A 144,179-nucleotide genomic window follows, 5' to 3' on the forward strand; every position below is an offset into this window, starting at 1 on the left:
ACAATTAAATCCGTGTAAGCACTGCTGGTGAGGACACACACCGCCGATACAAGGAGCGTAGTGTGGATGTTCAAAAGCAGTTTAATTACTGTGGTGGCTGTGAGTTGATGTAACTTAGGTCAGTGGTTCTCAATCAGGGGTACACGTACCCTTGCGGGTACACAGAGGTCTTCCAGGAGGTACATCAACTCATTTGGATATTTGGCTAGTTTTACAACAAGCTGCATAAAAAGCACTAGCTAAAATTTCATACAGACAATGACTTGTTTATACTGCTCTATATATTATACACTGAAATGTAAGTACAATATTTATATTCCAATTGATTTATTTTATAATTATATGGTAAAAATGAGAAAGTAAGCAATTTTGCAGTAATAGTGTGCTGTGACACTTTTGTATTTTTATGTCTGATTTTTTTTAAGCAAGTAGTTTTTAAGTGAAGTGAAACTTGGGGGTATGCAAGACAAATCAGACTTCTGAAAAGGGTGCAGTAGACTGGAAAGGTTGAGAGCCACTAACTTAGGTTGACTTAATTTTATACTGCAGACTTGCCCTTAGTAAGTTTCCCAGACCTGAAAAATTGCTCTGGGAACTCAAGGCTTTGCAAAGGGCTCTGAGATTCCAGGATGAAACATACCATACTGTAAAAGTCCAAAATATTCCTCACAGCCCAAATCCAGAAAGGATTTGTGCATGTGTCGTACTGTCTGGAGTGGTTCACGACAGAGCAGACTATCAAAAACTCAGGCAGGCACCCCAAACTGGTGGTATGTTCTATAATTAGATAAGTGAGCTGTAGCTCACAAAAGCTCATTTATGCTCAAATAAATTTGTTAGTCTCTAAGGTGCCACAAGTACTCCTTTCCTTTTTTGCAAATACAGACTAACACGGCTGCTACTCTGAAACCACTAACAAATATGATCTCCTGAAGCAGTATGCCAGTCTTACCATGGAGTCACTGAAAGTCCCCTTGGGCATACCAGTCTACCTTGCCTCACAGGCTGGACATAGAGATAAATAGCCACTTACTCCCAAGATCACAAAATATTCAGGTTGCTCCCAGTCCCAAGAGACCAGTCACTTACCCCAGATCAATTTGTATCTTAGATCTCGCACCAAAGACCATGCTGGTAGCCAATCCTATCGTCCACTAATTAAGAATTTATTAAATAGGAAAAAGAAATGAAAGAGTTATTTACAGGCTAACAGAGGCAACATATATACACAAATGAGTTACAGTTTACTGTGGTTCCAAAAGGTGACAGAGAAGCAGTAATCTTTCCACTGAATGTCTTTTAGGGCTTACCCATGGTGGCCCTTGCAATCTCTGCTTTTGTTTCTTAGCTCCAGCCCTTGTGAAAGTCCAAACAGAAAAGAGAGAACTATTTCTTCTTGTGAGCATCTTTATATGCCCTTCCTCCAGAGTTCAAACTCCTGTGTGTAATTAGTGGGGCAATCAACAAAGTTTTTGTCCTACAATGGCCCATTTAGTTTTGATGGTCCTGCTGTCTGAGTTCACAAGTTCAGAGCAGGCATTTTTACAATTATAAAGCAAAACTTTCATTATTACCTTCTAGCATGGGATACAGACATTACAGGTAAGATTAATGCATGCAGCAACTTACAAGCATTTTATAGAGGCTAAACACACCTTTACAAGTCTAACGCCTAACTCAAACAATAGTAACGTACAGGTGAGCTGGTCTGGTTTCCAGCTATGAATTTGTCAGACATAACAACTAGTGCCTGCTCTACCAGCATCACTCCAAGAAACTACAAAACCTAGAACAAAACCTAGGAGCAAGCCCAAAATCAATGTTGTTAATACTGAAAACCAGAGGAAATGGCAGGAGCTTGTGAAGGCTTTTGAATTTAGCATGCAGGGGAAGTCATTACCAGAGAAGGCAGAGGAATTTTGGGAAGATTTAAGAACAACAATCCATGAAACAGCTTTAGCTACATTTTGGGGAAAGAGACCATCAAAAAAGGACTGGTTTGAAGAAAATGAAGTGGAACTATTACCTCTCATCAATATTAAGAACACAGCCTTTCCGGAACACAACAAAAAGCCAACAAAGAGCACCAAAGTGAGACCTCAACATGCAAAATCCAAGGTACAGCGAGCAAGCAGACACTGTGCGAAACATTACTGGATAAAGCTCTGTGAAGAGATACAAACAGCCTCAGACACAGGAAACCTCAAAGTCATGTATGATGGCCTGAAGAAAGTTCTTGGTCCCACTGTCAACAAGGTTGCCCCTCTCAAATAACACAGGGGTGAAATCATTATAGATAAAAGCAAGCAATTGTCTTATTGGGTTGAACACTATTCAGAGCTATATGCATAAGAAAGAAACATCACCAGTGAATCACTGGACCAAATACCATCTCTACAGTTATACCAGAGCTAGATGTGGAGCCCACTGTAGAAGAGCTAAGCAAGGCCATTGATTTGCTATCAAGTGGCAAGATTTCTGGAAAAGATGGCATCCCAGTAGAAATCCTTGAGTGCAGGAAAGACAACCTATTACCATATCTTCATCAGCTGCTACTTAAATGCTGGAAAGAGGGTGAGGTACCACAAGAGATGCGTGGTGCAAACATCATCACTTTGTATAAAAATAAAGGTGAAAAGGGCGACTGCAACAAATACAGGGGTATCTCGCTAATAAGTGTAGCAGGAAAAGCTTTAGCAAAAATCATCTTAGTGCACCTACAGCAGCTGGTGAATTGTGTCTACCCCGAATCACAGTACAGATTCAGGGCTGGAAGATTAACTATAGACATATTTTCTCTGTGTGAACTCCAAGTGCAGAGAGCAAAACCGACCATTGTACATCGCCATAGTGGACCTAACCAAAGCATTCAACACAGTCAGCAGAGCAGGTCTATTTGCAACACTAGAAAAGATAGGATGCCCACCAACCTGTTAAGTCTTACACATTCATTCCACAAAACAAGAGAGCAACTGTCCAGTTTGATGAGTCCACTTCGGACAGGTTTGAGATGAAAAGCGGAGTGAAGCAAGGATGTGTTCTTGCCCCTACACCCTTTGGAATCTTCTTCTCGGAACTCTTGAACTGTGCGTTTAAGGACATGAAAGATGGAGTGTATCTTCACGCAAGACCAGATGGGAAACTCTTCAACCTTTCCCGACTTAAGTCAAAGACCAAAGTAAAAAAGGGGCTAATCAGGGAACTTCTATTTGCTGATGATACTTCCCTCATAGCCCATAATGAAGATCTACTACAAGAACTCATGGACCACCTTTCAAGTGCCTGTCAGGCATTTGCTCTCACCATCAGCATCAAGAAAACAGTTGTATTAGGACAGGAGGTTCCACAAGATGTTCATGTGAGCAGGCTCACTGATTTCTCATGAGCATAAATTTGGGCATCTGTGTAAACCTTTGCAGGACTGGGGCCATATTCAATAAGTACCTCTGAATTACCAGTCCACAATTATGCTCTACTTTCAGCCTAAATGTTTCCTCTCCCTGTTCTCACAGTTTCCAGAAAGCAGCAACCACAGCAGGAGGCAAATACTCTCATCTTTCAGGCCAGCTTACCGGCATTTATTTACTAGTAAAACTTTCCTCTCAGCACTAAGCTAACTTTGTTGCCTAATGATTAAGCCCATATGTGCCCCTTTCTGGAGCCCAGAGAGTTTAATAATTAGGTCAGAAGAAGAGGAGTAGGAGTTGAGAAGTGACTTGTTTGCCCCTCTCAGCTGCTCAATCCCCTCCCCCCTGCCTTCCCAGTGATTGATGATGAGGTAGGAAAGCTACCATTACAATAACAAACTCCTCCACTGTCCCAGCAAATCCTTTCTCACCCATATCCCCTCCTGCCCCCACAGAGTCCAGGGGAAGAAAGGAGAATTCTGCATGCAGAAGTGTTCAGTTTCAATACTCACCACTAATGAGAAACAGCCTTAGAGCCAGACTGCACTTCAAGTAGAACTGTGACTGAGAAACCAGCTGCAGCATGCTTCCATTCGGTAGATGAGACCTTAGACATGTACCAAAACATGGGCAATATCCTCACCTACTTCAGAGGCCCCATCCACACACCAGCTTTTTACAGTGGTACTAAAGAGTTGGGGCATGGCTGGTTAAACACATGATTTGCATCCCGACAGCATATACTTAATAATCGGTTACTAACTGGTGAATATTAACTGTGCATTTAGCTGCCCGATCTGGGACACGGTTCAGTTCCTGTCAGCAGTCATGCACACCAGTATTTTATTGCATTGACAGACCATTCCACCCATGCTAATGTTAACTAGTAAGTGGTCAGACATCCATCCCACAGTGCACATTCCCTCCATCATGAGGGTGCCATTTGGTGTGCCTGATCTCTGAGGACTCTGCCCCAGAGCATGTATCTGGTTTCTTCACCCAGAAGATGTGGGCTGGTTTAAAATTCCCAGCACCTTCTCTTACTGGACATTGTCTAGATAGTTGAACATTGTGAGCTGCAGAACAGCCTCTTCTTCCCATAAATCTAGGAAGAAGGGAAAAAGGGGAACAAAATCAAAATACCCAGAGGTCTTGGCACAAGCAGCTGCTGCTGAGGCACTATGGGATACTGCAACACGGAAGTCCATCTGTAGTTCATTTACTCTATGTCAGCAATTCTTGTCAGGCCTGCCAGACTCACTACACCTAACACACTGGTGTCATGATATACACCCAAAAGGTGGCAAGTAATATAATTGGAAAACTAATAGATCATTGATGGTGTATGTACAGTGCATGTACAAAGAGTTATGGATATGCGCTAGAATTATGTTCTTAAAATGTGTCAGGCAAGTAATGCATAAGGCCAGTCTGCCCTAAACAATGGAGTGTGTATTTGCTTGGCTGACTATCCTGGTCATCAGGCAGAGACAATGAAGGTGAATTTATATAAAAGGTAAACAAAGCCATCAAACTGACAAGGGGAGGAGGTAACGACTCAACTGTCACCAGCGAGAAGGAGGGTCGGGGGGTGGGAAGGAACCAGCATGAAGTCTTTTCCCATAAGTTGTGAGTTTACTGAACTTTAAAGATGGGGGTCTGAACCTCAAATGATAAATAATTGAATCAACTGACTGTATACAATATTACTGTACTATAAATGTATGCCTGGTAAGATCTTTTATGAAAGCTAATGATACACTGGTGATTAATATCGCAAAATGTATGTATTAACACTATATAAGGAATTATAAATACTCACTTATATTATGCTTTAAAGTCTGTGACCAAACACAGGTTTTTTCCCCCAGACAAGAGGGAAAGCAGCTATCTACCTCTCTACAATGAAATTAAGCAAGATGTGCCCAAAAAACAATGGAATCCCTATTTACATATGAATCAGCAAGGGGATGAGAAGTCCACAGGAAGGGAAGAACAGCAAAAGGTCATCCTGAGTCTGGGGACAAAACACTGAGTTTGGGAAGATATAAGGAGAGAGAAAAAACCATTTTGACATCCATCACTGGACAGACACAAGGGGCCAGAGCTCTGGAAGCGGAAAAAGATGGGTCCTTCAGCCAAGGGGATTGAAGTATCTGGGAACGGAATACAGGTGAGAAACCAGCTTAGGCAAAGATCTTTCACCAAGGAAGACAAGTGAAACCAGCACCATGTACTTCTGTGAAAGGTCCTGACTGAGAGAAAATGGCAAAAATTTAAAAATTGTTAAGGAATCTACCTTGAACAAAGACTGTAGATTATTAAATTAGGTCTTAGACATTAGAAAATATTTTTATTTTTATTTCCTTGTGACCATTTTGTTTTATACCTTTTATTTGAACGAACTTAAAACCTCTCTTTTTGTTAAGAAACCTGTTTTAGTTTTAGTCTAAGCCAACCTCATGCTGTGTTTGAATTGAAGTGATCGTTAACTCCAGTTAAAGTGGTAAGTTGTGATTTTGTCTCTTTAAAGGAGAAACGAACCTTATTAATTCTCTGAGTGTTTCAGGAGAGGGCTGGATATTTCAGGGAAGCGGGTCTTGGAGAAATTTGGGACCAGGGGTGTTTGGGGTAAGTAGTAACCAAGGCTGGTGGAGAGCACAGGAGGGTTGCTGGGGTCAGAGCACTGAACTAGGGCTGCACAGCACACAGGGGCTCAGGGAACTGCATGTTTGTCTGAATGCTGTTGGAGGATGGGCTGTGAGCCACAGCAGTAGAGCATTTTAAGGCAACCAAGGTTATAGTGCAGGAGGTGATAGAATCTCCAACTGGTCTGGATTCCACTCCAAAATGTTACAGATGCCTTCCCAGAATATACTCAGATAATGGTTAAGCAGAATCATAGAAGTGTAGGATGGGAAGGGACCTCAACTGGTCATCTAGTCCAATCACCTGAACTCAAGACAGAACTACATAATAACTAGACCATTCCTGACAGGTGTTTGTCTAACCTGTTCTTAAAAACCTCCAATGATGGAGATTCCATAACCTTTCTAGAAAATTTGTTCCAGTGCTTAACTACCCTGGCAGTTAGCAAAAAGAAAAGGGGTACTTGTGGCACCTTAGGATATGTCTACACTTCGAAATTAGGTCAAATTTATAGAAGTTGGTTTTGTAGAAAGCGTTTTTATACAGTCAAGTGTGTGTGTCCCCACACAAATGCTCTAAGCGCATGTAGTTGGCGGACTGTGTCCACAGTACCGAGGCAACCGAGACAGTTCCCGCAGTCTCCACCGCCCATTTGAATTCTGGGTAGAAATCCCAGTGCCTGATGGGGCTAAAACATTGTCGCGGGTGGTTCTGGGTACATATCGTCAGGCCCCATTCCCTCCCTCCCTCCGTAAAAGCAAGGGCAGACAATCGTTTTGCGCCTTTTTTCTTGAGTTACGTGTGCAGACGCCATACCACGGCAAGTATGGAGCCCACTCAGCTAACCATCACCGTATGTCTCCTGGGTGCTGGCGGACGTGGTACTGCATTGCTACACAGCAGCAGTTCATTGCCTTTTGGCAGCAGACAGTGTAATATGACTGGTAGCCGTCGTCGACGTAGTCCTGGGTGCTCTTTTAATCGGGTGCCTGGGCAAACCTGGGAGTGACTCAGCCAGGTCATTTCCCTTGTTTCGTCTCATGGCGGTTGAGTCCTACCGGCAGTGCACTGTCTTTTAATCTGCAGCTAGCTGAAGATAATGGCCAGCAGTCATACTGCACCGTCTTCTGCCGAGCAGCCAGGAGGTGACAATGGCTAGCGGTCATACTGCACAGTCTGCTGCCAGCAAGATGTATAAAGATAGATGAAGTGGCTCAAAACAAGAAATAGACCAGATTTGTTTTGTATTCATTTTCTCCTCCCTCCCTCCCTCCCTCCCTCCCTCCCTCTGTGAAATCAACGACCTGCTAAACCCAATTTTGAGTTCTATCCTTGAGGTTCTGAGTTCTATTCTTGAGGCAGCCATTCAGTTTCTCACAAAGCCACCCTCTTTGTTGATTTTAATTCCCTGTAAGCCAACCCTGTAAGCCATGTCGTCAGTCGCCCCTCCCTCCATCAGGGCAACAGCAGACAATTGTTCCGCGCCTTTTTTCTGTGCAGACGCCATACCACGGCAAGCATGGAGCCCGCTCAGATCACTTTGGCAATTAGGAGCACATTAAACACCACACACATTATCCAGCAGTATATGCAGCACCAGAACCTGGCAAAGCAAAACCGGGCGAATAGGCGATGTCAGTGCGGTTACGAGAGTGATGAGGACATGGACACAGACTTCTCTCAAAGCACGTGCCCTGCCAATGTGGGCATCATGGTGCTAATGGGGCAGGCTCATGCGGTGGAACGCCGATTCTGGGCCCGGGAAACAAGCACAGACTGGTGGGACCGCATACTGTTGCGGGTCTGGGACGATTCCCAGTGGCTGCAAAACTTTCGCATGCGTAAGGGCACTTTCATGGAACTTTGTGACTTGCTTTCCCCTGCCCTGAGGCGCAAGAATACCAAGATGAGAGCAGCCCTCACAGTTGAGAAGCGAGTGGCAATAGCCCTGTGGAAGCTTGCAATGCCAGACAGCTACCGGTCAGTCGGGAATCAATTTGGAGTGGGCAAATCTACTGTGGGGGCTACTGTGATCCAAGTAGTCAAGCAATCAAAGATCTGCTGATATCAAGGGTAGTGACCCTGGGAAACGTGCAGGTCATACTGGATGGCTTTGCTGCAATGGGATTCCCTAACTGTGGTGGGGCCATAGACGGAACGCATATCCCTATCTTGGCACCGGAGCACCAAGCCGGCGAGTACATAAACCGCAAGGGGTACTTTTCAATAGTGCTGCAAGCACTGATGGATCACAAGGGACGTTTCACTAACATCAACGTGGGATGGCCGGGAAAGGTACATGACGCTTGCATCTTCAGGGACTCTGGTCTGTTTCAAAAGCTGCAGGAAGGGACTTTCTTCCCAGACCAGAAAATAACCGTTGGGGATGTTGAAATGCCTATAGTTATCCTTGGGGACCCAGCCTACCCCTTAATGCCATGGCTCATGAAGCCATACATAGGCAGCCTGGAGAGTAGTCAGGAGCTGTTCGACTGCAGGCTGAGCAAGTGCAGAATGGTGGTAGAATGTGCATTTGGACGTTTAAAAGCGCGCTGGCGCAGTTTACTGACTCGGTTAGACCTCAGCGAAACCAATATTCCCACTGTTATTACTGCTTGTGTGCACTCCACAATATCTGTGAGAGTAAAGGGGAGACGTTTATGGCGGGATGGGAGGATGAGGCAAATCACCTGGCTGCTGGTTACGCACAGCCAGACACCAGGGCGGTTAGAAGAGCACAGAAGGGTGCAGTGCGCATCAGAGAAGCTTTGAAAATCAGTTTCATGACTGGCCAGGCTACGGTGTGAAAGTTCTGTTTGTTTCTCCTTGATGAAACCCCCCACCCCTTGGTTCACTCTACTTCCCTGTAAGCTAACCACTCTCCCCACCTCCCTTTGATCACCGCTTGCAGAGGCAATAAAGTCATTGTTGCTTCACATTCACGCATTCTTTATTAATACATCACACAAATAGGGGGATAATTACTAAGGTAGCCCAGGAGGGGTGGTGGAGGAGGGAAGGACAAGGCCACACAGCACTTTAAAAGTTTAAAACTTATTGAATGCCAGCCTTCTGTTACTTAGGCAATCCTCTGGGGTGGAGTGGCTGGGTGGCCGGAGGCCCCCCCCAACGCGTTCTTGGGAGTCTGGGTGAGGAGGCAATGGAACTTGGGGAGGAGGGCGGTTGGTTACACAGGGGCTGTAGCGGCAGTCTGCGCTCCTGCTGCGTTTCCTGCAGCTCAACCATATGCTGGAGCATATTAGTTTGATCCTCCAGCAGCCTCAGCATTGAATCCTGTCTCCTCTCATCACGCTGCCGCCACCTTTCAGCTTCAGCCCTCTCTTCAGCCCGCCACTTACTCTCTTCAGCCCGCCAGCTCTCCTCCCGGTCATTTTGTGCTTTCCTGCACTCTGACATTGTCTGCCTCCATGCATTCGTCTGTGCTCTGTCAGTGTGGGAGAACAGCATGAGCTCAGAAAACATTTCATCGCGAGTGCGTTTTTTTCACCTTCTAATCTTCGCTAGCCTCTGGGAAGGAGAAGATCCTGTGATCCTTGAAACACATGCAGCTGGTGGAGAAAAAAAAAGAGACAGTGGTATTTGAAAAGACACATTTTATAGAACAATGGGTACACTCTTTCACGGTAAACCTTGCTGTTAACATTACATACATAGCACATGTGCTTTCGTTACAAGGTCGCATTTTGCCTCCCCCCACTGCGTGGCTAACAGCGGGGAACATTTCTGTTCAGCCATAGGCAAACAGCCCAGCAGGAACGGGCACCTCTGAATATCCCCTTAAGAAAAGCACCCTATTTCAACCAGGTGACCATGAATGATATCACTCTCCTGAGGATAATCTAGAGAGATAAAGAACGGATGTCGTTTGAACGCCAGCAAACATACACTGCAATGCTTTGTTCTACAATGATTCCCGAGTATGTGCTACTGGCCTGGAGTGGTAAAGTGTCCTACCATGGTGGATGGAATAAGGCTGCCCTCCCCAGAAACCTTTTGCAAAGGCTTTGGGAGTATATCCAGGAGAGCCATGAATGTCAGGGCAAATTAATCATTAAACATGCTGGCTTTTAAACCTTGTATAGTATTTTAAAAGTTACACTCACCAGAGGTCCCTTCTCTGCCTGGCGGGTCTGGGAGGCAGCCTTGGGTGGGTTCCGGGGGTACTGGCTCCAGGTCCAGGGTGAGAAACAGTTCCTGGCTGTCGGGAAAACTGGTTTCTCCACTTGTTTGCTGTGAGCTATCTACAACCTCATCATCATCATCTTCCTCGTCCCCAAAACCTGCTTCTGTGTTGCCTCCATCTCCATTGAAGGAGTCAAACAACACGGCTGGGGTAGTGGTGGCTGAACCCCCTAAAATGGCATGCAGCTCATCATAGAAGCGGCATGTTTGGGGCTCTGACCCGGAGCGGCTGTTCGTCTCTCTGGTTTTCTGGTAGGCTTGCCTCAGCTCCTTAAGTTTCACGTGGCACTGCTTTGGGTCCCTGTTATGGCCTCTGTCCTTCATGCCCTGGGAGATTTTCACAAATGTTTTGGCATTTCGAAAACTGGAACGTAGTTCTGATAGCACGGATTCCTCCCCCCATACAGTGATCAGATCCCGTACCTCCCGTTTGGTCCAAGCTGGACCTCTTTTGCGATTCTGGGATTCCATCCTGGTCACCTCTGCTGATGAGCTCTGCATGGTCACCTGCAGCTTGCCACACTAGCCAAACAGGAAATTGAAATTCAAAAGTTCACGGGCCTTTTCCTGTCTACCTGGTCAGTGCATCTGAGTTGAGAGTGCTGTCCAGAGCAGTCACAATGAAGCACTCTGGGATAGCTCCCGGAGGCCAATACCATCTAATTGCATCCACAGTACCCAGCAAAACTGATTTCAGTGCTAATCCCCTTGTTGGGGGTGGAGTAAGGAAATCGATTTTAAGAGCCCTTTAAGTCGAAAAAAAGGGCTTCGTCATGTGGACGGGTGCAGGGTTACATCAATTTAATGCTGCTAAATTCGACCTCAACGTCTAGAGTAGACCAGGGCTTAGAGACTAACAAATTTAGTTAGTCTCTAAGGTGCCACAAGTACTCCTTTTCTTTTTGCGAATACAGACTAACACGGCTGCTACTCTGAAACCTGGCAGTTAGAAAGCTTTTCCTAATGTCCAACTTAAACCACCTTTGCTGCAATTTAAGCCCATTGCTTCTTGTCCTATCACCAGAAGTTAATGAGACCAATTTTTCACCCTCCTCCTTGTAACAACCTTTCACGTACTTGAAAGCTGTTATCATATCCCCTCCCTTAGTCTTCGCTTTTACAAACTAAACAACTCAATATTTTCAATCTTTCCTCAAAGATCATGTTTTCTAGTCATTTAATCATTTTTGTTGCTCACCTCTGGGCTTTCTTCAATTTGTCCACATCTTTCCTGAAATGTGGCAGTTAAAACTGGACACAATTCTCCAGCTGATCCTTATCAGTGCGAAGTAAAGTGGAAGAATTATTTCTTGTGTCTTGCTTACAACACTCCTGCTAATACATCCCAGAATTATGTTTGCTTTTTTTGCAACAGTACTGCATTGTTGACTCATATTTAGTTTGTGATCCACTATAACATCCAGATCTCTTTCCACAGTACTCCTTCCTAGGCAGTCATTTCCCATTTTGTATATGTGCAACTGATTGTTCCTTCTGAAGTGGAGTACTTTCATTTGTCCTTATTGAATTTCATCCTATTTACTTCAGACCATTTTCTCCAGTTTGTCCAGATCATTTTGAATTTTAATCCTATCCTCCAAAGCACTTGCAACCTCTCCCAGCTTGGTATCATCTGCAAACTTTACAACCTTACTCTCTATGCCTTTATCTAAATAATGTATGAAGATATTGAACAGAATCAGACCTACGACAGATCCCTGTGGGACCCCTCTCAATATGCCCTTCCAGCTTAACTTTGAACCACTGATCACTACTGTCCAGGAACAGTTTTCCAATGAGTTATCCATCCATATTATAATACAGGGGTGAGCAAACTACAATTTGCAGGCCAGATCCGGCCCATGAGCCATGTTTTAAGCCAGCCCCTGGGCCACACCAGCGACTCGGTGCCGAGATGGGGAGCAGGGTCAGGAACTGCACCACACGGCTCCCGGAAGCTACAGTATGGCCCTGCTTCTGCTCCTACACGCTCCAATGGCTCCCTCCGGTGCTCCAATCCGAGCTGCAGGGAAGGTACCTGCAGATGGGGCAGCTTGCAGAGCTGCCTGGCCGCACCTCCGCGTAGGAGCCAGAGAAGAGACATGCCAATGCTTCTGGGAGCTGCTTGAGGTAAGCACTGCTCGGAGCCTGCACCCCAGAGCCTCTCTCCATGCCCCAACCCCCTGCCCCAGCCCTGATCCCCCTTCTGCTCTCCAAACCCCTTGATCCCAGCCCAGAGCACCCTCCTGCATCCCAAACCTCTCATCCCCAGCCCCACCCCAGAGCCTGCACCCCGAGCCGGACCCTGCACCCCTACCCCAGCCCTGATCCCCCTCCTGCCCTCCAAACCCCTCGGTCTCAGCCCAGAGCACCATCCTACACCCCAAACTACTCATCCCCAGCCCCACCCCAGAGCCTGCACCCCCTCCTGTACCCCAACCCCAATTTCTATTCCCTGAAGTGGCCCTCGGGTCAAAAAGTTTGCCCACCTGTTATAGTAGCTCCATCTAGGTCAGGGGTCTCAAACTCAAATGACCATGAGGGCCACATGAGGACTAGTACATTGGCCCGAGAGCCACACTGCTGAGCAACCCCCCCGCCCCGCCCCCACTCCACCCCTTCTGTGAGGCCCCATCCCTGCCCCCCCTCTTCCCTGCCCCCATTCCAACCCCTTCCCTGAAATCCTCACCCCACCCCCTCCCTGTCCCCAGGGGGTGCAGGAGGGGTGCGGGGTGCATCAGAGGGCTCAGGGCAGGGTGTCAGGGGACAGGGTGGGGCAGGGTGCAGCAGGTGGCTCAGTAGGGGGTCAGGGTGCAGGGTGCAGCAGGGGGCTTAGGGCAGGGGGTCAGGGTGCAGCAGGGGCTCAGAGCAGGGGGTTCGGCTGCAGGAGGGGTTCGGGGAGCTGGTCCGGCCCGGCACGCACCGGAGGCAGGGCAGGCTCCCTGCTGCCCTGCCTCCGTGCCGCTCCGGGAAGCGGCCGGGACCTGGGGGGGGTTGGGGGGGGCACAGGGGTCTGTGTGTTGCCCTGGCCGCTCCTCCAGGTACCTCCCCCGAAGCTCCCATTGGCCAGGAACCAATGGGAGCTTCGGGGTAGGTACCTGGAGGAGCGGCCAGGGCAACACACAGACCCCTGTGCCCCCCCCAACCCCCCCCAGGTCCCGGCCACTTCCCAGAGCAGTGCAGGCAGGCAGGGAGGGAGCCTGCCCTGCCTCCGGTGCGCGCCGAGCCAGAGCCGCTCCAGGTAAATGCTGGGGTGCAGCGGGGAGCTGGCGGGCTGCAGACAATAACCCCATGGGCCGCATGTTTGAGATCCCGATCTAGGTTATATTTCCCTAATGTGTTTATGAGAAGGTCATGTGAGACAATATCAAAAGCCTTACTAAAGTCAAGATATACCACGTTTACACTTCCACCCAACCACAAGGCTTGTTATCCTGTCAAAGAAAGCCATTAGGTTGGTTTGACAAGATTTGTTCTTGACAAATCTATGTTAACTGTTACTTATTATTTTCTGGGTGTTTGCAAATTGATAGCTTAATTATTTGCTCCATTATCTTCCGGGTACTAAAATTAAGGTGACTAGATCTGTAATTCCCTGGTTTGTCTTATCTTTATTCCCCTTTTTATAGATTGGCACTATATTTGCCCTCTTCCAGTCCTCTGGAATCCCTCCCACCTTCCGTGACTTTTTGAAGATAATCACGAATGGCTGCAATGAATGAATGAATGAATGCAAACACACAGCTGTGATGACAGAAAAGCTGCTGTATAGACATAAAGCAAACTGAGTTACTTGCAACTGGTTACAAAATCATAGCTGGAGTTGCAGAGTGGACAGGACTAAAATGGAATCATCTTGTAACTGGGTTGAGGGACAACTGTGTAATAACTAGACCCCTCTATACAGCTCTGGTTGTAGGGAGGAGGACCTTAAGTCCCTACTGGTTGCTCATGTGTGTGTGAGCAGACACACACAGATCACAGAATGAAACAGTCTATACAGTTCATCTTGTTTTATCCTTTAAAGTTTTACTTCTGGGTTAAAAATCATATTTAAAAATTCTTTTCCTGTGTTACTAATAATGCCTTAGATTATTGAAACTGAAAACTTCTAACTTTCACCATTTATATTGTTTGTTTTTCTTCATTACACTTAGCTTTGACCAGTGATGAGCTGCCAAAATCTTGACAACCAGTTCCTTATGAAAAGTTCGGATTTAAGGGATGTGTCAAGAGGTGGAGGGGGCGTAGTGGCAGGGAAGAGATTGCACAGAGGCAAAAGGGGCTTGTTGCAGGGAGGGAGTGGTACAAAGGAGAAGTGGGTTCCTAGCATCATAGAATATCAGGGTTGGAAGAGACCTCAGAGGGTCATCTAGTCCAACCCCCTGCTCAAAGCAGGGCCAATCCCCAATTTTTGCCCCAGATCCCTAAATGGCCCCCTCAAGGATTGAGCGCACAACCCTGGGTTTAGCAGGCCAATGCTCAAACCACTGAACTCTCTCTCTCTATATATATAACCACAGAGGCCACAGCCAGGCCCCACCTCCACCAGCAGCCCATAGCAGCGGGTCTCTGTAGCCCCCAAGGTCACGATTACCTTGGGAATATGGATCATGACAGAAAACGTTGGCTGAATGAGCTGACTGCCCTTTGTGACGACCCAAGCAGTTAAGTTTCAAAACGTGTTAGCCGAAGAGTTAACTATGATCCACTGTCACAGGGTGGAACACACCTCGACCCTGTCTCCACTAGGTGCTAAGTTGCCTTTAACAACGTGAGTTAAGGCGGCTGAGCGAGCAGGGTGCCTAACGTGGTGCACCCCCCCCCCCCCGGCGCAGACGTGGCCCAGCTGAGGAGCGTGGCCCAGCGCAGCGCGGCAAACATTTGCAATAGCCCGGAGGAACTATGCACTCTGTAAACAACTAGCACGACCTGGCGTGGCGGGCAGGAACAAAGGCGAGCGCTGGAGCCGCTGCGCAACCCGCTGCAGCAGCAGCAGCTCTCCGGGGGCCGGGGCCGCAGCCCCCACCCACCTCCAGCGCCTGCGTGAAGGCGCCCGCCAGTCCCTCTCCGCCTGAAAGTTTCTTCTCTCCGGGCCGTGCTGGGCTCGGGGCTGGAGGAGCCGGGCGCTGGGGGGCGAGGACGCGCCGTGGGCGCTGCTTCCCTGTTGGCCGCAGCCCAGCCTGGGACCGTCTCCCTCGGAGCTCATCGACTCCTTTGCGGGCGCGCAAGGCGAAGCTGGGCGAGCGCTTCCTCCTGCCTCCCTTCCCGGCGCGCGTGGGGAGATGGGCTGCCTGCAGACGTGCCTTGGCGCTCTCCTAGGTAAGTCGCCTCATTGCCTTGTGCCGCCGCCGCCCCCCCCCCCGGGCTTGCCCCGCTCGGCCCCCGGGGCAGTAGCGGGGGCAGCGTTGTCAGATCCTCCCGTCGCGCTCACCCCAGCCACGGGTTGGGAGCCGAGGGTCTCGGTAGCTGGGCTGAGCCCAGCGGGCTTGGTCGCCCAGAGCCCAACTTGCTACGGCTGGCAAGTGACCCGCGGCCCGTATGGGCACGTCCCTGCAGCTGCTCCGGGCCGGGCGGCGCGGCCAGGTTAGCACCAGCGTTGCCTCCCGCGCAGAGAGCTGGGGCTGTGGGATCCTGGAGCGGTGCAGGCGCGCTCACCTGGGGGGGGGGCGCTCAGGCCCGGGGAGGGGGGAGTCTCCTCTGGCTCCCCGCATCGTGTGGGAACCCCCCCCCACCCCGCGCGGTAGCTCTGCAAGCGTCGGCCCCGAGCGCTCCCCGCCCCCGGGACCTGCTGCCCCCTGCCCGCCTCACCCGCTCTGCCTTTCCCCCCCCCGTGCAGGGCTGTGGGCCGCCGCCCTGGCTCAGGAGCCCGAGTACAGCTACGGGTGCGCTGAGGGCAGCTGCTACCCGGCCACCGGCGACCTGCTGATCGGCCGCGCCTCGCAGCTGTCCGCCAGCTCCACGTGCGGGCTCCACCGGCCCGAGCCCTACTGCATCGTGAGCCACCTCCAGGTAAGGGCCCGGCCGGCGGGAGCGGCCCCGGGCTGCACAAACAGCTGGCGCTGGGGAGGGGGCGGAGAGGAAGCCGAGTGCATCCCTGGGGCTCAGCTTTGTTTGCACAGTTGCATCCGTCCTGCGTTTCCTGCCCGGGGTTGTCTGGCTGCCGGGATGGAAGAAAGCACCTTCTCCCAGGAAAGGAGCGGGGGAGTTGGGCGGGAGCGCAGGGGCAGAGGCTGTGCCTGCCGGGGAAGGCTGTGCTGAGGGGGGCCAACACCCCCCCCCCCATCCCACTGCTAGGGTTCTGCGCCCAGTGCTAGCCACTGGCATCGCCCATTCCCCAATTCCCCTAAGCCCCGATCCGGAATTGGAGCCTTCCTCCCCCCCCAGCTCAGTAAAACAGTGAGCACCCAGCATGGCCGTGAAAGCCATGAGCCTCACCCAGCCCTCTTGGGAGATGCCTCATCACATGTGACATTTGAAACTAGACTGGCCAAAGCTAGGACAATTCTCTATGGAACAATCCTGCAGGGACTGGGAGCAGGATCCCTCCTCCCTCTAACCGTGATGAGTCTTTTGCGCTAGTCAGATTAGAAGTATAGTAGTTCAGGTTAATTTAAACGGAAAATGTTCTTATATGCAATCTGGCCAATGGTAACTACATTATTTAGTATTAAAAATACTAACTCCTCCTACCCACCCAACACAACACTAAATAAGATGAACAATATATTGGGTGTTATACTAAATCGGGGGCCCTTGAGTTGCTTGGGGCCCTAAGCATTTGGTTAGTCTGTTTAGGCCTAGTGCCACCACTGGCAGTAGTATTGGGGAAAAGGATTGGGGGTTATAATGGATCATATATTAAATATGAGTTAACAATGGGATGCAGTTGCGAAAAAGGCTAATGTCATTCTGGGGTATATGTCATATTCAAGACACAGCAGGTCTTGTCCTGCTCTACCTGGCACTAGTGAGATCCCATCTAGAGTACTGTCCAATTTTGGGTGCCCCACTTCAAGAAAGATGTGGACAACTTGGAAAGAATCCAGAGGAGATTGACAAAAATGATAAAAGGCTTAGAAAACCTGATCTATGAGGAAAGGTTTTAAAAAATGATCATGTTTAGTCTTGAGTAAAGAAGATTCTGGGGGGAGGTAAAGGAGGACCTGATAAGTCTTTAAATATGTTAAGAGGAGAGTGATCAATCAAGTGTTCTCCAGGTCCACTGAAAGTAGGCCAAGAAGTAATGGGCTTAATCTGCAACACAGGGAATCTAGGTTAGATATCAGGAAAAACTTTCTAACAATAAGGATAGTACAGTACGGAAATAGGTTTCCAAGGGAGGTTGTGGAATCCCCTTAAGAACAGGTTAGACAAATATTTGTTCTGCCTCGTTGCAGGGGGATGGGCTAGATGACCTCTCAAGGTCTCCTCCAGCCCTAGATTTCTCTAATTCTGTGATATAGAGGCAGTATAAATAGCATGCGTAGCTATTTGCACCCCTAAGGTACTTATACGTTTAAACCCAATTTAACTTGATAAGTTAAGTAAGAATGTGGCACAGGGAGTTCAATACATACTTTTCCAGGCTTGTACAGAGCCGTCTAGACTACTTCCTGAATCAAAGTTGGGTTGTAACTGCATTTATAGTTTAAATTCTGGCATTTGGCGTGAGGGAGGGTAGTTAAATCTGTATGTCTCATCAAGGAAAACAAATAAAGTTGTCCTTGCTTCTCTAGTTCCTCTCTTTAAATAGAAAATATGAATTTATGTGAAAAATAGTTTAGCAAATTCCAGGTTTCCAACACAGAAGGGACTATGGATACATGTAAAAAAACCAGTCAGTATAAATGGAGCTATATTACATTTGAAAAGAGATAAATAATCTCAACCTGAGTTTACAATGTCAATAACGCTAGCCCAAATTCTGTTGTTCCAAGTGGAGCAAAACTCCCTCTGAAAGCAATGGGAGTCTTGTTCCTTTCAGGACCATAGAATTTGGCCCAAAGTATATTGCTTCATAGTATACTTGAACAAACATGTTGTGTCAGCTCGTTTAGTATGATAGTGCGCTCAGCACTTTGCAGGATTGGGCCCCAATATGGCTTATAGTAAAATTTCTGACATAACTTGCAAGATTTCAAGTGTTCCCTTATTTTTATTCTTGCAATTAAATATTCTGAGTCAGAATATTCTTGTAACCAAGATATTGTATCCTTGGTTGCTTTTGTTGCTCCCCGCCTCCCCCTCAAAGGTGCAGAGTATGGCAGAAAAGACATGGTTAGAAGGGGGATTCTGAAATTTGCCACCTCTCTCTGGCAAAAATAGGATTTGCGGATGCTCAGATGTCTGAGAGAGTGAACCCTTAGGGAACTGTCCTGCTCCAATTTAAATAACAGACATCTTTGACTCTGATTTCACTGGTGGGAGGATTGGGTCTATATTTGGGACCCCTATTCTGGCTGGTTTGGGAGTGCTCATATAGATTAACCCAAATAATCTGACTATATGAGAAAATGATAGGGACATGCATAACGAATTGGGAGGATACACAGACCACGGAGACTTGTCTTGATTTGTTTGCTCATGGCAGGAATGACAGAGGGCTTGTGGAGTATGAACTCTGTGTCTGGGGACTACCAGGAAAAGGGCATCATAATTGGCACTGAACTGTATGAAACAGCATTACTTACTGTATACTATAGCAACATCTCTAATGCTCAGATCCTTGACTGCTGAGGTGCTGTTTTATTAAGGGCTGAGTGAATGTAGCCTTCGCTCTGCCAACAATGCCATCCTTAACTGCCTATTTGTCCTGTGTTTGGACATGCCCCATTCTGCTTTTTGCCATGCTTCCCCTTATGCTTGCTTGGAAGGAGCGCCCAGTAAAAAATCCACAATACCACCACATTGTCCTCTCTTGAATCTCTCCGTAAAACCCATCTGAGCCATGATGCCCACATAACACTTGACAATAGTTAGGGGCTCCTGCACTGTGACCAGCTGCGTATTCAGGCTGTTTTACTGTTATCTCAACCTCCCCCTGTTGGTCTGTCATATCCATCTATTGTCTCTCATCTTACATTTTACATTTAGATCTTACATCTTACATTTAGATGTAAACTCCTTTGGGCAGGGACTGTCTCTTCGTTATATCTGTGCAGTCCCTATCACAAGTGGCTCTGGCATATTAGGCACCTTTACCATACAAATAAATAGATAATGATAGCTGTTATGTTGTGCTTGTTCTGTGGAAGAGGGTTAGTCACTGAGGCCCATGATTTCAAACACATGCAACTTGGTGCTGCATGCACGAGTTAGGGTTGCATTTGTGCTCATAACCATGTGTGTGCTCAACCTTAGTATATGCTTGAAAATTTGGACTCAATGGTGAAATTCCACCCTAGTAAATAGGACCTACACTAAAGCTTTACAGGGGACTTTGAGCTGCACAGGGCTTTGTCCAGGATATCTGTAACTTGGAGAAGCAAACACTACATCACAGAGCATTTGAACTTGTTGTTTTCTGGGTCTATTTTTCAGCATAAATTAGATTAATAGTTTTCTGTAAACATTAATATTTACTTTTGAATTGTGCTAGAGAGTAATTATTCCCAGGGATAGTCCCTGGAATTAGTTTTAAGTAAAACATATTTCCAATAAAACTAAAAGCTTATTGAATTCCTGTCATATTTTTCCCTTTGGCCTTCAATTTACATTAATTTAAGAGTAAATTATGCTTTATTTCATTTTTAAAGTAAAAAACAAATCTTTTTGATTCACTCTACCAAAGACACAAAGAGCTAGACGTAACACTAACGCAAAATATGTTTATCTTCAGGGAACAACTATTATTTTTTTGATACAATAACCAGCGCTAAGACTAATAAGTTAATTGTCTTATTTCAGGAGGACAAAAAATGTTTCACCTGCAATTCCCTGTTCCCCTTCCACGAGACTCTCAACTCTGAGAGCCATCTTATTGAAAATGTGGTCACAACATTTGCTCCAAACCGCCTCAAGCTATGGTGGCAGTCAGAAAATGGTATGTAGTTCATCTGAGGATCATTTCTAGTGAACAGAACTTGTCACCCTTGATTGATTTAAAAGTTCCAGTGTGTGTTGTTATTATTTGAAGGGTTGTTAGTGCTGCATGGAGCATTAGTGTTTTAAGCACAGATCCCTTGGTAAAGCTAGATTCTTTGATTTATACTTGAGTGGTGTTTTATTATATACAGTCTTATGAACTTTAGGAGTGCTGGAAAAAAGTATAATATAAGCTTTAAGGAATCTCTTATTAAGGTTTTTAAAAAATATATAGATTTTTGTATATTGTGCTCAAATCTCTTGTGCTTAGTGGAGTGAGCAAAGGGGGAGGAAACAGCCCCCAAGAAGCATCCCAAGTGCAGAGCAGGCAGAACAGCTGTACACTGTTGTTCCTCCCAGCCTCTGGCATAGCATGCCAGTCAGTGGAGGGAGGAGGTGTGGCTAGAGTGCACCGAGCTCAAGCCATTGTCACCCAAGTACCCTGAGGCTAGTCCAGTTTATGCCATGGACTGGACAGGACTCCTACAACTTAAAGCCACTTTGGCCTCTGCCCTTCAGGAGGAGTGAAGAATCAGGGCCACTCTCTCAATATTCACTATCATCTCACTTCTCTACTCAGGCTATGTATTCATCTGCCAAACAATATAAATGAACAAAGCAAGCAAATCAAAGCAAATAAAAACCACACACGTTAGTTTCATGGGCTTTTTTCCCCCCTCGAAAATTTCTTTCCTGAGTAAGCCACTCCTTTTTACTTTTACAGCTGTGCTCCCAGCCTGCCTGAATTTCCTCAAGCTCCTAAGATAACCTTAAAAAAAAAAAAAAAAAAAAAAAAGAGTATGGAAGGCATAGTATTTCGCAAATACGTTGGCAAAGGCTCTTGTTGTAATTTAATGAACATTGTGATGTTTTGAAAAACTCTTTATTAGCCCACTAAAAAGAAGTTTACATGATGTCCTTTTTAACAAGTGAGATTAATCCAGCTAGCTATCTGTCTCCACTGTTTCTAGTTTAGCATTCCAGATAACTCATGTTTTTTGCAATAGACTTGGCAACCTACCAACAGAAAAGTTTTAGCTTATAAGGTCACACAAATGTCCCTCAAAAATAAACAACAAATGATTCTTTCTCCATGTAGGCATAAAGCAGCAAGGATCGTTGTATTACTATGTGTTCCCCACATAAAATTACAGCCATTTAAAAATTGGAAAGTACCATATTTCCTTGGGTTATTCTACTTGTCTTCCTCTCCTTTCCTCCCCTCTCCCCCACACTCCTTTAAATCATCATATTTTTTTATGCTACAAACTAGAATGTAATGAGTTTCCAGCTGTTTCAAGAGATCTTTTCACATGAATCAAATAACTGCATGTGTTATCTTCCTTCAGTATACAGTCCTAAAATTTTGATCATTTATCGTTATACAACTTGAAAAATCTCTCTCTTGCTGCTGGTAAGTTGGAAAGCTTCCATTAGTGAGTGAGGGGACCTGAAAAGTCAATTTCTGTAACACTTAACCTTGCATTTTTAAAACAATTGTAGGCTTCTATCCCTTAGTTATAAAAAATAATCTTTCAACTGTGAACCCCTGCAGTGCAAACTCTGACTGTGCAGACAACGCGCTCCTATGCCTCTGTTTCTTCCCATAGTTTGCCCAAGCAGCTGCTGAGTGAAATTAGCAAGAATCTGCTGGGTTTTGTTGCTGATATTCAGGAAGTTGTAGGCAGGTGTATGGCAGTTTCATGATACAGTAGACCCTCAGAGTTATGAACGCCAGCATTACGAACTGATCAGCCAATTTCACGCCTCATTTGGAACCAGAAGTATGCACTCAGGCAGCAGTAGAGATAAAAGAGAAAAAAGCAAATACAGTTCAGTATTGTGTTAAACTACTAAAAAAATAAAGGGAAGGTTTAAAAAAAAAAATTGACACTGTAAGGAAGTTGTTTTTGTGCTGTTTCATTTAAACTTGAGATAGTTAAAAGCAGCATTTTTCTTCTGCATAGTAAAGTTTCAAAGCTGTATTAAGTCAGTGTTCAGTTGTAAACTTTTAAAAGAACAACCATGATATTTTATTCGGAGTTACAAACAACCTCCATTCCTGCGGTGTTGGTAACTCTGAGGTTCTACTGTACCACTCAGAAAACTATGTGCCACACCAGAGGCAGGTATGGAGGATATACATGGATGAGGAGGATTTGGAAAATAGGCTGGGGGAGAGTAGCAAAGACACCTTCACTTCCTTGGGATAGCCAGGAGGCTCTGAGGCCGAGGTCAAAGAAGAGAGAGGAAAAAGCTCCCATCCAACAAGCAGAGGTTGGAAAAAGCTCCCATCCAACAAGCAGAGGTTAGGGGCGGTGTGTGTGTGTGTGTGTGAGAGGAGATGAGATGAGATGAGATGTGTCTTACAACTGGAGAGACCCACTGCCAGAGGCTGATACTAGAACTGGAGCCCTCAGCCAGTGTCCAGCATCACCACTATGGTATGAATTCCATCACCTTGAGTCTTATCAGCAGCTGAGGGAGGGGGCAGGGTTTCTCATCAGGGCATTATAAGGGAGGCCACTTCCAGTCCCCCAGCTATCTTTTTGTATCTGCCTCTGTCTAGTAACTTTAGTTCTGTTTACAAACCAAGATAAGGGTAATCCAGTCTCATGCTTTGGGTGTATGCTGATTGACACGGGAAAGGAAAGAATGCCCCAGCTCCTTCTGTTATGCAGCATTGCGTAACTGGCTATAAGTGAAATCAATATCCTCGTCTGTAAAATTAGAATTAAATAGGTTTTGGGCAGATGACTACATGGGGCTTAGGGAAGTTTGTTGGTACTAGTCCAGTTAATTCAGGCCCTCGCCTAATCACTAGGCTGCCCCAAATACCCGTGTTTCTAGGTGGAGAGCCATTTGCAGAATTCCAGAATCCCCCTGCATGAGAGCTCAGCAGTCCAGCTCCTAGCAGAAAGAATCTTGGTTCATTTCCATTGCACGTCAGGCCTTTCGCTCATGCAGAGCGAAGTGAGGGCCAGGACTTCATCTTTAGTGGACTGTAGAGTTTTTCACTTTCTTCTAAAGCATCAGATAGAGGCCTCTGCAGAAGGCTGGATACCAGACTAATTCTGCATTGTGTGTGATCTTGTTTGTGAATCACTTAACCTCCCCATGCCTGAGTAATGGGGTACTGTAAAATGTAAATGTAAAATCTGTAAAATGGGGTAATGATACTGGAAATAGCTCAAGTACTGGGGTAAAGTGAAATATGCTAAATGTCATACAGACTAAATAAACGTTCAGCACTGTACAAGAAATAATATCTCCAATTGGCAATCCAATGTAATGTGATGTTTAGGAAGTTTGCAAACACTATGTCTTCACCGCAATTCCCTAATATTTATTGTAGTGCTAATCCTTACATTTGTTCTGTCACAACATAACAGCCAAAGTCAAGAAAAAGATCCTTATGCAACCAGAATGAGGGTCTCTTAGGAAGATGATGAAGTTGTTGCTGAGAAATGTTCCTGTTTACTGTAGCATTTCCTTTTTCTGCCTTTAGGTTTGGAAAATGTAACTCTCCAGCTGGATCTGGAAGCTGAATTCCATTTCACTCATCTCATTATGACCTTCAAGGTAAAGAATCCATAGCATTCTCACAAATCACAAACTGGAGAACTGTGTAATCTAACATCTGTCATGGAGGGCAGTTGTGGGCTTAACTGGTTTAGACTAAGATTATATTTATATATAATATATATGTTCCAGCTTTGAAGATACAGGCTTTAATAAATGCAATGCATTAAAAATGCTGTTAATATTGGAATGCAGGGGAGATGGACTTCATAAGTCTGTTGGTTTCAAATTTTTAATTGACTATCTTTATAAACAGATAAGTTTCTGCTTTGAATAAATCCAAAACGCATAAAATAGAAGGAGATTAAAGCTCTCTTCTGTTGCTCACTTACGTTTTATATTTGGGCTTTTGTAGCAAAAATGGAACTGTGGGGTCTTACCATCGTTTTAGACTTCAAGATTGTGGAAGTGTGCAAAAACTGTGCTTTGGATTATCTGTTTGCTCTTTGTGTGTTTGTATTTTACAAGATCATCATCAAAATCAACATAGCTGCACGTTTTTTTTGTTTTGTTTTGTTAGCCATCATTTTCACTTGGCAAATGAAAATGTGTCCAAGAGGACATCTGTGCCTTTTTGTTTCTTTTCAAACAGATGTCCTGGAGTGAGAGATTATGTACCATGTGTCTCAAAGTACATTTTATTATGAAGGCATTAGTAGTGACTCCATAGCTGAATTTAATCTCTACATTTTACATGCTAACTTTCTAGGACGACTGAATACTCTGTAAAAAGAAAAGGAGTACTTGTGGCACCTTAGAGACTAACAAATTTATTAGAGCATAAGCTTTCGTGAGCTACAGCTCACTTCATCGGATCGAATACTCTGTAATATCCCTGGGCTCCATCTCAAACACACACCTCTGCTTCCACCCTGATCCATCACATGTTACTCTCCCACAGGGTGGCCCCCCACCAAACCCCCATATATCCTTACCAAACTCAGCTTCTAAACACTGGTATGTATAAATGTCTGTGTGTATTAGGATTTAAAAACTGAATGTGGTAGGGCTGTATGGGGTCATGGCGAAAGATGGAAGGAAAGATTTATTAAAGAGGACTGGATTGGGACATGTGGGAAGAGGATTGCTTAAGGGTAGTGACCCTGGGGAAAATTAGTCTATGCACAGAGGATTGTGGAGCAAGGGACAGGACTGAGAATGGCAGGAGGAAGAGTGCAGCAATGCAAGGGGTTGCAGGGCTATGTGAAAGGCATAGTCGTAGGGGTTGCCAACTTTATAATCGCACAAAACCGAACACTCCTTCCCCGAGGCCCCGCCCCCCTCGCTCTATTTCCCCTCCCTCCATTGCTCATTCTCCCCTACCCTCACTCTCTCTCACCAGGCTGTGGCAGGGAGTTAGGGTGTGGGAGGGGGCTCCAGTCTGGGGCCTAGGGGTTTGGAGTGTGTGAGGGGGGGTGAGCTCTGGGATGGGGCTGGGGATGAGGGATTTGCAGTGAAGGGGCGGGCTCTGGCTGGTGATGTGGGCTCTGGGATGGGGCAGCATGAGGGGTTTGGGGTGGAAGAGGGGGCTCAGGGATGGAGAGGGGTGTTGGGGTGGAGGTGCAGGCTCCCTGACTGAGTTTGAGTACAGGAGGGGACTCTGGGCTGGGGTAGGGGTTTGGGGTGTGGGAGGGGGTTTGGGGTACAGGGTCCCCATGGCACTTATCACGGCTCTCAGGAAGCAGCCACCAGGTCCCTGCGGCCCCTAAGCTCGTGGGCAGCCGAGGAAGCTCCGCGTGCTGTCCTCACATCCACAGGCGCCACCCCCACAGCTTCCATTGCTCGGAGTTCCTGGCCAATGGGAGCTGTGGAGCCGGCACTCAGGTTGGGGGCAGAATGCCGAGCCTCCCTGGCCTCCCACAAGCCTAGGGGCTGCCAACCGGACTCTTAACAGCATGGTCAGCGGTGCCAGCCGGAGCCACCAGGGTCCTTTTTCGACCAGGCATTCCAGTCAAAAACCGGATCCTTAGATTATAAGATCTTTGGGAAGGCCCTGTCTTTTTGTTCTGTTTTTTTACAGTGCCTAAAATAATGGGGCTCTGGGCTAATACTGGGGTTCTGAAGTGCTAATACTAATAATGCATATAATTGTTGATGGCTATTCATGCGAATAGTCATCAGATACTTCCTAAAAAGCCTGGCAAATTTCCTTACACCAAAAAACTTGGTTAATTTTGAATTAAGGCTGCTTCTCACTCCAATGCAAAACTTTACTCTGATCTTGTACCTTTTTTATGGGCAATAGACCTATTTAATGCTGCATGTACGCCTATTGGTTTGATGTGTCCTTGTCTGGGTGAGGTCAGAGTGAAGGGTTTGTGTTTGGGTGTGATCGTGAGGGATTAAATACATGCATTGTGAGTGCTCCTGTGTTCGAAGTGGAAGTGAGTTTACTGTGTAGTTGTGGCTATGGAGAGTGTTTGGGTGGAAAGGTGTGAAATTTGAGATTGGTATGGATGTGAATGTTGATGTCATTATTGATTTTTAGTAATTGCTTTGGTGGGACTTGCTCTTGAGCAATCTTAACTCTTAAATTATCAAATTCTAGTTTGTAGGACACAAGTTAGTACTGTGGATGATCACTTCAGCTAAGCAGGAGTACATTTTAAAACTGATGGACCTGCTTTTGTGTTTGGCTTTTGGAGGATCTTGCCTACATATATAAAACAAATAAACTAACTGCTGCTGACATTGTCCTCTCCGTGCAAGGCATATATTAAACCATATATTAATTTAATTGTTTGAAATGCTGGTAGGTAAGGAGAAAAGCTATTCATACAATCTAATCCTCTCTTTATTTTATATCAGACCATGTCAAAGTTTGGTCAAAGTCAGTTAAAACAGTCATTATGGATCCTTGGAGTAGAGTCTTCTAAAACTGGCTGAGGATGAACTTCTCAATCTGGTGGGGAAAAGATCAGTTTCAGTTGCCTATTCAACAAGACAATTGTTAGAGCACTAAGAAAGATCATGTAGACAGATTAGGATTGCCAAATTTCTAATTGCATAAAACCGAACACCCTAGCCCTGCCCCTTCCCTGAGGCTGTGCCCCCAGCTCACTACATTCCCCCTCCCTTGGTGGCCCGCTCTCCCCCACCCTTATTCACTTTCCCTGGGCTGGGGCAGGTGGTTGGGGCGCATGAGCGGGTGAGGGCTCTAAAGGGGGTCTGGGCTCCGGCCTGGGGCCAGAAATGAGGGGTTCAGGGTGTGGGAGGGGGCTCTGAGCTGGGGCTGAGAGTTGGGGTGCGGGAGAGGGTGATGGTTCTGGCGGGGGGTGTGGCTTTGTGGTGGGGCTGGGGGTGAAGGGTTTGGAGTGTAGGAGGGGGTTCCAGGCTGGGGGATGGGGTTGAGGGATTCAGAGTGTGGGAGGAGGTTGCAGGGTGAGGCAGGGAGTTAGGATGCAGGAGGGGGTGAGGGCTCTGGGATGGGGCCAGAAAAATGGAAAAATATTACCATTATTCTGTATGTGTGTCTTGACAAGAAAGCAAGGATAAGGAAGGGGAAATATGTATAACTAGATTCCCTTCTCTGTGCTCCATCGTTCCAGGCCCTGCCCCATCTGACAGGAAATGAGAGGCCTGTTAGATCTTCCTGTGAGCCAGGACTCACTGGGATACAAAATGAGGAGCTACAGTAACTGGGGAATCTGCACTTTTTTCACTGACCTTAAAAAATAAACATCTTTCTCCAAGTATTTCTCTCTTACCTTCATTTTAAATAGGAATCTGAAGTCTTAGTAGCTTACAGTAAACAATCCTTTATTCTAAGTTTGTGTGTTGCATTATGAATATGTTTAAATGTCTGCATACCTATATTTAGAAATATCATCATTCTAAAGATACTCTCTGATTTGATTTGCATGATTCAAATGAAGGCCGTACCATAATCTGTCTCCAAAAACACTGGGTGTAGTAGCAGTAGTAAAAAGAAAATTGGGAAAAAAATAGAAAAAAAATATCATTCTATAGGAGAAGTCTTGAAATTCAGACACACGAGTTGCTCCTTTTAACAATTGATTACAAATAATAGTTAATAGTATATAACCATTTGCTGTTTTTTGTTTTTGTTTTTTAAGACATTCCGCCCAGCTGCAATGCTAATAGAAAGATCATCTGATTTTGGAAAAACCTGGAAAGTATATAGATACTTTGCATATGACTGTGAGAACTCCTTTCCTGGTGTTTCAACTGGACCCATGAAGAAAGTAGACGATATCATTTGTGATTCCCGATATTCTGACATTGAACCTTCAACTGAGGGAGAGGTTAGAGGTTATTTTTATATATAATGAAGACTTTTTCTCTGCACATTTCAAGCTCCCTTATTTTAAGGTTGATTGTTTCATTTTTCATTTTTCTTTAGGTCATATATCGTGCTTTAGATCCAGCTTTTAGAATTGAAGACCCATATAGTCCAAGAATTCAAAGTATGTACATAATTACTTTTCTTTCACATTCTAACTCTTGTATTTTTAAATGGGGGAAGAAAAAAAAACTTACAAGCAAAAAATCAGCCCCAGTATGGCCTCAGAACTGAACCAGGAACCAAGGGTCCTCTCCACTGACTTTAATGGGTCTCCACATGGGAATAAGAATCAGTGTTGCCAACACATGGTTTTTTATCATGAGTCTCATTACAGTTGATGTTTTTCTTAAAGGCTCAACTCCTGGTGTCATGGGATTATGTGAGAATCTCCACTTCCTTTTTTTTTTTTTAAAAAAAGGTGTGTGGGGGGGGGATTCTAAACCTCATTGTTTCAGAGAAGAGCTTGAAAATGTGACCCCGCTGCCGCCGAAGAAAGCTGATAAATAAAACCCCAAATTTATGATTATTTTTTTAAATCTCATGATATTTTTAGCTAAGCTAAAGATTTTTGTGGGTCTGACTCAGGATTGTTGGAGTTGGCCATACTGAGTGCCTTCCCATACTGATCTGATTGTAGGATTCACTCCTAAGACATTAAAAGTAATGCATCAATTATTTACAGTTATTGGGACAAAGGAATGCAAATATACAAATCTGCTGCTGTATGAAAGCATACAATTTGAAAAAGAAACTTCTTTGGGCTTCTTTACTTGCATAAGGACAACAGGATTTGACTTTAGTTTAAGTTAGTATCTAACAGTGTAAAGCTGCCTGGATGAGACAGCAAAGGAAAAGAACTCCAATAGAAGGCTATGTACTGGCTGCTACATTGATTCAATGTTTTCTGTTTAACCAAAGTTTAAAAAGAGAATTCCTTATAAATTTCCCTTTTTACTAGCTTAGGCCGTGGGTATTTTCAAACATGGGAGAAAAACAAGATTTCAATAATATCAAGGCAGAAAGAGTCAAAGGTCAAATTAATTGCTATAATGTTGTCTTCCTGCGAGACCTCTTCCTATGAGAACAGTTACTTTTTATTTGGTCGGATCAAGATGGTTGTTTTTCCCATCAAAATACAATTAGTTATATTCAAAGGGTGTGAAGGCATATAAAGAAGAGGATTATATTTGTATCCTAAGTGTTCTTCCAAACATGCACACAGTCCTTGAAGCTCATAGTCCACTTGTCAGTACTTCCTTAATATTAACCCCGACCCATTTTACGTTTAAATCTGAAATGTGGTTGAAAACTAAGACATCTGTTGTGGCACTGATGCATGTGCCATTAATGTTAATATTCTGTGGATGTATGTATCAACAGCAAAATAGATCCCAGTTTTGTTTAAATTAATCTAGTATATATAGTGATCATATGGGGGGGGGGAACGATTGATCTCTGGTATTTGTAGCTGGAGGATTCAGTGAGAGGAAATTTGTATTTTAATAAGATGAAGTCTTGTTTACAATCTCAGATATTATATCTCAATATAGAAAATTGCTCTGGGTGAGGTTTCCCATAATTTATGATCTGCAGTTTTCTTGGTTTCCTTCAGTTCATAGAACTCAGTAGCTAATTCAAGAAACTGTTTTTTCTTTTTTCCCTGCAGACCTATTAAAAATCACAAATTTAAGAATCAATTTCACCAAGTTACATACATTGGGAGACAACCTCTTGGATTCTAGAATGGAGATCAAAGAAAAGTACTACTATGCAATTTACGACATGGTGGTTCGTGGGAACTGTTTCTGTTATGGCCATGCCAGTGAGTGTGCACCAGTGGACGGTTTTAATGAAGAGGTGGAAGGAATGGTAAATGCTCTCACTTTTTCACACTTAAAACTATGTTAAAATGCCTTGAGCCTGATTCTGTCCCCTTTACTCACATTGAGAAGATGTATTAAATTAGTACTAATGTACATCAGTAAGAGTGGCAGAATTTGGCCCTTTATTTTTCTTCTTAATTTCCAAACAATAAAACAGTGTTCACCATTTTTGTTGTTGTTCAAACACAGAGAGCTGAGAGTAGTTTTAAAGTTACTTTAACATCTTGAAATATCATCTTTCTAATTATATTAAAGACCTGATAAAAAATAAAAGGCAACAGTATTGTAATGGATATAAGGGAATGTATTTTTATGCAACATTGAACTAACCTATGGACCTTGTTTCTATTGAAGCAAATAGCAGGGTCAAAGGGCGAGATAGTTTAATGAACAAGAACAGCACTGCATTTATATTAACTAGCATAAAAAGAAAACTACAAGGGCTATCCATTTTCAGAGTTCAGCGCACAAATTGATCAACAGCAGGGCAGAAGAAAATCCTGCTGCTTTCATGTTATAATATTGTATAATAGGTCAGGTGCATTTTCCTTTCTTCTGTCAGTTTTCCCCATGATTTTTCCAAGTGGGTGCAGGTAGGACTTTTGCTGGAAGGGGAAGAGATTGGGTGAGCTGCCAGCCTGAAAGCAAGGTTTGTTGGGTTGCTGTTTTGGGAAGTGGAATTGTGTGGGGGAGGAGATTGTCATGGTGAACACAAAGTGTGAGGGGAAACTTTTGGGCAGATTCATCATCTGGTAGGAAGTTTTGGTCTTGTTTGTGGGAGTGTAGCCTGCCAGTCAGCATGCAGTATGTATCCCCCCCTCTGTGCCCAGCCCACAGTAGCTATGGTTCATCAGCTCAGATTCTAGGGACATATTCTTCTAGCTCTGGAGTTCCCTCCAAATTCAATCCATGGTCATCCAAGATAGCGGCAGTCACAGGAGCAACTTGTCTGATTTAAATTCTGTATAAGTTGATGCTTGAGCCAGGGTTGTGATAAACATCAATTATGGTGTGGAAGAACTTTGGCCCCCTTCCTCTAAAGCTTCTGTATGCACTGCTGGAGAGAAGGTATTAGACTAGTTGACCCTATGTTCTGATGTGGCTAATCCTATTTTAATAGATTATGGACAATTTAATTTTCCTCTTAATAGGTTACTAAGTGCATTTTGGGCTAAACTCTGTGCTCTGTATTCACATTGGTGACCATTTATTCATGCAGGAAATTCCATTGAAGAAAATGGGACTACTTTGTATGGGTGAGCATTTACTCACACAGGCAAGGAACTCACAGTCTGGCCCTTTCTGTATATGATTATGTCCTCTTTAAGTGTTTGTTTTTGATGCAATGGTAGTTGGCAAGGGTATGCCAAACACTCACTGGTTATATTTTAGGTAGATGGGAAATGGTGAGGTACATTCCAATTTGAATGCACTCTGTGTATTTTGTTTGCTTTTTCTCCTCCTTATTTTCTTTAACCAAACATATTATATTTTTGTATTTGTGTTTTATTCTTTTAAATGATAGGTCCATGGGCACTGCATGTGCAGACATAATACCAAAGGTTTAAACTGTGAACTGTGTTTGGATTTCTATCATGACTTACCATGGAGACCAGCTGAAGGACGCCATAGTAATGCATGTAAAAGTATGTTTAAATACAATACCAATTCTAAATCCTATATTCTTATTTGCTTTTAATGTTTGATGAATTTTACATAGTTGGTTCATGAGGTTTTTGTTGCATAAATGAACTGTAAAGATACTATTTAAAAGACTAATATTTCTTTAGTGAAAACATATTACTTCAGTAAAGCTGCTCTTTTTTGCCTTGTATCTTAGAGTGCAGTTGTAATGGACACTCTATCCAGTGTCATTTTGATATGGCTGTATACATGGCAACCGGAAATACCAGTGGTGGAGTATGTGATGACTGCCAGCATAACACAATGGGACGCAACTGTGAACAATGCAAACCGTTTTACTTTCAGCATCCAGAGAGAGAGATACGAGATCCTAACATTTGTGAGCGTAAGTGCAATGCCATCACTCAGAAAGTTGAAGCACATTGTGTCTATACTTTGATCACTAAGGCATTCAGTTAAAGAATTCCAACTCAGTTGCACCTGTATTCTTGGGCCCCGTTCCTCTCTTTTGAGTTACTGAATGTTCATGAACAGATGTTCTATGCTTCTGATGGAGGCCTGGGGTAAGTGTGGCCTCTCTCCTTTGCCTTTTGTTTAAAAAGCGGGAAATGGCGGCCATTTGGTGACTTCACATGCAAACAATGCCGTGTCTAATGAGCTATAGCAATCAGATCTGAGAACTACGTATTTCTTTTACTGTAGTTAATAAAGGTGTATGCAATGCTTCCTTTTTAGCATGTAACTGTGACCCGCTTGGCTCCCAAAATGGTGGAATATGTGATCGCTACACTGACTTCTCTGCTGGCCTTATTGCTGGACAGTGCCACTGTAAATTATTTGTGGAAGGGGAACGTTGCGACCTCTGCAAAGAAGGGTTCTATGGATTAAGTGCAAATAATCCCCTTGGTTGTCAATGTAAGTAGAAAATTTATGGAATGGGAATAAACTAATGTTACTTTATGTATGATCCAAAGCACTTCCTGGAATTGTTAGGGCTTGAAGAGCAAATTCTAGTGCAGCCCTTGATTTTTATTGAAGGAAGGACATGATTTGAAGATTTCAGGTGACTTGGATTCCACCCACTTTCATCAGAAGTCCCAGGTTATCTTACTGTAAACTCAGATGAAACACTAGAGAGCCTTTCTTGGTTTCAGTTTAAGTCCTTTACTTAGTCTATGGAAATCTGGCAGGGAGGTAGGGGAGGAATACAGACAGAAATGTGCAATAAAACTGCTCACTGAGAGAAGAAAGATGGTCTTACTGTAAATATTTGTATTAAATACTGTGCAAAATATAAATAAACTCTTGTGTTCTGATTTATTTACTTGCATTTTCCAATATAGCTTGTGCATGTAATCCTTTGGGAACTCTTCCTGGAGGGAATCCTTGTGATTCAGAGACCGGAAGCTGCTATTGTAAACGTCTAGCAACAGGAAGGCACTGTGAGCAGTGTCTGGTAAGTAGCCTTGCAATAAGAATAGATTTGTAATAGAAAAATATACTAATATGAAAGGGGCAGTGTGGCATGTCAGAAGTGTAGAGTGAGATGGTGCCAGACTTGTGTGAGTAATTGAGAGCAGAGCATGGAGAGAGAATCGATGGAAATGGGCACTTCTGAATGTAAAGTGACAAAACAGGTGTTGTGGTGATGGATTGGAAGGTAAGCAAGAAAGTGAGTGAGCAAGCCAGGAATATTGGAATGCTAGTGTTCAGAGTCAATTTTTCAAACTAGACTTGCATTTTGAGGGGCACAGTGTTGCACCGGAAGTTCATTGTGGGAGAAAATGTTCATGTTCAGCTATCTAGCTGCCTGACTCTGCCTGAAATCAGGCAGTTTACACTGAGATTATCTAAAACTTGTGCTGCCCGTTAACCACCATTGCAAAACTGCCCCAGCCAGAAAGAGAGGCCTGCTGTGAAAATCAGGCCCAGGGTGCTGAGTATCTTCCCAGATATATCGCTATTTTTCATCAGACTAACTCCCATTACCCAAACCTCAATCAAGGCTATGATAGCTAAGGAGTGTGTGTTGTGCTGCTCTTTCTCTTACATCAAAAAAATGAGACTTTGAAACTCCCCTGCTAGAGCACTTTTTGGGAATTAAAAAATGTGTACTGACACAACATCACCTGAATCAGGGCGCAAAGACATTAGCATCTCAGGTACGTTGTCTGCTTTCATAGATGACTTTGTGTCTGTCTCCTGTTCTGTCCATAAGCTATGTGGGAAATCTGAGCATGTCAATCTGTCTCCTGAGGACATACTGCAGAATAACAGGAACAAGTCATGCCACATCCATGCTGAGAGCATGTTGTCAGTGCTCTATAATCTGCACTGGCTGCTGTTAAATTTCTGGGTGGAGGTCAAGGTGTTGGCTTTATCTTTCAAAGCTGTAAATGGTTGGGGACTTGGCTCCCTATGAAAATTCCTCTTTTCATGCCAATCAAAATTAATTAATTAAGGGTGGGGGAGCTGTTGGAAGGGTGCTCTCCAGGAGCACCGCTTAGCTTTGGAACGGGCTCTCATCTTCACTTTGTACCTCAAAGCTTAGATTTGTTAACTTTTCAGATGTACAGCAAAGCACATCCCCTGTTCTCAGGGTAAAGGCAGGTTAATGGGGTGTAGTATAGTGGTTCTGTTTGGAGGTGGTTGTTCTGTGATAGCTAGGGTCTATTATTTGTGTGGGCAGCTCAGTGGCTTTATAATAGCTTTGCAGTGGTTTTTGTATTGTTTTTAAAATTGGGATGTGCCTAGAGTTCAAACTGAGTGCTTTTAAATCAACACCTCATTACAGCATTAATGGCCTATTGTTCTGCAGTCTGAACACTGGGGCCTGAGCAATGACATGGATGGATGTCGGCCTTGTGACTGTGACCAAGGGGGAGCAATAAACAATAAGTAAGTCTCATTTCAATTACATTCTTGTAATCATTCACTCGCTGAGCTCCTGGCCTGAATGCTGGGACAGCAAATGCAGTGGTCTACAATGTAGCTGTAGCAGCTATAGCGCTGCAGCTGTGCCCCTGTAGTGCCATAGTGTAGGCACTTCCTACATCAACAGAAGAGATTTTTCTCTTGATGCAGTTAATCCAGTTCTCCAAGAGCTGGTAGCAAGGTCAGTAGAAGAATTTAGTCCATTGACTTAGCCACGTCTGCACTGGGGTTAGTTCAGCCTAGCTACATCACGCAGAGTGTGAAATTTTTCACAACCCTGAGCAATGTAGTTGGGTCAATCTAATATTTACATGTAGACCAGGCCTTAGGTTTTGTCTGTACCAGGGAAAGTTGGAAGCATTTTTTGCTCTGATGGAAAAGGGGGAAGCTGTAGTGTTAAAAGATGGTGGTAAAAATGCCTGCCCCCTGTCTATGCTAGAGTTTCCTTCTTCCATAGCACCAGTGCATCGTAATACTTACAAATGGTTATAGTGTAGACAAGACCTTAGTCTGGGGACAAGAGTGGCTTTGCTATAAGTCTTGCATACATAACTGCACTGTGCCAAGAGCAGTCCAGGAATTGAATTGTGACCTTGGAGAGTCACAGTCTGCTTCTAGATTTCCTCTGCACTAGACCTATAGCTGCTGCTGACGGGTGCATTGGGGTGGTGGAACGAAGGCTGTGGCTGCTTCCCAGCTACATGCATGGGAGTGGACATACTAACTCGGGCTGAATGCAGACTCCGGTGTTCTCCATGTTGCTGTCTGCAGTATGGGAAACTAGTGCAGCAGAGTAAGGGAGTGCAGGGTGGGCGACCATCTGGCCCAGTATAACTTAGAATCTCATGAGGATTTCACTGAGCAATTTTTTACATAATTAATGCACATAAGCAAGACTCTGCCATTAGTAGCACCATGAGAATGCTAAAGATATTCATGAAATATTAAACCCACTTTTATGTACTTTGTCTACACTTATTTTAATTTGGATTATTAAGATTTAACTAAAATAAACAACATTTAAAAAAAAAATCTCTCAGCGGGTGTTTACAAGAAAGCAATTTCCTACCCTGAGACAATCTTGCTTTCCTTTTCACTCTTACCAGTCTCCTTTCCCATCAGTGGCTGAGTGATTTATTTACTCTCAAAAAGAACAGGAGTACTTATGGCACATTAGAAACTAACAAATTTATTTGAGCATAAGCTTTCGTGGGCTACAGCCCACTTCATCGGATGCATGCACTGGAAAATACAGTAGGATGATTTTATATACACAGAGAACATGAAACAATGGGTGTTCCCATGCACACTATAATGAGGGTGATCAGTTAAGGTGAGCTCTCTCCTGCTGGTAATAGCTCACCTCAACTGATCGCTCTCTTTATAGTGTGCATGGTAACACCCATTGTTTCATGTTCTCTGTGTATATAAAATCATCCTACTGTATTTTCCAGTGCATGCATCCGATGAAGTAGGCTGTAGCCCACGAAAGCTTATGCTCAAATAAATTTGTTAGTTTCTAAGGTGCCACAAATACTCCTGTTCTTTTTGTGGATACAGACTAATGGGGCTGCTACTCTGAAACTTATTCACTCTCAGTAGTGCTAATGACTGTTATGTGGCTATTTACTCCTCCTTGCTCTTTCCTGTGCAGATATCAACTCACTGCAGTTCATATGAACATATTCAGCTCAGCAACTTTTTATGGTGGTTGTGGGAAGGTGGGGAGGGCTGTCAACCATTTTGGAGCAAGGAGTTCCAGTCTAGTCGTCCTGTGTTAACTGCAGTGATTGCAAAACCATCTAGAGAGAGGGTATCATTGACTGGCGGGTACTTTCCTTCTAGCTCTCTAAATCTCCTTAGAGAATGTGCATTCAGCCTGAAACAATGTAATCGAACTGTCTGCATTTCACAAGTGGTTTTTTTTTTTTCTAACTTTTATAATAATCTTTTGGGAATGGGTGATGTTTGCCCAACCTAGGGTTATTCTGTTAAACAGTTTACTGGATCCCTGATTGTGGTGTGTGGACAGAGCAACTGAAACAGCCAAAACTGGTCTGAAAACCTCCTGTTTAATTTTGAACTTTGGACTACCACCATGGAAGCAGGAGGGGTCTGGCCCAGGCAATGAAATCCATATCCAAATATGGAAAACATCCCCATAATGTTAAAATCTATCTTAGAGAGAACTTCCTTGATTCCCCTTTGGGACAACTAAGATATTTCTGATTTCCTTTCATTAGAAGGGCTTTTCTTCTTGGAGGAAATGCAAGCGTATGAAAGCAGAGTTTAAAGTTGTGGCCAGCGTAACTGTTGTCTTCTGTTGCACTTTTTCAAATATTTGCAAATAAGCCTCAGAATGAGAGCTGGTTGAAAAACAGGAAAAAATTGTAATATCTTTTTTCTGTTTCACATGGTTTGAAATGGACTAATTTTTCATATTTATAACCAAAATTTATAACCAATTATCAATATTTTTATTTTTTTTCATTTATGAAAAAGTATGCTGTGATTTTTGTTTTTTACTGGTTTCAGAGTAGCAGCCATGTTAGTATTTGCAAAAAGAAAAGGAGTACTTGTGGCACCTTAGAGACTAACAAATTTATTTGAGCATAACATGCATCCGATGTAGTGAGCTGTAGCTCACGAAAGCTTATGCTCAAATAAATTTGTTAGTCTCTAAGGTGCCACAAGTACTCCTTTTCTTTTTTTTTTTTTACTGGAAGCCAGTTTATTTAGTAAGTGAAGAATTTCAGTAATTTCAAAAACGAGTTTCATTTACAAAACTATTAAAATGTCATGAAAAACATTTTAATCATGTCAACAGTTTTTGTTTTATTCTTTGCAAAAAGTTTCATTTACCAAAAAGTCATTTTTTTATGTGTGGAAAAATTCTGACCAGCTCAATGCAAGAAAAGATCTATTTTAATATTGTATGGAAAATTCCAGGACAATAAAATTAACAAAACAGACAGTCGGGGGGGGGGGGGGGAAGTTATTATATTTAATATTTAGTAAATAAAATCGCTGGTTTTGGAATCGAGAATTTTGTTGTGTTAGTCTCTGTTTTAGCCCTTCTCCCAACCACCTCTGTCCCCCGTGCTTGAAGAATGACACTGTCTTCTTCAGAACCTTTGGGCCCTGATTTCCCAATCTTGTCAAATACTGACTTCACAAGCCCAGAGGGAAAAATAATATTTGGATGAAGTGCTGTTTGGAAGTGCTTCTTCCCTCACATAGTTTATAATGTAACAGTTAGAAATAAATATAGGAGTTCAGTAGAATCCAGAGTTATGAACTGACCAGTCAACCACACACCTCATTTGGAACCAGAAATATGCAACCAGGCAGCAGCAGAGACCCAAAAAAAAAAAAAGCAAGTACATTACTATGTTAAATTATTACAAAAATGAAGGGAAAGCAGCATTTTTCTTCTGCATAATAAAGTTTCAAAGCTGTATTAAATCAATGTTCAGTTTTAAACTTTTGAAAGAACAACCATAATGTTTTGTTCAGTTATGAACATTTACGAGTTATGAACAACCTTCATTCCCGAGGTGTTCGTAACTCTGAGGTTCTACTGTATTTTCTATCTGCTCGGTGTTCTCCTAATATATGCACAACATAAATTAATTCACCTTACATTTCAGCTGCTCAAGTGAAACTGGCCAGTGTCTGTGCCGGCCCCATATGATTGGACGCCAGTGCAATGAAGTAGAGTCTGGCTATTACTTCATGTCATTAGACCACTACATCTATGAGGCGGAGGAAGCCAACTTTGGTTCTGTGAGTAGGAAATTTTAATGTGCAGGTTCAAGAGAAATGTGGAAAACTCTGCTGACTCTTAGTTAGCAGCCCATGTTTCAAAAAAGGCCAAGGCGGTAACTATTTAGTTTTTGTAAAGATATCACTGAAAAATGTAGAATCAGATCCTATCAGAGAACTGTCAATTCACAGCTCATAGGCTGGGTATTGATAATAATGCATGTGGTAATTTGAAGGAAAAAGGTATTTTGCCATTGTTTTTCTTTTTAAATCCATTTCCTGACTCTTCACATATGTGAAATCTGTCTCTTTTATTCCACTGCACCTAGATTTGTAAACACAGCATTTCTCAAGAACCAAGGGATTCTGTCATTGGGTCACTTTGCTTGTTTCAATAAAAATCCCACATACAGACTATGTGGCTTTTGCAAACAGACATACAAGCAAAATAGCAGGTGTCCATTTTTGGTTTTATACACCTAAGTGGGGTTTCTTTTATTAATGGCTAACGATGCAGTTAAAAGTCCAGAGAAGAGCTTTATAGATGTTGTTAGTTATCTCTAGTTTAGTTAGCCCTCTGTGCCCAGCCTGCATGTCCCTTTTCCTCCCCTGCCCCCTTATTAGTCGTGAATGCAGCTTTACTCTTAATTCATAGTCCGCAGCTAGACTGTTATATCTGCCTCCAGCAAGGAAATAGAGGTAACTTTGTCTCCAAAAGCAGCAGATAGTAGTTTGCCTGAAATTAATTAACAAAGGCAGTCACTTCGCAGCGTTAGACAAATTAGGCTTTTTCTGCTGAGTCCTAACTTATGGAGACGCCCTACAGAAAGAAAGTCAATGTAGAATAGAACTTGAAACACAGCACAGGGTTTAGGGGTTGTGCATGAATTTTGGTTACTGTGTAAGAGTTTGCCCTGTGAATGGAAGGGTAGCTTAGGGGAAATCTGCAGATACATAAATGCTTGCTTGGGAAAAGAGCCGTTCAAAAAATGCAAACTTATTTTTCTAAAAAATATAATGTATATCTCAAAATTGTCAAGTGTTTGCTTATACTTATAAATGTTTCTATTAGGCAGAGTGAGATGAAATAACTGCATTTTCATGCAGGATTCTAACACTAGACAGTGAGTTGTCTGCAAGATCCTAGATCCTGACTCCTTGTTTTTTCACAGCATGAGTATTCATCTCAAAACATGTCCAAAAGCTCCCTTCTCTCAGACTGCATAAAGGTAGTGTGTGACCCTTCTTGGAGGACTATGTCCCTTTGCCCAAAGCCTGGGTAATTTATAACCATGCTGTCTTTGGAGAGTATGAGAATGCATGATGGGGGTGTCACAGTTCAGTTGCACGTGAATTCCCCCTCTTTAGACTAGCAAAGGCACCCGCCCTCAGGCTTCCACCTTCCTGGCCATCATCTCTGACACAGTGAAGACCTGTGTCTCTCACTCCTGACCGGGATACTTCCAGGGTGCACAGTTGTTTCCAGCTTTCGCTGTGTTTTTCCCAGCAGAGACAGGCTACCCAAGCACACCTACTTGCTTTCTCTTCCGAGATGGTTAACAGTGTGACTGGCCAGAGCTATAGATACAACACAGCTCTTTTTATGCAAGGCGAGCCCGTTTGATTATCAAAAGCACTACAGAGAAAACATTAAAAACAATAAAAGACCATATGCTCGTGCTTACAAACTTACCAGAGATCACCCCAACTCTAGCATGGGCTCTGGCAGTTAGTTAGTCCTTTAAAGCCCCCTGAACGACTGGCTGCTTGTTCTAAGCTGGGGCTGGTATGAACTTCCGGGTCACAAGTTCATAACAGCCTCTGCTCAGAACAAGCACCCCATCTTATGGGATCTTAGTAGCCCAGTCCTTCCAATCCTACCCTAAGGATTGGGGCCCTCCATGGACCCAGGGTTCCCTGTCCATTTGCTGAATCAGGAAGAAGGCCGTGAGCCAGTTTAAAACCAGGCTATTTGTCCAAAATTCTTTTCTTTTTCTGAGGGTCTGTGGAGAATCCATTCTGAACTGGTCTCTACCCCTCCAGGGGGAGGGGTGGAGGGTGACTTCAAAGGTATTACCTTAGCATCCCCTTCCTGTTAGGGAAGGTACAATCAATGCCACAATAATACATACACAATTGCATTTTTGGTACAATGGACTCTGAAGGTATTAAACCTGATTCAGTAAGACTGAACTTTATTGAATAAAGTTCATTCAGGATAATGTGGGAAACTGTCAGTCTGTCACAGGGTCATCCTGATGTAATAATCATATTTACATTTCCTTAAAATGCATCCCTTCCTAACTAACCTGACCTGCAGAAGAGTTCTGTGTAAGCTCGAAAGCTTATCTCGCTCACCAACAGAAGTTGGCATAGTACCACACATATCTTGTCTACCTTCTTATTAAGACAGATTTCTTTGGAATGTGCAGGATGTTGTCTTGTTTTTACACAGATTCATTGGTTTTGATCTTTTTCAAACAGGAACTTTGAGTATCAAATACTTCCATAATCTTATATAAAGTACCAGATAAAAAACATAAATTCTAGACCAAAGGAAATGGCCATGTTTTTAGTTCATAGGTTTATGCCCATCTGCCCTGGATTCTCTATCTTTTAATGTTCATCTTTTATCTGGATGACTATTGTCTGAATTTTTAAGAGGAGCCCTTAACTGCTGGTTTGGGTTGCCAAGTTCTAGTCAAACAGGCCTCTAAAAGGTAATTACACTAACTGCCCTATTTGAATGCGAACAGGTGTGTGTTACGTGCAGGATGTGAGTGCTCAGCAATGATCAGATAAACTCTAATAATTACAAATACAACATGAAAAAACATGAGTAAAGGTACATCAGTTACACTCTGGATTGTAGCAATAACTTTTATTGACTTTATTTGTGTTTCGGTTTTGTGCAAGCTTGTTTTTAAATATGATCAATGGTTTATATCAATGGTATTTTAAATTTAAAATCTCATTACAATGAATAAATTGATGAAGAACTGCTCAATAATACTTTCATTCAGTCTCTGTGCCATGAAAGAAAGTGTTTGTATTTGCAAACGAGAAGGCAAAGTGTAGATATACCTACATCTGTGTGTACAAAAGAGAGCTTGTCTTCTATATAACATGTGATTTTAATAACAAACCAAGCAACCCAGAAAACGTAAATACAGCAATAACCTGTTAACCCACAGTTAGTCGGTGGAGTTTTTGTGCCTGTGGATTTCTGTTCCCACCATTGAACAGGAATGTTTTAGTTGCATTTGATTTTTTTTTTTTCCAGTATTGCAATAACTTCCCCCTCTTCCTTAGGGAGTGACCATAGTTGAGCGCCAGTATTCTCAAGATCGTATCCCATCCTGGACTGGAATAGGATTTGTAAGAGTCCCTGAAGGGGCATATCTGGAATTCTATATCGACAATATTCCATATTCTATGGAGTATGATGTTGTGATTCGCTATGAGCCGCAGGTAATTGGCCACTCTTTACATAGGTGTTTATCAACATTGTTACCTCTTGAGCGGGCGATGACAGATTGTAGATATATTTAGCAAGGCCTGAGTTTTCCTTGTGGAATACTAGGAGCTGACTGGTGCAATGATGATCTTTTTTACCTAAAAATAACAGAAATGCAAAAGACTTACACTGACCACTACTGTTGTTTGCCTCACAATAATTATTTATTATCTTATTATAATTGTGCTGTTGGAGTGCATGATGCTTACTGGACAATTACAGAATTATGACAAGATCCCTTATGGGACAGCTGAGGATATAAATTAGGCATAACACAGCAAGGACGACTAATAAACGAAGGGTGTGGAAACGGTTGCTGTGTGACATTAGGAGACCAATTGCACATCTCCCACATGCAATCCATATGCTGAACTAGATTTATATAAAATATTAATGGAATAATTGTGAACACAGGAATAAATGTGAACCATTCCAAGGAAATCTTGATCTGTTTGTGGATAGTTCACAAACAGGAAAAACCCATCAAATAAATTGTTCTGTAACCAGAGCTATGTGAACTCTATGTACTGGAGTGGAATGCCATGAATTGTGATTGTTACATGTGCGTTGTTAGTTCTCATTCTCGCATGCAGTTTTGATAGCAGAAGTTTAATCACTTATCCATTGCTTAATCAACTTTTCCAGTTACCAGATCACTGGGAAAAAGCTGTAATTACCGTTTCACGCCCAGGCAAGATTCCTACAAGTAGCCGATGTGGTAATACCGTTCCTGATGACGATAATCAGACTGTATCATTATCACCAGGCTCAAGGTCTGTATAACTGTTGTATCATTCATTTCAGGGTTGATAGGTTTTTTAGGATCTGGTCACACAAACTTCCAAACTTTCTTTTCAAAACTTACCATTCATTCTTAGTAAAAATCAAACAAGAAGAGGCAGAATATTATCCCAAATATTCCATAGAGCCATCTGAAAAGATTTAGTGCATTTAACATTTTAAATGAAAACCAAACATCCTGTTTCCAATCCAGATATGTTATCCTTCCACGACCCATATGTTTTGAAAAGGGACTGAATTACACTGTTCGTCTGGAGCTACCACAGTACTCCTCCCTCAATGTTGAGGTGGAAAGCCCATACACACTCATTGACTCGGTAAGTGCATATTACTTTTTGGATGTTTTTTAAAGAAAAATCCAACTTAAAATACTAAGTGTTGTATTTTCTGTTTTGGGTCCTGCTACATAAATCCCACTGAAGTCAATGGGAGTTCTGTTGACTTATCCATTGGCTAAATTTGGCTGTACATTTACAACAGTTTCAAGCACTGTAAACATCTTCAAATTTAAACATGTTCCGATGATATATGCCATCATGTGCCAGCAATGCCCCTCTGCCATGTACATTGGTCAAAATGGACAGTCTCTACGTAAAAGAATAAATGGACGCAAATCAGACGTCAGGAATTATAACATTCAAAAACCAGTCGGAGAACACTTCAATCTCTCTGGTCACTTGATTACAGACCTAAGAGTGGCAGTTCTTCAACAAAAAACCTTCAAAAACAGACTCCAACGAGAGGACTGCTGAATTGGAATTAATTTGCAAACTGGATATAATTAATTTAGACTTGAATAGAGACTGGGAGTGGATGGGTCATTACCCAAAGTAAAACTATTTCCCCTCCTCTCTTCCCCCCCCTCCCCCACTGTTCCTCAGACATTCTTGTCACTGCTAGAAATGGCCCACCTTGATTATCACCACAAAAGGTTTTCTTCTCCTCCCTCCTCCCCTGCTGGTAATAGCTCATCTTAAGTGATCTCTCCTTACAGTGTATATGATAAAACCCATTGTTTCATGTTCTCTGTGTATGTGTATATAAATCTCCCCACTGTATTTTTTTCACTGAATGCATCCGATGAAGTGAGCTGTAGCTCACGAAAGCTTATGCTCAGATAAATTTGTTAGTCTCTAAGGTGCCACAAGTACTCCTTTTCTTTTTTCAGATTTAAAGTATGTGTTCTGTTTGGTTTCTTTTCTGATGTGCGTTCTTTGCCATACATTACAGGATCACTAACATGTTAAGTGCTGAACTGCTAAAGTTTATATCTTTGGAAAGGCTTATTTATACAAGTGAGGCAGGCACATCATGAATATCAAACCTGATCTTCTATATTTTCCATAAAATATTAGTTTTGTGGATGCCTGACATCTCTATGAAAATTAAGAAGATCTTGTTGGTTTTGCTGGGTTTTTTGTTTTTTTTTTTATTTTAAAAAGCAAGCGTAATAGGAAACAAAGTAATGTTTAGTTTAGGCAAAAATGGACTGTGGCATTATAAATGGTAATGTTTTGTCATTTTATAATTGTTTCATAGCTCGTTCTTATGCCTTACTGCAAATCACTGGACATATTCACGGTGGGGGGCTCAGGCGAAGATATGGTCACTAACAGTGCTTGGGAAACATTTCAAAGATACCGATGTCTGGAAAACAGCAGGAGTGTTGTGAAAACCCCTATGACTGACGTCTGCAAGAATATTATTTTTAGCATCTCTGCACTGTTACATGAGACAGCATTATGTATGTACAACTTAATTGACTTGCAAAGTAAATCACAATTTTCCAGTTGTTAATGTTGTTGCCAAGGTGTGTGTGTGTGTGGAGAGATGCTGCTCAAACCTGTTTTATGAGCTGTGTTGCTCTTTTTCAAATTCTGTCCTCTTTTCACTATTCAGCTTGCCAGTGCAACCCTCAAGGCTCATTAAGTTCAGTGTGTGACTCTAATGGAGGACAGTGCCAGTGTCGTCCTAATGTTGTTGGAAGAAGATGTGACAGATGTGCTCCTGGCACCTTTGGGTTTGGACCTAATGGATGCAAATGTACGTCTAATCCATAATCTCCACATATTCATTCTAGTTAGTCAATGGCAAGTCAAATAATGGGGAATACTGGTATCCTAACACTTTCTAACAAGATATGCTTTAAGGAATTGTTCTGTGGATCTAAGTATAACCTAGGAAATCCAGTTTAAAGTCTCCACTGTGTTGAATCTTTATATTCTAATACAATTGTAGGATCTGGTCTTTCAGCCCTTACTGGGGCAAGACTCTAATTAGCTTTTGGGGAGCGATGCCAGGTAATGACTGCAGAGCCAGGTCCAGATGCTGCAGATACAAAGAGAAGTTTTCCAACTATCATTTCTTTTTAACTGCATTTTTATTTAATTTAGCTTGTGAATGTCACGTACAAGGTTCTGTCAGTTCCTTCTGTCATCCTGAGACTGGCCAGTGCCACTGTTTCCATGGAGTGTACAGCCGCCAGTGTGATAGGTGCTTACCTGGATACTGGGGGTTTCCAAGCTGTCCGCCTTGCCAATGTAATGGCCACACGGATGACTGTGACCCATACACTGGGAAATGTTTGAATTGCCGCGATTCCACCACGGGACACAACTGTGAAAGGTATGGTCTCTTCTTATAGCTGATTTATTGCTACATTATTATACATTGTAAGCAATATCCACTGAACTACCCCAGGCAAAGCTAACAACCAATCCTAAAGTCATTACTCAAGTCCCATTGAAGTCAATGAAATTAGCATGATCAAGCACAAAACCTTGATTCTGCACTGAGGTCCCCCACCCTTATTACGGACAGGGAACCTGTGTCTCCTGTTTATAAAGGAGAAGTGTCCCGTATGTAAATATTACATGTCCATCTTACTTGGATTTCAGCTCACAGAAATAGGAATGAATAGAAATGTCTTGGTCTGCCAAACTGGACCACCTGGGTTCAGGACCAGTCCAAAGGCTTGTTTGGGCGGGCGGGGGAAAGGGGATCTTGAAAGTGACAGTGTCCATTTATAGGAAGAGGGCCAGCTCTCACTGCAAAAATTCCTATCGTAGTGTCCACTTTGTAGTGGTGACTGTAGTGGAGAGCAAGGCAGAAATTTTAAGGAGATGAACAAACCCAAAATTGTTTCAGGTGCTTAAATTATCACTTAATATTGAGGGCAAAATGGCAGGACCCATTTTCTTCCATCTCCAGCAACAGAGCAGTGAATATGTTAAAAAATGCCACTCTTGGTGAGAATATGTACTGCTGAAAGAGCTACGGAGGTGAAAAGTCTGTGTAGAGTTACCACAACTAGGGGCCAAACCCTGGGCCCTGGTGCAGAACTGGCCAGAGCTGCATGGACTCTGGCTGATTGGCAGCCATGGAAACCAAAGCAGATTCTGAAGAGAAGGGGCAAACCCCATCCTCTGTAAGCAGCTGTTGGGAAACCTGTGTGCCCTCCTATCTTTGCCCCAAGCCCAAGGGCACCCTTTTGAGCAAAGAAGTGTGTGTCGAGGAGGCATGAAACTGATTTCTCCACATAAATGTGCCTAAACACCTACCAGAGGAGGTTTTAAAGTGTGATGATCAGAGGTAACAGGTTTCAGAGTAGCAGCCGTGTTAGTCTGTATTTGCAAAAAGAAAAGGAGTACTTGTGGCACCTTAGAGACTAACAAATTTATTAGCGCATAAGCTTTCGTGAGCTACAGCTCGCTTCATCGGATACATCCGATGTGAGCTGTAGCTCACGAAAGCTTATGCTCTAATAGATCAGAGGTAAGACATTGCATCTCAGATGGAATGATTTGGTTTGGCATGGCATATTACTTGTAATGTTAGCATGAGCCAAAGAAAACATCTTTACAATAGTGTTATTCATACTGTGAATAACAATTGGAGACCTACAAAAGATGTAGTCCATCTCCCTCATCCCTCCAGTCATTGGAAACCATTCTAGTGTGATTTCACATCAGAAGAAATAGTTTGTACAACATCTGCCTGCGGGTTCACAAGCCTTTATTTAATACAGGTGCCTTGGTGGCTATTATGGAGACCCTGTCCTGGGATCAGGAGATCATTGTCGGCCTTGTCCTTGCCCAGATGGCCCAGAAAGTGGGCGTCAGTTTGCCAGCAGCTGTTATCAAGATCCTATTAATCTGCAAATTGTGTGTGTCTGTAATGTGGGATACATAGGTAAATACCATGTGCTTTAAAGTGCATCTGCTGAGTTTTAATCTAGCTACAGAGGGACTATGTAGAAGGAAGTAGAAAGCACCAGCATAAGCAGTGGCAGAAGTTACTGTAGTACCAATATTTGTAAGTGGTGTTTTTTTACTTACAAATTAAGGGCCAATCTCTGGCAAGCAATGTATGTAAGCATTCACTGGAAAATCAGTGGGAGTGAGAGAGAAGTTATCCACCCCTATTATTCCTGTCAAATCTCTCCACCTAGTGTTTGTTGTTCATCTTAATTTAAATTGTAAGCACCTTAAGAGCAAGTCTTCAATTTTATGCATCTATGAAGCACCATGTACCCCTGTAGCAATCTATAAATAATGAAGTTATAAGAACCACTCCCAGCCAGCAGGCAAATACTGCAGGTAGGAGTAGCACTTTGAAAAAGCTAGGAAAGAACATCTTGCATAGCAAATTTTTTTTGCGCTCTCTCTAAATTTTAATGAATGTTTATGATGCTAGAAGTTATTTGAGTCCCCAGTTCAAGCAAAGCAGTATTGTCCTCAATAGGGATGAAGTCAATGCATAGGCTTAAAGCTAAGCTTATGTTTAAGTACTGTCCTGAATAGGGATGCCCATTAACACATGTTGCAAGTACTTCCCAGAATCGGGGCCTTGAATTCTGAAATCCATGACAAAGAGCTACCCTGCTATAAGTTGGCTCAGTTCCATTGAAATCAATGGATCTACTCAACTTAGACTTGGTGAGGATCCAGCCAATATTGTATTTTGTTTCTCTGAATATATTCAACTCAATTTCCTTTCAACTACTCACCTTCAATCCCTTGTCTCACTGTCTTGCTGTTTATTGACTTGTATGTTAACAAGCTGTAAGAATAATTTCTTGGTTTGATTGTTTGTTTAAACAGGAAGCAGATGTGATGAGTGTGCTTCTGGTTTCTTTGGAGACCCTGAAGAGACGGGTGGAGTCTGCCAGCCATGCCAGTGTAACAACAACATTGACATGACTGACCCAGGGGCCTGTGACAAGCAGTCTGGAAAGTGCCTGAAGTGCTTGTATCAGACAGAGGGTGAAAATTGCCAGCTGTGTAAATATGGGTACTATGGACATGCATTGCAACAGGATTGTAGAAGTAAGTGCGGGGAGGGGACTTCCCATTCCTCACTTCTACAGCACTGGCCAGAATTCATTTACCCGCACTAAACTCTAGAATATCATTAAGCGTAGTAAACTGTGAAGCTGTTGATTTTGCAGGACATTAATGGAGAATTGCAGATAACTTAAAGTATTTTAAATTTACCGGGAACCATTTTTGATTAGACTGATGGTAGAAACCTAATTACCTCTGGCTAAATATTGGGTTTGCAGCTTTAGTGTGATTCTTCAGGGGGCAGGTTTCAGATAGCAGCCGTGTTAGTCTGTACTCGCAAAAAGAAAAGGAGTACTTGTGGCACCTTAGAGACTAACAAATTTATTTGAGCATAAGCTTTTGTGAGCTACTGCTCACTTCATCGGGGGGCAGGAGGCCTTTAGTGTAACAGGGAGAGAGGAGACACCTAGCATTTACATGTCCAAACAACTGAAAGGATGGGCTCTTTTGGGATAAGGATTTCTTGTCTTCTTGTTAGCATTCATTGTTTCGCTCTTATCGAGAGATCGACCCTGGCCATTTTCTGCTGCTTCTTAAGCCCTGAAGACATGGCTTTTGTTTACGCAAACATTCCTGGGATGTTAAAGAACAGCAGGAGTGGGTTCCTGAAGGCTTAGAGGGAAGGGCTGACTAACCACACTTAACACTTTTCATTCCCTTATAGTCACATAATGGTGGTGGTCTGTTTTGTGTTTTGTGTTTTTGTTTTGTTTTTTTTTTAAAAAGGGAATCTCTTAGTCCAAAGTGCTACTCTGTATTTATCCAGAATCGTTAGTCACAAAAACGTAGTTTTTTCTTTTACTATTTCTATTAGCAGAGCAAACATCTCCGGGAGGGAGGGAGGGAGCTGAGTTCTATTGTGAGTCATATACCATCTCCTGAATTTGTAGAGATCCGTGTTGCAAAGTCTCTGTTTCTGGTGGTTATGTGGGAACCAGAAAGAATCCAGCCTGACTTGCAGATCCCAGGGTGAGTTTGCAGGGCTGGCACTTGGAAACTAAGAGTGTGTCTACGCTACCCACATTACAGCGCGACCGCGGCAGCGCTGTGAAGTGGGCAGTGTAGACATGCTTTATCACCGGGGAGAGCTCTCCCAGCAATTAAAAAAAAAAAAAAACCCCTCCCCTAACAAGCGGTGGTAGCTTTATCACTGGGAGCAAGTGCTGTCTATACTGGCGCTTTTCAGCGCTAAAACTTTTGTCATTCGGGGCGGGGGTGGCTCACACCCCTGAACGACAAAAGTTTTAGCACTGAAAGTGGCAGTGTAGACACAGCCTAATAATCTCTTTCCCTTTGTAAAGAGAGCACATTTATATGGAAGACAATTAACCTGGAACCCCATTGTGTTCCCTTCTTACAAAATTAATTTTTCAGAGTGCGTTAAAGACTCCCTGTATCTGCTTATTATATGTGCTCCTAGTCCTGCAAGATGTTAGGAATCCTCAAGCCACCTACTGTGAATATTACAGGAGCACTTCACAAGATTAAGCCTTAGTTACACAATTGCTCAAATTAACTTGGAAACAGATGTAGCAACACTCTGAGATCTGTCTACATCTTTGCAAGGTTAATAACTTGTAGTTCTGAAAAATTAATAGAGGCATTTGAATGAGAAGGCCATTTACCATACAGGGTGTTAATACTGCATCCTCACCATGGCATGTTTACCCAGACAGGCTTTACAAGGTGCTTCATTAGGCTTTTCCTCCCAAAGCATCTGTTTTCTAAGGCTGTCTACATGACACAAAACTTTCACCTCCAATGGGCGTTTGTGCCCTCCTGCCCACAATACACTGTTCACACTGGCACTTGTCTCATCAAAACTTTTGTCTTGGGGGGGGAGGGAGATGGTTAACACCTCTGAAAGACAAGTTTTGTCGTTCAGTTGCCAATGTAGACATAGCCTAAGTAACTTAGAATGTCGGGACATGCCGCTAGGGATGTCTGTGTAACTTTCCCCATTTGCATAGGATCACATCTCCCTGCAAACCATCTCCTCTTTTGGTAACACATCAGTAACGCATTTAAGTTTGGACTCAATTTAATGTGGTGTTGTGCTAGCATAGCAGAGTTAGTCAGGCTGCCTGCTCTTCCATTACAGAGTGCATCTGTAATTACTTGGGAACGGTGCGAGAGCACTGCAATAGCTCAGAAGACTGTCAGTGTGAGAAAACAACCGGCCAGTGCCAATGCCTTCCCAATGTGACCGGGCAGAACTGTGATCGTTGTGCACCACACACTTGGAGACTGGCCAGTGGAACTGGATGTGAACTGTGTGAGTGCGATGTTGCTCGTTCCTTCGGGCCATCGTGTAATGAGGTAAGGTATGCATAGGGCCTCATTAGTCTTATCCAGCAAAATACTCCTCTGCATAGTTATTGGCTGTATTCATAGGAAAGTTGTACAATGGTTCAGTAAATCAGATCCAGAAGAGAAGGTAACATTCTCAGTGAGCTGTATAACTGCTAGGGCTGTGGGAAAGTCGTGACAAAAATGGCAATTCAGGGACAAACACCAGAGGAATTGTAAAGAATGCACAGGCATTGTCTCTATACACTGAATAATATTTCTTCCCCCCAGTGCACACACGACAAGAAGGGCTGGATTGTCAGAAGTGCTGAGCACCCAACTCTATTTTTAAAGTCAATGGGCACTGTAGGGCCCCGGCAATCTTGAAAATTTGGCCCTAGTAATTCAGTTCTAAAGATCATGTTCTGCTAGATAGTCCACACTGGGGTGAGATTTTTAGGATCAGGTCCAGAGAGATAGGAAGCATCACAATTATCATTCAGCTTCAGTCTGTGTCCAGCCGTGTTGCTTTCTGTTAGTGAGTTTGGCTGCTGAGTCTTTGTCAATATATGAAAAGACCAAAATAACACTACCTGAGCATGTTCCCCACATAGGGTGACCAGATGTCCTGATTTTGGGGTCTTTTTCCTTATATATGCACCTATTACCCCCCCGCCCCCATCCCGATCCTTTAAAAAGTATCCTTTTTATACTTGCTATCTGGTCACCCTGTCCCCACAAGCTGTTGGGAATAGCTCCAAGAGCTTTGCTGGTGATGTTCCCTTCCAGACAGGAAAACCAATTCACCTTCTCTTCTTTTTAACAGTTCACTGGGCAGTGTCAGTGCATGCCTGGGTTTGGAGGCCGCACCTGCAGGGAGTGCCAAGAGTTTTTCTGGGGTGACCCCAATGTGGCATGCCAAGGTGAGTCTAATTTCTCTGCCCTCTATTCCCTTGCTGTGTTTTGAATTTCCCATGTACACTTTCAGTGATTGGAACCCTTACACTTCTATTCACCTTCTTTTAAAGGGATCCTGCTGACCAGTTTGTGTAAAAGTTGTTTGTATTGCCCTGAATATTGCAAGCTCTGTTCTGGTTCTCCAGAGCAATGCTGACCACTTTGATTAAGTTTGTTCACACTGAAGGAAACAAAAGTGCATTCATTTCAATAACTCCATATGTTCATATATGCCATGCGGTGGGCATGCTCTTTGCATATAGAAAAGAGAGATCAGCAGGGGAAAATATGTCATGTAGTTAAGGCATTATAAACAAGAGTAAGGGTTTTTTACAGTCTTTGGCAGAACCTTTCTTAATGTTGTGATGTTTGCATCATAATGGTGTAAAGAAACATTTCCATGTTTGGTTACTCTGGCATGCTGTTTTAGTAAGGATGGGCAGACCCAATGAAATTCTAAGTGGAGCCTGGTGTACAAGGTAGACTTGTGTAGGGAATAATTAAGAAAGGGATAGATAATAGGACAGAAAATATTATATTGCCTCTATATAAATCCATGATACTCCCACAGCTTGAATACTGTGAGAAGATGTGGTCACCCATCTCAAAAATGATATACTGGAATTGGAAAAGGTTCAGAAAAGGGCAACAAAAACGATTTAAGGATATGGAACGGCTTCCGTCTGAGGAGAGATTAATAAGACTGGGACTTTTCAGCTTGGAAAAGAGATGGCTAAGGGGAGATATGATTGAGGTCTATAAAATCATGACTGGTGTAGAGAAAGTGTTTAGTACTTCTCATAACATAAGAACTAGGGGTCACCAAATGAAATTAATAGGCAGCAGGTTTAAAACCAATAAAAGGAAGTATTTCTTCACACAACGCACAGTCAACCTGTGGAACTCCTTGCCAGAGGATGTTGTGAAGGCCAAGACCATAACAGGGTTCAAAACAGAACTAGATAAATTCATGGAGGATAGGTCCATCAATGGCCATCAGCCAGGATGGGCAAGAATCGTGTCACTAGCCTCTGTTTGCCAGAAGCTGGGAATGGGCAACAAGTAATGGATCACTTGCTGATTACCTGTTCTGTTCATTCCCTCTGGGGCACCTGGCATTGGCCACTATCAGAAGACAGGATACTGGGCTAGATGGACTTTTAGTCTGACCTGGTAGGGCCATTCTTATGTTTTTAAGAACTTATTTTTATTTAGAAATATTTCCCTTGTCTTTTAAATTTTTACTTTTGATTCTATTTAACCAACAGATTGAAGCCTTGTCTATACTACCAAGTTTTGTTGCCAAAAACTGCCTTTTGGTGACAAAACAGCAAGAGCTTACACAATACAATGGGACTTTTGTCGCGAAAAATGCCCAGTTTGGGCCACAAAAAAGTCCACTCCTATGAGAGACTTTTTTTTTCTTTTCCCCTCCCTTTATTGTCGACAGAGCTAGTGTAGACACTGCTGATTGTTTTGTCAACAGAATCCCACATGCCTGCCCTGATTGCTCTGCTCAGTGTTTTGATCTCTGCTGCCCTGCAGGCATGCGCCCTTCCCCTTTCAAAGCTCCAGGAAGTATCTGTGGGCTGCTCCGTTTTGGGGAACAAAGAGCAAATCATTGGAATGCTCTTGTTCTGCCGGGCACTAGGAACACTGCTGCACGGGTAGGGGGACAGACTGCTGTGCTCCTCATGATGCTGCTCTTGGCAGCTGAGGGGGCTGTGGGAGAGCTCAGAGAGAATCCCAAGATGCACAGCAGCAAAAGTTTTGCCAACGTAAATGCTAATGTAGACATGGCCTTAGACTATGTTTTGAAGGAATTTTACCGAATTACATACGGTATTTAATCGTTTAGCAAAAGATTTGTGCCTTTATGCAGCTTGAAATAATGTATTTAGCTAGTCGGGCAGTATGCTACAACCAGAAAAATACCAGAACCAGATTAAGTGGATTGTTTAGAAAACTGAGTTGTGTTGTCACTCCATTATAAGCAAGTCTGTTAATTAATAGGGGAAAGAAACTTCACACATTGTCCAGACCAGAACAAACTTGTGTCTGTGATCTGTTTAAATAGGAGACTTGGCCAGGAGGGTTTGCAGCAGCCTCCTAGATTAGATTAAGGTATGTTTCCTGCAGGGAAAAATGTACTTGCTGTGATCTTTTAATAAATCCTTTTCAACTGATCTTCCTTGGAATCCCCTACCTAAACAGATGTAGGTGTCTCAGCTATTCAAGAACTGGTTAGGGATAAAGATAAAACACTCTTGAAGTTACTTGGTAGTAGGGCATTTATTAGATTTCTTCTGAGCAAACTAGAATATTAATTGCTTTCCCAGGGCTGCATGTGTTCCTCTGGTTAAATGCTGCTCACTGTGTCTTCAATCTCATAATGCTTCAGGGCGGTGATTGTCTCCTGATATCAACTCTCTCCATCAAGGCTAGTTGATGGAATCCATCAGTACATGTTATCAGCAAGATTTGGCTGTGTGCCAGCATTTCTGACCTTTTCCTTGGTTTCTGCTCTCTTTTGAACAGGGGAAAACGTGCTTTATAATGACTCTAAAGTGAAAAAGCAATAATGTATTATTCAGAACACCTTTTTTCAAGGTAGCTTTAAACTTTCTATCCATCTAATAACCCCGCCCCCTCTATTTTATAGCGACAGACTTGCTTAGCTATAAAATTTCATCTTCCTTGGGGTCACATATAGTAGAAAGTATCAGGAGGTAGCCGTGTTAGTCTGTATCCACAAAAACAACAAGGAATCCGGGGGCACCTTAAAGACTAACAGATTTATTTGGGCTTTCATGGGTACAAGATGCATCTGAAGAAGTGGTGGTTTTTTACCCACGAAAGCTTATGCCAAAATAAATATGTTAGTCTTTACGGTGCCACTAGACTCCTTGTGTTTTTGATCTAGCAGAAGCATCCATGCTTTGAGAGTCAATAGACTTTAAAAGGCCATAGATACCAGCACATTAGTATGCGGGGGTTGGTCTAACCTGGTTTGGATGACCCAAACCTTGTGTTGAAGAACTCCAGAGAATTCAGCTGCTCCCTGTCCCATGGGCTGATCTGTAGTAACTTGCTCTATGACCCCAAGAGGTCGTGATATAGAAATACCTGCCTACCCAGGGGCTTTTTCTAGATATCTTGCATGCTGTGAATCTCTGAGGCTGAGAAAGGAGAATCCTGACCCCCTCACGCCGCTCCATTGGGCAGGAGTCAAGGTTGATTTCAGTTGCACTCTGTCCTTTTATTGACCAAGTGCCTAAATTATGCTCTAATAAATTTATTAGTCTCTAAGGTGCCACAAGTACTCCTGTTCTTTTTTTAAATGGTTAAAGTTTACTAGGCTTTACTAGTGCTTGGAATGTGATTAAAAACCTGGTCTGAGTTTTTTGAATTTGTAACCAATGCCTAACCACAGGAGTATTGTGTGGTGATGGGATTCATTGCTAGCATTTTGCAAGTGCTGACAGAGGGACATTTGGCCTGGGGCATAAGAACAGCCATAATGGGTCAGACCAATAGTCCATCTAGCCCAGTATCCTGTCTTCTGATAGTGACCAATGCTATGTGCTTCAGAGGGAATAAACAGAACAAGGCAATCAAGTGATCCATCCCCCTCATCCACACCCAGCTTCTGGCAAACAAAGACTAGGGACGATCAAAAGGTGGAGTTCCATCCCTGGGCCATCCTGGCTAATAGCCTTTAATGGACCTATCCTCTATGAATGTATCTAGTTCTTTTTGAACCCTATTTGGGGGCTAGTCTACACTGGCAATGCTAAATGTGCCTGTGTGGTCGTGCCAGTGCTGGGAGAGAGCTCTCCCAGTGCTCTAAAAAAACCACTTCAACGAGGGGCATAGCTCCCAGCGCTGGGGCACTGCTTACACTGTTTACAGCTCTGCAACTTGCTGCACTCGGGGGTGTTTTTTCACACCGCTGAGCAAGAAAGTTGCAGCGCTGTTAATTGCCAGTATGGGCAAGCCCTTAGTTTTGGCCTTAACATCCCCTGGCTATGAGTTCCACAGATTCACTGTGTGTTGTGTGAAGAAGTATTCCTTTTGTTTGTTTTAAACTTGTTGCCTGTTAATTTCATTGGGTGACCCCTAGTTCTTGTGTTATGTGAAGGAGTAAATAACACTTCATTATTTTCTGTCTCCACACCCGTCAGGATTTTATAAACCTCTGTCACATCTCCTTTTAGTCGTCTCTTTTCCAATCTGAAAAGTCCCAGGATTTTTAATCTGTCCTCAAACAGAAGCTGTTCTGTGCCCCTAATCATTTCTGTTGCCCTTCTCTGTACCTTTTCTCAAAAAGAATTGGATGGAGCAACAGATCTGCATGCAGTATCAAGGCATGTGGGCATACCATGGATTTATATAGAGGCATTTATGACCTTTTCTGTCTTATTATCTATCCCTTTCCTAATGGTTTCCTAACAGTCTGTTTGCTTTTTTGACTGCCACTGCTAATTGAGTGGATGTTTTCAGAGAACTATCCACAGTGACTTCAAGATCTCTTTCTTGAATGGTAATAGCTAATTTAGATTCCATGATTTTGTATATATAGTTGGGTTTGATTGCCAAAGTGCATTACTTTGAATTTATCAACATTGAATTTCATCTGCCATTTTGTTGCCCAGTCATCCAGTTTTGAGAGATCCCTTTGTAACTTAGACTTAACTATCTTGAGTAATTTTGTATCATCTGCAAATTTTGCCACCTCCCTTTTTACTCCCTTTTCCAGATCATTTATAAATATGTTGAACAGCACTGATCCCAGTATAGACCCTGGGGGGACACAACTATTTACCCCTCTCCATTCTGAAAATTGACCATTTATTCCTACCCTTTGCTTCCAATCTTTTAACTAGTTACCAATCCATGAGAGAAAAGGAGTAGTTGTGGCACCTTAGAGACTAACATCCGATGCTGTAGCTCATGAAAGCTTATGCTCAAATAAATTTGTTTGTCTCTAGGGTGCCACAAGTACTCCTTTTCTTTTTGCGAGTACAGACTAACACGGCTGCTACTCTGAAACCAATCATGAGAGGGACCTTCCCTCTTATCCCATGATTGCGTTATTTGCGTAAGAGCCTTTGATGGGGGACCTTGTCAAAGGCTTTCTGAAAGTCCCAAGAATGCTTTATCCACTGGATCACCCTTCTTCACATGTTTCCTTGACCTCCTCAAAGAATTCTAATAGATTGGCGAGGCATGATTCCCTTTACAAAACCACATTCACTCTTCCCCAACAAATCTATTCATTCACGGTGGTCTGTAGAACTGGATCCTCATCCAGCTGGTGCAAAACTCTTCTGTCTGAGACTGTGACACTCACATAGTTTACCACATCAACCTTAAGTACACTATGCTCTGAAGCCTCTGCAAGAGATCTTGAGTCAATGGGCTACAGTGGAAACCGGATCAGATGTTGATGAGAAATCATTGGGGAGATCTCTGTTCCCACACTACTATGACATCCTTTATAATATTAAATATCTTGGGTTTAAAAAAAAAAAAAAACTAAGGCCAAGATTTTCAGAAGTGCACTAGTGAGTTCGGTCGCCTCCATTTCAGGACAGGAAAGGCCTTAATGGGCCTTGGTTTCAGAGGCCCAGGTTGGTGCTTGACATTCCTAAAAATTAGCCCTTTTAGGACATCTCATGTTGGGCCTCCCAAATACTGGTCACTTGTGAAAACCTTGGCCATCGTACCTCTAATCAGCTTTCTATATGAGCATTATTGTGGTAATCTATCAATATGAAGAGGCTCTTTGGAATGAGACCATTCCTTCAAAATGGATTAGTTTACGTCTGGCACCATTGTTATAATACTAGTAGAGAGACACAGCAGAGGTGATATGTGGGCAGGACATGTGGGGTCATGTGCCCCCCAGGTTTTTTGGTTGCATCCCTCCTGCAACCCAGACACGCTGAGTGGCCCTCTGAGGTAAATCAGGAGTGAGGTGGTGCTCCCTCTCCAAGCCCCGCTGCATGTGGGCTGGCATGAGCTGCCTGGTGTTGCCGCTTATGTCCACCCCATGAATCATTCCTCTGCACCCTCCTAGGAGGGCACGCATCCCACACGGTTTTGAAAATCTCTGCTCTAGATCCAGAGGCAACACGTGGGGCAGTTACATGCCTCCTAATAATCTTTAAATTGTGCCCACACCCATTATAACAGTTATATGTCGCCTTTGACACACAGAGTTCAGGTCCTATGGAATGGAAAGTCTGGCTACACATGTCACAGCAAAAAGAAATTCCACATCTGTGAGTGACTCCATTCTGAGACTCCAGATAGTCCAGATGTCCTCCCCCACCCAGGGGATTGCACCAAATGGAATGCGGTGAGGAAGGGAATATTGCTGGGTGTTCAGCCACTAAGTAGGAGGGTTTGGGCTTATTGTCAGGGAATTCTGGGAGTTATATTTTTTTAATTACTTACAAGAATTGCATAGGTGGGGCTAAATCCAGAGAGGGCCCTTGTATTGCTCTGCTGGAAACCACAAATCAAGAGCAGGAATATAAGGAGAGGTTTCCCCTTCTCTGTTGTTTTCCATTGTTAATGACGCATCTAGATTGCACCACTGAGATCAGGTTTGTTTGTTTTTGGTTTGTTCTCTAGATTTGTTTGTAAAAAGGAATTGAAATCTAGAAAACAATAGATATAGACAGTCTTAGGGCCTGACCCTGAAAACTGTTAATACTGGGCACAGTTCTTACAGCTGAGAGTACTTCTATTGACTTCAATAGAGATTACACACAGTAGTAAACACTACATCCAGTCGTAAGTATCTACAGGATTGGGGCCTTGGTCACCCTTTAGCCCATATCTCTTGAAAAGTAAGTGAGATAAATAACTTATTTAACTTTTATGCCTAAAGCTGAGCTAGGGAAATTATAGGGTTAAGCAGAGGCCTTGTGTGTCCATCATGTATGGTCTTGTGCAGGTCCTGGGATGGTTTTTACTCTGAATTAAATATAATTTCTGTCTTCCAGTACTGTCTAGAATCAGGTAATGGTACTGCTGGCCCACTAGAAACATTCCTGTGCTTTTGTTTAATCTTTGAACTGTATGTAACTCTCTGTGTGTACACACGCACAAAAGTCTTTGCTAAGGTAGTGTTAAGATTACAGGTTTCATTAAATACAAACCTCCCAGCAAACCTGCTGGAGCATTTCCAAACCCTAGCAACCAAACAGCAGGGTGAGTGCATGAGCCCTGCAGGGTTCCTGCTGCTCTGACTTCAGCCCAAAAGAAAGAGTTCTGAGAAAAGTCTGAAACTCCTGAGACGTAGTTGGTACTTATGAGGCTCCATAAATCTATATCTGGAACTGTGCACTCTGCAATCATATTTATCAAATGTTTATCATGTTATATATGGCTTGTTGCTACCACAGTTGTAGAAAACTAGAACAAGTAGATGGCTATTGGGCAAGGACCCCCGGGAAGGCAAAGTGATTTGGTTTGCATTGTACTAGACTTGTTTAAAGAAAAGCAAAATGGAATTTCTCCATCTGGAATATATGAAACTAGGTATCTTGATTATTTGAGAGTACATATAAAGTGTACATAGCCATGAGTTTATGACAGGGGTGGGCAAACTACAGCCTGCAGGCCGAATCCGGCCTACCAGCCGTTTTAAGCTGGCTCTTGAGCTCCCACTGGGGAGTAGGGTCTGGGGCTTGCCCCACTCTGGCACTCCAGTCAGGGAGCAGGGTCAGGGGCCACTCCACACGGCTCCAGGAAGCCACGGCGTGGCCCCCCTCCAGCACTCAAACTGGGGTGCAGGGTCAGGGGCCACTCCATGTTTCTGAGCTGCAGGGGCAGGCAGTGCCTGCGGATGGGGAAGTGTGCAGGGCCGCCTGGCTGCGCCTCCACATAGAATCCAGAGAAGGGACATGCCACTGCTTCTGGGAGCCACTTGAGGTAAGCACTGCCTGGAGCCTGCACCCCTGAGCCTGTCCCCATGCCCCAACCCCTGGCCCAGCCCTGATCCCCCTCCCGCCCTCCGAACTCCTGGGTCCCAGCCTGGAGCACCTTCCTGCATCGCAAACCCATCATCCCCAGCCCCACCCCAGAGTCTGCACCCCCAACCAGAGTGCCCCTTCTCCCCCATCCCGCACCCCAATTCCAATTTTCTGAGCATTCATGGCCCGCCATACAATTTCTATTCCCAGATGTGGCCCTCAGGCCAAAAAGTTAACCCACCTCTGATTTATGGGGATGGCATTTCAGCCCTTTTGTGGAGTATCAAATGTTCTTTGATACATTTAGAACCGTTGCAAAATGGCTGTTGTGCCTTGGCCTAACTTACTGCAGTATGCTTGGCCAGCCACAGAGCTAAGATTGATATCTTTTCATAAATCTGAAGATTGCATGTGTGTTGCTGTACTGCCATATCTAGACTAGAATATCCTCTATCTTTGGAAAGATAAAAGAACGTGGCTGCTATTTGAATTAGTATAAGAGAAAGTAACATTTCTATCAAGTGCTGAAAATAGAGGAGGATTTTGACTGAAGGTTCTTTTCTCTATTTTAGATATTTCTAGGATGCCTGTCACTGTAATATCTGTTAAAGTACTTGGGTCTTTAGCTGTGTTTAAATACTTGCACACTAACATTCTTAGTTCTAATTCATCTTTCTATAAACACAGTTCCTAAAATACTCTAACATATGCAATGGTTGACTTCCAGGAAACTGCCCTTAAGTAAGATATGCCAGCACCTTCTGATACAACAGAATTCTTAAGTCTCAGCAGCCCCTGTAAAGTCAGCTATGATGTTTTGCATTCGCACTCAGCACTGAAAATTACAATGCTGAGGAGTTAGCAATATGTTTATAGAATAATTTGAATCCATAGCTAACTATTCAAACGCACATGCGCGCACACACTCCATTTATATGTTAGCTATGCAAAAGCTAATGCACTGAGTTGGAACCTTACAAATTACTGTATAGTTTTGTTGTCATAATGGATCACTACATTCAGGAGGTCCCGTCGAGTCTGAATAAACCAGTTGCTGTTTTGCTGTGGGGACAAAACGTTTAATGTTGTCCAGCCCAATTCAAAGGTGTGAAAGAAAAATATCTATTCTATATAGGTTCATGTACCAAGCTCAGCACCATAGTATTTGAGTGCCTTCCAGCAGTGTATTAAGTGATGTGGCTAATATTCGTTACATCAGTGGTTCTCAAACTTTTGTACTGGTGACCCCTTTCACATAGCAAGCCTCTGAGTGCGACACCTCCCCCCCATAAATTAAAAACACTTTTTTTTATATATTTAACACCATTATAAATGCTGGAGGCAAAGCAGGGCTTGGGGTGGAAGCTGACCGCTCATGACCCCCCACGTAATAACCTCGCGACCCCCTTCGACCCCCAGTTTGAGAACCCCTGGGTTACATGTTTGATTTAGTTAATGCTCCTCTCAAAGAAGGATACAGTCACCGGTTTTGAAAAGCTGAATGAGGCCAACTATTTTCATCCCATTCAGACTTAGCTGCTTTTCTAAGATGTAGCCTCTGGCCTTTAAAAATGAAATCAGAAGTCCTGGGCTTCTTGGAGTTTCTGTAACAAATATTTACAAGGAGGTCATTGACACTGAAATAATTGTTTTGTCTAAATTAAAATGTTCTGCAGGAAAACATCAATTTCAACAAAATATTTTAATTTTCCAATCGGAAACCTCAAAGCAAAAAAAAATGTAGTTCCCAATAGACCTTTCAAAATGAGATGAAATGAAAACTTTCACTTCATTTTGAAAAATCTGTGCTGAAAATCTGGAACTTTTTGGTTGAATAATTTCAAAAGGTTGTATGCAGTGTTGCAGCTGAGTTGGTCCCAGTATATTAGAGAGACAAGGTGGGTGAGAAAATACTTTATTGGGCCAGCTTCCGTTGTTGAGAGAGACAGGCTTTTGAGCTTACACAGAGCTCTTCTTCAGGTAAGGGAAACACGAGACCTGAAGAAGAACTCTGTGTAACATAAGTGCTGGAACTAGGGGTGCAGGTGGTGCTGCTGCAACCCCCCGCTTGAAATGGTTTCCATTATATAATGGGTTCCCAGTTTGGTTCAATGCCTCTCAGCATCCCCACTATAAAAATTGTTTCAGCACCTCTGCTGTGTAAGATTGAAAAGCTTTTATTGGACCAACAGAAGCTAGTCCAATAAAAGACTTCACGCACCTTGTCTCTCTAATTTCAAAAGGGGGGCTTTTTCGATCCCACAAAATTTTCCACAGGGAAAAATTTGAATTTACTGATTCAGCACTACTGCTCAGGCTAGAATGCCTATTCTTTAGCTAATAATAATAATGAGAGTTTTGATCACTGTATCCCTTTCCACTTACTAGTGGCGCTGGAACCCTTTTAATAGTGTCTCTTCCCCTCCCCCCCAGCTGGGGCTGGGAGCAGTGCCGTGTGCAGGGCTAATGGCCGGGACCCAAGCCCCGGACACAGGGCATGAGACCGGGAGCAGGGCCAGCGGCTGGGTCCCAAGCCCCAGCTGGGGAGTGGAGGCCTGGGCATGGGGTCAGCAGCCCTGTGTAAAACCTGGGGATGCTGCAGCACCCCCTGGACTCCTAGGTCCCATGCCCTATGCCACTTACTAAAGAAAGTGTTTGATCATCCTCTTGTAACCAATCCTAATCTACAAAGCAAGCAGTTTTCCATGTATTAATTTGCAGCTCTTTCCCCCACCCTTGCAGCTGTTTCCCCCACCAATCCATGTGAAAAGATAACAATCAATTATTCGTTTTAAAGGCAGTTGCTAACCATAGCTGGTTACATTTCTGCCCAAAACAGATTTAGATGCCGTAAAGACCAGAGACTGTTCTGTAATATCAGCATCTGTGTGGTTTTAAAGTGAAGAACGAACTATTCTCCCCCAATTTCTAGTCGTGCGAGTACAAGACCTTTACCTTTGCTTTAAAAGTGCCTTCAGTGCTTTTCTCATTGGATTTGCAGTATTAGCCCCAATACCCACGCTCCCAAGTGACCTCTGGGAGTGATTTCCAGCAATTAGATATGCACTGAAACACTCTTGTGTCCTGGATGTCTCTCATTGTTTGTTGTTCTTCCTGGGGAAAATCAGATGACTAGCTTTAAGCTAATAACTTTGTATCCTCATCTTGTAAACTAGAGACTGTACAGCTAGTGACTAAAGTGTCACTTAAAAATCCGAGACACTGGCTGGTACCTCTTCAGCTTGTTGATAAGGTTCTAAGTCCCAGGGATTCAGCTGTGTCTTCTAGGCTGGGGGTAGGCTCTGTAGGTGTGTCTTGCAGGTCAGAAATGCAGCTCCACAGGTAGAAGTGGGTATTAAGTTACACTTTTGCAGGCTACCTGAATCAAGAAGTGTCACAATTTGGTTTTGGTGTATATCCACCCCAGATTACTTGTGATGATTAAGCCCTTTGACTGAGGGAGCGTGTCCATCATTAATTTCTAGGAATTCTAACGTCGGGGTGATTTTAGCTCTCCGGTTACTGTCTGATGATCCTATTGCAGCATTAATTTTGGGCGTGTCTACACTGGCAACATTAAAGCGCTGCCACAGCAGTGCTTTAACATGGCTTGTATAGTCATGTGAGAGCACTGGGAGAGAACTCTCCCAGCGCTCTTAAAAAAAAAAAAAAAAAAAAAAAAAAAAAACCACACACACCTCCATGAGGGGCGTAGCTCCCAGTGCTGGTGCACTGTCTATACTGGCGCATTACAACGCTGAAACTTGCAGCACTCGGGGGCGTTTTCTCTCACACCCCTGAGTGAGAAAGTTGCAGCTCTCTAAAGTGACAGTGTAGACAAGCCCGTAGTCAGATTATTACCATCTGTGTCTGGGCTGGAGGTTGCAATCTTTCCTTTTGAATGCAGACCATGCCACTGTCATCTGTGCTTTTGATTACACTGTTGCGAGGCATGCTGGCTGGGACACCTTAAAAAGCTGGTGCAGAAAGCTGTGGGCTATTTATTGAAGGGCGGCGCATCTCACAAATACCTGTATGCCAGTGCTCCAAAATCTGCACTGGCTATCCATTCGACTCCAAGTGGAGCTTAAAGTGTTTGTTGTGACCTTTAAAGTTTTACATGTCCTGGGACTGGCCTGTCCTCCACATGCCACCCTGCCACAGCTGTGGTCAGCAGAGGTATTTGAGCTCGATCCCCCTCACTAAGGGCTCCAGGACTGGAACTTGTTCCCACATCCCGCTTGGTGTGAAATAGCTCAAATTCAGTGACATTTTGAGCATGCTCCATGAGGCACCTGTTTGATGGAGTTTTTGCAGAAGGCTGAGGGTTTGTTTCCCCACAGTGTGATGGAGAAAGAAGTTTCTGTAGGTGTCTGGCTGCCTGAGTTTTCCTTTTGAAATGATTAATGCTGCTAGGATCTTATTGTGGTGTTGATGTGTCAGGGAGCCTTGGATGGGAAACTTTTTTTAAAAAAATATAATGATAAAGTAGTGTTGTGTGGGTGTAGTGGTGGTTAGGTTACTGAAAGTTATATATAAGTAGCAAGGTAAACAGGTGATTTATTCTGTATGAGAATTCAAGAAATAGAAACAGAGTGGGGGCGACCCAGTTTATTGCACCCGATACAGCATGTATGATTACCTGCCCTATGGGTGACAAATCTGAGGAACTGTCCATATTGAGGTATCAATAGAGGAGGTTTTGGAACAAATTGATAAACTAAACAGTAATCAGTCACCAGGACCAGATGGTATTCACCCAAGAGTTCTGAAGGAACTCAAATGTGAAATTGCAGGACTACTAACTGTAGTCTGTAACCTATCATTTAAACCAGCTTCTGTACCAAATGACTGGAGGATAGCTAATATGACACCAATTTTTAAAAAGGGCTCAAATTACAGGCTGGTAAGCCTGACTTCAGTACCGGGCAAACTGGTTGAAACTATAGTAAAGAACAAAATGAACATAATTTGTTGGGGAAGAGTCAAAATGGTTTTTGTAAACAGAAATCATGCTTCAACAATCTACCAGAATTCTTTGAGGGGGTCAGCAAGCATGTGGACAAGGAGGATCCAGTGGATATGGTGTATTTAGGTTTTCAGAAAGCCTTTGACAAAGTCCGTCACCAAAGTCTCTTAAGCAAAGTAAGCAGTCATGGGATAAGAGGGAAGGTTCTCTCATGGATTGATAACTGGTTAAAAGATAGGAAACAAAGGGTCAGAATAAATGGTCAGTTTTCAGAATGGAGAGGGTAAGCAGTGGTGTCCACCATGGGTCTGTACTGGGACCAGTCCTATTCAACATATTCATAAATTATCTGGAAAAAGGGGTAAACAGTGACATTGGAAAATGTGCAGATGATACAAAACTACTCAAGATAGTTAAGTCCAAAGCGGACTGCGAAGAACTACAAAGGGATCTCTCAAAATTGGATGACTGGGCAACAAAATGACAGATGAAATTCAGTGTTGATAAATGCATAAGTAATGCATATTGGAAAACATAATCCCAACCATACATTAAATGATGGGGTCTAAATTAACTGTTACCACTCAAGAAAGAGATTTTTGGGAGTCTCTGTGGATAGTTCTCTGAAAACATCCACTCAATGTGCAGCAGCAGTCAGAAAAGCAAACTGAATGTTGGGAATCATTAAGAAAGGGATAGATAAGACAGAAAAATATCATACTGCCTGTATATAAATGCATGGTACACCTACATTTTGAATACTGCATGCAGATGTGGTCGCCCCATCTCAAAAAAGATGTATTGGACTTGGAAAAGGTTCGGAAAAGGTCAACCAAAATTATTAGGGGTATGGAACGGCTGCTGTCTGAGGAGAGATTAATAAAACTGGGACTTTTCAGCTTGGAAAAGAGACGACTAAGCGGGGGATATGATAAAGGTCTATAAAATCATGACAGGTGTGGAGAAAGTAAATAAGTGTTATTTACTCCTAATAACACAAGAACTAGGGGGTCACTCAATGAAATAGGCAGCAGGTTTAAAACAAACCAAAAGGAAGTATTTTTTTTCCACACAATGCACAGTCAATCTGTAGAATTCCTTGCTAGAGGATGTTGTGAAGGTCAAGACTATAACAGGGTTCAAAAAAGAACTAGATAAATTAATGGAGGATAGGTCCATCTATAGCTATTAGCCAGGATGAGCAGGGATGGTGTCCCCAGCCTCTGGTTGCCAGAAGCTGAAAATGGGCAACAGAGGATGGATCACTTGATGATTACCTGTTCTGTTCATTCCCTCTGGGGTGCCTGGCATTTGTTAGTCTCTAAGGTGCCACAAGTACTCCTTTTCTTTTGCGAATACAGACTAACACGGCTGCTACTCTGAAACCTTTTCTTTTGTCAGAAGATAGTATACTGGGCTAGATGGACCTTTGGTCTGACCCCAGTATAGCATTCAGCACAAAGTGAGCTCTAGGGAGAAACCATACCACAAACGTAAAAATTCCTCCCAAATTAAAAAAGTGACTGAAATAAAGCTCTGCTTTTCATTTCTATTGTTTCTTATTCTGCTAGTCCTTGGGGAGGTTTACTTTGCTTTCCCTTAAACTAAGATTGTTTTACTTAGAAATAAACTTGTGCTTTATCTTGTGGTCTGGACGATGGTGCAGTCCTAGTAGCAGTTCGTGACATAGTGAAAGTGTAAAAGTGCCATTTTTACAAACCATTTTCTATGCATTGGATTTATTCCCTTGAAATTCTATAGATTTCTGATTTTCTGTGGTTAACAGCTTCGTAGATACTATAAGTACGTTTGTGCTGACAGTCACATATCCTGAGAAAGTTTGGGGACTGGGAGATGCTTAATTTCACCCTCCCCCGTCCCCCGCATATGCTCTATTGTTTTGTTTCTCTAAACCTCCAAAGTGGAGCACCGTGTTTGGATGCACTTTATCATGTAAATGATGGTATAGGAGTGTTGTTTGCCTGCTGTGATCTGGTTTGAAAACCAGATTAGAATTGCCTCAAGGGTCTTAACGAATTGCTTTTTAAATCTGCAGATAAATTACAAATAAAACAGTGATCTGATTTGCTGAATTTGCATGTAATACAATATAATCTAGGGCTCTTTGAGGGGAAAAAATACATACCATGTACTCTACCTTTGTTAATCAGTATAATGGAATTTGGATAATTGACCACTATACTGAGTGTCTTATTTCCAGGAGTAATAGTGATGAAAGGGTTAATTGACCTCCTTCAAATAGGAGCCGGAGGAGTTGATTTGCCGTGGGGAATATATTCCATAGCAAATTGCTGGGGAATACTTAAGCGCTTGATGTAAAGTAAAAACAATCTCTTGTCTTGGAGTACAATTCAGAGAACAAAAGGACCATTTTGCTAAATTGTGCAGACATAAACTGACTCGCCCGGAACAGAAGTCATTTCTGTATTCTGGTATCTGTTGAATTCATGCTCTATAAAAAAGCAGTTTTTGTTTATGAAGCAATTTGTTCCTTTAAGGTCTTTTAAAAAAAAAAAAAAAAAAAAAAGGAAAAAAAACAATAAATTGGGTAAGGACTGAGGATATATTATGAAGTAATCGCATGAAAGCAAGCAGTATAGAAAAAGCAGTGGCTCTCAACCTTTCCAGACTACTGTACTCCTTTCAGGAGTCTGATTTGACTTGCATACTCCCAAGCTTTACCTCACTTAAAAACTACTTACTTACAAAATCAGACAAAAATACAAAATCATCACAGCACACTATTACTGCAAAATTGCTTACTTTCTCATTTTTACTATATAATTATAAAATAAAACATTTGGAATATAAATATTGTACTTGCATTTCAGCGTATAGTATATAGAGCAGTATAAACAAGTCATCGTCTATGAAATTTTAGGTTTCAGAGTAGCAGCCGTGTTAGTCTGTATTCACAAAAAGAAAAGGAGTACTTGTGGCACCTTAGAGACTAACAAATTTATTTGAGCAAATGCATCCGATGAAGTGAGCTGTAGCTCACGAAAGCTTATGCTCAAATAAATTTTAGTCTCTAAGGTGCCACAAGTACTCCTTTTCTTTTTATGAAATTTTAGTTTGTACTGACTTCATTAGTGCTTTTTATGCAGCCTGTTGTAAAACTAAGCAAATATCTAGATGAGTTGAGGTACCCCTGGAAGATCTTAGTACCCCCCAGGTGTACCTTGGTTGAGAACAACTGCTATAGATGACCTGCTTTATTTTGCTTCCATGTCATTTTCAAGGGGAAATGCCTGTTTAGCAAGAACATGGACATTTTCAGAAGGGACTTTAACAATAGCCTATAACTCTGCTAGAGGAACATACAAATGGCCCATAAATCCATCAGGAACACAGTATTACTATGTGTTACGTTTATAAGGTGTTCTTGAAAGATGTGATGTGTAACTGAAGGCTTTCATCTGCTGGGTGTCAAAGTCCTCTTGTTAGATGTTAAAGGAATGTGCGTTTGATCTATTTTGGGTTCATTTCACCACGAAGATATGAATGGCAGTTCCAGCATAGTTGCAAGGCTTTTCCCTTTTTGTTCTTTGCTGCCATCCCTTTATTAGGAGCTTTGAAGCTTGGTAATTTCCTCTCTGCTTCTCCTACCTGGCTATTTAGGGAGAGGTCAGATTAAAAACTCAAAACTTCCGCTGCTTGTAAATTCTGCTTCTCTTAGACAGTTTATTTACAAAGTGCAAATGGGTTTTAAAAAAACAGCAGCATAGCACATCAGTTTAATAATCCTCTCACATGTGGATTAAGGCCAACTAGAAATACATCTCTACAGTCAGCTTGTAGACCTGGGTGCCCAGAATTTACCATATGGGCTACAATCAGCAATTCACCCCTGTGGAATCCAGGAACTGGAGGGTCTTGCCTGATTTGCATATAAATGTAGACAGATGTTTGTATAGCAAATAATTGCATTTGCTTGTATTTGCCCCTTCCTGATTAGCTGAATAGAAATTGCTTGTCATCTGAATTCACGATCAATAAAAAGTTGCCAATGCTCAGCTTTTTCCTCCCTCTACAGTTACAAAGAGAGTATGGTCTCTTGTGACATTTGGCACTTGCGTGGTAGAATTTTAGGATATTTGTCTGCCTTTTCCCCATTGCAAACAAGGGTTTTTTTAAAAAATTCCTAGTATTCATTATTTAGCTTGTTTTTCTGCCTACCTCCCTTCCCTTGCACTAATTCCATCCTATCCATATATACATACCAGAGAGGGGGGCCCCCCAACACTTTAAATCCAGATCAATATTTAACAACAAGGGTCCTGGCTCTTTCTAATGAGAAGATGGGGGCACGGGGGAGGCCAGAAAAACAAAATACCCTCAACATTTGGTCAAAGATTCCAACCTAATCCAGTTCCAAATACACTGTAGGATGGGTCCATCCCTAATATACATTGTGACTCTTTCAGAGTCTTGTGAAATGGGTCCTTAAAAATCTTTCTGGATTTCTTCCCTCTTTGTATCACTTTGTCCTCCTTTTATAATACTTGGTCCTGGCATTCACAGCAAGGTAACCCTGTCCGGATGTAGCTGACTACTCTAGTTTGCATACATACTGATTTCACATTCATGTAATTATGATTAAAGTTCTTCTGTTTGTCAGGGAGTATATATTTTTCCTTCCAACTTTACCACCATTTTCATCCTATCTAAGCTTTGCTGCTGTTACTTTTCCCCCTCTTCCAGCTTGTGATTGTGATCCCCGTGGAATCCAGACACCTCAGTGCAATCGCTCCACAGGGCTGTGCATCTGTAAGGAGGGTGTCGAGGGACCCCGCTGTGACAAGTGCACCCGCGGCTACTCTGGCATCTTCCCTGACTGCGCGCCATGCCATCAGTGTTTCGCTCTGTGGGACGTCATCATTAGTGAACTGACCAATAGGACACAGAGGTTCCTGGAGAGAGCAAAAATCCTGAAAATCATTGGGGTCGTGGCCCTTACCAGCAAACCGTCAACACTGTGAAGAGAAGCTGAATGAAATTAAAAGTATCCTTGCTCAAAATCCAGCCGCTGAGCCCCTTAAAAACATTGGAAATCTCTTGAGGAAGCAGGGTGAGTACAGGACATGTTGTGTGAATATTTCCTGCTCAGTTAGGGCTCGATACTCCAGTGTGCTGAGCATCCTCAACTCCCCAGTGAGAGCTGAGAGCCCTCGTCTGGCAGGAATGGGCCTGCAGTGCTCTTAGTCAGATTCTACTGAGAGCAAACAAAATGCAGCTGGGACCCAAGACTGTCATGATCTTTGGAAGGGGCAGCCAGGCTTGTATTTTGTCAGCCTGCCAACCAATTAACATGGAGCCAGTCATGTTGATTCCTTGTGATCCCCCAGGGCAAAGGACAAGCACAGCTTTTATGTGAGAAAATGTAGGGACAGAGACTGAATTCTTGGAGTTTTGTTTTATAGCCATCTAGATAGCAGTGCAGACTTCTTTTCTAATCTAAAAACCAAATATTGTCAACAGAAAATGCCAGTGTTGTAACACTGGTTGTCTCCATTTCATGAAGTGTAAGATGCGGTAGTCCTGTATTCATTGTATTTAAAACTAAGGAGAAGGGCAGGTGAGCTCCTATGGAATCTAGGCTGTTTAAAGATCAACAATCTTTAGAGTTATTGATTTGAAATAAATGAAAGCAGTTGATGGAATGTGAGTCTTTTCCGTGCACCTTTAAAACGTTCCCTTCCAAACCAAAAGGGGAGGCTAAAATGCTTGTGAAGAGGTTTTGTAGTTAATGATTCGTGGCTGCTTCCCAGCTCCATTAACCTGTATCCCTGGAGAGTTGTTATTTGTTATATTCCAAGAGAGGTGAGGGCAGGCAGAGGAACCACTTCCTCTCCCCTCCTTTTGGCACCTTAGAGACTAACAAATTTATTTGAGCATAAGCTTTCGTGAGCTACAGTTCACTTCATCGGATGCATTTGGTGGAAAATACAGAGGGGAGATTGATATACACCCACAGAGAACATGAAACAATGGGTTTTATCATACACACTGTAAGGAGAGTGATCACTTAAGATGAGCCATCACCAGCAGCAGGGCCTACTTTCCATTAGTTGAGGCCTTATAACAGCCTGCTACTTAGAGCTGGATCATTTTTGATGCTGGAGGTCCCAGGTTCAAGTCCCATTGATGACCGTGTACCTATGTCAGTGAACCAGTCACATCTCTGGTTCCACTTTATTAGGCCCCACAACAGAAGTCTGGGACTTTTGTTGGAGCAAAAAGACTGGCAAGCAGGGAACAGCTTGCCAAACAGAAAGGAAAGAGCTGATCTCGCTCATCTTTTACCTTTTCTTGCTGGAGGTGGGATGTTTTCTCCCATCTCCACCCAGAAGATGCCATTGGCAAAAGGGGATCTTTATAAAGAGTTAAATGAATCCATTGTGTCCAGAGAATTTTTTTTTCTGACACTCAATTGTAATAATCAAAAAATGCATTTGTAGCTGTGTGGGATGTGAAGCAAATTATGTATGGATCATAGTAGTTGACACTCTGACCTATGCAGTTGCCATGGTTCAAAAGCATTACAGCAGTGTTCTGGAATCTGGCTCTGGTTAATCTTACACAAAGCAGCTGTTTTCTGAGCAATTGAGTGCTTTGAGTTTATAAATGTGTTGTAGATTAAAAAGTAGTTTTTTGTGATAAAGAAAACAAAACCAGTATTCTAGGAAGGCAAATTGTTACAAATTGTTTACAGCACTGGTTGGGGAGGGATGGCAAGAATTTAACTACTGTACAGCTTTCTTTATTTTAAAAAAAATAAAACCCAAGGCTGATTTTTTTTTTTTTCCCCCCTTGAGTAAATGTAGGTTCTGTGTTTTGCTTGCAGCAAGCTAACAGCAGATGTTACAGAAAAGATGGCTGAAATAGAAGACAAGCTCTCCGTGATAGCGTTAAAAAACAATAACACGGACACTCACCTGAGGGCCCTGGAGACAGATGCAGAGAGCCTACACCACGTTGTGAAAGAACTTGCAGAACAACTCGAGTTTATAAAAATCTCTGATATCCGGGGTGAGGTGTCTCATGGGGGGGAAGGAAAAAAGCCAGGGCAGCAAATGATTAAATAAGTGTATGGTTTTAAATATCAGGTTAATCTTCTAAACAGTAATAAAACGTGTTCCTGTGAGTGCAGTTTCCTTCTGAGTCTTGGCAGAGTTGCTGATCTAGCAGGAATTTCTTTGAAGCCTCTGTTTTTGTGTGTATTGCAAAACTAGCTTAAGATCTTAGAGCACAAAGTCATCTTAAAACCTCTTAATGTATAGAAATTGTAGACCAGTTACATGTACCAACAGTAAGCCCAGTGGTATACTTGTATTTTGTTACATACCACAATTAAGTACACATTCAGATGTCTGAAGTTACTTTGGTTCACATTTAATTACATGAGATTACTAAACTTCTGTATGAAAGACTGCATGAATCTTTGTGAATAAGAGTATGTCACACTTTAGGGCTAGATTCTACCACCCGTACAAAAAGTAACATTAACCCTTGTGCAGAGGGCCTGCACAAGGATTGGGCAGTATGTATACCCAGTCAAGCCTGGACTTCAGTGGTGTGTAGGTCTTGTGCTAGTCCATTGCTCATGAGTGAATTGCACCTACTTACCAAGCAGTTCCATGGAGTCAATGAATCACAGAAGTAAATAAGATCTAGCTTTATAAATCTAGAGCCAGATCTTCCTTCGCTTTCAGTGGGAGCGGATCAGACTCTTAGTCTGGAAGAATTTTCAAACTTCTTAATATTAGAGAGTCAAATTCTGTAGACCATTGAAATCAAAGCATCAGTGGAACCATCAACGGGAAGTTTGTTTGTTTGATTAAGGATAGCAGAATTTGCCCCATACATAGTTCAAGCATCCTAACAGTAATAACGTTTGTATAACTTTATATTCAGTTTAATAGAGAAATGGCCTTATACAATTTTGTCATCCACTAGATTCCCTGTAACAAATTGTTTGTACTATAAATTCAGCAATGAGGGCTGATTGCTGAACAGTTGGATCTAATTTCTGCAGGAGCCTTGGATAGTGTCTCCAAATATTTTCAGATGTCCCTGGAGGCAGAAGAGAGGGTCAATGCCTCCAGTGTTCACCCTGATAGCCTTGTGGAACTGTCAGCTCAGACACGACAGGAAGTGGAAGACTTAATCAGTGAGCAAGAGGCCCAGTTCAAGGCAAAACAAGAAGAACAGTCACGCCTTCTGGATGAACTCGCAGGCAAGCTGCAAAGTCTGGATCTTTCTGAAGTGGCTGAGAAGGTACTTGGGTTAAGATTTCTTTGGGTGTAGAACCTGCAGGAAAACATCAATGGTGCTATTGCAGAAATGACAGGCAGGAAGGCAGAGCCTGCTACTTTGTTGAAGTGAGTTTTGCTTATGGGAAAATGCTTGACAGGTATACTGAGAGAGATTGTGAACTGCAACCTGTTCCATGACTTGTGGACCACAATGGGTGCACTACCTTCCAAACCCCATCCACTTCACCCTTCCCATTTCCATCCCCCCTCCCTGACAATACTCAGTCGTCAGTCGTCCCATTGTTTCCTCCCAGGACCCAAATCCCACAGTCCTTTGCACTCACAAAGAATTATCAGACTTGGTTGATTATAAGACCAGGTTTTTGGGGTCATGATCCCCAAAAACTACTCCACTAAGCCTCTGCAACACTCTTCATCGAGTTTCTTCCCTGAGCCTCACTCTTGCTGTTGTAATGGTTTGGATTTACTAGAATTTTCATTGGGTGCATCTATTTCCCCCCCCCCCCCTTTTTTTTTTTTTAAAAAAACACATTGTCCTACAGTTGTGTAGTATTTAGCGAGATGCATGCTCAGGGAGGCTATTTGTCTAGCTTAAAGCCCAACAGTCCATGTTTTGTGGAGCACTGTCCCTGTCCAGTAAGACATGGCACCAGACGTGGAGTTGTCTGGTGAAAATGAGAGTAGGAGACTGTGGATGCAGGACAATGCCAGTAGAGGTGGGGATGGTAGCAGATGTGCCAGTGGGCACTTTATGCATGCTGTGTGCTTGCCCTGGACTTTTCTGATATGTCTAAGACAAAGCAGACCTCTTTCTGAGCTCTTGAGTCAAAAGGTCACTCTGAGAAGCAGTCTAGTGCTTATTCTCTGCACAGCAATAAAGCTGAAGTAAATCTGGTGGTAGGGTGGCTTTTTCCTGGGAGATTCACAGTGTTCCTTCTGCAACTTTCCTTTGAAGTAAATCAGCTGCAGTTGGAAAACAATTCAGCCTGCAACTCTGATGGAAAGGGCATATTTATTAACTTAAGTGGTTAGGGGTATCAGTAAATTACAGGATCATTTCTCTAAAGTTTGCATTGTCCCTCTATTTTTCTCCCCCCCCTCCCTCCTTTTAGCAACTGTTAGCTAACATGACACTGCTCCTTTTTCTTGGGGGGGAGGGGCTTTTAGTTGGAACCCCTCCCCCACATTACTGTCCGCAGGTCCACTGGCATTGAAACTCTTGTTTAAATAAAGTTTATCAACTTTCTAGGCAGTATCATTAGTTGCTGGGAGCCTTAAGGAAGTGCAGCCCCCTAGGGGCGGGATGTTCTGCTTTCTAGAGCAGTGGTTCTCAGAGATCTGCCATGGGGTCGATAACTCATCTAAATATTTGCCTAGTTTTATAATAAGCTACAATAAAATCTAGCAGTCTGTACAAACTAAAATTTCATACAATGACTTGTTGATACTGCACTATATACTATACATTGAAATGTAAGTACAATATTTATATTCTATTAGATTTATTTTATAACTATATAAAACTGAGAAAGTAAGCACTTTTTCAGTAATAGTGTGCTGTGACACTTTGTATTTTTATGTCTGATTTTGTATGCAAGTAGTTTTTAAGTTGAGGTGAAATTTGGGGTATGCAAGACAAATCAGACTCCTAAAAGGGGTACAGTAGTCTGGAAAAGTTGAGAGCCACTGGTCTAGAGAACAGTCATGCCAAACATCAGGGAAAGGAAAAGGGTAAGGCTTTTTGTTAGAGGAAGAGAACATTTAAAATTAACCTGATTCAATTTCGTGTAACTTTACTGGGGGGATATTGCCTGCAAAATGTTTATTTTTGTGACTCTCATCCTTTCCACCTCCTGCCAAAAAAGGAAAACTTTGCTCAACCTTTGACCTTATTTAAATAATATAATCTTTAGTGATTCCATTTATTGTCCAGACTCTGGGGGTAGTTCATGGATAGAGCTGGTTAAACATTTGCTGATCAAATGTATTTACATTACAAAATGCTGTTCTTCAAAATTAAACCTTTGCAGGGCAACTTTTGTTTTTGGTTTGGTTTTTTTTTTTTTCTTTTTTTTCTTTTTTTTTTTGGTCAAAATTTCGTTTTGAGAAAAAAGCATTTTGATAAAGTCACACTGGAACACTCTGACTTTTTTGTTCTGAAACAAGTTTTTGAAAGGTTTCAGAGTAGCAGCCGTTAGTCTGTATTCGCAAAAAGAAAAGGAGTACTTGTGGCACCTTAGAGACTAACAAATTATTAGAGCATAAGCTTTCGTGAGCTACAGCTCACTTCATCGGATGCATTTGGTGGAAAAAGCGAGGAGAGATTTACTCACACACACACACACACACACACACACACACACACACACACACACACACACACACACACACACACACACACACACCACACACACACACACACCACACACACACACACACACACACACACACACACACACACACACACACACACACCACACACACGAGAGAGAGAGAACATGAAACAAGGGTTTATCATACACACTGTAAGGAGAGTGATCACTTAAGATAAGCCATCACCAGCAGCAGGGGGGGAAAGGAGGAAAACCTTTCATGGTGACAAGCAAGGTAGGCTATTTCCAGCAGTTAACAAGAATATCAGAGGAACAGTGGGGGGTGGGGTGGGAGGGAGAAATACCATGGGGAAATAGTTTTACTTTGTGTAATGACTCATCCAAAAACTAGACAAGCCATTTACAAAACACACTTTGCTTCTCTACAAAAGAAAAAGGACACTAAGCTATCTAAACTACTATATGCCACAAGGGGCCACAACAATGGTTCCCGTAACCCACCCAGCAATATTGTTAATCTATCCAACTATACTCTTAGGACAGATTCTTCTGCTGCGCTATCTCGGGGCCTCTCCTTTTGCCCCTCCACCCCCACAAACATGATACAGTTCTGTGGTGACCTAGAATCCTATTTTCGACGTCTCAGACTCAAGGAATATTTCCAACACACCTCTGACCAACATATTAACCCACAGAGACCTTCCTGCCAACACTACAAAAAGAAGGATTCTGGGTGGACTCCTCCTGAAGGTCGAAACAGCAGCCTGGATTTCTACATAGACTGCTTCCGCCGACGTGCACGAGCTGAAATTGTGGAAAAGCAGCATCGCTTACCCCATAACCTCAGCCATGCAGAACACAGTGCCATCCACAGCCTCAGAAACAACTCTGACATCATAATCAAAAAGGCTGACAAAGGAGGTGCTGTCGTCATCATGAATAGGTCGGAGTATGAACAAGAGGCTACTAGGCAGCTCTCCAACACCACTTTCTACAAGCCATTACCCTCTGATCCCACTGAGAGTTACCAAAAGAAACTACAGCATTTGCTCAAGAAACTCCCTGAAAAAGCACAAGAACAAATCCGCACAGACACACCCCTGGAGCCCCGACCTGGGGCATTCTATCTGCTACCCAAGATCCATAAACCTGGAAATCCTGGACGCCCCATCATCTCAGGCATTGGCACCCTGACAGCAGGATTGTCTGGCTATGTAGACTCCCTCCTCAGGCCCTTCGTTACCAGCACTCCCAGCTATCTTCGAGACACCACTGACTTCCTGAGGAAACTACAGTCCATTGGTGATCTTCCTAAAAACACCATCCTAGCCACTATGGATGTAGAAGCCCTCTACACCAACATTCCACACAAAGATGGACTACAAGCTGTCAGGAACAGTATCCCTGATACTGTCACGGCTAACCTGGTGGCTGAACTTCGTGACTTTGTCCTGACCCATAACTATTTCACATTTGGTGACAATGTATACCTTCAAATCAGCGGCACTGCGATGGGTACCCGCATGGCCCCACAGTATGCCAACATTTTTATGGCTGACTTAGAACAACGCTTCCTCAGCTCTCGTCCCCTAATGCCCCTACTCTATTTGCGCTACATTGATGACATCTTCATCATCTGGACCCATGGAAAAGAAGCTCTTGAGGAATTCCACCATGATTTCAACAATTTCCATCCCACCATCAACCTCAGCCTGGACCAGTCCACACAAGAGATCCACTGCCTGGACACTATGGTGCTAATAAGCGATGGTCACATAAACACCACCCTATATCGGAAACCTACTGACCGCTATTCCTACCTACATGCCTCTAGCTTTCATCCAGATCATACCACTCGATCCATTGTCTACAGCCAAGCGCTACGATATAACCGCATTTGCTCCAACCCCTCAGACAGAGACAAACACCTACAAGATCTCTATCATGCATTCCTACAACTACAATACCCACCTGCTGAAGTGAAGAAACAGATTGACAGAGCCAGAAGAGTACCCAGAAGTCACCTACTACAGGACAGGCCCAACAAAGAAAACAACAGAACGCCACTAGCCATCACCTTCAGCCCCCAACTAAAACCTCTCCAACGCATCATCAAGGATCTACAACCTATCCTGAAGGACGAGCCATCACTCTCACAGATCTTGGGAGACAGACCAGTCCGCTTACAGACAGCCCCCCAATCTGAAGCAAATACTCACCAGCAACCACACACCACACAACAGAACCACTAACCCAGGAACCTATCCTTGCAACAAAGCCCGTTGCCAACTCTGTCCACGTATCTATTCAGGGGATACCATCATAGGGCCTAATCACATCAGCCACACTATCAGAGGCTCGTTCACCTGCGCATCTACCAATGTGATATATGCCATCATGTGCCAGCAATGCCCCTCTGCCATGTACATTGGCCAAACTGGACAGTCTCTACGTAAAAGAATGAATGGACACAAATCAGACGTCAAGAATAATAACATTCAAAAACCAGTTGGAGAACACTTCAATCTCTCTGGTCACTCGATCACAGACCTAAGAGTGGCTATCCTTCAACAAAAAAGCTTCAAAAACAGACTCAACGAGAGACTGCTGAATTGGAATTAATTTGCAAACTGGATACAATAACTTAGGCTTGATAGAGGGACGGAAAATGGAGGTGAGGTCATTACACAAAGTAAAACTATTTCCCCATGGTTTTCTCCCCCCCCCCGCACTGTTCCTCTGATATTCTTGTTTACTGGCCGGAAATAGCCTAACCTTGCTTGTCACCATGAAAGGCTTTCCTCCTCCTCCTCCTCCCCCCCCCCCGCTTATCTTAAGTGATCACTCTCCTTACAGTGGTGTATGATAAACCCATTGTTCATGTTCTGTGTGTGTGTGTGGGGTGGGTGTATATAATAAATCTCTCCTCTGCTTTTTCCACCAAATGCATCCTGAAGTGAGCTGTAGCTCATGAAAGCTTATGCTCTAATAAATTTGTTAGTCTCTAAGGTGCCACAAGTACTCCTTAACTTTTTGAAACTTTATATAAAACTTTCAAAGTCAAACTCAGGATGAAACATTTTGCTTTAAACAAAACATTTGACTTAGACCCAAAATGATATCTTTTGGAAAATTTCATTTGAGGAAAATTTCAAAATACTTTTGGATTTCTTCCAATCTGCAACAACTTCTGAAATATCACAATTTCCCTGAGACCAAGTTTGAGTTTCAGCCAACTCAATCCATCGTTTTGCCTTCAGGAGGGAAGGGCCCTTCTGTTCCCTCTCCATTTTTAACAGAATTCTGAAAGTTAATTTTCCATTGAAAGAACCAAGTCTTTGTCGATTTCATGTCATTCAGTAAGACAGTGCAGGGTGGATGACTGTCTTGTTACTGCCATTATAACCCAAACTGCTTGTTCCTGGAGGGCTGTGTGTTTACAGAGCGGAGCTTTCCTTCCCCCATTACTCTGCACTGTAACAAATCTCACAATGATACAGGTGTGAAGTAGGGAGTGCCCTAGTTTTTGATGCTGCAGTACAGCAGCTACAGCTACCATTTGTTTCTCAGGCATTCTCCTGAGATTTCAGTGCCAGGGGTGCGGGTGCCACTAAACGTTTCTAGCATCATCAGAAACCTCCTGGTCCACTTTCCTTCTTTTCTTTCCCCCCCGCAAGCAAGGGCAGTTAAGCATGACTGTTTCTTATCGTCTATTGCAGACATGTGGAACTCCCTCAGGGGCTTCCTGTGCTGACTCAGAGTGTGGCGGTCTGAACTGCCGAACAGAGGAAGGAGAAAAAAATGTGGAGGACCAGGCTGCGAGGGATTGGTTACTGTGGCTCACAGTGCAGGCAGAAAGCCATGGATTTTGACAGAGACATACTCAGTGCCTTGGCAGAAGTTGAAGAACTCTCTAAAATGGTAACTCTTTACAAGTATATCACTAAACATTAATTTAAAATGAAAGAAATTCCCCCAACAGGGATATGATACAAAACTACAGAACATCTGGCCCCCAGACATTCATTTTAAAATGTTTCTTTCCAGTTGCATAACTTCACCAGCACTGCCCCCCCCCCTTTTTTAAAGAGCCTCATAAAGTGAACTTGTTTAAATTGAAATTCCATGTGTAATCCAAAAACATTAGTCTGAGTTGTTTAAAGTAACATTGGTGTTGTGGATTCTGGCATGTTTTAAAAGCATTCTGTGGGTTTTATGAGAAGAAGTTTCCCACGTTGCTTTGGACTCCAAATATCAATTGCTTTTTCAGAATTGCATTTTGGTTTGCAAAATGGGCCTTAATGTTCAAGGAAGTGTGAAACCAGGCCACCTTATTTACTTCCCATAGGTCTCAGAGGCAAAACAGAGAGCAGACGGAGCAAAACAAAATGCACAAGAAGTTTTGCTCAAAACCAATGCCACAAGAGAACAAGTGGACAGAAGCAATGAAGATCTGAGAAACCTTATTAAGCAGATCAGGGAATTTCTGATGCGTAAGGATGATCTTTGCTTTAGTTGACATCTGATTTCTATCTTTTGTTATGAGAAATTCTGCTAGCTTATTTTTAGAAGCCTTTATAAAGTTAGGATGTTATAAATTTTTGTTACCTATACAGATGCAAAGTAGTAGACTCTTCCAACTCTGCACGTGCTGTAGATAGCTTTTCCCATGCATTTCTCTAGGTAGCTGCATAACCTAGTCTTAAATCCTCCTTTCTAAATACTATTGTGTCTGTGAGTATTGTCTTGATTATGCATTTTATTTAAGTTTAAGATTTTTAAAGCAGTGGGATCCATTTTCAGCTTTATAGGTGAAAGATGAGGTTACCAATACAGATTGGCAGTTGATTCTTTGCACAATGCTGTGGAAAAATGCATCCCCGTAAGGAGGAAATAATCCCTCCTTCAAGCCGTTCAGTTTCATCATGACTGGAACTTTAACAGACTTTGCCTTCTCCTCTGCAATAATGCTGCTTGGTGGTGGAGTGGTTTAAAACTTACTAGGAGATTGTCATGCTACTCCCATTAATTTTGAGGGAACCGTGTAGCTAACTCTCCTCCTCAGTCAGCTTTGAAATTTCAATCATTAGCTGTGCTAACCTGTGGAGAAGTGCGAGATCTTTTGGAAGATGGAGGACAGTCTCCATTAGGGAGGTCTGTTATGTGCAACTGCTGGCCAACAAACATCAGTGTTTTCTTACGTGCCAACAATGTGTTCAGTCCTGTGCAAACACATACATGTAATAGCACCATAGGACCATCTGAGCAACAGAGGCAACTTTGCTTAAACCGCAACCTCTGAGAGCCATAAAATGCTGGTGTTACATGTATCTATAAACATTGTGCACGGCCGTCTTTCACTTTAGAAATGTACGACTGTGCACCAAAGGAATGACCCTCTTACTCCATTTCAGTTCATAATATTTTGTACTTCACTAGCATCTTGTGTTCATAGCACTCTACACAGCACTACAACTGTTAGATCAAATTAATTCCTGTTGAACTCCCGTGGAATTCAATGGAACATGGATCCATTATCTAACTGATCCTTATAGCTTCCAGGGGGCTGTCAAATTATCTTTCTTTTATAGCTGGAAAAATGGGGGGGGGGGGGAGACAAGGTCTGAGATTGCCCAAAGCCATGCAGTAAATCAGTGTTAGGAATTACACAGTTCTGCTGATTCCCAAACTGTGCTCAAGCCACTGGAGGCCAATGGGTGAAAAGTACCCCTCAAGAGGCTGAAATGGTACTTAAGCAGGGCTCTATGCTCTGTGGTGGCATTCTGCATAGGAGTGAATTTTACCCTAATGGAGCACACTGCCTATTTTCTACGTATTTTCTGCAAATTGTGGTGGTGGTGGTGGTGGTTCATTTGCCAGTTTCTCGCTTTTAAGGAACCACACTGACGAGTTTCAGTAGTGTAATTTTGACATTTGGCATGGATGGCTTGCTAATCCTCTCAACTGTCCGCTTACCCTGTTGCATTTGTGCCATCTTAGAGGATAGTGCTGATTTGGATAGCATTGAGGCAGTTGCTAATGAAGTGTTGAACATGGAGATGCCAAGTAGCCCCCAGCAGCTACAGACCCTGACAGAGGATATCCGTGAGCGTGTGGAAAGCCTTTCTGATGTAGAGGTTATCTTACAACAAAGTGCCGGAGACATTGCCAGAGCTGAGATGCTGTTAGATGAAGCAAATAAAGCAAGGTAATGTGTACTACACTGTTTTGTATCAGCTGTCTTTTTAAATCAGTGATTTTGAACCAGACTATTGATTTCATTCAAATATTTTTCAAAAACATAGTAAGCTAAATTCATCCTAATGTAAATTCTTATTCATCCCAAAATGAAACATTTCTAATGTCACACATTATATTGTTACTTCTGCTCCACAGCAAAAGTGCAAAAGACGTTAAAGTCACTGCAGCTATCGTGAAAGAAGCACTGGAAGAAGCTGAAAAGGCCCAAAATGCAGCCGAAAAGGCGATCAAACAAGCTGACGAAGACATTAGAGGAACACAGGACCTACTTACCTCAGTAAGTCCTAACTATACTTAAAAAATATTCACAGTTTACCTAGTTTGACGCTAGGTAACCACTTTAGCTAAGGGAAGAGGAGCTCTTGAAACAACAAACTGTCTCTGAATTAAGAGCAAAGCAAAGGAGGGCTTTCCACCCCACTGTAGTCAATCGGTGCTTTGCCACTAACTTCAGTGAGTGCAGAACTGGGATATGCCTTCCAACCAAGCAGGTGTCCTCAGATCCGCAGGAAATCCTACAAGGCAGGTTGTATATCACCTGGTAGCTGAGCCATGCTGCCAACTCTCCCACCCAGGCAAAAGACTTTGCCAGTACAGTGTGAGAACACATGAGCATTAATGCTTTATTGAAGCATTAATTGTTGTGTTTGCCAAATGATGTCATTGGAGAGCCCCATATGTATGGAGGGTGAATATTTAAGTAAAGAACTAATTCATTATTAGTGATAATGTCCAAGTGTGCTCACTTGATGCTTTATAAATAATGAGAGAAGGGCCCTTCCCAGTCATAGAATAAGCCCACCCAAGTACCTTCAACACTTATAGTGGTCTTTTATAAGAACGAAATATCTTCCATTAGAATTAGAACTCTTTCACTCAAGTTTGAAGACTTTGACCATTCCCATTTCATCAAGTCCAGTTCATAAAGAACCGTTTCATAGATCGTCCCATTGATGACTGTAAAGCACTAAAACCTGATAGTGTCAATATTCAGCTTATTAGGTTCCTAAGCTATCCAGCACTTGTTTATCCATTGCTGAAAGGGTAATTAACACAGCAGTGCTTTCTTTCCATGTATATGGACAATAATGGATCTAGCTGAGCTGTTGGTTTGACTAATGCCTTTCACATTTTCAAATCTGGAATTTTTTTGCCCTGTAAGCTGAGCGATTCGACATGTGTAAATGCTTGTTGAAATCCCATGTATTTCACATGAGTTTACAATTACTTGAAGCCAAAGACTGCAGCTGTCTTGGTGACGTCTTACACTGGGATGCATCTCCTCCCCCACCTTTGGAGTATCAGATGTGCATCAGGAATGCTCTCAGAAGTTAGTGGAAATCTATCCTTACCAATTACAAACACATTACAGCTCCAGTCTTGCATTCTTAGACATTCAAAAGTCAATTATTTCAACCAGCTTGGGTTGTACAAAGAATGAAAGGTTATTTCTCTCCATTTCCTGCTTTTAATGACATACAATCTAGTTCACTTTCAGAGTTGCACAATGCCAGTTTGAGGATAGACTTTGGAGATAGACATTTTAAATAGTTGGTCAAGACTTTTCTCCAGAAAGCTAATTTCAAAAACCAGCGCATACATTTGTTGGGGGAATATTTAAACTGTTCTTTCATTCCTGGTTAGATTGAATCTGAAAATGCAGCATCTGAAGAAACCTTAAACAACGCTACCCTACGTCTTACTGAGCTAGAGAAGAATGTGGAAGATCTTAAACAAAAGACTGCTACAAATTCAGAGAATGTGGAAGAGATTGAAGAAACCATTGCTACTGTGAAACAAAATGCCGAAGAAGTTAAAGAGGTGAGACGCCTACCTGCCAGCTGACTTCCTCAAAAACTCAATCCATGGGCGTTCTATTTGGGATAAAAGAGCATTTCAGGGCTACTGCTAGCTTTATTCATGATCTTGTCATGCTTGGGCACCAGGTGTCAGTGAACTAGCTGCCCAGGAATATTACGGGCATTGTTCAGTGAACTAGGTCAGACTTGTTGCTCCCAATTCGTTTATTAATAAAGTAATGCTGGGTCCATTTGCCAATACATTAATTTCTACTTGCTTTGGCACCAACCTACATGGTAGAAAAAGCCTGCTGACTTCAATTCCTAGATGAGCAGAAAGCTGTCAATCATGGAGAGGTGAGTGATCTCCATATTCTGATGGATTTAAGTGTAGGGTTACAAATTGGTAAATCTCAGTTCTACTCTCAACTGCCACTGACTTTTACCTTCCGGCAACACCGCCTTGTGCCTCAGTTTTTCCATCTATAAAATGGATTTAAATACTGTTTTCTTACCTTCTATGAAATGCCTTGGGATCTATGAATGAGAGGGCACTGCGAGTACAATACATTATTCAGCTGTCAAAGAAAGTACTTGTAACTTGGCCCTTGAAGAGAATTCCCCCATCGTTTCAGTTACTGGAGAAACATTGAGAGATGGAATTTAACACTTGCCAACCTGCTCCTCTAGTTAGTGTTTGGTAAGGAGTTATCTAAAGTGTCTAATATTCTGCAAGCATAGCAGTGTCTTTCTCAGCCGTGTCTCTCCCGGAGTCAACACCTTTCAGAAGGATTCTGATTTATTTCAGCCTTCAAACAATTGACAAAAAACGTTCTAAGTCAAAGGAAGTCTCACTGCTCCGATCTATTGTCCACAATAAAGTCATCTGTCTCAAAGGAGCCTTCCCTCTTCCAAAAGAGCGAAGATGTTGGAATTAACCTTTAAGCAACACTTAAGTTTAAACAAGGGACCTCTGAAATGTGCTTAATAACAAGTACAAGAATCTGATTATTTAGAATGGGGGGAGGAGGAAAGACAAGAGTGATAACAGATTATCAAAAAGAAAAGGAGTACTTGTGGCACCTTAAGCCTAACTAATTTATTTGAGCATATGCTTTCGTGAGCTACAGCTCACTTCATCGGATGCATGAGGTAGCTCACGAAAGCTTATGCTCAAATAAATTTTAGTCTCTAAGGTGCCACAAGTACTCCTTTTCTTTTTGCGAATACAGACTAATACGGCTGCTACTCTGAAACCAGATATTATCAGGTACCTTGCCATAGTAGTGACAGTTTCCCCAGATCCTAGCCATGCTGTAGCTGGCACATTTCATGCTGCTCATACTGCTGGTGAGTTTTCAGGATTCTAATCTTCAGACCAGATTGTCTGGTGCATCCACTACCTGTCCCAGCGCTTGCCCTGGGCTAGGGATTGCAGGGAGGGAAGGAGATGTAGGAGCTGACTTTGCCAGCTCTATACCTGATGAGGCCTCCTCCCTGCCAGGGATATCTGGAGACTTGCAGGAGATTTCTGCTCTGTGCTGACTGAGCGCTGCAAAAAGTGAAGTGCAGCTGAGACACTAGCCTTGTGTTTTCTGTAACATCTGGGAAGTGCTTGTGACTCATGAATCGCTATAGGTGAGGTAACCCCCAATTCCAGAGCTTCTCATGATAGCTGAAGATTAGAGAGAGTACTTAAAGTAACAAGGTGCCCTATTTTCAACTCCATCTACTTGACACTGCTCCTCTCTCACAGTTGTCAACAGTATGAGCAATGGCATGGTCACTTCTGTACTGAATCAGCATGTCCAGAAGCAATGCCTGTTAGTCCCCCTTAAACTGGAAAACTGTGCAGGATTTGCTCATTAGTCACCAATTCTGTGGCTAAATCCTGTACAGTTTATCAACATTTAGATATTGAAACAGACCAGCCCCGTAAGTAAAAAGGGCAGAAGGTCACCAGAAGTGTCTGCCATTAACAGGCATGAAACGTGAATAAGAAAGGAGGGGAAGGTAACTAAAGCAAAAGCTGAATGTTGGGACAACTAAGCCAAGAGTCCTGTGCCACCTTATAGACTAACAGACGTATTGGAGCATAAGCTTTCATGGGTATTCATCCACAAAGCTTATGCTCCAATACGTCTGTTAGTCTGTAAGGTGCCACAGGACTCTGCCGCTTTTACAGATCCAGACTAACACGGCTACCGCTCTGATGATGATGATGATAATACTAGAACACACTTTGTTCTGTCAAATCTTTAATTCTGACATCCTCACTAGTAATGTCTCAACTCCACGGAAGCAACAGAAAGTTTCAGACCATCTGTTCAAGTGGTGAAACAGGCATTTGCTTTGCAGTTTTCTGAGCAATAACCCCACCTTGTGTTGTGAATTTGAAATTGCAGGTACTTGACAGTGAACTGAACGCCAAATATAAAACAGTTGAAAACCTAATTGCCAAAAAAACAGAAGAGTCTGCTGATGCCAGGAAGAAAGCTGGAATGCTGCAGAATGAAGCTAAATCATTGTTAGCTCAAGCAAACAGCAAACTCCAGCTGCTCAAGGGTAAGACTGCCTGCATGAGAAAAGGGTTTCCTTTCAGATTTTGAAGTAATGTTTCACATTGCAGAATGAACTGTGCTAATGTTCATCAGCTGGAGAAAGGAAATGAATTTTTAACCAATTACACTAATTGCTGGAGGTTCACACACTTATGTACACAGTAAATGGAACACTTTTCAAATGATCCAAACATCCTTTTTCACACTTGCAGAGATCAATTCACCCAGTAGCGTGGTGCAACCACTTCTTGGGAGAAATGCAGTCACTGATCAACAGCACATAACTGTTTAGGAAAGAATAGATTGTATCCAATTAAAACTTCAGCTGGGAGGATTAAGTGGAACATAATTTATCCTAACTAATTTGACTAGGCTAACATATCTCAAGTGCCATGGTACCCTGAAAGACTAAAAGTAGGGATTTCCTGCAGCACCATAGTCTTGGATATCTCCCATCTAAGCACTGTTGTTCTAGTAAGATCTGTAATGATCATAACCCAAAGTGATATTGGCAGAGTTGCTTTTTGAAAATTGAAGTTAACTCCAACAGAACAGTTTTAAAAACTCCACATTTAGAGCTGTATATTGAAACAGGAGGGGGAGCTCTCACCTTACCAGCCAGGGAGAAAGGGGAGCTTTCTGTCTGCTTTTACCAGACACGGGGAAGCTATACTCGCCCCCAACCACTCTTCCTTATGTCAACCCCTTATTTGCAACAATTTACTGAACAGTCTGACCATAACTGAGCCAACACACTCTAGTGTCCTTTCAAGTCTGTATTTCTTTGTAGAACCCCAAGCCATTTTTCCAACATGAATTAAAGGACACAGTTGTATGTTTTCATTTATAGGTAAGTACTTCCTCCCCATTGTTTCCATAGTATTATGAGACAAGTTGTAAGGCCCAGATCTGTATCATCCAGTCTCAGGTTTTCTACCTCAAAGATTTGAATTAATACTTTATATAGGATATGATTTTACTGCCCAAACAGCTGATAGTTTCTTTTCCTTGCAGATTTGGAAAGCACATACGAGAACAATCAGAAAGTCTTGGAAGACAAAGCCAAACAGTTGGTGGAACTAGAAGAAACAGTACGCTCCCTCTTACAGGCAATCAGCCAGAAAGTTGCAGTATACAGCACCTGCTTGTAACTTGGAGGGAATACAGTCTGGACCCAGTTTATTCTGGATGGGCTTAAAAGTATTAAGTTGATAAACTAGTTCTCATTGACATCGCACTAAGACCTGGTAACCTTGACAGGTTTCTCACTTTTTAAAGTTACAAAACCAAAGAGCAATTTTTTCTTATGTTGAAAATAAAAACAGTACTTTTGTACAACTGTATGTATCCAGTATGACTCATTAACTTGTTACTGTTACTAGATGAATAGTAAAATCAGTTATTCTTCAGCTTATGCAAATCTTGTTTAATCCGTTAGAGTATTGTTTTAATAAAATCTAGCTCCAAAAGGCAGGCTTTAACAAGTTAATTTTGACTAAGGGGGCTCCATTTTCTATAAAATACAGAAGGGTTAATTTAAAAAAAAAAAACCACACACATTTTGGGCATATCTACACTTACCAGTAGATCTGCAATTGATGTAGCAAGTGTCTATTTAGAGGGTCTGGTGAAGACATGCTAAGTCGATAGGAGAGCATTCTCCTATTTGTGTACTCTACCTCCCTCAGAAGCATAAGGAAGTTGATGGGAGACTCTCTCCCATCCACACATTGCCATGTAGTGGATCTAACTCGGTCGACTTCAATTACATTATTCAGGTAACTGAAGTTGCATAACTTAGATTGATTTAGCATGGTAGTGTAGACCAGCCATTAGAGTGAAGAACTGGTGTTCCTGCCTAAGTTTTGGTGGGGGAGGAGGGAGTTGTTTTACTAGCCAGCATTTCCATTTGAATACTTATTCTACAGTTCATTTAAATTCAAATTAGTTGGTAGTTTTGACACAAGTTTCACTTCATTGTTCACAAACAATGTGTCTCATGTGGGTGTAGTATTGAAAAAGTCAGTATTGAGACCAGTTTGGATTTCTAGCACCAGTGTCCAACTTCTTATTCCATAAAAAAAAACTCAGGACAAGATGAGCTTCTGGGACCAAAATTTTATCAAGAAAGATACCAATCATGTGAATAGCTTCACCCTCCTTAAATGAATTGTCTATTTGAATTTGTACAGAGGCCTAGTTGTATCACATCTTGGTTCTCTGCAGTGCCTAAAGACTAATGCACAAAACCACTCATAGCCTGCACTGTACAGGTATAAAGACAGAGAGATGAGTTTTAGAAACACACAAGAAAATCCTTCTTCAGTCATTTGAAAATGTTTGCAGAATTGTTGCAGTAGTCTGCGTGGTCTTCAACAATGTCAGATTACACAGGCAAAAGTCAGCATCCTTCTTGACTGCAGCATGAGTTTAGCAAGACAAGGTGGGTGAGGTAATATCTTTTACTGGACCAAGACCACCTCTTGGGGTTGGGGGGAAAAAGAACTTTTGAGCTTACAAAGAACTCTTCATCTCATATTCTGGAACCCATGTGGCTCCATGCAACACTGCATACATGAGTTTAGGGAAGTCTATTAACTTAATGCCAGTCATAAATTTTTTCCTAGTATTCAGTTTGTTTAAAACTTACATATTTGAGAAATCCTTAAGTACATACCAGCCATCTCCTACTAAGCCTTTTCAAAATGTGCAACTACATGCACTGCATATTTTGATAGTCAAGACATAACTATGCTTCACTCACTAATACTTTGACTAATGTTGGTGAAAAAAATACTCCATTGTGTCTCACTGAAACAAATATTTTTGGCAGGAAAAATAAGTTCAGCTAAAAAAGTTTTACCCCAACCTCTATTCCCACTTAAGTTGGATACTTACAGTAGTGTAAAGCTGCAGCGTTTGGGGGTTTTTTTGAATGTATCAAGTTCTCACATTGTTTAATTTCTTGCCAACATCAGGCATTTGTTAGAACAGTGTTGGAGCATACAGACCAACAGACTTTTAGTCAGTTATTCCTTTAGATGTGGTTCTTAGTATCCTCATTTTACTTCTCTACCCTTTTCAAATATTCCTTTCTATGAGTAGTTGGGGGAGAATGGTATGAAGAGAGAACAATAAGATGTGAGGACTTGAATTTTATTTAGAGAGGAACCAGACCTCTGAACACATTAGTAAGTAGTAGAGCTAGTCAATTTCTTTGTTTTCTGTTTTGACAAAAACAAGGTGAAATTTCTGGAAAAATTCACTCTGGTGTTCAAACAGGCACAGAGCCCTTAAAAAACAAACACGAGTTTTTCACAAGATTTTTGTGAAAGTGTCCCATTGTTTTGGCCAGCTCTAGTAAGTAGAGAGCAGGCATTCTGTAGAAGGGACATATAGAAAGCTTGCAATATGCCAGGGGACAATCCCAAAGCATTTATCCAAAAGGCAGAGGTGGATTAGAAGTAAATGTGTCCTGGATCCACTAAAATGTAAGGCTCTCTTCCCGCCCCCCTCCCCCCATTCCAGGTGTCCCAGATCTTCCTCCCCACAGTTTCACAAAACACACTTCATCTTTGCTTCCCTCAGGGACTCCTTCCTATCACCTCTAGGTAAACCCACATATATTCTGGCTTTCTCACCAACTCAGGGGTGCATTCAGCCAGCTCAGAACACTGAGACAGGCTCAATAGGGCCCTGGCCTCAATCCACCTCCGCACATATTGAAGACAGGTCAGAAGAGACAGAAAAGCATATTAATTTCAGAGTTTTCCTATTTAGTTTCCTAAAAATATTGAGTAGTCAAATGCTGATATTTCCATTATTCAACATACAGAACAGATCAATACAGAGATCAACAGCTATAAAAAACAGCTGGAGGATACAGCTACCAAAAATCTCATCAGGCAAACACAAAGTTGAACAGCTCTAGTGCAACTTTTTTTTTTAAAGCATCAACTGAGCATGTTCCCTCCTCCCATTAGGGTTTAGAAGCAATGACTGCATCTGACACAAAGACCTATCAAATTTATGCTTTGGGGATCAGGACAAAACTAAGAGTCCAGTAAATGAAAGAATGAAGCCCACAAGGAAAACAAACAAGTTGCTACACTTGGGCAGTATCCCCTCACACAAAATCATTGTGTTAACTGCAGCAGTCCACAGTGAGAGACTAATTGTCTTAGCCATTTGTGCATTTCATTCATTCATTCATACCCAGCAATTATCTATCCCCTGCACGTAAGAGCTTGGCTGGTTTCAGGCATAGACAGGCACATGGCATTACATGGGTCTCCAGAAATTCTCCTACCATTTCTTCAACAGTAGTGCAGCTCCAGGCCATTTCTGATGACCTGGTGGTAAAAACACCAGCAGCCAATCAAGCGGAGCCTGTGCTAGAGCAATGGTTGGAGAATTTCAGAAAATCCTCAGTACAGGCGAGCTGAGGGAACCTCAATAAGGAGTGCATGGAGTTAACTGCAAAGAGGAACTCAAGCGCTCAATAAAGGAAACTAACCCTTCTATGTCAAGCTCTCTACAAAGTCACCTACAAACACTTGAATTCCCCAGCCAAAGTAGAAGCATTTACTCATGAAAGGCTGGAGCCCTTTCAAGTATGAAACATTCCTGCTGCAGGAAAACAGATACTAAGCAGTAGAGGAGAGAACAGACAAAACAGAAATGAAAAGGAGGGGAAAAAACACTCTAGAATCTGCTGTGGAACTGACATGGCACCAGTATGTTTGGAAAGAGCAGAGAGGTGCCTAACCCCATCTTTGTCCAGGGTGCCATTGCACTTAGATCTAATGTTTCTTAGCCTTCCACAAACTTATGTTTTTAAAGCACTTAAGGATAATTTTAACCATCTCTGAATGATGAAAATTCCTTAGAAATGAGAAGACTGATACGATTATGCGGCAATAACATTCAGTTAATTTTCCTCCATTGAATTTTCATTTCTCCATAAACGCTTGATTTTTTTTTGCAAGTTAAAGTAGAATTTTACAGACATGTTTTCAATATGAAAACATGATGCATGGAGATAAAGGGTACAAACACTGCCAGCCTAGCTTTCTACAAATAAAGATAAGCTTCAATTCACCTACAGTAAATAGCCTCATCCAAGAAATCCCAACTCTACTAGATCAAAGTAACCAAAAGGTTTGGCTTCTGCATTTCAGAAAAAAAAAATATATAGTGAAAGATTTCACATAAAAGAATGTCACAACATCTTTGTGCAGAGGTGACAGTGGCATTTTTAAGTGCCAGCATTCCACTGGAATATCAGTATTTCAAATAAGAACATACCAGATACGCAGGACAGTATTAGCCAAGAGTTTGGGCCAGTGTTCCTGGTTATGCTGTGCAACCGTGAAATGTGTTTTGTTTTGTTTTTAAATTATTGTCTCTTAAGCTTGTTTTCTGAAACACTCCATGATGCACAAACAAGTTTCTAAGTGTATTAATATACAGCAACTGGATAATTCCACTTGTTCCAAACCCTATGTGTTTAAATATTTGATGTTTAAACAAAAGAAATTCATTTAATTCAGTTCTAGAAATACTCAAAGACTCAATCTTCTGCAAAAGCCAACAGTCCATTTTCAGAAGAAATGTGCTATATATGTACAAATGATTGTGCTTGCATTTTAGAAGTTGATAGCTTTGCCGAAAGATGCTGCTAGGTTTGCTTCCCTGAAGGCTTCTGACACAGTCTGCAGGAAGCAAAAACAAAGGTAAAAGTCATTAGAAGAGAATGAGGGGACAAGTATTTAACTCCTATGTAACTGTAAATGCTATATACCAAACACTAAGAAAAAAATACAGAATGATAAATGACTTAATGCCAACTTACTGGATGGGCATGGCAAACTCTGGCTACATCTTCACATGATGCTCCATATTCCATAGCAAGAGCAGCTTCATTAACCATCTCCCCAGCACCCTGTAAGTAACACATGTATAATTAGTGCAAACCATACAATTGCAAAGACATGTAAACTATGCACAAGCTTTTCTAACTGACTAGCTGGCTATGAAACAGCCAGCTTGCCTGTAGGCTTTGTCTTTTGCTAAAGAACTAATCACATTCAGCAGTGATAAGTATTAGCATCTGGTTAATTTAGTCAATGACTCTACCTACACCTGTCACACATACACAATATAGTTGAGAAAGGATAAAACTACACAACAGTTGCACTGTTCTATACACTGACTACCTTGGACTGCTATAATTCACATCAGAGTAAATAATGACAGAATGCAAGCGTACATACAACTCAAAACTCGCTCTTGATATTGATAGCAGTGGTGAACAATACCCCAATTGTATACAAATTGCCAGTAAGGCAAAAGAAATGTCATTCTGACCCATGCTTCCCTCAGTTATTATTGTTTGAGATGCTAGCTTAGTTTCCATGGCATGGATCAACACTTCACATTGTTCTGTACCGCCCCCTCCTGGAGACTCAAGAAGACGACCTGATTAACCCAAAAAGAAGTGGCATCCAGCCTTCCTTGGCCAGAAAATGGTGACATCTAATTCAGAGTTAATAAAGTATGTAAAATAAATACTAAATACAATGACTTCAAGAGACATAAAGCTTGGCCTGTTTTTTTTGTTTTTGTTTTTTGAAGGATACTTCTGCCTCTCAAAACCTGATAACTAGAAGATTAAAATTTTTCAGATATACAAGAACACAATTCTTAATTTGTAAGTTATCACCGTTGGAGCTGAGAAACCGGGAAAGAGGTTCCCATCTTTTATAATACTCACTGTGCCTAGAATGTGAGCACCCAGCATCCTGTCTGTTGTTTTCTGACTAAGTATCTTCACCAAGCCATCTGTGTCAGCATTAGTCTTAGCTCTGCTGTTAGCAGCAAATGGGAACTTTCCAATTTTGTATTCTGTCCCCTATAGAATATAGGTATGGGTCACTGACAATTTACACAGTGTACTGCAGAAACAAATAGTGCACAAAGGACTAGTGAATATGTATATTGCAGGAGTGGGTGGAGGTTTAATTGTGCAGCCACTGTTCAAATACATAGAAGACAGTTCCTGCTCTAAGGTGCTTACCATCTCATATACTCAGCATAAATTATATTTGTACACATTCATAAATTCAGGTATACTTCATTTTTCACTTGAAACTGTAGCTTAGATGACCTATTTGACTAATGTAAACCCTTGATTAGCTCCCACCAGACTGACAATTATTACATTGTACTATTTGCATTGTTCTCCATGCATAAAACACACTCAAATGTTTAACACCTGTTACCAGTATTATATAAACATGACTCAAGAATAGTAGTTCATTAGCATGAACTGTAAAAGAGTAACTGCTCCATCTTACTTTGGACATGAACTCAAGACAGTCAGCACCATTTAAAATACCTCTGACAAGAGACCAGTTTAGAGCTCTTAAATTGTTGCTTCTTGTTTGGAAAAATCATTAAAGAGAAACCACAAATTCAGATGTAAATCATTAGAACAGGTGATGATTTCAAATCAAATATTTTCTTACTGCAAAGGAGCGTTTTAAAGATGCCAATTTATCAAAAAAAAAAAAAAAAAAAAAAAAAAAAAAAACAACCAACCCACCCACCCCCACAATCTGGCATTCCCAGCTAGACAACATATTTTTTACATTTACAGGCCTGAACAAAACCAATCCTGCATGGGAGCAGAGAAGCTGCACTTGGAGAGCAACAGGGAGACTGCAAGAGAACAAATTTTGGTGTAGCACTATTTACTATCCTTGGTGCCCTATCACAGGGCCAGATGTACTCCCACTTCCAGCAGGAATACTGGCTTTTCAAGACTAGATCTGCAGCAGATCCCATTCTGATGGCACTAAGCCCTCACCTACACTAACTACAGTATGCACTTGCAGACTTCCCCTAATACATGCTTTTCAGACATCCCATGACTGTGCAAGTACAGACTCAGTATGCTAGGCAGTGTGCGCTTTGAACCACAGCACGCAGTTGCATCTTACACACCTGCTGAATGCACTGCTCAGTAATAGCAAATATCTCCCCAAACATTGGTGATAAAACTAAGCAACAAAAAGATGTCACTTCAGACTAAATGCTTGTTATAAACTGTGAAGAGTTTTCCCCCAGGTTATGAATTGCATCTGCTTTACACAACGTTGGCAACAGGGAGAGATAATTATCACCAATTAACAACTATTCAATAACGCATTGCTAATGGGTGAACTTTCACAATGACTCAACCCTGTTTGATGCTGAGATACCAGCCTTATTAAATCAGAGCACTGACAAAGTGAATACATGATATTTTTCTTGGACCACACATCTATGGTGATTCAGAGCAGCCACAACACATAAATGAATTTAGCTTAACTTATCCAAGACCCTAAAGTAGTATGATCCAAAGAGAAACCAGACAGTACCTCCTCTTTCAACTGTTCCTCTGATTTGCCAACCCAGGCAACTTCAGGGTGTGTGTAAATCACTGAGGGCACACAGTTATAGTCAATGTGAACTGCACCTCCAGCTATCCCCTCAGCGCAGATAATGCCTTCATCCTCAGCTTTGTGAGCCAACATTGGCCCAGCAACTACATCACCAATAGCATAGATGCTATGAGACAAATGAAAAAGAACAAAACATTGCTGTTTAAAAAATACATATGGAGAATTTTAGATATATTATACGATTGACATAGTAGTTTAAACATGTTTGTAAACAGAAAGTCAAACAAAAACAGATGAAAATTACCCAATGTGTATTGCTTCTGTACTTAATTTGCTAGAGTAGCCCTCCAATTTGAGCTGAATAGCTATTTTCTATAGATTAGCTCTAGTTATATTTTTCAAATAGCTTTATAAACTTTACTGTAATTTATTAAATGCTTACTTTTCATGTATGACCTGATTTAACACAAGAGAAAACTAAAGGCCACAACCTGTACACTGCCTCTTTTTTGCTTCTAAAAAGCCATAGATGGAAGCAATTTATTTCGAAGTGTAAGTTTGAATTTTCCTTTCCTTAAACAAGTTAAACTATAGTCAGCTACTATTAAAAACGAAAAGTAGTATTTTTGTAGGGTAATTAACTTTTTTCTCAAAAAGAAAAGGAGTACTTGTGGCACCTTAGAGACTAACAAATTTATTTGAATATAAGCTTTCGTGAGCTACAGCTCACTTCTGTAGCTCATGAAAGCTTATGCTCAAATAAATTTGTTAGTCTCTAAGGTGCCACAAGTACTCCTTTTCTTTTTGCGAATACAGACTAACACGGCTGCTACTCTGAAACCTAACTTTTTTCTCTCTCTCTCTCTTTTTTTTTTTTTTTTAAAAAGATCTCTCATTCTAAATAAAAATCCTGTTATTTTTGCTAGGAATACGTGAAGTAAAATGTGACTAACTGGAAGCTAATGAAAATTGTTTTAAACATCATGCTTACTTTGGAATTTTGGTTTGGAATCTGGTATTGATTGGGATTCTACCCTTGTTATCAAGTTCAATTCCAATATCTTCCAGCCCTAGGTTCTGAGTAAAAGGACGTCGACCAATGCAAACAAGTAATACATCACAGGTGATTACTTCTGTCTTTCCACCAGCAGCTGCTTCAATACTGAAGGATAGAAAGAGGAAAAAAAGTAACTGTCAACAGATACCACTTACAAGAAAACATGAAAATGTTAAATATAATTGAGACCAGGTAACTTCTTTGATTAATAGCTAGATACAGATAGCAGTGAAGAGGAACGGGCATTGAAAGGTCTCAATAAAATGCAAGAAACTATTTCAAACTATAGTAAGCTTAAGAATATCAAAATGGTACTTGTGGTTTCAGTTCACTTCATACTACAATCTCTTGTTAGAATTAAGTGATATACTAAACTAAAGCATAAACTATGAGTTTTATGAAATTAACATGAGTAAAATTTATCCTGCATCCTCTGTTTTTATACTACAAATACTGAAACACTAGCCACAGCACTGTACCTCTAAAGTGAGACAGCATTGTGGAAATGCCTGAAATCACTCTATTGAGAGATTATTTTGTTTAGATAGCCCACAGTTGTAGATGGCAGGGATCTCAAGATCTTTTCAGAGTTCATCTGTATCAGAAATCTATAAAGCATTGATACTACATTATTATTGAGTTATACTACTTTATTTAGGTCCGTAAGCTGCTCCCATCAACACAGTATCTGAGTGCTTCTGTGGTCTCCTTGCTCAGTAGGTCATTTCCTTTCATGTGGTCAGTTCTACTTCTCTGAGCTAAGGACAAGGTTATACTGTTTTATTTCTATATTTGCTATGGACAAGGGTACAAAGTGTAATTTCTGTGTACAGTCAATGCAACTGTTCATTTTTCCTGTTCATTAATAAAGTAATACTACTTTTCTAGTTAAAAAAAGAAAGACTGTTTACTTCTTATGTTCCTTCCCACCTGAATTCATTGTCATTTGAAAAATCACTAGTGCTTGCAGTGGAAAATTATATAGTAAGAGTTATATTGTCAGACAAAATTTTGACTTCTAGATGGGACAGAAACAAATAAGTTCTGAATATATTAAAATTCATATTAAGTTTCCTTGGTGTGCTAACACCATACAGGGAGAAAACTATCTGAAAATACAGGTAAAGCATCAAAGTGTGTTTTTTTTCATTAAGTATCTGTTCTGTATATTTTCATATCAGCATTTCTATTAGAAATTCCTTCTGTGGGTTTCAGTTTAGTTATGAAAATTGATAATGGAGAAGATGACCATTACCTCAACACCAGTTACCAAAGAGTCAAGAATTAATGGATTTATGGAGACGCATCCTCTGAAGAATAAAAATACTTATTTTGATGCTGTATCAGAGGGAAAGTCTTCTAATAAAGGTGAGGTTTTGATTTTGTTTTTACTGTTAACTTCACTAAGACACCAATGTCTTTACGCTGGCAATTCTTCAGATTGAAATCAATGGGAGTCTTGCCCGCAAAGGGACTGTAGCATCAGGGAAACACGGGCCTAATTTAAACTTCCAAACTGTAAGGTATTCTGTAGGGACTGAAATTGCATCCTTCATTCACCCCATCTGGCATTAAGTAAGATACTGGAGTTCCAAAAAACTATGTAATTTTATATCCCCATGTGCACTGTAACAACTGAATAAGGAGTACAGTTTAAACCAGCCTTAGCTTTGAATTTAGTTGATGTTTGGATTCATGTCCCAGTGTCATTGTTTTAGTTTTATTTATACCCCAAATCTAAAGATGTACTTTTAGTCGGATTTCTGGTAGGGAAGGATATATCATTCCTGTATTTCATGTGTTAAGCACTTACGAAACATCAATCTTTCCATCTGGCCTCTTGGTGGCACCAGTAACCTTGGTATTTAGTTTAAATTTGAGTCCTTGTTTCTGAAGGATGCGCTGAAAGTTTTTAGAGATCTCCATATCAATACCCATTCCACCAACATGGCCCAAGAACTCAACGGCTGTCACATCTGCACCAAGACGCTGCCAAACTGAACCCTGCAGTTAATACAATAAACCATTATTTTGTTGTTTTTTTTTGTTTAAAAAAAAAAAAAGAGAGAGAGAGAGAGAGAGAAACTGCAATCTTCCAGTTTAAAATTTACTGCTTAGATTGTAAATTCTTTAGGATAGGGGCAATGCACAGCATAACAAGGCCCTCATTGGGGCACTACAATGGTGATAAACATGGTATGTGCCCATAACTCCATCTGGGAATATGCATGTATTAGATTGTTTATATGCATTACAGTCACAGGGACTGTGACCTTGTGGTGCTAGATGCTGTACAAATTTGTAATTAAAAAGTTAGTCCTTATCCCAAAGATTTTATAGTCTAGGTCAATAAGATGCAAATGGTGTATGAAACAAATATGCAAAAGTTGGGGCCCAGAAATGGTGAAGGGAGAACACACAATAACGTGAACTCATTTCCATGTAAACTAGCTGTGCGCACTACTTAGCTCACCAGTTGCCTTGGCAATAGAACTAAATGTTGTAAATAGATACCTATCAAAATAATTAGATCTTAGGTATAAAAATGTTCAGAGTCCAGAAATCAGCATGTAGCCCAAAAAACCTAAATGCAACAAAATCTATAAATAGTGTTCCAGTACCACTGGAGCAGAGCCAAAACAATGCCAGATTGCTTTAATTTTACTTAAGAGAACTCACTGTCAAAGTCACTACTCCAAAAAGTGGATAAGCAATTGCAAAAGCAAGAGCTATAACTATTATCACCACCCTTGTAAAAATCTATTTGTCTTAAGCAAGTCTCCCCCATCACACACACACACTTCAGAGAGAAAGTAAAATATTGCCCTTTTTTCCATTAAAATCAAGATAAAAGGCTGCTGAGTAGATTTTGTGCCTGGGCTGGGCTGGGCATGGTCTGACCAAATTGTCAAGAAAATTTTGTAAGACCAAAGAATATATTTTTTAAATATTAGATCTATGTGGGGATAGGCAGGGTACAGGGGGAGAAAGGAGACAGACCTAGAAGCGCTGCATGGCCTCTTTCAGTCCCAAAATGTTGCTCCATTGGTTATTAGCTATGATTAACATAACATCCATCAACAAGATTTCCTGATGTTAAATGCTGCAAATATGTTTATGCTTCTAAAGGTGCGAAAATGACAGCCCTTGAGAGTGAAGTTCTCTATTAATGTACAGAGCAGGTTCAGCAGGCGCAACTGCAGTGCAAGCTTCCCCATAACACGAAACTGGGAGGGCTTTAGAGGCTCTAGAGGCAAGATTGTACTTCACCCTTTATGCTCATCCAATCCCTCAACTCTCTGCTGACGCTACCAACAAGTTACACTAGTTTTAATAATGTGGACACTTGTCCACTGAGAACTGAACTACAACCAGTCTTTTCATATAGACTACCAATCAGCCATCAGATCCTAACTCTTGCTCACTGCCAATACGAGATGATCTAACCAGTGACTTGGAGAGGAAAGGCTCTCTCTCTCTCATTAAAAATTCCCTCAGCCATATCATCCCCTATTAAATACTAACATAATGTACAGATTAACATTTGTAATTCCAGATCCATCTCTGCCAAATGGTTACATCCTGTTTCTTGATCTACTGGAAGTATAAGTTGTATAAATAAACCTCTTACCAATTCCACACCAATGACTCCTGCACCAATTACAACCATCTTTTCAGGGACTTGTTTCAGGGACAGTGCACCAGTTGATGATACAATTGTGTCTTCATCAATCTAATAACGAACAAAGGAGAAAGCTTTTTACCTCCTCAAGAAGGAAGATTTTCCACAGATTTTCTGTATACTACATAAAAAATTCGAACTGTCTAAAATAGCTATCTCACAGCAATAACTAATAAGCTACAGAAAACTGTTACTTAATAATGACAACCAGTACTAACACAATAATGAAAAACAGTGTACCATTAAAGGTTATTATTTAAATCATACCGTAATTCCAGGGAAGGGAGCAACTTCTGAACCTGTGGCTATGAGGATATTCTTTGTATTGATAACCTGAGTGCTACCATCCTCTTTGGATACTGTGACTTGGTTTTTGCCAGTTATTTTTCCATATCCAGGCACATGTATGACCTTTACAAATGTGAATACAGTAAATACAAACTTTCACAATTTAAATTAATACATAAATATTTTGCAACCAAAATAACTTGAATCTCAACACATCTCTAATGAAGCATGAATTCTCCACTGATAAACTAACTTTGATATCACAACATTACAAACTGGAAAATAATGGGACACCCTTCTTTTAAGAAAAGGAAAAAATAACTCTAAATATAAAAATAGAGAACTGTAGATATCAAGTCTTTCAAAAAGTGAAGTGGTCTAATTCCATCATTGCTGATCATTCATTACCCATTCTAATTAATATCCGAGGCGAAAAGTAGATTTAACAGAAAAGGAGAAATTTTATCCAGAAAAACAATATGACAGAGACACAGTCCAAACTAACCTTGTTCTGTTTAAACAAATGGGCAATTCCACCTGTCAAGGACTTCACTGCACCACTTTTCTGCTCCATCATCTTCTCTAAATTCAAGTGGATTCCTGTAACTATAATTTTTGTATACATCTTTACTTTTCCCTTGTATTTCAGTGTCTTTATCCATCTCTTAACTTAAAGGTTATCTGAAAACAAATGAGTTCTGTATGTCACAGTAAGAGGTGCTGAATGATCCCACTAACTGGGCTAAAGACCGCATTGAGCCATCAAAATACAAAAAAAAAAACCTTATTTTTTCAAATATAGCTGGAGGCCAGTTCTATTTTGTTGCAACCATAAATGAAACATTCTAAATCGCAATTATCCAAGAAGCTGATTTCAAGGAATAGAAACAAGGCTCTAACATTCCAATTGATTTTGTAACCCTGCTAAGTTTTCCTACTACCTAGTCAAGCAGTTAAAGTAGTCAAAGATTTGCACATTTAAAAGGCACTGTGCGAAACCATACTTGTTTGCAATACCACTAACTTATACTGCATACTCACTTTCAATTCCTCTACTAGCAAAATCCTTTCCATGGGCCAAATGATACAGATGTGAATTGTTCAGCAAAGCCTAGAAAAACAGAATTCATTTAGTATGGAATCAGAGCACATAATATTAAAAACATTCAAGCAGTTGAGATCACTGTTCATTCCAACATCAGCAGAAATTATTTTAGTACTAGTTTTCAATAAACACTTTCACCATTACCACTACGAAACCTTTATTCAAAATTAAAAAGGTACATTAGGACACAATTTCATTTTATGAGGTATATTTTATACAAGCTATTTTCCAAATTTTTTTTTGCATTAAACACAGTTACAAAGTTAAACTGCAAGCAGAGGGACAGCAAAATTAAGACAATTAAACAAGAGAAAGAAAAGCCAAATTCAAGCCTCATTTAATTCTGCTGACTTTAACAGAGTTAAACCAGGCTTGAATTTGGCCCAGTAGATTATCATTTGAGAATTACAATGATACGAAGCTTCAAGACAGACACAATTAGGATGTTCCAGAGACAAAGAGCTGCAGAGGAAAATTGTCTTGTTCTCTGCCCTACCACATAATCTCACATCTGAGGGAATATGAGGATGTAGGAAAACTTGGAGGAGGAGGAGCAGGAAACAGACCTAGTTCAAAAAATAAGTTATAACTGTCCGTCTGATACAGTACTACCTCAGAGTTACAAACTCCTCAGTAATGGAGGTTGTTTGTAGCTCTGAAACGTTTGTAACTTTGAACAAAACATTATGGTTGTTCTTTCAAAAATTTACAACTGAACATTGATTTAGTACAGCTCTGAAACATTACTATGCAGAAGAAAAATGTTGCTTTCCTTTTTTTTTTTAGTAGTTTACATTTAACACAGCATTTGCCTCTCTTTTTGTCTCTGCTGCTGCCTGATGGCATACTTCCAGTTCCAAATGAGGTGTGTGTTTGACTGGTCAGTTCGTAACTCCGGTGTTCATAACTCTGAGGTTCTGCTGTCACAAGGACAATTCTAATCTGTACTCTGAAGTGAAGAGCCAGAGGAGATGCATGAGGATGATGTGTTTGTACTTCAGTGAATCTGCAACAGGGCAAAGGAGCAAAAATCTGCAGAATGCCAGAGTCTAGAAAACTGGGACTACGGGAGGCTGCAAATGAACCTCAAAAATACATAATTTATATTTGTGATAATACAGTTTATATATATATTCTGAGTAAAACTACAATTTGTCAGGCTAAGATAATCAGGTTTGTTTATCTGATAAATGTACCAGATAAATGTAAGCAGCATCTATGTGCAAAACTAACATTTTTTACCAAACTGTTTTTTTAAATTTATAACTGCTTAGAAATCACTCTCTGGTCGGCATCACCACTGTGTAAGTCTTCAGCAATTACAAAGGAAACAATTTTATGTTAGATAAGCTATCAACAAACACACACCAACACTTTTACTGTGATTGGATTTTGGGAGAGAACTTAATAACTTACTATTGCCTTAATGAATACGAACTATTCTCCCCTTTTATTAACAGACCTTTTTTCTCCTTGTTCAGAAATAAACTCTGGATGGCATCCAAGTTTAGCCATGAGGTTCAAACAGCATGTACATAAAAACCTTAAATGAGGATAAATTCAAGACATAAAGGAGTGAAAGCTCCCTAATTGGATCCTAAAGTTCATTTCCCAATACTATTCACTGCTAAACCTGATTTGCAACAGATGCCTGGAAAGGTTTTTACTACACTGTACAAAGTTAAGCTATTACCTTTATTAGAGGTTTCAGAGTAGCAGCCGTGTTAGTCTGTATTCGCAAAAAGAAAAGGAGTACTTGTGGCACCTTAGAGACTAACAAATTTAGAAAAAGGTATGATGTCCATCTGTTTGCATTTGGAGAGGAAGATGATGTCTGTCTGTATCTGTGCGAGTTAGTCTCTAAATTTGTTAGTCTCTAAGGTGCCACAAGTACTCCTTTTCTTTTTACCTTTATTAGAGATTGTTATGAAGAATGCTCAGCTGACTTCAAAATTAAAAAACAGATGTGCCAGTATTTATATTAGAATTCTTTTTCTACTGAACTTTAAATGCACTGAGCCCTTCTATGTACCTGTTTGCTCAGAAGCTAAATATCACAAAGCAGTGCAAACTTTTGTTTAGATATTAATGGATCTCTTGCTATGAATGCATTACCATGGAGATTTAGTAAAAGCTTGAATCTGAAACAGTGAGAGACAGTTTATCATTATGTCTGTTACATTATTCACTTGCATGCTGTGAGCGCAGTTTGTAATGAAAAATATTGCACATGTGTGTGTTGCGGTCAATCTAGCAGTTTGGATTCAGAACTATTCCTATTCAACACTCCCTATTACACAGGGCAGTGACAAACTGCCTCAGGAGAAGGCCTAGGAGCTGGTCATAAATCCCACTTCACAACCCTTACCCCATTTTTGTAAGTGGAGAAGCAAGGTGGCAACCACAGAGCTAACCATATAACTAAAGCTAAGGCTACGATTTAATCACGGGTATTTTTAGTAAAAGTCATGGACAGGTCACGCCCAAGAAACAAAAAAAATCACGGCCCATTACCTGTCCATGACTTACAACATAAATACCCCTGATTGAATCTTCGGGGGCAGGGGGGAAGCCCCGGGGGGCCAGCGGCTGCTCCAGCCGCCACTGGGGAGGGGAAAGCTGAGAGGGGCCTGCTGCTGCTCCAGCTGCCACTGGGGAGGGGGGAAGACACTGCTGCTCTGAACGCTGCTGGGGGGAGAAAGGGGGGAGACAGTGCTGTTCCAGCCCCCCCCCAGGACCACTGCTCAGGCAGTACCTGAGGCCAGCCACATTGGCCGCTGCTCACTCCAATGCAGAGCCTCTCCAACAACAGCCAGTGTGGTTGTCCCCGGGGCCAACTGCTCAGGCAGCCCAGGGATCAGCCACACTGGCCGCTGCAGAAGTCACGGAGATCGCAGGAAGTCAAGGAATCCATGACAGACATGGATCCCTAACTATAGCTCCCAAGTGACAGATAAAATATATCTTGCATTATGTTCTGCTCCCAAAGCCTCTCATCTTGAAGGATCTCCAAGTGCTTTACAAACTTAAAGATAAATTCTATACAGGGATCATTTCATTCACTACTGTAACAACAGCTATTTCAACAGCACAGAGTAACATTTCTGCACCATAGCTTAAATCAAGAGCAGAGATTATTGTGTTCAACTGAAACTTCAAGGGGAATTTAAGTAAGTAAAATATAATTACCCAGATTGGAAATTTGGCCAAAACACCACTGCTGACACCAGGAATGAAATGGGGATATTTAATGACTGCATGTGCTTAAGACCTTGGGTTTAAATTCCATTAAAAAAACAAACAAACAAACAAACAAACAAACAAAACAGATATTCCTCCCAACCAAGCGGGCTTTGAAAGACTGATTCAGATGGGAGGCCTGTAATGGTGTTTTTTCTTTTTTAAGCAGACAAAGAAGTCAGAATGAGAAAACAGAAATAGTTACCAATGTGGCAAAGTATGTTACCAGATGATACAAAAGCAATTTTTTCAACAACAGAGAAGACAAGTTTGTAAATCTATATAAAATATTTGAAAAATACATTACAAGAGACATGGGGCAATATCAGCTGCAGTATCCCAACAGCAGATCATCTGAAATGGGAATTTTCCTTTCCAAGAACATCTCAAGATGACCATTACCACAGCCACCAACAACCTGGAGATAGACACTAAATGACTATGAACCATAAATGGCTCACTCATTTATAAATGCAGAAACAGCATTATGACCATCTTTGACTTAATGCTGCAAGCCCTTTCAGAATAAGCTGGTTTATGCTAGAGATTTACAGATATGATCATCTGTGGTAATCGTAGTGTTTCTAGTATAAGAGACTTGATTGTGTTTAGTTAGTTAATACCATAATCTTATCAGCTCACTGGCGCTGTGAAATAAATCTGTTTGTGTTTGCTATCCTTTCCCCTTCTTTTTCCATTCTAGTCGATGGAACTATGACAATCTATACTATCTGAGGATCTGCCCCCTGGTCTTTTCACCACCACATCACTATTCAAATCCACAGTGAAAACATGATACAAACTAGAGATAAATGCACACTTGCCTTGGAAGGAATGCAGCCAACATTCAAACAGGTTCCACCCAACGTTTCATTTTTCTCCACACAAACAGTCTGGAATAGAAGAGGAGAAAACCCTTTTTGAACCATATTACATTTTTAGTTCCTAAAAGCACATTTGAAAATTTCAATGAATACCAATGACAAAGGAAAATTACTCATCCTGTAATTCTGCTTCTCACAAGATATTGTGCAGGATTCTCATTCCTGGATTTAGCTATAGACTGATTTGAACTCCCCTAGCTCTTTACTCACTCACTCACTCTCTCTTTCTCTCAAAACAAATAAGTTTTGAGAAATTACATCAGGGTAACCCACTGTCATCATTTATACTTGCAAAAAAGTATAAGCACTGCCCTCCCCCTTCAAGTGTTTCAATAAGTTCTTTCAACTGAGCAGGAGTTGAAGCTCTCGGAAAGATGACTGCCTTGAATTAGATTGATATAGGATCAAAAAATGCCTCAGAATAACGAGAAGCAAGGTGAAATAGGTAAAGACAAGTAAAAAGAGAACCTTTAACACCAAGGGGAATGGATTGGTGAGTAAATCTTGTCAAATGATCTTCTCCGCCTTGAAAGAAACAATTACAAGGTAAGTAATTTTTCCCTCTATAAAAATACCACCACTTTGTGGGATTCTCACTTCAAGAGTAAGAAGTTCTAGGGATATCCCAGAAGAAAAATGAAAATAAAGCTGCTCGGGAGTAGCAATAACAAGGCCAATGCCAACTGTTTAAACAGGGAGGAAGAGAAGATGGCTAGAGATCTCTCTCCTCAAAATCCATCATCAGACAATGTACAAGTCTCCAAAAAGGCATAAGTCAGGGACAACACCATCTGCAAAAAATGGCTAACAAAAAAGTGACATTTGGAAAGAAAACAAAACAATTTCTTTTCTTGAAAACAAGAAGTCTTGGCCTCTCCTCCTTGCAAACAAGTTCTAGGGTGCACAGGGTTCAACACGGGAGTCCCTCATTTTGGGAACTGTAAGTTTAAATCTGTGGTGGAGGAGAACATTCGGGTGAAGTGCTTCAACCATTTCCTTAAATTGCTCATTTTCTGTCAAAGCAAATGAACTGTTGTTAGCATAAAAACTGCTAAAACAAAAGTTTAAGTTTAAGCTTCTTTCCCTTCTGATATAATGGCATAATCACTGATTGATCTTTTCCGTTTTGGGTGTGAAGACCAAAACCACTCGTGAACCAAGCTGATGTTGAAGAGCTGCTGGAAAGCCTAGAACAGGGACTTATTGAAGCTACGTTTTGAAGCTAAAACTTTTATTCAGCTGCCTTCAAGGCCCTAGCAGCTGCATTCAGCAGTGCATTATTCATGGGCTGGTCCAAAACAGGATACAAAGGCATGGTAACCCATTTGAATGGGGCTTCCAGGCCAAGATACCTCTAAGCTATAGTCCTTGTAGAGTCCTTGACCAGTTTCAATTAGAAGTAGCTGTCTTGAACAGTTTCTGCAAGTATTGGGAAAAGGTAGACTTCTCCCCTCCAGAGTCACTGTCTTGGTGCTTCTCCACAATGATGTATTCGGTATCAGATGACTTCTCTGTCTCATCTGAATCCAAATGGCAGCTCTCATCATCCTAACTGTCAACAAGCCCTTAGTCATGTGACTGGAATTCACTAGGCAATAGTAAGACTGAGTGTCATAAGTGCTTTGATAAGAACCAGTGATGGCTGTGCCAGTGCACAAAGTGCCAGTGTCAAGGCCAGCATTTCTTGCATTGAGCACAGACACCACCATATGAGTAAAAAGAAAAGGAGTACTTGTGGCACCTTAGAGACTAACAAATTTATTAGAGCATAAGCTTTTGTGAGCTACAGCTCACTTCATCGGATGCATTTCTGTAGCTCACGAAAGCTTATGCTCTAATAAATTTGTTAGTCTCTAAGGTGCCACAAGTACTCCTTTTCTTTTTGCGAATACAGACTAACACGGCTGCTACTCTGAAACCCACCATATGAGTATCAGCCTCAGCACAAAAAAACACTCCCAATGCACCAAGAATTCCTACCCTGGCTGACACAGGGGAGAAAAATGCCCCAAAGGAGGCACTGTGGGATCAGGAGTGATCAGATCAGATCACAGAGCATATGCTGATAACCAGAGTCACTGTTTCCTCCCATCCCCCTTCAAGCAAATGAATGCAGGAGGGGCAATCCAACACCTTTTTGACTGCTGCCCTAAGGAGCTACTGGCTCCCTTCTGGCACCTCCTGCCTTTATCTTATGTGAAAACTGTCTCATCCAGTGAGCCATTTTTCTCAGTACCATCAACGACATGTGCCAAAACCTCACCTAGTGCAATGAGAAGCCAATACTTATTGGAATCCTCTGCTTCAACCACAGTACACGCTGCTTCAATAGTAAAGCCACCACACTGGTCTTAATGGGGACCAGGGTCTACGTCAATGCAGGTAGTACTAATACTCAATGTTGTGGTGCAATGGATTTGGCTGAATCAGGTTTTTCCTTTAAGGGCTTAAACTTCGAAGAACTCCGTTCCTCCTTATGCCAGATTTAGAAGAGTCTCACACTGGACCACCTCAAGGAGGGCTTGAAGGCACTCTGCATGTTTCTTCAGTGCTTAGCATGACACATCCAAACATATTCAGTATCCCTGCACACCACAGATGAGTCTGAGGCAGATAATGCAGACTGATCAGGTTTGAAGGCTCCCTCTTAAGATGTCACACCTATGACACAATGCATCATGTATCAATGTCTTGAAGGAAACAATGGACCAAAAGAGAAGTAGCACAAAAAGAAATTTAGCATCAAAAGAATGGAACAGGAACTAGGGAGCCACGTAGCCTTAAGGCTCCCAATAAAAGCTGTAGTGCTGAGCACTTTAATTCAGGTACTGGTGGGTCAATGCTGGGAAACATCAACAAACAAAAAACCTCAGTCATACTAGGGTACTGGCCACCAACACACAAAGGAAGGGTCAAGGCAACAGAACTATCTGCACTGAAGCACTGAGACAGGTGCCAAAGTGCTGGAGACAATGGACTCTCATTTAGCACAATTGTACTCGACCTGCATAGGAAGCGAAAGGATATTAAAGGATCCCCAACAAGACATCACTGAGATTCAAAAAAGCTGGCGCAATGGCCAGTGAGCCATATGGTGCTGTAGGGACTGTGGTCACTAAAGAACCTATCAGAACGTTCAGAGGGCAGCATTTATACTTGGGTGGAGTTGGGACATGACAGCCAGTAGGGGCCTGGAAAAGAATACTCTGCAGCTACCACCCTCCAGAAGGTTAAAAAAACACAAAAGCGCTTAAGAACTAGCAGAGTTCACCAGTAAAGCTATGTTCATGAAGTGAGAATCGTGCTGAGATGTGACACACTGACAATATCCTGAACAAACCTTACTGAATTAAGTTAAACCTTACTGTTAACTTTTGAAGTAAGTTAAACCTCAGAGGTGGAGTGATGCCTGGCAAGCTTATGAGCAGGTGTGTAGGTTCTTTTGTTGTCTTAATGTGTTTTCTCTGTAATGCTTTTTACCTTAAGAATGAAATAGGCTTTCTTAGAAAGAACTGTGTGGTAACATCTACCCACAGCAATCCCTGTTACAGTCTCTGAAGAGAAAGTAAGTAGGTCTATTTAGGCAGACTATCTTTGCTGGGAAATACACAGTGAAAGCAGGTAACTGTGCAGCCTGGACATGTCCAAATCACGGGGGAGTGAGATGCAGGTCTCCATCCAAGCGAGGCAACAGCTGGGGAGCTAGAAACCTAAGAGTGGGTGCCCTTGCTGGACCAATGAGGGGAAACGTAGGGCAGTTGTTATGAACTGTGATAACATCTTTAGAAAAATGTATTTTCATCTCTCAATATTTTCAAAAATTACTCTAGAAAACTCATTTACCTCCCATTGTTCAGAGAGTGAAACAGAGGTCACTTGAACTACCTGTCTACATTACAAATAACTAGTACCCATTACACGAAAGCTGCTTTGTTCATAAAGGACATTCAAAGGAGGAAGAGGGAATAGCAAAAAGAACAAGCTTATGCATATAAGTTACACCCTAGGATAATCTATATCTACAGTCTCATCTCCAACATTCTGTCCATGTATTTAATATAGCCCCAAGTCACCTTTATTCATGTTCAAATAATACTTAATCATTCACTCTGTCATAAAGTAACTTCAGCTTCATTGCAGGGGCACATTTCCACTGCCCTTAAACACACTAATGATTCTCTCTTTCCATCAATTTTTGTTTTTCAGAATAAACGAATGTGGTGATGAGTTCCAGGAAATCCTGCATTTACATATGAAAAGCACGACATAAGACTTGGGTATTATTTTTATTGGTGTACTCTCAGCCACTTTCACAGAATCTCACAGCAGTTAGGCACTACATTTGTTATTCATTTTGATCCTTTTTGGCAGATTGCCTAAAAGTTGCTGATAGCTTTTGATTAGAACCCAGCAGTTTTGTTTATTTAGAAGAGTCTCACACTGGACCACCTCAAGGAGGGCTTGAAGGCACTCTGCATGTTTCTTCAGTGCTTAGCATGACACATCCAAACATATTCAGTATCCCTGCACAGGGAGAAAATTAGTTTTCCTCTTGGCAGTCTTTTTACTACTTTTATAAATATGCTTCCCTCTCCAGTCCAATTCATTTTATTTAAAATGTAGCTGTTGCACCTCTCAGTAACTACTGTTTACCACTGGTTTCAGTCTAATCTATAAATTCTAAATAAAATTAAGCTAATTTGATGACCTTAACTCCAAGTGACAAAAAACAATCATGACTTATTTTAATAATCACAGTTTCAAAAGATATTAACAAACCAATATGAAAAATGGTGCCTCTACAGTCAGTGTCTGCTTAAGACAAAGTTAAGGATGTTAATCTACAGCATGATCTACAGCACCAGATTGGACATGGGAAACCTGGATTCTAGTCACACTTCTGCCACTGGCCTGTCAGGTCATCTTGGACAAGTTACTTCCCCCTATCTGAGCCTCAGTTTTCTCATCTGTAAAATGGGGAAAATGATACTGACCTCTGTAAAACACTGAGATCTAATGATGAAGAACACTATATAAGAACTAGTTATTACTATTAATCTGGAAATGAAATGAAGTTCTCACAATGTGCGGCTCCCAAGCTACAAACAGCCCTAGGAAACTAGAGCAGATGCTCCCATTTGGCCAGTTACCAGGGAGCAAGCATGTGTGGAATATATAGGATCAGGGAGATACTCAGTGAGAGGAAATCCCTGACAATCTGAGCAGACTGGTTCTATCTGGAAGGGCAGGTGACAGATGCCTGGGAGATAGAGGCTGCAGAGAGTGGAAAGCTCTGTAGGCCCTTCTTGGGAATTGGCTAGGAGACTATGTTTGGGAGCTGGGAGGATGAAGCAGGATAACAGCAACAAGAGTTTGCTGGTTGGACCAGAGGCTGGAGCGGTCTCAAGGCAGGAGGAGCAACAAAAGAAGCTGCCTGCTGGCGCTGAGCTGAAGTCATGGGCTGAAGGCAGGGGAGCAGCAGAGCGGCTTATTCACTGACATCTTCAGGGCTAGGGAGGTGGTCCCACATGAGCCATGAGAGGGCCAGGAGGAGGGATATTCCCCTAGAAAGGATGCTCCCAGCAAGGTGTTTCCTGCTGGGAAGATCAGGCTTGCAATCCAGTTGAAAGAGCTGAGGGGGACTGCGCTGGAGAGTCGGGGCATGGTGGGGGCTGCCAAGGCAGTATGTTGTATGTATGCATTGGACTATGATGATGAAATTTGGATTATGGTGTTGGAGCTTATTTTGTTATGATTTATATGCATGGGACTTCTGTAATCCTCCCCCGCCCCGGCTATATTTATACTTGGGAAGATGCTTTGGATTATTTCGGGACAGGCTGGAGAGAAACTGAGGCAGGTATGCCTATCAGAACACAGCCTGCATCAGGAGGGTGCTCCCACTCGGGGCTGCCCAGTGACAGGGAACTTAATTTTTCCAGTGTTGCAAGAACCCCTATTGAATTTATCTGGATTAGTGCTATATTACCGGGTTTATCCAACACAAGTTCCCTCTTACCTTAAAGCCAAGTTGGGCTGCTTTGATAGCAGCAACATATCCTCCAGGCCCAGAACCAATAACTGTGATGTCAGCATCAGCTAAAAGAAAAAATACAAAACTTCAAAATGTTTTCAAGTTACTTTTCTTACTATAATTTAGGTTTATTTTAGTTTTACTATAGGAATACCTAGCCTGCAACATTCTGGGATAGTTCCTCACATTGACTATCCACAGACTGAGAAAGAATATGTAGCTAGTTTTTAAAAATGATGGTGCTGTTCAGTGAATTTAAACAGGTAAATTTTAATTACTGAAAACAACTTCCTGAATGAAAAAAATGGAATGCTTCATGGGCACTATTTGTTCTGTAAATAAAAACAACCACTCTGACAGATCGGAGAACAAAAGCATTGTAAATTGAGGTAAAGGGACTGAATTCTGGTCTGACCAGTACTCCTTGCATCTACTCTGGGATTGCATATGCTATAAATCTTTGTAGAATTTGGCCAAAGGTATTTGTAGTTATGTTTAACTGCCTTTGAAAAAATTGTTACAAGAAAGGTCTTGAACGTGTCATGTGGCATTATTACAGATATTAAAAAAAATAAGGAGAATGCTGATAGACTAATGTCACATCTTTACATTATCCTGTGTGAGAACAGGGTTAGGTTATACATCTCATGCTCAACAATCAAGAGAAACTGGGATTGAAGCAGAGTCTACATATTTAGCTCCCAGACCATAGAAAGATTAACTTGTGATCCACAAAAGCAACCCCTTCTACATCATTTGTGCAATGTATGAAAAATGACATATCTTATTTTAACCTCTAACAATAATGTTGTATAAATGATTAGTATAGTCAATTCAACCCACTGCATGCCATCACGTGATATCTATGTTGTAGAACAGGGGGTCATAAGGTTTTTACATGGGGGTCTCATGCAGTCAGCTTCCACCCCCAAACCCTGCTTTGCCTCCAGCATTTATCATAGTGTTAAATATAAAAAAATGTGTTTTTTAATGTATAAGAGAGTCACATTCAGAGGCTTGCTTTGTGAAAGGGGTCACCAATACAAAAGTTTGAGAACCACTCATACCATCAACCCTAATGCTACAATTGTCTCCACGTGGATGGGCTTTGTGGCTGCAGAATCACTTGTAAGATTGGGGCCTTAATTTGAAATACAACTTTGTCTCCTGAAAGCTACTTTACAGCCATCAAAATTTACCTAGATCAGTATAGCTCCTCAGCGACACTGCACAAATCCCCTGTAGGCCATGATGGATTCGATTAAAATGGCTTCTCTATAGAGGGGAAAAAACAAAAGTTTAACTTTCTCCATAAAGAAAATAACTGTGCAAGAATCAGCAACTTCTCACAATCTGTTTCATTAGAAAATCCAATTACATTACATAGATTAAAAAATAGGTAACAGCAGTGAGTTCAGTGATAGCACACTGCTCTGGGATATGGAAAACATAGCTCTGTCACTAATCTGCTGTGCTTCCTACAGCAAATAATTTAATCTTTCTGTACCTCTATTTGTCCACTTAGATTGTAAGATCTTCAGGGCAAGAACTGCCTCTTAGTACATGCATGCATAGCATCTAACACAAAAGAGTCAAAACCTGTTTCATAGCAGAAACCAGCCACTAACTGTTAGGATTAAGAAGAAACAACCCTTATTATCCTGTAACTGTTAGCTACATGGTATCTTGCAAATTCCTCTGAGTATCTGGCACTGATCACTGTTGGAGGAGAACTCCAGACTAGATGCGCAACGGGTATTGTAATTGCTATGAAAAACAAAATCTATATAAATACATTTCCCATATGTGGTTAGACAATATCTTTGATCACTCTACTAATATGCTGTACTCCTTCCCCCATCCTCTGCCCTTATAGTGTGAGCTCCTCAGAGCAGGGATTGTCATTTTCTTTTAGGCAAGCACCTGCTAGTAGGCAATAGCAGATAGTAAATAATGGCAGCACAGATTACGAAACCCCATTTAAACTTTTCTGTGGAAAGACTGGGGTAATTCGATAATAGACCATCTTATTGCTCCATTTTATAGTTACTTCCCAAATGGGAGACAGGTAGAGAACAGTCATTTTACCCCTTATCCACAGTTCAGTTGTCTAAGAGAATAAACAACATTTCATCTTATCTCACTCACTCAAAGTACCTATAAATATGGGGAGCAGGTAAGACAGACTTTGGTTTAAATCTAGGGATAATTACGAAGAGTGTATTTGGGGAAAGGAACATAAAAAATCTAGGGCTGTCAAGCAATTAAAAAAATTAATCACGAATAATCACGCTGTTAAACAATAATAGAATACCATTTATTTAAATATTTTTGGATTTTTCTACATTTTATAATACATTGATTTCAATTATAACAGAGTGTACAGTGCTTACCTTATTTTTGATAACAAATATCTGCACCGTAAAAAAGAAATAGTATTTTTCAATTCACCTAATACAAGTACCCTAGTGCAATCTCTGTCATGAAAGTTGAACTTACAAATGCAGAATTATGTACAAAATAATAACTGTATTTAAAAAAAAAAACCCATAAAGCTTTAGAGCCTACAAGTCCACTCAGTCCTACTTCTTGTTCAGCCCATCGCTCAGACAAAAAAGTTTGGTTACAATTTGCAGGAGATAATGCTGCCTGCTTCTTATTTATAATTTCACATGAAAGTGAGAATAGTCGTTTGCATGGCAATCTCATAGCAAGATATTTATGTGCCAGAGGTGCTAAAGATTCATATGTCCCTTCATGCTTCAACCACCATCCCAGAGAACATGCGTAATAAAAGTCCTGGGTAATAAAACCAATAGCCCTAAGAGTTATTATGGGGCTGGCTGATGGAGAAGAGGGGTTCAAACAACAGGCTATGTCGGGGTGACCAAAACATGGCACCCAAGACACTACCCCCAACCGTTCCCCCGTTCTACTCCTACCTACCTACACTTGGGCAGGGAGCTCGGGACCTCTACCTTGAAGGGTGCGGGGATATTCATGAAAACGTGGATCCTGGTTTGCCTGAAAACCAACAGCTTTGTCAAGGACTCAGGTCTTGGGAGCAGATCTACTTTATTAAAGAGGAAAGGTAACCCTTAAAAAGTGTAGACCTAGGATTGTGTTTTATGCTTTGTTTTGTGTGTGTAACCACTTAAGTTTCCACTTGTTATCTTTTCTCAGTATGACTTAAATTGTAGTCTTTGTTAATAAATATGATTGTTTTCACTATCAATATATTTTAGTGCTGTAACGTTATAAAGGACCTGAGCCTGAGTTGTACCACTCAAGCTGTGTGTACATTGTCTTTTTGGTAACAGCTTACCGGGTAATTACTGTGAGTGTCCAGTGATGGGCTGGATACTGCAGGGAGGACTGGGGCGGGGGGGGAAGGGGGAATAAGTACTTATGGGCCCAGACGCTGTTGGTTTCAGGGAGCTCAGCCACAGCAGGCATAGACAAGATTGCTTCACACTAAGGGCAGGTAGTGGTGAGATGCCTTACAGCCTTGGGAAACCATGGAGCATGTCATACTGTGCCTCTCCCCCCACAATGCTCTGAGCTGGGTAGAGGGGATCTTGGTGCCTGCAGCTTGTGCCCCACTTCCCAATGCCCCGAGATTCTCCCCTTCCCCCACTGTTTGTTCTCCTGTGTGCTGGCCCCCAGTTGTCTTCATATCCTCAAACTGACTTGAAAAGAAATGTAATTTGCACTTTGTTGATCTTGCTATGCTTAATCTACATATCATATGAATTTAGGCAGATGTGACTATACATCCGTGATTATACATCCGTTTGTCTCACAAAACCAATTTTTCACCTCTGTTGGGGAGTAACACCTTGACATCAACCATAAGGACGTATTTGCAGTATTATATTATCAGTATATAGACACTTTTTAAAATACAATCAATACATCAATTCGTAACAGTATTAAAGACCAGCATGATCCTGCCTTTCATTTAATATTTCATGCAACTTTCTTGAACAATACAGTGACAGCCAAGTGTTAGGTGTACTGAGTTTGTCAGCCCTGATAAGAGTCGTTGCTGTTACAGAACAGTGAGCCCTTTGCCAGTTGGACCAAGGGGCCTCTTAGTGTCACACACAAGCATCAGGCACCAAGGTGGCCCCTGCCCAGCTCAGGGTACCGGGGGGGGGGGGGCCGGGGCCCGAGATTCCCCCCCTGCCCAGCTCAGGGTAAGGGGGGGGGGCCAGGGCCCGAGATTCCCCCCCTGCCCAGCTCAGGGTACCGGGGGGGGGGGCCGGGGCCCGAGATTCCCCCCCTGCCCAGCTCAGGGTACCGGGGGGGGGGGGGCCGGGGCCCGAGATTCCCCCCCTGCCCAGCTCAGGGTACCGGGGGGGGGGGGGCCGGGGCCCGAGATTCCCCCCCTGCCCAGCTCAGGGTACCGGGGGGGGGGGCGGGGCCCGAGATTCCCCCCCTGCCCAGCTCAGGGTACCGGGGGGGGGGCGGGGCCCGAGATTCCCCCCCTGCCCAGCTCAGGGTACCGGGGGGGGGCCGGGGCCCGAGATTCCCCCCCTGCCCAGCTCAGGGTACCGGGGGGGGGGGGCGGGGCCCGAGATTCCCCCCCTGCCCAGCTCAGGGTACCGGGGGGGGGGGGCGGGGCCCGAGATTCCCCCCCTGCCCAGCTCAGGGTACCGGGGGGGGGGGGCCGGGGCCCGAGATTCCCCCCCTGCCCAGCTCAGGGTACCGGGGGGGGGGGCCGGGGCCCGAGATTCCCCCCCTGCCCAGCTCAGGGTACCGGGGGGGGGGGGCCGGGGCCCGAGATTCCCCCCCTGCCCAGCTCAGGGTACCGGGGGGGCCCCCCCGAGATCCCCCCTGCCCAGCTCAGGGTACCGGGGGGGCCCCCCCGAGATCCCCCCTGCCCAGCTCAGGGTACCGGGGGCAGCGGGGAAGGGCTCACGCAGCCATTGGTATGAAGGCGCCAAGCAGCACCAACCCGGCCCCAGCTCAGGGGAGGGGTCACCGAGCAGGCTGCAGCCCCCTCCCCCCACGTGCTTGGAGCTAGACGGGGGGCCTCAGCGTCCGCACCCCGCTGGCCCTGCCCCCGGCCCAAGGGGGGGGGAGGGTCGGTGCCCGCTGGCCCGGCCCAAGGCCCAGAGCGGGGCTGCCTCCCCCCGCTCGCTGCCGTAGCTCGGTGTCCCCGGCCGCGTCTGTATCCCAGGCCCAGCGCCGCTCCCCCCGCCCGCGCTGGCCGGGCCGCTACCTGGGCGAGCGCGCAGCAGACCCGGCTCCAGCTCTGCATTTTCCGGCCGCCTCAGCTTTAACCTCGCGTCCGAGCGCCTCGTCCCCGGCGGCCGCGCCTCCAAGGTCTCCGCGGACTCGCGCAGGCGCACTAGGCCCGGCGAGGGGGCGACGACGCTGTGACAGAGAGGCGTCGCATGAGCCCCGCGCACGGGCGCAACACTCCCCCCTGGCGGCGGCGGCCTGCTGGCGCAGCTCGTGGGCAGGACCTGAAACAGTGGGCGTGGCTATGTAGATACCCCTCTTAAAGCTATAGAGCCTAGAAATTTGAGGGCCAGCCTAGAGTGGGGGTGCCGCAGCTCAGCTGCCCCACCCTGCCTCCAGGGCCCAGTGCAGTGTGACGTCCAACAACTAGCGGTCCCTGCCCCCGGACTTCCGGGGCTCTCCAGAGTTCATTGGGCCAACTCCTCATCTCTTAATATGCCTAGAGGGGACCTTCAAAGTCTGGTGCCCCTGGTCACACCACAAAGATGGGGGTGGGGTGGGAGAGGGCAGCAGCCATATGCCCTGGCTATGGTGGGTATCCCTGTCCATCACCCATACTGCGCTGTGGAGTCGCCACTGTGCCACATACACAACATTTGAGAAAACATGGTCCTTGCCCTGATTTGCTCCTCACGCACATAAGCATCACTAATGTAGTGTCACAGCGAGTGGTTATAATGCTATCTACTGGAGTCACTGGACGCTGACCCATAGACGTGTCTTATAGCCAAAGCCATGAAATCAAGACTGGTCTCTTGCCTCTACGCCTGTATTACAGATGTGTTTCATGCAATATTGTAGCAGGACATCATCCTGACAATGTCAAGAAGGGGATAGGTGGGTTCCAAAGCAACATCACAATGGGATGACATTTTGGAAGCATCATGTTGACTTTTTCCCCCATATAGTGTGATTTGTCTGATATTTAATTGTACTGATTCCTTCCAGTTACATACAGGTGCACAATGTATCCTGGGAAATCTCTGGGATATTCTAGCACAGAACTGCCATGTGCCTAAAGCAATAAATCAGCAAGACCAGAGAGGTATTTGTCAAAATAGAGTGTCCAGTACTGAAATCTTGACCTATAAAGACGTAATGATTGATAGCCAGCCCAAATAAAGGAAAACGAGATTTTCTGGCTCTAGCCTTTGTTCCATGTTAAAGACAAAATGTAAAACTTGCTGACTTTCCTTCACTCTTCTATCTGGAAATTAGAAACTTTCTTTCTCCAGGTCGGCCAAACTACATGAGAACATACAGAACCAGAGCAGTTAATATTGCCTCAAAGTGTTAAAGGATTAGCTGGCAAAGTATACTGATATCTTGATTAATTACAAATTCAAACAGTCATACAGAATAAAAAATGGATGGAAAAGCAAGGAGTTGAAGTATCGGAGAAGGGATGGTTACATATTGCAAGTATGTCTTGCAGAATGCTACACTGTCCAATTTAAAGAAGACCCAGTAGGAAATCCGCTTTAGGTGGCATCTCAGCCAAACAAGTGTTGGGGGCGGTATATTTAGGGTTCCTAATTTTGGGTTTTAACTGATAAACACTGATAAAGCACCCCTGATTTTAAAAAAAATGAAATAGGTGATTATCCAGGTATTTCACCAGAAAAATACCAGAAATGGTTTCTTGTATCTGTGGATTTGTGTACATGGTACAGTAATGCAAACTGAGGGGGTATGATTTCTGAAGCATAGTAACATGTTGTGCAAGACTTAGCCCATCTAGACACATTGGCACATAAGAAAGGTTCCCTAGTGCATTTTAATATAGTGTTGTTTGAAACAGTACTATGTTAAAGCACACTAGGTAATGTTGCAAAGAAATTACTCATTATAGTAGGAGTACTTGTGGCATCTTAATAAATAAATGCCATAAATGATCTGGAGGACGGTGTGGATTGCACTCTCAGCAAATTTGCGGATGATACTAAACTGGGAGGAGTGGTAGATACGCTGGAGGGGAGGGATAGGATACAGAAGGACCTAGACAAATTGGAGGATTGGGCCAAAAGAAATCTAATGAGGTTCAATAAGGATAAATGCAGGGTCCTGCACTTAGGATGGAAGAATCCAATGCACCGCTACAGACTAGGGACCGAATGGCTCGGCAGCAGTTCTGCGGAAAAGGACCTAGGGGTGACAGTGGACGAGAAGCTGGATATGAGTCAGCAGTTTGCCCTTGTTGCCAAGAAGGCCAATGGCATTTTGGGTTGTATAAGTAGGGGCATAGCGAGCAGATCGAGGGACGTGATCGTTCCCCTCTATTCGACACTGGTGAGGCCTCATCTGGAGTACTGTGTCCAGTTTTGGGCCCCACACTACAGGAAGGATGTGGATAAATTGGAAAGAGTACAACGAAGGGCAACAAAAATGATTAGGGGTCTAGAGCACATGACTTATGAGGAGAGGCTGAGGGAGCTGGGATTGTTTAGTCTGCAGAAGAGAAGAATGAGGGGGGATTTGATAGCTGCTTTCAACTACCTGAAAGGGGGTTTCAAAGAGGATGGCTCTAGACTGTTCTCAATGGTAGCAGATGACAGAACGAGGAGTAATGGTCTCAAGTTGCAATGGGGGAGGTTTAGATTGGATATTAGGAAAAACTTTTTCACTAAGAGGGTGGTGAAACACTGGAATGCGTTACCTAGGGAGGTGGTAGAATCTCCTTCCTTAGAGGTTTTTAAGGTCAGGCTTGACAAAGCCCTGGCTGGGATGATTTAACTGGTCCTGCTTTGAGCAGGGGGTTGGACTAGATGACCTTCTGGGGTCCCTTCCAACCCTGATATTCTATGATTCTATGATTCTATGATCTTAGAGACTAACAAATTTATTTGAGCATAAGCTTCCGATGAAGTGAGCAGGAGCTCACGAAAGCTTATGCTCAAATAAATTTGTTAGTCGCTAAGGTGCCACAAGTACTCCTTTTCTTTTTGCGAATACAGACTAACATGGCTGCTACTCTGAAACCACTCATTATAGTGTATACGACTGCATGAGTAATATCTATAATATTCAATACTCACTACAGCATATACAGAAAGCCCTGAGAACCCCTGATTTTTGGAAATGTATGTAAAACTCAAAAATTGCTAAAATAAACCCTGAAAAATTAAATTAATACCCCCCTCAAAAAACAAAACAAAAAAACAGAAGCCCTAGATGTATTCATGGAGGACAGGTGCATCAATGGTTATTAGCCAGGATGGGCAGGGACAGTCTTCCTAGCTTCTGTTTGCCAGAAGCTGGAAATGGGCAACAGAGGATGGATCACTTGATGATTACCTGTTCTGTTCATTCCCTCTGGGGTGCCTGGCATTGGCCACTGTTGGAAGACAGGATACTGGGCTAGATGAATCTTTGGTCCGACCCAGTACAGCCGTTCTTATGTTCTTATTTAGGAAGGCCTGCTGGACAATGATTTCATCCTGCCCTGTTAGAACTAACTTTTGGAGAAAAGATGGGTATGATTTTCGGTTCATTTTAAGAGAAGATCTTAATATTCAAAAAGTTGCAGCTCATTTTGGTACTTTACCAAACACATTTTCTCTGGCAACAAGGATATATTATAGGGATGGCAAACTTTTTGGCCTGAGGGCTGCATCTGGGTGGGAAAATTGTATGCAGAGCCATGAAAGTAGGGCTAGGGCTGGGGCTGGGAATTGGGGTGCGGGAGGGAGTGCAGGGTGTGGGAGGGGGTACAGTGTACAGGAAGGGGCTCAGGGTAAGGGGTTGGGGTGAAGAAGGGGTGCAGGGTGCAGCAGGGGGCTCAGGGAAGGGGGTTGGGGCTCAGGACAGGGGGTTGGGGTATAGGAGGGGTGCAGCAGGGGGCTCAAGGCAGCAGGTTGGGGGCTCAGGGCAGGGGGCTGGGGTGCAGGGTGCAGGAGGAGTTCGGGGTGCAGGCTCTGGCCCAGCTCCACTTACCTCAAGTGGCTCCAGGGTGGCAGCAGCATGCAGCAGAGCTAAGACAGACTCCCTGCCTGCCTTGGCCCTGCGCCACTCCTGGAAGTGACCAGCATGTCTGGCGGTGGCTCCTGGGGGTGGGGTGGGGCAGGCGGCTCTGCCACACATTGCCCTCGCCTGTGGGTACCACCCCCCAAAGCTCCCATTGGCCGCAGTTCCCCATTCCCAGCCAATGGTAGCTGTGGGGGGCAGTGCCTGCAGGCAAGGGCAGCACACAGAGCCCTCTGCCCACCCTCCCCCAGGGGCTGCAGAGACATAGTGCCAGCTCCTTCCATGGGCCAGATTGAAAGCCCTGATCATAGAATCATAGAATATCAGGGTTGGAAGGGACCTCAGGAGGTCATCTAGTCCAACCCCCTGCTCAAAGCAGGACCAATCCCCAACTAACTCATCCCAGCCAGGGCTTTGTCAAGCCTTAAAAACCTCAAAGGAAGGAGATTCCACCACCTCCCTAGGTAACACATTCCAGTGCTTCACCACCCTCCTAGTGAAAAAGTTTTTTCTAATATCCAACCTAAACCTCCCCCACTGCAACTTGAGACCATTAGTCCTTGTTCTGTCATCTGCTACCACTCAGAACAATCTAGATCCATCCTCTTTGGAACCCCCTTTCAGGTAGTTGAAAGCAGCTATCAAATCCCCCCTCATTCTTCTCTTCTGCAGACTAAACAATCCCAGTTCCCTCAGCCTCTCCTCATAAGTCATCTGTTCCAGTTCTCTAACCATTTTTGTTACCCTCCACCGGATGCTTTCCAATTTTTCCACATCCTTCTTGTAGTGTGGGGCCCAAAACACAGTACTCCAGATGAGGCCTCACCAATGTTGAATAGAGGGGAAAGAGCACGACCCTCGATCTGCTGGCAATGCCCCTACTTATACATCCCAAAATGCCATTGGCCTTCTTGGCAACAACGGCACACTGTTGACTCATATCCAGTTTCTTGTCCACTGTAACCCCTAGGTCCTTTTCTGCAGAACTGCTGCCTAGCCATTCAGTCCCTACTCTGTAGCGTTGCATGGGATTCTTCCGTCCTAATTGCAGGACTCTGCACTTGTCCTTGTTGAACCTCATTAGATTTCTTTTAGCCCAATCCTCTAATTTGTCTAGGGCTCTCTGTATCCTATCCCTTCAGCATATCTCCCTCTCCTCCCAGTTTAGTGTTATCTGCAAACTTGCTGAGGGTGCAGTCCACGCCATCCTGCAGATCATTAATGAAAATATTGAACAAAACCGGCCCCAGGACCGACCCCTGGGGCACTCCGCTTGATACCGGCTGCCAACTAGACATGGACCCATTGATCACTACCTGTTGAGCCCGACAATCTAGCCAGCTTTCTATCCACCTTATAGTCCATTCATCCAGCTCATACTTCTTTAACTTGCTGGCAAGAATACTGTGGGAGACCGTGTCAAAAGCTTTGCTAAAGTCAAGGAATAACATGTCCACTGCTTTCCCCTCATCCACAGAACCAGTTATCTCGTCATAGAAGGCAATTAGGTTAGTCAGTCATGATTTGCCCTTGGTGAATCCATGCTGACTGTTCCTGATCACTTTCCTCTCCTCTAAGTGCTTCAGAATTGATTCCTTGAGGACCTGCTCCATGATTTTTCCAGGGACTGAGGTGAGGCTGACTGGCCTGTAGTTCCCCGGATCCTCCTTCTTCTCTTTTTTAAAGATGGGCACTACATTAGCCTTTTTCCAGTCATCCAGGACCTCCCCCGATCACCATGAGTTTTCAAAGATAATGGCCAATGGCTCTGCAATCACATCTGCCAACTCCTTTAGCACTCTCGGATGCAGTGCATCTGACCCCATGGACTTGTGCTTGTCCAGCTTTTCTAAATAGTCTCAAACCACTTCTTTCTCCACAGAGGGCTGGTCACCTCCTCCCCATGCTGTGCTGCCCAGTGCAGTAGTCTGGGAGTTGACCTTGTTCGTGAAGTCAGAGGCAAAAAAAGCATTGAGTACATTAGCTTTTTCCACATCCTCTGTCACTAGGTTGCCTCCCTCATTCAGTAAGGGGCCCACACTTTCCCTGACTTTCTTCTTGTTGCTAACATACCTGAAGAAACCTTTCTTGTTACTCTTAACATCTCTTGCTAGCTGCAACTCCAAGTGTGATTTGCCCTTCCTGATTTCACTCCTGCATGCCTGAGCAATATTTTTATACTCCTCCCTGGTCATTTGTCCAATCTTCCACTTCTTGTAAGCTTCTTTATTGTGTTTCAGATCAGCAAGGATTTCACTGTGAAGCCAAGCTGATCGCCTGTCATATTTGCTATTCTTTCTACACATAGGGATGGTTTGTCCCTGTAACCTCAATAAGGATTCTTTAAAATACAGTCTGATGGTCTGGGGCCAGCCCGCGGGCCATAGTTTGCCCTCCCCTGATATATTATGTAGTGCTTTGTTACTTGCATCACGTGGCCACATCATTTGAAAATGTAAATCTCCCCATTGCCCATGGAGGAAGAGTGGTAGTGTTATTCCAATAAAATAAAAACCAGCAGGATCTTATTAAAGGGGATAAGACAAAATGTCACATTTATTGTGAATACAAAAAGAATCATAGTAGGCAGTCAGTTCTAGTTATAACATTTCATTCAGTTTCACATTCATTCACACATTCCTTCATACAAACACAGGTTCTGCAGCTGCTGCATAGTTACCAGTCCTGAATGTAGCTTGAGTTCGTGGCTTGGGTTCGTAGCTTGTGGCAGCTAACTGGCCAGGAAAGCCGGGCACAAGGAAGAGCTGGGTCTCTGTTGCGCATGTACCGATGCCCTTCCATATTGGCAGCAGAATGTTACCTTTCAAAGTCTTCCATCTCACCCATCCTTTTTGTAGGCTTTAGTTTGAATCCAGAGTCTACAGGTCTTGCTGTGTCACGCTGCCTCTGGGTTCGGTGTGATTGATCACCCCTCAATTGTAGACATGACTTTCAGCCTAGGACCTGGCTTTGAAGTTTCTTCAATTGTACTTTTGTTCTTTTCTTTTGAGGGTGGACTTCTCTTACTTTGTCAGGGCTGTTGTCTGCATCTTCAGCCGTTGGGTGTTTACACTTTATTTCATCAGGACAGGCTGAGGCTGGAGGTTGATTCCATCATCCATACGTACCTCATTCACATCTAAACTAAACTAATAAGATTATAGCTGGGCTTTGCAAAAATGAAGGTTGCAGCAAGCTTTTACAAAATGAAGTGAGCATTTTAAAATGGAGTTTGGGACAAGTTAAAATGGAGTTTGAGTTACAATATGGACAAGTGTAAGGAATGGCAAACAGTGAACAGAAGTTACAATATAGACAAGTATAATGAATGACAAAAAGTGAGCAGAAGTTGCAATGTTGAAACAGTGTAAGTTTCAGCGATTTAAGCAGCAATTTGATTGAAAGTGAAATTCAATGAGCCAGTTATTGGGGTAACCAGTTTTATGCATGAATGTTGTTTCATTCATAAAACTTTGCTTATGAAGTTATATTAATAAAGTGAACAATTAAAAACAATTTCATTGATCAGTTCTACAGTAGAAGCAAGACTAGGTTGTTTCCCGATTCTACCTCACCTCTACTAAATTATTATGTTCATATTATGTCATGGACATCGAAATGTAACTCTGTATGAGGAATATGCAGTTGCCTAATATGTCACTTGCCCTGTGTATGCCAAAAAGTGAGAATATTTTCTGTGAAGAACTTTAATTAAAATAGTTATTTTATTTTTAAGGAGCACTTCGGACTTCTGTCAATCATTCATTCTTTGCCAGTTCTCATTTCTTGCATGGCGCAAAGGCTTCTGTAAAGTGGCAGTGCTCTTACCATGGCCTGGCTCCAGCTTCCAGCCTGGCCAGAGGACAGGGCCCTAGGGAGAAGAGGAGAAGCAGGGGCGGGGTCATAGTTCCAGCACCAGCGGCATGCCCACTTCTACACAGATTCCAGCACTCCTGTGGGGCCCCCAAATAGACATCAGCCACATGGGCCTGTGCGTTAATCTGCCACTCTCCAGGTTGTACAATGGATTGTTACATGAGTCTGATCTGTGTAACACCTGGCTTGGGAGGTGTCCCTCTCTATCTGATCACTCACTCTCCTGCTGCGCGCTGGAGCTGAAGGTCATGATCACAGTTCACTATGTACACAAACACATATATTCATAACAAGAGTCTGTTCACATACCTCATAATGTTTAGTAACATTACAAGCTTTCATAAAAGACCTTACTCAACATATGTTTTATAGCACAGTACCACTGTATACAATCAGCTGATTCAATTGCTTATTTTGGGGGGGTTCAAACCCCCTGTTCTCCCGTTGGGGTGCTGGTTGTCACAGCTGTATTATTTTTTCCACAAAACCCTCTCCTTCCAAATGCTGGGAGCAACCACAGCCAAGAGAAATCCTTGGCAGGGCAGCTCCATGGCTGGTGTCTGCCCTGCAAAGAAGAGGGTGCCCTAGAGGCCGCAGTAGCTCCAGGGGTGCACAGATGACCACAGACACCTGTAGATCCCCTAGGGAAATCGGGGGATATGCCAGATTGTGGAAAGGCCCTTCTGCATCTTCTGTGGGGAGGCAAAATGCACCATGCTGACGGAATGATGTAGGGGAATTTCCATGAGATTTCCTCCCCCAGAGCCTCCCCTTGCAGGTTTTTCCACATGAGAAGAGTAGTTCCACCCATTGTAACGGGTACTGTCTCTGCAAAGAGTGCAATGATGGAAGGATGCAGTAAATGTATTAGACACAAAATACTGATACACAAAAATAAAAACAAACAAAAAAGCTAAATCTTTATATGTCCATCAACTGATTGATATGATATTAGGGCCAAAAGAGCTGAGAGCCCCAAATAAAGTTAATGTCCCATTCTTATTCTTTATTTAAATGTTACCTGAACACAGCTTCACTTGTGATGCCCACGCATTTCCTCAGAACAGTCATATACACCTTCTTGGTTCACTTGGTCAAGTTTTCCCATGAATTTAAGAACTGTCATCCTTATGCTACGCTTTACATTTTCCCAGCAGAAATTAAGCAAGATTCCCACATCCATTGACCTGACAACTGCATATGATTTCAAAACATAGTTGAGTTATCTGGTTAGCTCTCATTTGTATCACATTATCTGAAACTACTGATAGGGTTTACCAGTGTTTGGGTTTGGTAAAAATGTTCTCCAAAGAGTTTACAGCTGTGAGTCATTGTCACCAGACCATAAACGTCCCATTCCCAGCACAATTATTTCACCACTCTTGTGCAATAATTAGCCATTTTAATCTGAGTGCTTTCAATTCTATTGCTTTTAAATCTGACTTTAAGAGCTGATATTTATTCAGCTTTTTCCAGCTGCTGTTCCTCCTTTCACAAATAAAATTAGTGCTGGAGCTGGCTGGTATACAGGGCCCTCCTTACCCATATGCAAACTACGCAGCTGGAGAGGGCACCAGGAAATTGGGACTTCTCCCTGCTCCACCTCTTCCCTGAAGCCCCAACCCCTGCTCCGCCCCACCTCTTCCCACCCCTGCACCACCCCAGCCCTGCCCCCACTCCATCCTTTCCCCTGAGCTTTATCCTGGGGGACTGCAGCATGGGTCAGGCATGCCCTGCACTCAATGGGCAGCAGGAAATGGAGCGACCTGGCCCCCGCCCACTCTGCGCCGCCAGTGAGTGGTGGGGGCGGTTCCCCCTTGTCCCCCTCCACGGAGGCCTGGGGCCAACCCCCCACCACCACCGAGGCCTGAGGCCAGTTCCCTTCCCCCCCGCAGGGGGGCTGGGTAGGGCACCAAAATGTCTAGGGACAACCCTGCTGGTATAAGTTCACTCTTATACCACTTGCAGCTGCTTTTTTAAAAATGTAATTTTTAGTGCTCATCCAAGGTGTCAGACTAATGGTCCTGGAGAATGAAACCATCTGGATAATGACAGGACAGGGCAAGTAGGGCAGCAGCAGAGTGGACTTCTCCATGCTGCCCTACAAATGTGATTTAGATCTGGAGCTTGGGGAAGAATGATAATGCAGCTATAAACTTTAGCCAATAGAGGGCAACATGATTACACACAATAGTCCGAAGCACATCTGACAAGGATGTCCTTGAGGAACACAAGCACACATCCAAACTATGCTGAAGGAATGCTATTGGTTACACAGTCTGTCACACTACAAAAATTGTTCAGATGTGTCTGATAGCAACATCAGTAGGAAGCATCAATGCAAAGGCTGAAACTCCATCCTCCTGCTACCCCATTGTGCTCAGGTAGTGAAGTATATATGTGACATGGAATCACCAGTTCTAATTCTCTTTACTTTTGCTGATTTGAGTCATATTCTTAACACTGCATAAGCCACCAAAGTATTGTAAGGTATTGATTTGGATAAAGTGAGATATAGAATTTGCCACACTCCATCAGACCATTCTTTATCTAGTCCAGTGGTCATCAACTTTTTCCATATTGTGATACCATGTTAAAAAAGAAAAAAGGTTCCAGGCCCTCCTCCCAGGTAGCCATGAAGAAAGTGAAATTGGTCACAACTCCCTTGGACATTTCTTGGCCCCCAGGTTGAGTACCTATGACATAGTCTGGCGTTCTGCTTCTGGTAGCGCCTAGTATCTGAAACTTTAGCGGAGGCATCAGTTGCTCTGTGTTGTAAAAGGAGAGCAGGGGACACTTCTCTTCTGAAGCACAGGTTCGATTTATCATCTTGAATCTGTGAGGTGGAAGGGAGGAAGGCGCTCTACTTCCAATGACTCAGCCCTTCCCACCTAGGAATATTCACCACTACCAACCAAGTTGTAATAATAATAGTGACTAGCTCTGCATGCCAGCATATCATTCACTGTATATAGTGTATCATTAATTAAAATAATAATTGTTTGCAGTGTTGTAGCCATGTTGGTCCCAGGATATGAGACGAGTTGGGTGAGGTAATATCTTTTATTGAACTCCATTTTGTATTACATGTTGAACACATGTTGTCTAATCTTTCAGAGGGCAGGTTATTGTACTCCATTCCAGACAGTTTCCCTACCTGGGAAAGTTGCTTGACACCTTGTCGAAGGACTGTCATGGAGAAGCCATCCAGACTGCAATCTAGGACCATTGACTTTGTCTCTCAACTGCTGGCCTATGCTGGAACAATGTTTTTTCTACACTGGGGCCCACAGGTGGAGCAAGCGTGATAAAGCGGGGGGGAGGGGTGAGCTGGAGAATCTCTGGGGAGGACTTGGCAAAAGAGACAGAGACTCTACTTAAGAGTGGGGTGCTGCTCTGAGTGGGGAGCCAACCATCACCACACACATGAAGGCCTTGCAGGACAGAGGGGGCAGGATGGACTCTGCTCATCCTGAAACATTGATAAGCCTTGGACTCACAGAAGGGGTGAAATCAGAGTAGGGGAGGCTGCATCTCAGGACTTTTGTTGTTTTCAAAGATCTATAACTCTTGAGTGCTCTGGGGAACCACATGTAAGTAAGTGGAATGGTTTAAAGGTCTCAGACATTGAGCTGAGGAGCAGCTGGGCAGCAGCACTCCACATCCGAAGGTATAAGGTGATGAGTCACTCCTGTGCTAGGCTCCAGCCAATCCACAAACCAGCAACTGGTCTGGCAGCTCTTAGGGAAGGTATATAAACCCCACAGGAGGAATAGCAGCTCAATCTGCTAAATGTCACCCAAGGACTTGGAACTCTCTTCTGCCTGACAGTGGCAACAGACTCCCTGAGCCTTAGCCTGTTCCAGCCCTGCTCTTGGTCTTGCTCTAACTCTAGCTCTAGCCCTGGTTCTACTTCAGTCCTGCTCTTGCTCCCGCCCTGTTCCTAGTCCTGGCCCAGCCTTGCTTTCACTCCAGCCTCACCCAAACCCCGGTCTGGACACCTGATTACAGCTCTGACCCCTGGCTCCAACCACTAGGCCCCATGGCCATGGCTCCAACCAGTAGGCCCGACCATCCCCATCACTGTTTCTGACACCAAGAAGGGCATTAGAAAAGAGGGCTGTGCCTGAGACTATCCCCTAGGGACTCAAAGCTAGAAAGAGTGATTAGACTCTACCCAGACCCAGTGAGCTTAGAAGCACATGGGACCCAACAACTGGGTCCATTTACAGAGGACTGGTGACCACACAGAGTCAGGTTGTGACAAGGAAATTGAAGATCACATTGGCTGGAAAATGGGGAAACTTGATTTAAGCAATGCTGTTCACCCTCACCTCATCTCCTCTCTACCTGAATCAGAAGAGGAGAAAGCTGACCCAACATGGAACAAATTTTTGTAGTTGTTATCATTTGAATAATTATATTAGATTCACAGAGAGTTGGATTAAATACAACTGAATTTTTATTTTATTTATTCATGTTTCTTATAGTCCACTGAAAAATGCTTAATGTACATATATGATATACCAGAGCTGGTCAAAAAAAATGCCAAGTATTTTTCACAGTAAATTTTGAAAAAAAGTATGTTTTTAATTTCCCATTAATGTTTTGTTTCTCAATTTTATACGAAACCAAAACTGAAATATTTTTGGTTTTCAAAAAAACATTGAAGAAAAAGCTTTGGGTTTAGTACAAAATTTGTATTGAAAATCAAAAATAAGTATTGTGTTGAAAACCAAAAATAAGTATTGTGTTGAAAACCAAAAATAAGAAGTTTTCTACTTTCAGGTTGTTGTGGTGGTTTTTGTTTTTATTTTTTGTCAAAAAATCTGGAAAATCTCCATCAAAATGAAAATTTCCTACACAAATTTCCACTTTGGTCAAAAAAGCCATTTTTTGGTCCAAAAAAGGTTTTGATGAAAAAATGTCAGCAAGCTCTCCCCTATGCATTATTTGATCTATGCTTCCAAAGCCTGGTTGTCAGTTCAGAGAAGGTAGCATCCTCTCGGGTCATGGAAAGGTAACACCGATCTTCAGGTCATATGCTGTGATAATCATCTTTCCACAACCTTAGCTAGAAATTCTGTGATGAAGAGAGAAGAGAGAAAGAACTTTTAAACCCCAAATCTGTCTCATTTTAAGTGCTGAGATAGAAATGTTCTGAAGTAACAAACTCCCAGTATTAGACCATCCATTTTTTATGATGTTCAAAGTTCTCATTACCAGATAATATTATCACCAAGCTTTGAGTTTTCTCAGTGATAATAGTTATAATAAATAAAGTATGTTGTCTTTGTCTTAGGTCACCTTTTAATACTGTAATATTAACAATGTGGATACTCCAGCATGGCAGTGGGGAGCACAGGCTATTGGTTGCATGGAGCTGGAAGAGCACCCTGCCCTCCCATCCTGGGACACAGATTCGGTGAAGAGGATGTATCCAGCCCTGACACAGCACAAGGGCTGGGTCTGCCCCAGAAACATCATGGAGTGCACCAATGCCAGGTGCACCAATACAGTAAGCAAAAGGGACAGAGTCTCACACACATGTCCAGTCCTGGCCCCCAATCTAGGTATGGGGCAAGGAAGCTCAGCCTAGCAGGATCCAAGTGTGGATGGCTTAGTGTAGGGGGATCCAGGTGTGGAGTGAGAGGGTTCTCTATGTGGCAATCTGGGTGTGGGCAGCTCAGTGCGGGGGCCAGGTGCATGGGAGATCTGGATGCACAGGAGCTCATTGGGAGGTTCCAGGTGCAGGGGGAATGGTACTCTGCAGAGGGGTCCAGGTGAAGGTGGTTGGGGCTCAGCAGGGGCAGTCTGGGAGATGGGGCTCAGCAGGGAGTCTGGGTGCAGGGGGGTTTCCAGATGCAGGGGGTGAGGCTTGGTGGGGTGGGGGTTCAGGTGTGGGGACTCAGTGGGGGGGGAGGTTCTAGGTGCAGTGGGATATGAGGCCCAGCGGGGGGATCTGGGTATGGGGCGATCCAGATGCACAGGGATTGGGCAGACAGGGGAGCAGCTTTCCATACAGTGACCCTTCCCTCCGTGGCTGAGGAGCGATGGGTGCAGGAAGCGGGGGTTGGTGCAGAGCAGAGGTGGTTTCTGGGTGCAAGTCTGACTCAGCCCTGGCTGCTCCTTGCAGGGAAAAAGCAAGTCTTGTCCTCCTCAGTTGAGCCTAGTGCAGGGTAGAAGCCACTGGCCAGGGCATCGCCAGCCCACCCCCTTCCCATGCCAGACAATTTACTTCTCCATTAGTTGCTCCAGGTGCCTGAAATAACATGCCCTCACTGCTGGGGAGGGGTGCATGACTGCTCTTGTGGCTTCCCTTTCCTTTCTCATCATTTTCTGTGGGAAAGCAAAGAAATCTGTGGGGGACATGAATTATGCATGTATGCAGTGGTGGTGAATTCTGCATCCATGCAGTGGAATTTCCCCAGGAGCAATTCTTATGGTCCTATGGAAAACAAGGTAATTAAGGTGAAGTTTCCTCTCAAAATCTAAGGCCTGGTCTACATTAAAAGTTAGTTCAACCAAGTTGTGCACTTGTCTACATCAAAGTTTGTCTCCTGTTGATGTAAATGACCCATTATAGCAACACAATACACCAGCTCCCTGAGTGATCCAGAGCCATGGTCATCCTACTAAGGTTGATGCAGTGCAAGTATAGACACTGTATTACGTGTGTCAACCCTAACTGACCTACAGCAGCTGTCCCACAAGGTTCCCATTGGGTGCATTTATTCTATCTCCAAACCCGAATTACAGACACTTTAGAGCAGTGGCTTTCAGCCTTTCCAGACTACTGTAGTCCTTTCGGGAGTCTGATTTGTCCTGCGTACCCCCAAGTTTCACCTCACTTAAAAACTAATTGCATACAAAATCAGACATAAAAATACAAAAGTCTCACAGCACACTATTACTGAAAAAGTGCTTACTTTCTCATTTTTATCATATAATTATAAAAATAAATCAACTGGAATATAAATATTGTACTTACATTTCAGGGTAGACTATATAAAGCAGTATAAACAAGTTGTATGAAATTTTAGTTTGTACTGACTTTGCTGTGCTTTTTTATGTAGCCTTTTGTAAAACTAAGCAAATATCTAGATGAGTTAATGTACCCCTGGAAGACCTCTGCATATCACTATGGGTATATGTACCCCTGGTTGAGAACCATTGCTTTAGAGCTATCTCAAGGAATAGCTAAACATGACCACCTATGTCCCAATCCCTAACATGTGGGTACCTTACCTGACTCCAAGTTCCTGCTACAGAATGGCCTCTTATATCGCAAGGGTTGTATTTGTTTTGGAGGGTCAGGTAGATGTCAGGTATTAAAACTATGGCACAATTCGCCGCTTGAGAGCCATTTGGGCCTGTTCAGGGCCTGTAATCTGGTCTTGAAGAGCTTCTGGTGGCCAGGCCTACGAGTTTACCTCAAGAATTATACAAGGTCCTGCAACTCTGCATCCGTATCAAGAACCACACAAGCAAAGGGACAAAATCAGAAAGGTTAAGGCACAAACTGAGTTACACTAGCAAGGAACATAAAAGGCAGTAATAAGAGGTTCTTTAAATACATTAGGAGAAAGAGAAAGACAAAGGAAAGTGTAGGTCTTCTACTTAACAAGGAAGGGGAGCTAATACAGTAGAACCTCAGAATTACAAACACCTTGGGAATTGAGGTTGTTTGTAACTCTGAAGAAAACATGATTGTTCTTTCAAAAGTTTACAACTGAACATTGATTTAATACAGCTTTTAAACTTTACTATGCAGAAGAAAAATGCTGCTTTCCCTTTATTTTTTTAGTAGTTTCGTTTAACACAGTACTGAACTGTATTTGCTTTTTTGGTTTTTTTATCTCTGCTGCTGCCTGATTGCATACTTCTGGTTTCAAATGAGGTGTGTGGTTGACTGGTCAGCTTGTAACCCTGGTGTTCGTAACTCTCAGGTTCTACTGGAACTGATGACATCAAGAATGCTGAGGTGTTTAATGCCCATTTTGCTTCTGTCTTCACTAAACATGTTAATGGTGACAAGATACTCAACACAATCAATATTAACAAGTGGGAAGGAACACAAGCCAAAATAAGGAAATAACAGATTAAAGAATATTTAGAAAAGATAGATATATTCAAGTCACCAGGGCCTCATAAAATTCACCCTAGGGTCCTTAAGGAACTAACTGAAGCAATCTCAGAACTGTTAGCAATTATCTCCAATAACTCATGGAGGACTGGTGAGGAACTAGAGAACTGGAGAATGGCAAACATAGTGTCTGTCTTTAGAAAGGAGAACAAAGAGGGCCCAGTGAATTATAGATCAATCAACCTAACTTCAATATCTGGAAAGATACTGGAACAAATTAGTAAACAATCAATTAAGCCCTAGGAGGATAATAGGGTTATAAAGAATATGCAGCATGGATTTGTCAAGAACAAATCATGCCAAACCAGCCTAATTTTCTTCTTTGACAGGGTTACTGGCCTCGTGAATAGGGAGGAAGCAGTAGATGTGACATATCTTGATTTTAATAAGGCTTTTGACACAGTTCCACATGACATTCTCATAAGCAAACAAAGGAAATCCAGCCTAGATGAAATTACTATAAGGTGAGTGCACAACTAGTAGAAAGACCATACTCAAAGAGTAGTTATCAATGTTTCACTTCAAACTGTCAGGGTGTATCTAGTGGGGGCCCACAGGAGTCACTCCTGGTTTGGTACTATTCAATATTTTCATTAATGAGTTGGAAAATGGAGTGACGAATATGCATATACAACTTGCAGATGATACTAAGCTTGGAGAGGTTGATAGTGCTTTAGAGGACAGGATTCAAATTAAAAATGACCTTGACAAATTGGAAAACTGGTCTGAATTCAACAAGATGAAATTCAATATAGATAAGTGCAAAGTACTTCATTTAGGAAAGAAAAATCAAATGCACAACTACAAAATGGGAAATAGATGTCTTGGTGGTAGTTCTGCTGAAAAGTATTTGAGGGTTCTAGTGGATCACAAATTGAAAATGATTCAGTAGTGTGATGCAACAAGCTTATATCTTTCTGGGGTGTATTAGTAGGTGGTGTATTTAAGACACAGGAGGTATTGTCTCATTCCACTCTGCATTGGTGAGGCCTCAGCTGGACACTGCACTTTAAAAGAGATGTGAGCAAATTGGAGAGAGTTCAGAGGAGAGAACAAAAATGATAAAAGATTTAGAAAACCCGATCTATGAGGAAAAGTTAAAAAAAACTGGCCATCTTTAGTCTTGAGAAAAGAAGGGTGGACCTGATATCAGTCTTCAAATATGTTAAGTGCTGTTATAAAGAGGATGGTGATCAACTATTCTCCATATCCACTGAAGTAATGGGCTTAATCTGCAACCAGAGAGATTTAGTTTAGAAATTAGGAAAACCTTTCTGACCCTAAGGATAGTTAAGATCTGGAGTATGCTTCCAAAGGAGGTTGTGGACTCCCCATTACTGGAATTTTTTAAGAACTGGCTAGACAAACACCTGTCAGGGATGATCTATGTTTACTTGGTTCTGTCTCAGCACAGAGGGCTGGACTTGATGACTTCTCAAGGTCCCTTCCAGCCCGACATTTCTATGATTTTATTATTCTAATGCTTTATTCAACACCCCTAGCTTTCCTCTGGACTCTGCCCATGCCTCCTCAGTCTTGGTCTACTATATCAATGGACTTCATTGTAGAACTGCCATGCTCCGTGGAACACTCAGGAATCCTGGTCATCATCAACCTCCCAACAAAGATGGCACACTTCGTCCCATGCCATACTGTTCCTACTGTGCAGGAGACAGTTCAGTTCTTCCTGGAAAATGTCTTCTACTACCATGGGTTACCAATGGGCATGTATTGTCTGGGGTCCTCAGTTCATCTCCTGATTCTGGCAGGAATGTCTCACTCTCCTTGGTGTCAAGTCCCTCACCTTGTCTGTCTATCACCCTCAGACTAATGGGCAAACACAAAGAGTAAATAACATTTTGGAGCAGTATCTTTACTGCTTTTCGAATTACCACCAGGACCACTGGCTCTCCATGCTGAATTCAGATATAACAATGCCTCGACCCATGCCGTAACCCAACAAAGTCCATTTTTTGCAAACTATGGCTTTCACCTTCTCTTCCATCCAGATTTGTCCATGAGCTCCCCAATACTGGCTGCTGGGGATACAGCCTCCCACCTGCACTGGGAGCTCAAAGAACACCTGCAGTCTGCCAAAGAAGTTTATAAACACCATGCAGAACAAGACCAGCAAGCTGCCCGCAATCTGGCCATAAGAGATGAAGTATGACTCTCTGCCCAGAACCTTAAACTGAGCCACAAATCTGCCAAACTAAACGACCAGTACCTGGGCCCTTTTAAGATTATAGAACATGTGAACCCAGTGACCTTCAGGTTACAGCTGCCTAAGTCCTTGTAGATTCATCCCATCGTTCACATCTCACTTTTAAAGCCTACACCAAGACCCCATGCTCAAGCCTCTCCAACTGGTCACTCCCACCCTTAACAGTCCATGGACCAGAGGAGCACTTGGTTCACCAATTCTGAGACTGTTAGCGAATTAGGGGAAGGCTCCAGTACCTAGTGGACTAGGAAGGCTAGTGTCTAGACGAGTAGTCTTGGGAACTGGTAGAGCTCATTCACACCCTGGACCTATTATGAGAGTTCCACTGGAAATACCCCAAGAAGGCCCCTTGGAGGTGCCCTCGAGTGGGGGCAGTGGTACTGTTAGGAATAAGGGCTTGCAGCAGAGCTAGTCAGTCTCTGGACAACCTAACAAATGCACCTGACCAGTAGTAATCTGTCTGACTGGCTTTGCCACCTGACTGGTTGGAAGAGTCAGCAAACAAGCTCTTAAGCCCAGTAGCAGCAGCAGTTCAGGGGTAGCTCAAAGAATTTGCCTCTGGCTGTGATAGCCCCTGCTCCTGCCTTATTCCCAAGCCTGCTCCTAATTTGGACCCAGCATTGTTCTGCTCTCACCCCAGGCTTGCACTTGCCTTACTCCAGATTACCCAGTTCTGACTCTCGGCTCCAATTCCTGACCTCTGACTATTGGCTCTGGCATCTGACTCTGGTTCTGACCCTGGGCTCTGACTTCTGATTTTGACATCTAGCCTACGACTCCGGTTCTGACCCTTAGCTCTACACCTGATACCTGCCCTGACCATTAGACCTGACTCCTTCTCCAACCACTGGGCACAACCACCCACATCTCAGTCAGGTGACAATCCCCATTTAAAAATGGCACCCAACCCATCCACCAGTTTAGCGAATAAAGGTATTGACTTTTGAGTGCTTTACTGGTATAATGTTAGAATATAAAACATTAGGGAATAAATTAAATAAGAATAGTATGGCTGTCCAATTACACAATTCACATCCAACCCATATCTTGTGCTCAGACAGAGGTAGAACAAACAGAGTCAGAGTCAGCATCCACTTTTCATTCCTTTGGCTTGTTGGATTGGGGTGGGGGGCAAGCAGAGTGCTCTGTTTATCTGAATAGTGATGTCCCTTTTATCTTCTTGAGAGACTTTGATGAAACTTTCCTGGGGATGCTCAGCAATCTTCTCCTGAAGTTTTCTAGGGACAGGATCCTTGTTTTTTCCACCACAATAGAAGACATTGCCACACCACTCTGTAATGACTTTGGCTGGCACTGTTACAGTCAACAGGCTAGCAGCATAGAGGCCCAGTAGCAGCTGGGTTCTCTATGTCTTTGTCATTCTTAGGCGTGAGCTATCAGCCAAAATCGCCACTGCTTGTGAAAACAGTGCCAATCTTCACTGCACTTTCCCTATACCCATATCCAGGAAGGGGATTTACAGCTTCCATGCAATAGAACAGTGTTTCCAAAACTTGGGATGCCACTTGTGCAGGGAAAGCCCCTGGCGGGCCAGGCCAGTTTGTTTACCTGCCGCATCCGCAGGTTCGGCTGATCGTGGCTCTCACTGGCCACGGTTCGCTGTGCCCAGCTAATCGGGGCTGCAGGAAGTGGTACTGGCCGCCGCTTCCCACACCCCCCATTGGCCAGGCACAGCGAACCGCGGCCAGTGGGAGCCACAATTGGCCGAACCTGCAGACGTGGCAGGTAAACAAACTGGCCGGGCCCGCCAGGGGCTTTCCCTGAACAAGCAGCGTCCCAAGTTTGGGAAACACTGCACTAGAACATGCTCCTTCCTCCCTCCACGGTGAGAACTGTCTGGAGAGCAGTGCTGCAGTGAGACACTCCAAAACTAAAGTGACATTTAGCATTTCTTATTAAAGGTATCTATGGAAATAATAAATAATGTAAGGGAATTTCCCTTTTCCCTCGTGACTATAAATCTTATGGTATATCTGTCTGTTTTAGTCATCAGCTTCTGGCCTGGAGGGCTGCCATCTGCTGAAAGCCTGACCCTGAGAGGGGGTGGAGAAGAGGAGGAGGAGGGGGAATATGTTCTGCAAGATCCTCCAATCTCCTATGGCCTTGGACTGTAAAGACAGGGCTTGGAGGGGCTATCTGAACATGACCATGGAGAAGGACTGAGAATGGAGAGAGTTGTTGCTGCAGGAGAAGGAAAAGGACCAAGAGATACATCAGGAAATGCCACAGGATAACATGGGTATGCACAGGCAACAAACTCAGATGTTACAGAGCATTATTGATCTACATGCCCAAAGACTATCAGACTCAGCAGCCTTTCCAATCCTTGGAGAACTCCATGGTCACTGTTCACTTCATCCCCAAACATACCAGGTAGCAGTATGGTGTACATCAGTGGGTCTCAACCAGGGATTTGGGGCCCCCTGGGGCAGCGAGCAGCTTTCAGGGGGTCCACCAACCAGAGCCAACATTAGACTCACTGGGGCCCAGGTCAGAAAGCCAAAACCCCCACCACATGGGGATGAAACCCAGGACCCTCAGCCCCACCATCTGGCACTGAAGCCAAAGCCTGAGCAATGTAACTTTGCTGGGGCTCTTGTGGCATGGAAGCCCAGGCAATTGCCCTATTTGTTCCCTCTAATGCTGGCCCTGTCTTTTTCATGCAGAAAATCAGTTATTGTGGCACAGGTGTGCCGTGGAGTTTTTAAAAGCATATTGGGGTATCATCAGAAAGAAAAGGTTGAGAACCGCTGGTGTAAACCATTACTTCTACCACTCTGTGCCGGACAACTAGAAAAACAATAGCTACACATACTCTGACCTGTGAAAACCACAGGTCAGTGTATATGTAGCCACATCCTACATTACTGTAGGTTTTAGATACATGGACATAAATGTTTGCTAGTTATGTCCATATGTAGTTGGCATTATAAAACGTGGCTCACCATGTTACAATGTCAATAAAAGTTTTCTAACCTTGTGTGTTTGTTTGCACTTCAATGTAGTTGCCTGTTTCTGTGCACACTATAAAGTTCTACTTCTGGAAAATGAGAACATCTTTTATTACTTTTCATCAAGCATCACAAAAAATATATTGAGAGAGAGGCACGGATCCACCCATATTTAATCTCAGTAAGTACACACGTGAGACACTATTTCATATAAGCACCAGACAATGCTACTGTGGCTGACTGTTAAGATGTTCTTTTAAGGCCTCTATCAGCCACATAGCTCCACGGTTGGCTCTTCTAATTACCCTTGGCTATTCAAAGTCAGCAAACAGTCAGTCCACCTGGCTCCCTGGTGGGAAATTTTTCTCCTTTGCCTCACAGATATTCGCAGTTCACAAGCAGCTATAACCCTGAGAGTATTTTTCTTGATGAGATCCAATCTAGTGAGTAAACATGACCAGTGTCCCTTCAATCTACCAAAAGCACATTCAACCATCATTCTGCACCTGCTGAGCTAGTAATTGAATCTTTCCTTGATTCTACCAGTGTATGGCTTCCTGAGAAGTAAGGGGTAGTATGGGTCCCCCAGGATCACTACTGGCATTTCAATATTGCCAGTGATAATCTGTTGTTGGGGAAGAATGTCCCTGCTTTTTGAATAGTCCAGTGTTCTTAAAGGTGTGAGCACTACACACCTTCCCTGACAAGCCCACATTGATATCTGTGAAGCATCCTTCATGATCAACTAGCACTTGCACAGCCATGGAAAAGTATCCCTTCTCATTGATGCACTCAGCGGCAAGATGGACTGGTTCCAGAATAGGGATCTGAGTGCCATCTATTGCCCCAACTAGCAATGGGAACCCTATTGCTGCCAAGCCATCCATGATGTCTTGTATATAAGAAAGAGTTGGAGTTCTATGTAGGAGGAGACACTTGGATGACAATGGCCCCTACTGTGGATTTTCCACCTCCAAAATGATTGCCCACTAACCAATAGCAACCCAGCACTGCACGCTCCCAGAGCATGATTGCCACTTGCTTCTCTGCTGTCAGAGTCTCTCTCATTTTGCAAAAAGAAAAGGAGTACTTGTGGCACCTTAGAGACTAACAAATTTATTTGAGCATAAGCTTTCGTGAGCTACAGCTGCATCCAATGAAGTGAGCTGTAGCTCACGAAAGCTTACGCTCAAATAAATTTGTTAGTCTCTAAGGTGCCACAAGTACTCCTTTTCTTTTTGCGAATACAGATTAACACGGCTGCTACTCTGAAATCTCTCATTTTGGTATCCCTGAGCTCAGCACACAAGTTCAGAAACGTAGCCTTTTCCATCTGAAAGTTCTGCTCATCATTCCAAACCTGCATTACGATGTGTCCCACCAAACAATGCTTGTTTCTCAGGCTCAGAAGCAGTGATCCACCATGTAGACTGCCCTGTGAAAGCCAGCAGCAACCTGGCATATTTTTTCACTATGATCATCAGCGTCCAGTTATTGTGCTTGAACATCTCTGCATCTTCCACATCGCAATCCCAGTTATAGTAGTACTTGTTCAAGCACTGCAAATAGTGGGAATTGTGCTTCCTGTATTTGTAACTCTCATAATACTTGTGCTGAACTCTGCAGGGGTCCATGCATCTGTCAGAGAGATGGCAGACACAGAAAAGCACTGCATAGGACTGTGAGAGTTTTTTAAAAAGGTGTTAAAATTATGGGATGTGGAAAGTATTATGGGATGAAGAAAGTGGGCATGGTGGGAACTTGATCTCTAGGTTCCAGAAATCTCTGGGTGATTTGCTTGTATCCCACAAAACACTGAAAATGTTCCACAAGGTTATGAGCTGGACAACAGTATGGGGCACATCGAGATACCTGTCTGTGATGAACCACATTTTTACATTGATGCACCACTCCTGGTGAGTATGCAGCGTGCCCACGCAAGCATCTAAATGTGCATGTGCTCAAGCAATATACAAACTTTGGCACCTGCACATTGAAGTAATTTGCATTGACCAAGCTTTGTTGTGGAGGCAGCCAAAGTAGATGATTTCCATTTACTTACCAGGTAGTTATAATGTAATAAATTAGGGTAATATTTCTCTGTGTTCCACAGTTATAAATCCATTGAAGTCAATGGATTTACTCTAGATTTACAATTGTGTAATGTTAACACTGAAGTCAATAGATTTATTCCAGAGTTAAACCTATTTAACTGGAGGCAGATTTGAGGCTTCATGGGAACAGTCATGCTTATTGTGCAAGAGCCTAAACATCTAATCAGGCAAGCTACAAAGCACCTCCCTGAAGGATTGTAATTGCCCTTAATTCCCATTGACTTCAACAGGAGTTGAGGCCACTCAACACTTTGTGGGATCAAGCCTTAAATAAGTACCGATAGCTATGGCAGTCATAGCAGTATAAATCTAAGGTATTTATGTAACATAACAGTGAATACTAAGGGCATTAACACATGTACTAATAAGGCTATTTTTGTTTATCGAATATCCAGAATGATCTATAACTAACACTTAATTAAGCTCAGGGTATCAACAAAATGTCCTTGTGCATGTAATAAGACTATGAAGGGACAAAGAAAGAGAAGGAAGAAACAAGGAAAAAACAATTAAAAATAATGAGATTAGCATTACATAGTGATAGGGGACCAGACATCCCGTTTTTAAAGGGACAGTCCCGTATTTAAGCCCTCCTGCAAGTGTCCCGACTTCTTAAAAACGGGCAAATTGTCCCATATTTTCTGTCTCCCACACGTCAGTACTGGAGAGTCCTGCTGCTGGCCGGATCCCTGCTCACTCACCAGCAGTAAAGGGGGGGTCCAGTGGCCAATGATAGGGGTGGGTGTGCAAGGCTGGTGGCGGGGCAGAGCTGCAGCATGCAGGGCTGGCTACTCCCCCGGCTGGTCTGTTAGCACAGCCCCCACTGTGTGCTGGCTTTTGGCCATCAGGGCCCCACCTCCCATCCCATTTCTGGCCAGTGCTGGCTGCATGCTGCGGTGACTGGTAGTGCGGGCAGATACCAGGTGGTGGCCAGTTACATGTTGCCTCTGCTGCCCATCCATCGGCCCTTTACATGCTCCCCCTCTTGCTGTTCTCTCCCTGCTTTGCCCCTTCACCCCCACACCCAGCCCCGCTGCTTCTCCATATCCCACCCGGCAAGGCACATCCCGCTCCCAGTGCTATGCAGAACCAGCCCCAGTCGGAGCACTCAGCTCACCAGCAGCCTGGTCGGCAGCCTCCTTCCTTCCCCCACTGCCTCTGGCTGGGCGGGCACCCTGGGAAAACCCAAGAGCCTCTGGCTCAGGGCGCTGACCAGGAGGAGCCGAGCCCTACATGTGCCAAAGCCCCCGCTGGCATGGGGAAACCTCTTCACCCCTCAGCTAGGCTCTAGAGTGGCAGGGAGAAAACAATTTGCACCCTGTTTGGGCCCCACAGCAGCCCCCCAGTAAGGGGATTTTAGCACCCTCTTCACCTGCCCCCCCTGCCCTGGGTCCTGCCCCCAGGGAACGCGGGGCTGTTCTGTTCCCCAGGCACCCTCCCCTGCTGAGACACCTCTCTGTCTGGGCTCCCTGAAGCCCCTGCAGACAGGTTCCCTGGCCCCTGGTGCACAATCATCCTTAGGGCTTAACCCCTTCCTACCCGTGCTGTAGGCAGGGGGCAGGAGGTGGCTGGGTTATGTTGTTGGCCAGCAGCAGCCTGGAGGTGTTAGCTGACTTTCAACACTGTGCAGGCAGGAAGAGACAAGAAGCTTAGCACCACAGAGGGTGGGGGTAGAGGGAGAGATGAGCTCTGCAAAAACATGGGCCATCCCTTCCACCCTCCTCCTCCCCTGCGACTGGAAGCAGCTCCCGTCCCTTCCCTCCTGCGCACTGCCAAAAGGCTGCTGCTGGCCACATTCTGGTGTGAACCCTGGCAGAAATCTGGGGTGGGAGGATGCATGTGCAAATGCATCCGATGAAGTGAGCTGTAGCTCACGAAAGCTTATGCTCAAATAAATTTGTTAGTCTCTAAGGTGCCACAAGTACTCCTTTTCTTTTTGCGAATACAGACTAACATGGCTGCTACTCTGAAACCTGTGTGCTCCCACACATGTTGCCTCTGGAAGATGCAGCACCGGGTACCAGGAAAAGCGGGTCTGTCCCGGGGGCCCAGCCAGGTAGGGAAGCAGTGGTAGATTAGCCACTGGGCCAACAGGGCCTGTGCCCAGGGACTCTGGTAAATTGGGGGGCCCTGGAAAAACGGGCTCCACCCCAACCTGCTCTGCCCACCCGGTGCTCCTGCTGGAGAGTGGGGTTGGGTACAGAGGTTTCCCCCCGCTCCCCAGCAAGGTCGGAGCATAACAAGCCCCCACACTCCAACCCTGTTCCCTGGCTGGATCACTGGGCAGACAGAGCAGGGCAAACCCCTGCGCCCAACCCCACTCCCTGGCTGGAGCACTGGACGGGCAGAGTGGAGTAAGCCCCTACGACTCAACCCTGCTCCCTGCTGAAGCACCGGGTGGGTGGAGCAGGGCAAGCCCCTGAGCCTCAACCCCCATTTCCCAGCAGGAGGGGGAGCAGGGGGACGGCAGACAGAAAGCGTGAGGGGGCACCCACTTGCTCTGGCCCAGGGGCCCCACAAAACCCTACTCTGCCCCTTCATGGAGGGCAGAGAGAGCCAGGCAGGGAGGGTCGGTTCAGTCGGTCAGCCCTTCTCTGTGAGAGAGGTGTAGGGGAGTATGTGTGTGTCACCTCTCCTCGTGTGAACCCTAAAGCCTTAAAGATAAGAAGGTAAATAAAAATAATCCAACTACGCAGTATTTCTTTTTAACAGGGGCTCAGTCAACTTGATGTTAATTTGAACGTTTGTAGTGCATAGTTCTGACTGATTGCAGTTGAACTCACTTGAATATGAGTAAATTTACCGGGTGTCCTGTATTCAACATAGGGAAATATGGTCACCCTGTATAGTGAACAAATATGGTAAGTTCTGATACTTCAAGAAAGTCTTAGGTAGGACAAGAGGGAAAGGTAGGAAGCACCGGAAGGGAAATCTATTGGAGAAAGAGGGGTGTGAGCAGGGATGGAAGTGGGAGTGGGGATGCCCTTCCATGTGTAAGGAGGAGAATGACAAGGTCATGAAAGTGAAAGCAAGAAGAGGAGACAAAGGGGGCAACAGAGCAGTCAAAGGTGATGAGGGAGGAGACGTGGGCAGGAACAGAGCTGTGAGGAGCCTTAAAAGTAAGGACAGGGAGTTTGAACTTTGTGTGGAACAGAGAGTTGAGGAGAATAGAGTGATGTGTCTGAGGAGAAGCAGGGGAAGCTTGTTTTAGGTGCTATATGTTGAATGGGCTGAAGAAAGGGGAGTCAGGGAGCTCAAGCAGGAGGAGGTTACAGTAGTTCAACCAAGAGAAATCTGTAGCGTGAAGCAGGGTCTGGGTTTAGAAACATCACAGAGAAAGAAATGGAAAAATTTGGTGAGAGCCTGTGTGTGAGCAGAGAAGAGAGGGAAAGGAGGAATCAGAAAGAAATCTAAGGTTGTGAGCTAAGCTCATTCCTGGTTTTAAAATACAGACATAATGTAGACAATGGATGTCACCCCACATGCAATGCAAAATACCTTTTCTGTTGTTTTTCTTTCTCCAAAACTTCAAGATGATTCCAATATCGATACCAGACATTCTATTCCTACTGGCAATAAACAGAAAGGGCCACAAAAGTAATGACTGTTGTAATTCTTCCAAGCTGGGCTACCTTGATACTTCCTTGGGTTTACTAGAGAACTAACGTTAATTATTATCTCTCCTCAAGCAGGATCAATAAATGTAAAACTCTAAAATGTGAACTTCACCTTTCATTTGTGTTACACGCCTACATAAACCCATGCAAAAGCTAATTATAGTTAACATATTAACACGGAGCTGGGGTAATGGCTGCATGGAAAGTTTTCCTCTGATTTTCAGTCACTCTTGATCTTAGTGAGTGAGCAGCATTAGTGAGTCACAAGTGTGGGAATTACTAGGAGGGGTTGTCTAGCCCCTAGGAATTGGTGAGGCTATAGACAAGGTAAAGCTTCCTCAGCTATATCCCTGGGCTGGAACGATACCAAGATAATACACTGATGGTCTGAGTCACCTCTCACATCAATTTTAGACTGACTTCAGTGGATTAACTTTTGATTTACAAGTGAGAGGAGAAACAGCATCCAGCTGGAAGCCACATACTCCATTACTTTGTAATACAGTATTGAGTAGTCACAGAGATGCACAATCTCCCTTAGAGATACCCATGCAGCTTCTCTTGAAGTCAATGGGAGACATGCACAAATATCTACCAGCGGAGCTGGGCCTATCAGTTCATGAACATGGCAAAGCTGAAGTAGTAGGAGTATTCTATACCGCATAGGTGGGCCCAAGCCCTAGCATAGAGAAAGAGCTCAAACCTGGAATTCAGGTTTGGATGCAGAATTCCTCCAAAGTGCAGGAATGTTCAGATCCAGCTGTTTGGTTTGTCCCCTCCAACACAATATACTGTTATGGTGCATTGTGTCTTTCATACTAACTGTGTTGCATAATCCTGTACAGGAGGATATAGTACAGGTTGTCATTAAGCCACCTTCGTGCCACTTCTGATTATGGAAATGAACTGGAGTTTAGCCAAACAGAACAATGCCCCAGCCCAGCCTTGCCCTTTTGACACGGGAAATACATGGGTCTTGCACTGGCAGCTGGGATGGGGGCTACATAGGGGCCAGTAAGGCAGCTTTATGCCATCCCAGTTTTCCCTTTCAATAGAGTCCCCAGATCTGCCACCTTTAGAACAGCTTTTCCCTGCTGGAGTGGTATAAAGCTGCCCTGAAGTGGGGAAAGGTCTGGGCCAGAGAGCGGATGTGATGGAAAAGTACACAAAGGCTGTTCCAGGTATCAGGACCTGCAGAGCAGAAGGAAAGGACAGAGAGAAGGCTAGTGTTAGATTAGTGGCAGGAAGGGGCAGGCTTCTAATTTTTGACAAACATTGCAATGAGTTTAAATGTAAGAAATCCACTCTGGGCTCCCCATTTGACAGGTGCTCCCTTCTCTCCTTGTCACTGCCTTAGGGAAATGACAGCAAGTGGACCTAGCTCAGCAAGGAGAGGATTCATTGGAAAGAGGATGGTCCTCGATCCCTTAGACCAGCTTCTACAAGAATTAAAAAGAGCCATAAAGGCAAATGTGATGCTGAGTGATGGGGCAGTCCTGCTGTGCAAATTATCCAGCCTACCTCTGAACACTTAACCCTTCAATGTCGATGATCAGGATTTTCCAAACACAAGGCATCAACTTAAAATGCATAGTTGATGCCTGCAAAGGCTCTGGATTCTCACTCCAAAATGCTAAGGAAACCCAAACTTTTTATTTTCCATTTTCAGTCCTTTCGAGAAACTCATTGCCTTGCACTGTA

At 43.0% G+C, this 144,179-nt stretch overlaps 2 protein-coding genes and 1 long non-coding RNA gene across 5 annotated transcripts; 1 reads left to right on the top strand and 2 right to left on the bottom strand.

The window, feature by feature from the left end:
- The first annotated feature begins 15,215 nt into the window (after window positions 1-15,215).
- On the top strand, window positions 15,216-86,922 carry LAMB1 (laminin subunit beta 1). Its single transcript, XM_038413160.2, is given in 37 exon segments — window positions 15,216-15,581; window positions 16,099-16,271; window positions 20,169-20,304; window positions 23,854-23,927; window positions 28,004-28,192; window positions 28,291-28,354; window positions 29,900-30,102; window positions 31,642-31,762; window positions 31,957-32,145; window positions 32,496-32,675; window positions 33,104-33,216; window positions 34,579-34,658; window positions 38,345-38,480; window positions 41,772-41,930; window positions 42,622-42,749; window positions 42,971-43,094; window positions 44,317-44,521; window positions 44,677-44,820; window positions 45,171-45,402; window positions 46,805-46,968; window positions 47,880-48,104; window positions 50,224-50,441; window positions 51,238-51,334; window positions 69,051-69,293; window positions 69,296-69,322; window positions 69,325-69,421; window positions 71,194-71,378; window positions 72,385-72,626; window positions 78,678-78,750; window positions 78,753-78,806; window positions 78,809-78,879; window positions 79,307-79,451; window positions 80,959-81,166; window positions 81,355-81,496; window positions 82,864-83,040; window positions 85,424-85,583; window positions 86,594-86,922. Coding segments are annotated over 37 exon segments (5,352 nt in total). The 5' UTR covers window positions 15,216-15,544; the 3' UTR covers window positions 86,731-86,922.
- Window positions 53,642-62,991, bottom strand: LOC122456598. 2 transcript variants are annotated; one of them, XR_006275563.1, is made up of 3 exons: window positions 62,312-62,991; window positions 60,835-60,960; window positions 53,642-53,888 (listed from the first exon to the last, which is right to left on the bottom strand). It is a non-coding gene; the product is annotated as an uncharacterized LOC122456598 (long non-coding RNA). The 2 variants fall into 2 exon arrangements; XR_006275564.1 differs by lacking the exon at window positions 53,642-53,888 and having other exon boundaries at window positions 60,793-60,960; window positions 62,312-62,470; window positions 62,590-62,988.
- A 3,713-nt stretch (window positions 86,923-90,635) lies between the features above and the next one.
- DLD (dihydrolipoamide dehydrogenase) lies at window positions 90,636-115,786 on the bottom strand. 2 transcript variants are annotated; one of them, XM_038388074.2, is made up of 15 exons: window positions 115,544-115,676; window positions 112,710-112,730; window positions 111,516-111,591; window positions 110,302-110,381; window positions 104,223-104,291; window positions 100,095-100,164; window positions 99,559-99,659; window positions 99,033-99,176; window positions 98,715-98,816; window positions 96,897-97,087; window positions 95,018-95,188; window positions 94,003-94,192; window positions 92,355-92,492; window positions 91,434-91,523; window positions 90,636-91,293 (listed from the first exon to the last, which is right to left on the bottom strand). In XM_038388074.2, exons 1-15 carry the CDS (start codon window positions 115,580-115,582, stop codon window positions 91,228-91,230), a joined length of 1,548 nt encoding a protein of 515 aa, XP_038244002.1. In that variant the 5' UTR covers window positions 115,583-115,676; the 3' UTR covers window positions 90,636-91,227. The 2 variants fall into 2 exon arrangements, with proteins under 2 accessions (XP_038244002.1, XP_038244004.1); XM_038388076.2 differs by lacking the exon at window positions 112,710-112,730 and having other exon boundaries at window positions 115,544-115,786.
- Between the last annotated feature and the right edge of the window lie 28,393 nt (window positions 115,787-144,179).

Source organism: Dermochelys coriacea, chromosome 1 (genome assembly GCF_009764565.3).
Source record: "Dermochelys coriacea isolate rDerCor1 chromosome 1, rDerCor1.pri.v4, whole genome shotgun sequence".
NCBI lineage: Eukaryota > Metazoa > Chordata > Testudines > Dermochelyidae > Dermochelys > Dermochelys coriacea.

Bases quoted from the DNA above. Each gene is read 5' to 3' on its own strand.
- DLD (XM_038388074.2), bottom strand. From the start codon at position 115,582: ATGCAGAGCTGGAGCCGGGTCTGCTGCGCGCTCGCCCAG. The intron at 104,292-110,301 runs GTAAGAGGGAAC...CTTCTATTCCAG, and splicing joins CAGCCCAACTTGGCTTTAAG to ACTGTTTGTGTGGAGAAAAA. The intron at 92,493-94,002 runs GTACTGTCTGGT...TATATTCTATAG, and splicing joins AGGAACAGTTGAAAGAGGAG to GGGACAGAATACAAAATTGG.